Source organism: Setaria viridis, chromosome 9 (assembly GCF_005286985.2).
Source record: "Setaria viridis chromosome 9, Setaria_viridis_v4.0, whole genome shotgun sequence".
Lineage (NCBI taxonomy): Eukaryota > Viridiplantae > Streptophyta > Magnoliopsida > Poales > Poaceae > Setaria > Setaria viridis.
Genome location: NC_048271.2, coordinates 45,836,837 through 45,958,732, shown reverse-complemented (window position 1 = coordinate 45,958,732; position 121,896 = coordinate 45,836,837). Strand labels below are relative to the sequence as shown.

Here is a 121,896-nt window from a genome sequence, read left to right as displayed (position 1 = left end):
ACTGTGCCCACTAGCAACAATGTTCACATGATGGAATTGAAGGGGAAGTATGTCCCGCACAGACCCATCACCAAGGACCTACGTAGGTTAAGTTACAACCAATAGCTGTTTCAGTACTCAGACCCTACCTATACATCAAAAGATAAAACTTTTCCAGAGTAGAACCTAAACATCGTGATGCTCTGAGCTTCCCGCCTCCTAATTGTTTTTCTCTTCCAGTTCAGCCTCTTTAACTTGTCATAAGAAAAAAAGGAAAACCATAAGCAAAAAGAAAAACACCTTAGCAAGCTTTCTTACAAAGGAAAAGAGATACTAACCTTCGCAAGATGATCTCGAGCAACCAGTCTCGCATAATCGCGACCAGAAGCCACCCAAAACTGCTTCAAGAAATTCTTCTTCACAATTTTCACATTCTTGAACATCTCTTGTGCATCGAGCTCCGAGGCTAAGGGGAACTTATAGCTACGCGCTCCAAATTTTAGAAAGTCTGAGCAACCTTCCCCCTCGAGCATCTTTAGAGTACCCTCGCAACACAAAGAAGCGGCATAGTCGCTAGCATCCACAATAACATAAGGCAAGGACTCAAACTCTTTGTCCATCCAATCAAACATCTCCTTTGCACCAGTATCAGTAGGAAAGGGAAGCGGCTCCACCCCAAATTTAGCCAAGGCAAGTTTATATCCTTCATGGATCTGAGCAAAGCGGACCTTAAGCACTTGTTCCGCCCTATCAATAAAACCTTTATGATCCTCGAGGCTCTTCCCCAATTTGCGAATCATTGAATCCTTTTCAGTACAGGACTTTGCAAGCCCCTCGTTGTTTTTCCTTACAGAACTAATAGTAGCTGCATATCTCTTAATGGTATTGCGAAGCTTCTCAAGAACCTCGAGGTTGTCCTGTGAATTCTTTTCCAAGGTTTCTACCTTTTGAGCAAGATCACTGCATGTCATCACAAGAAGGTCTTTGTTCTTCTTAAGTTCAGCATTTTCTTCTTTAAGCAAGTTACAGAGACTATCCAAAGCAGATTTCTCTTTCCTCAACTTTGACATTTCAGTCTTGAGCTCAAGAATTATAGCACTCCGCTCAACCATAACTTTCTCGTTATCTTGAAGCCTGTCAATAGCAACCTTGCCAGCAATTACAGCCTAAGAAAAAGAAAAAAAGCAAAAAGTATATCAAGGAAAAATTTCAAACGGGTCAAAGAAAAATGCTAAGAACAACAATAAAAGTCACACCTTATAGCCAAGGGTAGCTGTGATCCTCACCAAATGATCAGGGTCATAACAGCGCAAAGATTTTTCATATTCTGCAAAAATAAAAGCGAAAATCCTAAGCAAAGGTCTAATAAAAATAGAGCTAGAGAGAAATCCAACAAAATACTAACTCTCAGGATCAAAATGACTGCCCTGGGTGTCACATTGAACAGAAGCCTTAACCCTCGCAGGAGCTTGAGGATTTTTCCCTTCATCTTTAGCAAGTCCACCCTCCTCAAGAACCTTGGAAGAAACATTCATCTTTGACGTCTCCAAAGCTGCTTCCGCCATCTCACCTACAACCCGAAGTGAGTCCCTCGATCCCTATAGTAGTGGAAGATTGAAAGGATCGTCATCCTCACCTGACCCGGGTACATGGACAGCTAGTAACTTTTCCTTAAGATCTGTTCCGAAAGGCTTGTTGTAGTCTAGCACAGACTGAGGTGGAGCAAAACCCTCGGCCAGAGGGTCCACCCTTAGAAGCAATGAGGGTTTGCTATATGGCTCTCCAGCTGTGCTTAGCTCTCCAGCTGTGCCAACAATATTTTGCAATTCCATCAAAAATTTAGTGGAAGCACCACTAGCATCCACGAAGCTTAATTTAGGTGGGAATTCAACGATATTTTTACCTGATTGAATAGGCACCGGGTTAGGATTAGCCTTCTTGGCAGAGACGACAGCTTCGGGGTGCAACTCCTTTTGAGTACGAGAATCAAGAGACTCATCATCAAGCAAACCCTACAGAGGAGAAACCAAAGATGAATCCTCATCCAAAAAGACATCATCATCATCTAAGCTACTGACAATTCTCACTTAAGTTTTCTTGCCAGCCTTTTTCAATTTCAGCCCAGCTAACTTCGAGCTTCGACTTTAAGGCATCTAACTTAACCTCGGGTTCCCGTACCATGGGGTCTGAACTCTTGACAACCTCGAGACTCTTGCTGGAAGAGCTTAACAACAGATCAGTAGAAGAACCCTGACCAAGTAGGATCTTTCTCTTGAGAGCCTCGAGACCAGGAGTCTTGAACTTTTTACCAATCTCGGCCACGGGCAAAGCAGCCGAATCTTCAATTATTTTCTTCCTCTTCTTGCCCTTCCCTCCGTTTCCACCAATGTCAACAGAGCCAGTAACACCGGCCTCGTGCATCCACTTGGAAGGCTTTTGAGGTTTGACCCGAGGTTCCGATTCCACACCCAACTTAAAAAATACATGATTGACGCGATGACCGTGTGTCACAATCTTTCGTGCAGACAAGTATTCATTCTCATGAGAAGGTCCAAGAATATCAACAGCATGCCTTTCAGTTTCGGCCATAAAAGAACCAGCACTCATCCCTTCATGTAACTTAACACCAAAATGAGGAAAGGGAACTGGCTTGTGATACCAATCAACAGTTTCCATCTTAATCTCAACAGGAGCCCACCCATCAAAAAGAGGCTAGATATCCACAGCAAGAAACTCCTCAACCAGATCTCTACCGGCAACAGCCTAACACGCGAGGACAAAAGCATCCTCGCAAGGCCTAAAATTTTTCGTCCTCCCAAAGGTAGAAACCGAAATAATGTTAAGAGGAGATATCGAACAATAGAATGGATAAAACGGCTGACCATAACCAGAAGCCTTGGACATATCAATCTTGACGTAAAACCAATAGGCAAGCCCCTCATCATCCCATCTATTCTTCTGAGCTGTAGAAAGCTCAACTCTAGAAATCTTCTTACTCTCATTTTTCCTCCGAGTGGTAAAGGTACAATAGCCAAATTGAGTCTCAAAGGCCTCCTCTTCATCATCAAATTGAACTTTCTTTTTCTGAATATGGAGGTCATAAGCCTCGCGAATCCATCAACAACGATCACACCACCAAAAGTGCGCTCGATCCAGAAAAACTTAGAAAGTTGCAAGAAGGCATTAGGGGTAAACTGATGAAGCTTGGCCCCATACCTGTCCAGGATCTGTGGCAACATCCTATCACAGGGAAACTGCAGTCCGGCAGTGAAGAAAACCTTCAAAAACAACAACCTCGCTAGGTTCTGGTTTGGGCACAACTTCCTCGCCTGGAGGCCTCGCTACATCCTTTGGAAAATAACCCTTGCTGACATAAAAATCTATCATATTCTGATAGACAAGTGATTGGCCGAAGCGAAGAGTTGGCACAAAAGTTTCTTTACCAGCCATGAGTTTAGAGGGATCAGCTTCAACGTTGGACAAATCCTCCCCACTTTCCGAATCGGAAGAAATATCTTGATGCTGAGAACTCTCACAATCTTCTTGGTGATCTGAGGCATCCCCACGCAACCTAGCTTGCTCTTCTACCTCCTCAAGAGTCATTAACCTTGCAGTTTGCATAATTCGAGCCAGCTGGATAACATATAAAAGTAAATCAAAATAGCTAGTAAAAAAGCAAAAGGTAAAAATGAACGAAAGAAAAGGATAAGAATAATACCTTCAAAGCTAGAAAGATCAATGCAAGGAGCTGAAAAATGCGAATCTCAAAGCGCTAAACGATAGCGAACAAATTCTCAGCAAGACCCGAGGATAACCTCGAGCGACCTATACCCCACCTTTTATAGGGGAGTTAATGGGTACGAAGGGACACCTCAAACCTCGATCTAAATTCGAAGCGGCACCCAATTACAAAATGACACGATAGGCATCAACAGTTACCATTGGCTCATTTCTCCTCTGACGCTCGAGGGTGACATTTTTGATAGAAACGATCCTTAGTCACGGGTTCAGCCTGTCAGAGTCAATCCTCGCCCTCGAGGGGCTACTGTTGGGGATCGCCAAAACCTAAACACCCTCGAGCGTCATCCATAGCATAAGAAACCCTTTGACCTCGCAAGTTCTACATCAAATATAAGGAGGCGCGGAGCCTTTCTAGCCTCGCGAGTTCCAAACTGAGAAGTAAACTCAGTTACCCTCCAACGTCGTTAGCGGGTCTCAAAACTAACCTCGCAAGTTGCGCGTCGGAAGCAAGGAAAGCGGAACCCCTTTAACCTCGCACGCTCTATGGAGGCATCTCTAATAGTAAATCTCATATCCTTGCATCACCTCTGCTCCTGGAAGGACTCGAGGGCAGTGACTGACAACAATAATGGCTAACTCCCATTGGGTTAACCCTCGAGTGTTTGATGTCGGTTCCGGACACCGAGCTTTTATCTTTTTACTATTTACTCAGGAATGTGCTCAGAGAAGAACTATGTGAGGTTAAGGTCTCTCGACAAGACTCACGAAGCAGGCGCCTCGAGGCTAAGCGTTCATCTCGGATCATAGATGAAACCTTGAGGCTAGACGATTGGCTTAAAATGAAGATGAAGTCTCGAGGTTAGAGGGCGAAAGGCATGAGAAATGTGACCACATGGAAGAGTTCAATTTGTACACGTTTCCTTCAATGATCGCATATACTAGGAATGTAGTGGTTGAGTAAGGAGATTTTTGGAATGTAAAGTAGGTCATGGATCACTATAAAAGGGGAGCCCAACCCCGTTGTAAATAGAGTTCAATTTTTCCAATTGCGAATATTGTTCCCATTGTAACTTTATATTTGTTGGGTCTCAAATTGAGACCAACAACTTGCACCTTTTAACATGCATTTGAGATCATCAATCTGAGCACTACTTTTAGCAAGTATTAGAAAAATTGAAGTAGCTATAGTATGTAGTTCGATGTGGTGAATCATTGGTTTTAAGTGGTGAATCATTGGTTTTAAGTGTTGAATTTTTTTAGATCAAGTGGTGGAAGGTTTTAAATATCAACTACAATTCTAAGAACACAAGTAAGCAAGAAATGAATGTGGTAGAGAATATCATGATAACTGAGCTATTATCACACAGAAAAATGTCGCTTTTACCAAGAATTTTATGAAAGTATTTTGATTTGCAAACAGATATAGACTTGTGCGTTTCATGTGACATTTTCCAGATAAGCCTATTGATTGATTATTGATAGTGGCGTCTGTGATACGAGTATTCAATAATAAATATCATCAAAAACAAAATGTTAATCTCCGTTTCTTTCCTTGTTCTAAGTACATGGCCACACGTTGATCAGCAGCGATTTAGCAATAATTAACAGAGATCACGTATATGAATTTTGCACAAAGGGCACATGAAATCGCAGAGCAAAATCAATGCTCCATTTCCACGCTAATATGCGAATGATAATAAACTGCATGCATATGTACTGAGCTACTGATCGTCGTACCCGTTCAGAACTTTTACTCGGCCATCTCCTCACGTACATGACGAACATTTTAACCTGCCGTGCAAAGCTGTGTTCACGTCACCTTCCGATCACTTTGCTTAATTTGGATGCTGGAGTTGGACAAGCGATATTTCCCGGTGGAACATGGCACGTCCCTCGCCGCACGCCTGTTCACCGCACACCGATCACGTCCCTGCCCCCCGATCCCTCCGGCAGCCGAAGTCGTTCCGTCATGTGCGCGGGTGGTTGCGCCGTCGCCGCCAACACCGCCGCCCCCCCCCCCCCCCCCCCCCCCCCCCCCCCCCCCCCCCCGACACACGCACACATCTTCCCGGCCGTCGACGTGCGGGGGACGGGCGCACGTCGCTCGACCAGTCGACCAGCAGCGCCGGTGCCGCACCGCGCCGCGCGGCGCGCGCCATACACCCGTCACGGTCAGTGGCGGCGGGCGAGAAGACTTCAGCGCACGCGGTGAACTGGGCCCGCCCGTCCCGTCCCCCTGCTCCCCGCCCGCGCGCTAGTGCCTGCCCGCTCACCACCTTGCTGTCCTGAAAGCTGAGACGCGAGGCCGTGCGCGCGCGCAACCACCCGCATTAACTGGGTAGGCGACTAGGCGCCACTCTGCCCCGCTATATAAGCGCACCGATCGCGCTCGGTCCTCTTCGTCCAGCTCAGAGAGCAGCAGCAGCGGCACCACTACTTGACTTTAGCTAGTGAGTGAGCTCTCTGCTTGGCCCGACATGGGGAGGGCGCCGAGGGGTGTAGTGTGGGACATGGCGCTTCTGGGGCTGGCCGTCGCGGTGGTTCTTGCGGTGGTAGCCGAGGCGCGGTCCTTGGAGAAGCAGAGCCTGTGCGGTGGTGGGTGTGGGCTTGGTGGTGGCCTTGGGCACGGTGGAGGGCTTGGAGTTGGGTTTGGAGGAGGGAAAGGTGGTGGGTTCGGCGGGGGTGCGGGCGGTGGAGGCGGCCTCGGTGGTGGCGGTGGATTAGGTGGTGGTGAAGGTGGAGGCGGAGGGCTTGGTGGTGGTTATGGCGGTGGTGCCGGTGGAGGGGCTGGTGGCGGTGGCGGTCTTGGCGGCGGCGGTGGTCTTGGTGGCGGCGGCGGTGCTGGTGGAGGTGGCGGGCTTGGTGGTGGCTCCGGTGGAGGCGGAGGTCTTGGTGGTGGTGCCGGGGGAGGTGGCGGACTTGGCGGTGGAGGAGGAGCTGGGGCTGGCGGTGGCTACGGCGGAGGAGCCGGTGGAGGCACTGGCGGTGGATACGGTGGAGGTGCCGGTGCTGGAGGTGGCGCCGGAGGCGGCTATGGCGGAGGTGCCGGTGCAGGGGGCGGCTATGGTGGAGGAGCTGGTGGAGGCAGTGGCGGTGGATACGGCGGAGGCGCAGGTGCAGGAGGTGGCGCTGGAGGCGGCTACGGTGGAGGAGCTGGCGGTGGTGCCGGTGGTGGCTACGGCGGAGGTGCTGGAGGTGGCGCAGGTGGAGGCTACGGTGGCGGTGCTGGCGCGGGTGGTGGCGTTGGCTCTGGCGGCGGTGGAGGCTATGGTGGCGGCGCCGGAGGGGGCATCGGCGGCGGTGTCTGATTCGGCCTTTGCTTGACATGCATGGCGAGCGCATGCAAGTGTTGCACGCACACCCTTGACGGTCGGGTGTGGAGTCGAGTCAAGCACGTCAGCATGCATGTGTCTGGTATACGCCTATACCGATCATACTCTCTGCGAAACGAGCGTGATAAACAGAACAATAGCGGTAATGTGCTTAGTCGATGGTAATTGTATACGGTGTATATACACTGTTAGCGGCAAAGTGAATGGATTACTTTGCATACGTACTATCGTGTATTTCGTCGAAATAAACAAATTATTATGAGCTACATGGAGTTCATGCTTGCTTGCTGTATGTTTGTACTGCAAAGTGACAAGGCCGTTGCAAATGTCATGATACAGCTTACAGCCAAATAAATGTGATGATGCGCTGGACACCACAGAAAAAGGTCCTTTCCCTTGTTATAAGCACTGCACAAATTGAGGCGAGAATCATTAGTTAAGATCTGCCGGAGTCCTATCACAAGTGATCGACCGTTTCAGTCTCTCTATCGAATTTAGCATTAGGGGGGATACACTCGACTGCAGCATATGGGAGAAGAGTACAACTAGTTCTTCCCAACATGGCAACACCTGTGCATGTACCTCCAATTCTCCATTCAGTTCGATCGGCAGTAGCGGGCCGGCACCCGGCCCACTCATTGCTGTTGTTGGCGAAGTCGACGGCGAGGTACTTGACCGCCTCTTCCCCTGGTGAGACCCGACGAGAGACCACGGCACGCGCTTGTACAAAACTCCGCTAGCATCGCATTCCTGAACTTGGCCGTCACTCGAGCCCGGAGGACAAGCACGATCCTGAGTTCATGATGACCGGTCGTTAACCATCGCAATGCGCCAACCGGTCCTGTGATCACCGATCACGATTCAGACGATACACGGCGTGCTTGCGGTTGCATGCGGATATGCGATTGAGAAGTTAAACCAATTTCCCCAACCACACAAATCTTTTTGTTTTACGGAAAAGCTATAGCTCACCCGAGTGAAACAGAGGTCTTCCTCACGCAAATTTTTCTTCCTCCGCATTTGCACACCATTTCCCCTTTCTTCTCCAACTCCGGCGAGATTAGGGGCGCCGAGGTTAGGGGTTCAGGGTTTCGGAGTGAGTGCTCACCGGCGGCCCTAGAGGGAAGGTCGGCCCAGTGGAGGTGGCGGGCGTGGGGGCGGTGAGGTGCGGCGGCAGTGAACGGCAGTTGGGCGGTGCCGGGGCGGGGGCGATGTAGCCGACGACGGCAGAGGGAGGAGCGGCAGCGGTAGAGACGGCGGTGGTGTCTCTAGCAGCGACAGCCGCCGGAGACAGAGAGGGTGGCAGGGGCAAACGAGGAGGGAGGGGTGGCGGTGGGAGGCGGGCCTCGTCGGCGCCGGGGAGGTAGCAGGGAGGAGGAGGGCAACAGGAGCGGACGAGAAGGGAGGGGTGGCGTCGGGGTTGGTGGGGGGAGTCGGGGGGAGGGAGGAGATAAGATAGAGAGAGGGAGTTGATCCGAGCCACCGATTTTAGATCTAATAGCTGAAAAATTCGAGTGGGGAAGCCCTTCATTTCACTTTGTGAGGAATAGATAGTTCCTGTTTTAAAGATGAAATTTATGTACAGATGCTAATTGATGGTTGACATGGTGAGAAAATTAGAACATATTGCTAAGGGGAAAATTAAAACATTCTTGTTTGGTGATAATAATTTTTAAAACTCATAGAGAATCGACAGACAGACGATGACCATGCATGACAGCAGCAGACTTGTTCCAAATCCAATCACGAAGAAGGCAGGTGCAGCATCTGGGCCGAGATGCCGCCGGTCGGGCGCGGTCCCGTCACGACGACCGACGAGATGGCTATGATGTCGGGCCGGGCGAGCAAAGGCGATTTGGAAGGGATCCTCTTCCTCTCTTGTTGGATGGGCTGTTGATGCTCATGGGCTTACTAAGTTACTAGTTGGGTACTAGTTTGGGCTCTCTTGTACGACTGTAGTTTTTTTTTTCCGAAGAAGAAACTTGTACGTTCAGAAAGATAGACACAGGTAGTAGAAGATTATTATCTTTATTTCCTGTCGCGCCGTATGAAGTTCTGAACCAAGATAGACTCAAATTGACGTTGGGCATCTTCTGTTCAAATTGCTCTTCTGAACCACTAGCCGGGGATGATGATCTGTTTGACCCGCTATCAACGTGTGCCGGGTGGTGCATTTTCTTTGGGAAAAGTCCATTTTACCCCTAACCTATTTACTTTATGCACTTAACCTCTTAAGTAAAATTTAATCTCACTTTACTCCATGAACTATTTTATTTGGTCCAATCTACCTTCTAATTAGATTTCTCTTTTTTATTTCTTCATGTAGAAGTTGAATTTTAATTTCAGATTTTGACAGTGAACTTATAACATGATGCTTTATGTTAGAAAAATACATTAGCAATTTTTTGTTATTACTTTTTGTATAGTTTTGTATCTCTAAGATCAATTTCGTATTACATATTCCTAACCTATGAAAATAACCATGAAAAATTTGTAGTATAATTTTTTAACAAAAGAAATCATGTTTTGCGTATGCTCACAAAAGTTGAATTCAAAATTCAACTCGTACACGGAGAACAAAAAAGAGAAATCTAATTCGGAGGTAGATTGGACCAAATGAAATAATTTAAGGGAGTAAAGCGAGTCTAAATTTTGTTCATGGAGGTTACGGGAGTAAAATGGACCTTTTCATTTTGTCTGCTCTTGCAGGGGCTGCGAAAGGTGCTCAGTTCAGAACCTTGAGCTTGTCACCTTGCGTTGTGTGAAGCAAACAATGGATCTTGGAACGGGACATGTTTTGCTTGAGATGGCTACTCAAAAGTCAAAACTTGTTACCTTTTTCTAACGGTGAAAACCTGTTTCTTAGTGAGGTTGTTAACTTTACTTTTTTAATCGTCAAAGGCGTCCTGCCGCTATATACATTCCTAAAACGTGTGACGTACAAGCGCTAGCAGATGGAAGCAGAGAAATTTATTTCCAAGACGTACACGATATGGGGGTGTTTGGATACGAGGTGTTAAACTTTAACAGTGTCACATCGGATGTTCGGATGCTAATTAGAAGAACTAAATATGAGCTAATTATAAAATTAATTGCAGAACCCTGTGCTAATTCGCGAGACGAATCTATTAAGCCTAATTAATCCATAATTAGCAAATGGTTACTGTAGCACCACATTGTCAAATCATGGACTAATTAGGCTTAATAGATTCGTCTCGCGAATTACACTCCATCTATGCAATTAGTTTTATAATTAGCCTATATTTAATACTCTTAATTAGCATCCAAACATCCGATGTGACGGGTGTTAAACTTTAACACTTGGTTGCCAAACAGGTCTATAAATTCAGGACAAAGGACGAGGATCAGTAAAACAAGTGACACCTTGAATCACCTGCAAGGCTGCAACCTGCAAGAGCGCGCCGCAAAGCCGGCCACCTCCGACGGCAGCTTCAACTGGCTGGTCGATGCTTGTTCCTTTCAGCATCCATCGTCCGTTCGTCTCCTACGCTATCACTCAGCAGTTTCCGCAGCTTTTCTTAGGAAAACGAAAACCCACTCGATGGCTAGTTTGCTCTGTTTCGAGATCGAGTGGCGCCCCTTGCATCGAGCATTATAACGCGAGGCACAGTAAATAGCTGATAGCAGCGTCCCTGCCGGATTCAGTGTATGGTTGGTTGGACTGTGGCTATAAACAAAGCTGTTGTGGGCTGTGAGCTGTGAGAAAAGCTGTTGTGAGCTGTGAGAGAGCTGAAAGCCGTTTGGTTAGAATATTTGTGAAGCTGTAGGTTTGGTAAGAAATGTTCTGTAATGCCCCTGAACTGCTAAGAGAATGTTGATATTTAAATTTATTGTAAAACACTGTTTTGTTCACTAATTCGCATGTAAATTACCATTTTAAAAAGAAAAAAATTAATTTTCTTAAAGATTTTCATTCACCATTAATATATGGTCCACATAAATAAAATTATAGAATATTACAAAAGACTATGGTTCACATAATGATGTCCTTCTTCAACATAACTATCTCCCTCTCGCACTAACCAAAGCATCGGCTATCCTATTGCGAATGGTATTCATGGTGTCCTCATTCTCTCCATCTTGATTGTCATCTTCTTGTGTTTCTGTCGTGGTACTGTGTTGTAGCAGGTATTCCTCATCACCATCACATCTATCGAACAACTTGTCTTCCAAATTGGTGTCACGAATAAAATTATGCAATGCCATACAAGCTAGAATTATATGCTTCTGAGTTTGAGTAGGAAAACTTGGAATGCCCTTCAAAATACGCCACTTCTGCTTCAAGACCCCAAAAGCTCGCTTAATGACATTTTGAAGAGATGAATGCAAGAAATTGAACACCTCGTACTTCCCTTGAGGAGCACGTCCATTACGAAGTTGAAACTCTAGTGTATGGTATGTGCTTCCTTTAAAAGGGGCAAGATATCCTATTCGATTTGGATAACCAGAGTCCACGAGGTAATACCTATAAAACCAAATCAGCAAAGCTAAATAACAATAGAAATATTGACAACCAGTAACAAAACATGCATACCTTTAGGAGGCACGGGAAATGAAGAAAAATTTGCTAACGCATGGTTCAGGATGCATGTGTCATGTGCAGAACCTGGCCAGCAAATGTAAAGATAAACCTCAAGTCAAACCTTCCTTCTTTTGTTTCCAGCATGCTAAAGATCTCCCTAAATTCAGGCTTGACAATCAGAAAGGTGGTTATATGCATTAGAACTATTTTCTCTTGCATCCCACAATCTTTAACCATCTTCATATCCTCTGCAATGGTAGGGACTTGGCTGGTTGGAGGTGCAGATGATGCTTCAATACTTGTGGAGATCTTCTCTGCTGCAGTTTCTATCTTCAAATATGTGTTCTTGTACAATCAAAAGAATGGGCTCTTCTCATCCTTTTCGTCAGTAGCAGTAGAGGACTCCTTTCATTTCTTTTTTCCTAGTTTCGATTTTTTCAGAGCAACCAACTTGACATCATCATTATCTAGAGGTTTATGTATCTCACCCACATCCTCATCACTTGAGTCATCGGAGGAAATATCTCCAGGATAGGATGCACTTGCCCCGCTAACATGTATCCTATCAAACAACATATGAGGATCATCAAGGTGCTTCGGTGCTTGTTTTCTGAACCTAATATGATTGTATTTGATAACTTTATCAGGATTGTTGCATCTCTGAAATTAAATGGATAAAGTTAATAAGTCGGCCCATATACTCAAAATGCAAAATTGTAAATGAAAAAAGACAGTACACAGTTCTTACAGCTAGGTGTTGATCCCACCATTCGTTGGAGCAGTCAACAGCTTGCTTTGCGTTATTCCATCTAAGACCGATGGCAGAATTCTTGAACTCCATAAACCATGTATATTCCTTTTTCATATTGTCCAACTTATTCTTCAATTGTTTCTTTATTTGCTTCAGCCTAATTTTTTCTTCATACTTAGTTACCAGATTTTTCCAACCTGCCCTAGTGAACATTCCCAAGGATCTATTCCTAGCTTCTATCTCTCCTTTGCATATGTCAATGAAATGCCTCACATTGACATTACACCAATCTGCCTTATCAGTCATTCTTGAACAAAGAAAAAAAATTGATTCAATTCACAATCATAACAATATCAATGCTCATGCATCCTCCAATTTGTCATGCATCCACCAATTTATCAACACACATAAAGCATAACTTTCTCCAGGTTGTGACAAACCTGGACCCCAAGCAAATTAGCCATGTCTTGAGGACAAGCCTATTATCAACACACATAAAGAGCTGTATATGGCTTAAAAGTATATTGGACAATACGAACCAGCTTTGTATCTTGCAAACATGTCAATAAAAAAATACACCCATCTTTTTAGCTGAGTTAAGAAAATAGTGATGCGTCACCATATAGTAGAACTTAAATACAAGCAGGTTATTCACGCTAGCCAAATTATTTCAACCGTAATGAACTCTAGCAATTCACCCTTGCTAGTCAGTTAACCCTTTACATATAGTATAGATCAGAAACAAAATACCATGCACCTCATTTTGGTTATGGACACAAAACTAGTACTGCATTACCATGAGCTATTTGGCCTAGCCGTGTTTCTCCTTGGAGCAGCATTTGGCATAGAAAAAATGAGCTATAAAATGCTTGCTATCATGTCTGGAAGGAGAGTCGAAGTTACCTTAGCACCAGATCTGGAAGGGGAGGTTGCTGGCGTGCAGATCGGGAGGTGGACGACGGGCTCAAGGGAAGGACGAGGAGGAGCGTCACCGCCGGCTTCAGAGCGCCACCACCGCCGGCTTCAGGGTGCAGCCGCCATCTTCAGGGGAGGTGAACTAGGGGCACCGCCGTGGGCTCGCTGGGAGGACGACAAGGGTCGTGGATGCTCAATTCGGTGGGTGGAGCGCTGCCGCCAGTTTGAGGGGAGGCAAATGAGGGGCGCCGCCGCCGGAGGGCACGGCCGGACCGCCGTCGGAGGGCGCGATGAAACCCTAGCGCAGTAGGTGTCGGGCAGGGACTGAGAGGAGGCGTCGGGTGGGGAGCGACAGAGGCGTCGGTGGGAAAGAAAAACGAAGGGGTACGCCCATAAACGGTAGCATTGCGGGTAATTTTCGTGAAACGTCCACCAAGTGTGGCTGTGGAGAATGAACTAAAAAATTGCTTTTTGTAGAAGTAGAGGTTTAGAAGCTCACCCCTTTAATTTAGCTTTTGACTTTTTTTTGAAAGCAAAAGCACTTTCACAGGACCCTCGGTCCTCCGTCATGTCCTGGGCTCGGCTGCCCGCTGCAGTCCATTTCAGGAGCCTGATCCTAGTACAATGAGATGCGCCAAATGCGGGAACCGATCCGACTCTCGCTCCAGTCCTAGAAGCAGAATTCTGTCACCGTCCCGGTGCCAAAGGCTCACGGGCACCTGATGAAGGCTTGAGAGATCGGCAACCAATCAATGCCGAATGGGAGAGTCCATGAACCATGATACGTTCATGTGAAAACAATGCCATGTGAGTTTTTATGTATGTTGCTCGCAACAACCTTCGCAGGTCACACAATCTTTCCTCCCCGTCAGTCTTGGTTTCTTGGCCGCTTTCTTTGCCTCCATTTGTTCCATCTTTAAACCTCGGTCTGTCATCTGCTCATAATATCTGGTATTTATTAGTGAGCTAATTAGTACTACTTGCAAGGCCCAATCAAGCCTATTTCTGTCTGTTTGTTTTCTTCTATTGTCTCAATTATCTGTGTTATTTTCTGCAGTCCCTTAGATTCTGTTTCTCGTGCTATATAAGTAGGCAACCTCTCTTCCCTCGCCATCAAACTTCTCCTCTACCGCAACCACTTCTCGCACTTTCAACAATAACCAGTAGGATCAAGTGAGCTAGCAACTTCCAAGGCTTCTAGCAACACTGAACAGTAGCTGTACTTCTAGGCAAAACGTTGCTTGTCTAGTTGTATCCCCTCATCTGAGATCTCTCGGTGTACGTGACGTTCTTGCCTCGTCAATGTGTCCTCCGCACGAGCGGCGGCCCAGAGTGGCATCTCATTTCGTCCTGCTGGCCTGCCTCGTCTTGCTCGCGCCAACTCGCGTCGCCGGCGCTGGCATGCCAGCGACCTTCATCTTCGGCGACTCGCTCGTCGACGCCGGCAACAACAACTACATCGTCTCCCTGTCCAAGGCGAATTACCCCCCGAACGGCATCGACTTCCTCGGCCACCAGCCCACCGGCCGGTACACCAACGGCCGGACCATCGTCGACATTCTAGGTGACTGCTCAGTCTCTTTGCCTGAGCTTTACTGTTACATTGCCTTGCATTATTGCATCGGCCCCTGAATTTTTCCTCACTTGTTTTCGTGTTTCAGGGCAAGAGATGGGGCTGGGAGGGTTCGTGCCGCCGTACATGTCCCCGGAGACCACCGGCGACGCCTTGCTGAGAGGCGTCAACTACGCGTCCGGCGGCGGAGGCATCCTGAACCAAACCGGCAGTATCTTCGTCAGTACACGGCCTCTCCACTATTCCTGCTGTGTGAAATCGTCGTACTAATCTAAGAGTACTTTACATGTGTGTGTGTGTGTTTTATCCCCAATGCTTAGCTTGTTCCCGAGTAAGTTTTGATCATCGCCTCCGCATGAGTCAGTTCTCCAAAACCTTCTCTTTTGCGTGAAGGCTAACGAATCGCTAGCTGCATGCCCTGCATTGCCGCACATAAATAATGTAAATAAATTATCATTTTTACTGTTTCACTGTCCCCTACCAAGATGACCTGTCATGAGTGCTAAGCTGAGCTTGTACAGGAAAGAAACATTCTGGATTTTGAATGGAGACAGTGTGATTGTTTTAACGCAAGCTGGTGCTGATATCTGTCTGGTTTTGTCTTTGGACAGGGCGGGCGCCTGAACTTGGACGCTCAGATCGACAACTACGCCAACAGCCGGCACGACCTGATCGCCCTGCACGGGGAGGTGGCGGCGGTGAGCCTGCTGCGGGGCGCGCTCTTCTCGGTCACCATGGGCTCCAACGACTTCATCAACAACTACCTCACGCCCATCCTCTCCGTGCCGGAGCGCGCCTCGACGCCGCCGGCCGCCTTCATCGGCGCCATGATTGCCAAGTACCGCCAGCAGCTCGCGGTACGTAGGCACCTGCTTGAAAGCTGCCGCGAGTTGTCGCGCAGCGTGCGTGCCTGACGCGGTGGCTTGTGTGCGTCGCAGAGGCTGTACCTCCTGGACGCCCGCAAGGTCGTGGTGGCGAACGTGGGCCCGATCGGCTGCATCCCGTACCAGAGGGAGACGAACCCGTCGGCGGCCGCGGCCTGCGCCGAGTTCCCGAACCAGCTGGCGCGGTCCTTCAACCGGCGGCTGAGGGCCCTGGTGGACGAGCTGGGCGCCGCCCTCCCCGGCTCCCGCTTCGTCTACGCCGACGTCTACCACATCGTCTCCGACATCATCGCCAACTACAGATCCCACGGTGTCGTGAAAGAATCGTTTGGAGGCTGGGAAAAATGCTGTGAGATCATTGTGATCTTATCGATTTCGCTGCTCTCGTTCGTGCAGGGTTCGAGGTGGCGGACTCGGCGTGCTGCTACGTGGGCGGGCGGTTCGGCGGGCTGGTGCCGTGCGGGCCGACGTCGCGGTACTGCGCGGACAGGTCCAAGTACGTGTTCTGGGACCCCTACCACCCCAGCGACGCCGCCAACGCGCTCATCGCCCGCCGGATCCTCGACGGCGGCCCATCGGACATCTCGCCGGTCAACGTGCGCCAGCTGATCATGGCCTGAAGCCCTGAACTGAATCGATCGATCGCCGCTTCTGCTATTGTTAGCTGCTTGTTCAGATTCGTTTTCTAGTCCAATAGATTAGTTCGGGGGCTAATTTGGCCTCGATCAGTGTAACGTCACTCGTGCAGTCGTGCTTAGCTAGGTAGGATAGATGATCTGTGAGTGACGCCGCAACGGTGTTCTTTTGTTTATTCTCATAGCTTCGTTCTCGTATTCCTTTGGACTTCTTGTTGCAACGTGAGCTAGTGACATGTTTGCTGGTCAGAACAAATTAAAGTTGGTGGATTATTGACGGTATGGGACGCATCGGATGAGATTGGGTGCGACAAAAAAGGTGTTGCGATCCATTCCGTCGAAGGCATCGGCCTCAGATGTGATCCCTACTCCCTAGCGGCGGTGTTTGCAGCAGCCTAGTTATGTACAGAACTGCATTCCAGAAGAACAAAGAAACTGGGGCCTTGTTTAGTAGCTTAACTTTGGGCAACCAAAATTACTGTAGCGTATTGTAGCGTTTTGTTTGTATTTATAAATTATTGTCCAAATATCGACTAATTAGGCTCAAAAGATTCGTCTCGTGAAGTACAACAAAATTGTGCAATTAGTTTTTAATTTCGTCTACATTCAGTACTCCATGCATGTACCGCAAGTTTGATGTGATGGGGAATTTTCTTTTTACATAGTGCTAAAGTTGGAATTTTAGGAGTAACTAAACACGACCTGGTAATTGTTTACCGAAGCACGATGTCTCTGTCCCAACTCTCAACTGTGCTTCTCAGTTTTACCAGCAAAACGTCGGTGGGCTGGGCTCCACCTCCCCTCCACATGCTAGTCACCCACGTGCCACGTCACCAACGTTATCAGCATTCGCTAGTCGAATACGCAAGCCGACTCCGGTAGCTCTCTCTAGGTGGTGGGCCCTGGATGTCGTCGGCTCTACGGCGCAGTGTGGATCCCATCTGCTCATCAGGCAAGTCAAAAGGGGGCCGCTTGCGGGAGCACACCAACCCGAGACGCTAACCCAAACCCAATCAGACCCGATGGGCGCCGCACCGCCGGACTCCGGCGACCTCATCGTGGTGGAGCCGGCGAGGCCGGGGTCCCCGGTCGCCGTGGTGACCATCAACCGTCCCGCGGCGCTGAACGCGCTGACGAAGCCCATGATGGTCTCCCTGGCGGCCGCGTTCCGGCGGCTGGGCGCCGACGACGCCGTGGCGGCGGTCGTGCTCGCGGGCCGCGGCCGAGCGTTCTGCTCCGGGGTGGACCTGACGGCGGCGGAGGACGTGTTCAAGGGCGACGTCAAGGACGTCGCCACCGACCCCGTCGCGCAGATGGAGCTCTGCCGCAAGCCCATCGTCGGCGCCATCGCGGGGTTCGCCGTCACCGCCGGATTCGAGATCGCCCTCGCCTGCGACATCCTCGTCGCCGGACGCTCCGCCAAGTTCCTCGACACCCACGCCAAGTGCGTCAATAGTCCTCTACTTCATCCAGATCACGATTGCTCGGAATCAGTAACCTGCTATAACTTTTGCTGCTCTTGCGACTATAGGGTTGCAATTAGACTATTAGAGGCACTCTTTGCTAGTAGTTTGTTGGAATACTTTTCAGTTGGGCGGTAACTAAAAAAAAAACTGTGTGTCTGGAAATGGGGATGATACGGAATTGGTAGGGAAATTAAAAAGTTTCAGTGTTCTCTGCCTGGATATAGTTCCATACAAAAGACGTAATATTCCACTTTTCAGAAAGTGAGACTTGATATTTGAGTTTATGCATTCCTTGGCCAGAGCATGCACTGAAACACTGCTCGTGTTCTCCACTATCATCAGTCGATACCTTTTCGCGCTCCAATTCATGGCATTGCAATCTAACTTGTTCATTTCACCTGTTGTGCTCTAATCTATCTGTTCATGTGATGTAGGTTTGGGATATTTCCCTCCTGGGGTCTTTCACAGAAGCTTTCTCGCATCATTGGGCCTAACAGAGCACGGGAAGTGTCACTAACCTGCATGCCAGTTACTGCTGAAATGGCAGAGAGGTGGGGGCTTGTTAACCACATAGTGGATGACAAGGAGGTGCTGAATAAGGCAATAGAGGTTGCTGAGGCTATTGCAAGGAACAACCCCAACTTAGTTTTGTTATACAAATCGGTTATAAATGATGGGTTTCAGCTGGACTTGAAACATGCTCAAGCACTTGAAAAGGTTCGAACTTGCACATTGCGTGGTACATTTTACTTACGTGGTGCTTAATGTTTCTATGGTCAAATTATTGACCTTAGCTGATCTTGTGTGGTATTTTAACCACGAAGCATATATGCCAGTGGAAATCTATGGGTGGCTCCATAAGAAATGTTCATCTAATATTCTCAAGGATCTTAGCAATGGACACTTTAATTATCCTTTGGTGACAAATGAGCAAATATTTTAGCTGAACGTTTGTGTTCAGTATCAATGTTCATTATAAAGAAATTAATTGAGATTCCTATATTAATTCAGAAATGCATGTGTCTCATATCTTTAGGATTCCAATTTTCAGGAAAGAGGTCACAAGTATTACAGTGGCATGACAAAAGAGCAATTCGCGAATATGCAGAAATTCATTCAGGGCCGGGGTTCTAAACCACAATCAAAGCTGTAGCTTTTCGACGCCGTGTTCTGTTTGTCACTGAACGGTCAGTGTACGGTATACAGCTGCTAATTCGTGTTCTGTTATTCTGTAGTTTGAAAAATAAAGGTGTGCCAATGTGACAATATGCATAGACTGTCTGCTCATGTATTACAGAAAGAGCTGCGTTCTTTTACATTCAAAGGTCCTGATCAATGATCGCCAGCGTGCAAACATGTGTTGTATTTACCTGACAACCTCTGCTGCTTTCTCTTCTCACTCTGTGATGCTAAATAGGTAGTCACTGTTGCTGGGATCTGTTGTATCTCCCCCTCCCATATTTTGCATGTGGTTTGATGGAAAATGGTGTAGCAAGTTGGCTGATAAATTGTAGAATGATCTTTTTGCATGTTTTGGAAACCTCTGTAATAATGGTGTGGGAAATCTTGGCAAGACGTGGGACAATAAGCGTCGTGCGCTAAAAATGTGCAACAAAGAACAAGTACGGTTGCTAACACACTTCTTAGCAAAGTTCCAACAAAGCAGACAACCCCAGAATGTATTGCAACTGAGATGTTGAATCTCCTTGTCACGATGTATATAGTGGGTCATTGTTCCAACTGAACGTTCCCAGGCCATGCTTCCTCCGTTCTAAAATGACCTGCATTGTTCCAAACAAATCATTGACAACACCTTAACCACATAATTCCACTAGTCTGTCTATTAAGCTGTTTGTAAGCTATTTAATTTATGCATAGACCCATAAATCATGATGATCAAGTATAAATCGAAATTTGTATGCCATTTTGTTGTTTATGTGGTTACATCTGTTCAGACTAAGATCACATTCACAAGAAAAATTGACCGAGAGAGTAATAGTGTGCAGACTAAGAATTTAAGCTTTGCCGTTCTCAATCAGCAAGCATTATTGCTTCTCCATTCAACAAAAAGTTTAAAAAGACTTTAAAAAGAATTTCAGATTCCATGTTGAAAAAATATTGATTGAGATACAATGCTCTCATAGATAATGCATTCTTCTGAAAATGAAAAAGGATGCCTCTCATACATGTACTGCTGGGCATTCTACAACTTGGAACTTATCTGCCTAAGTTTCTCATTTCAATTTGTGCCAAAATGTGTAGCTACAAAACAGTGAAAATTAAAAGTTATACATCAAGAATTCCATCTAGCTAGTACATAAATTGGCAATGCCTTTATGCTTATTTGATAAACTTTACTTCAGCAAACATTGGCCTCATCAGAAAATATTCCACGTTGGCTTTTGGCAGAATAGATGCCCTCGAGCAGAGTCAAGCATGAGATTGAGTACACGGAGCAATGTCACACACCACTAGCGTAACTAAGCAGGAAATTTTTTAATTGCACAGCAACAGAGCAGTCACGACTAGCAGCAGAGCGAGATGAAAGAAGTTACCTCGTCCGCGGCCGCGCACAGCGGCGGCGACGGCATCTACGCTGCGGCCGGCGCCGCCGCCGCTCCCCTGCTCTCCCGTCCCCTCCGCCTCCACCTCCTCCATGAAATCGCCCTCCCCGGACGGGGCGGCCACGGGCGGGGGCTCGCGGGGAGCACTAGCCAATAGCGATAAGAGCAGGCCGGCAGCGGGTCTTGTGCTGGGCCGAAGTTAATTAATTGGGCCCTCCACTTGAAGTCTTGGACCACCAACGACCGGCCCACAACGGCCCTTTTCTTGCCTTCCTCCTCCTCCGGCAGTTGCCGGCTGCTCGCCTCCGACCTTCATCATCTAGATTGTATGTAAATTTAGAAAAATTAAAATGATCTACAATTTAGAATGGAGGAAGTATTTCGAAATATTAGATTCATCAACACGTTCAACCAACTAACGTCAAGCAAACTGTCTCAACGGTGACTATCACTAGATCTGCAGCAGCAACTAGTTCCTGTAGATCGCTATAATGTCCCTATCACTAGATCTGCAACAATTAGTCCCAATTAACATGTTCCAATACCCAATTGTACGTATGGAAAAAGGTTACTCTATTTTTCCGAACACAACAAATCGATAGTATCCGAAAGAAAATGAAAAGATGAAAAATTAACGCGCTTGAGCTTGGCAAAGATCCACAGTCCACACGAGTCAAAAGTCACTAATCTCAAAGCAACACCCACGCCGAGGGACGGCGAGACAACGCACTCGCCGTGGACTGTGGTGCCGCCGCGCTGCCCGTCTCCCCTCCTCGCCGTCCACGCCCCCGCTCTCTCCAGTAGACTGCGACGGCGAAGCTTCCAGAAACCCCGGCCTAGGGTTTCTCCGGACCCGCCATCCGTGATGGGGCCTCCCGTCTTCCTCGGCCTCCTCCTCCTCCTGGCGGCCGCCGCGACCGTGTCGTCGGCCCCGCGGCGGGAGGCGTTCCGCCGTGACCCCGGGCACCCGCACTGGCACCACGGGGCCTTCCACGACGTCGAGGAGAGCATCCGCGCAGACGTCCGCCGCATGCTCCACACCCGCGCAGAGGTACTCCCCGTCTCTTCCCCCGCCTCCTCGCTCCCCCACTAAACCTCTCCAAGTGCGATCCGCGATGGCTGTTCAGTTTGATTAGAGCCGAGCTGATTCGGAGCACGGTCTTCCGTTTTTAGACTACCTGCGTGTAGGATCTGCCTTCGGATTTCGTTTTTCTTCCTCGTCGAGATCGGCAGCTACGTGATGAAGTGTGCAGTGCCAATTTGTTCGTGTTTTTTTCTTTTTTCACGCGTGCAAGTATAATTACACCCAAGAGCATCATATGACTTTAAGTGGGCTCACCTTATGAATTGTGGCTGGAATGGGGATGGCAGTTCAAATTGCGTTTCACCTTAAGCCTGATGGTGTAATCAAGCTGTTGTTACAGTTATGCTAATTGCTAGTTCCTTTACAACGACAAATGACACCAAATGTAGTGTAATCTAAACCACAATCATTCAGTGCTGTTCTTCTCCCTTTTTGGTCTGAACATGTAAGTTCTTGCTTTTTGTTTAGGTTTCCAATGCTTATTTAACTCATTGGGAATGTTCTTCAGGTTCCGTTTCAAGTGCCTCTCGAGGTTAATGTTGTTCTTATTGGTTTCAATGGCGATGGAGGGTATAGATACTCTTTGGATGGGCACAAGCTTGAAGAATTCCTAAAAATGGGTTTCCCACTTCACAGGCCCTCTTGCTTCGAGACAGGGGAGCCAATTGATATCGAGCATCATATTATGTACAATGTTATAGCGGTAATGCTTCATTTCAGATAATATTGATTTTCCCCCTACAATTGTGTTATCCTATTGTCATGAAGCGCTATTAAATCACTTCCCTAGGCTGGACAACCAGAGCTGATTTCTCTTGAGAAGTCACTAAAGGAGGCAATGCAACCTGCAGGAACTGCGAGAGATGTAAGCAGGAGTATATTATTTTCCTATGCAGCAATCATTAACTATTGTTCAGATCATAATCGGCATGACAGACTCTAACTATTTTGTCTCTCAGAGCGAATATGGCAGGGAATTGCCTCTGTATGAGGTAGAAGCGACTACAGTGGAGCCGATATTTCAGAGGCTATACTCATTCATTTTTGACATGGAGCCTGGTTATCCTGCAAATGAGATGGATAGGCCTGTTCCTGTTGCAATATTTGTTGTTAATTTTGATAAGGTAAAAGGTCTTGCATCTAACCCTGTTCCTTGCCCCTCTTATTTGTATTGACTGCTTCCTGTTTGTACTTTGTGCTCTGATGCCTGCACGCAAATTCTAAGTTCTAAATTATAGTAAGCATGGTCCTTCATGGCAATATAGGGGTCAGGATGTAATAACTGGTTTCATCTTCCTGTACATTTATACGGAACAGTACATGAGAAATTGAGAACCTTGTTGATACAAAAAAAAAATAGCTCTTCTTGGGTATTTATAAGCAAAAAAAAAACATCCAACCACTGGGAAAATGTGTCCTTAACAAGAGATGAAACTCTCACCTTTTACAGTTTCAAGTCTATGGTAATTTCCTCCACTAAAACTAGTTTGTTCTCCTCAAAGGACATTTAGATGGTCCTCACAGCTTCCTTACCTTCTGTAACATTTGGGGAGCATCCAGAGATGAACCTAAGACATTGATCAGAGATCCACTATCCTTAATTTACTAAGGATAAAACTAGTGCTCCCAATCTTCATCTTCCTGTCTTCTGCTTTTGAGAATCGTAGCTAATATTGTACATATTTTCCTTGGCAGGTTAGAATGGATCCTCGAAACAAAGAAAATAATCTTGATAGTTTAATGTATGGTACAATTGGTGGACTAACAGAACAAGAGCTAAAAAAACAAGAAGCAGAATACATCTACCGCTACCGTTACAATGGTGGTGGAGCAACTCAAGTTTGGCTGAGTTCTGGAAGGTGATAATTGTTCTAATCTGCTGCTATTTTGCTACAACTTACAACTTACAGGGAAGCTCCTTCGCCTTCTCTACCAAGAAGCCACATTTTTCATTCACGACTAGAAGTGAAGTAAATTAACCCTGTTGTGGCCACGTGGTCAGTTAAGTAATGATTTAAATATTAATCTCAGGAAAAGTAAGCATCCCCATTTTGCATTATTGGCTGCTTCAATTTATAACAATGATATGGTTCATTTGTTTGTCACTGCCCTTTTTCTGTTTCATGATGTGTATGTAGATGTGAACCACCACATAATCGTACAGCCACATGATACAACTGTGGATCTTTACATTTTTTTAAATTAAAAAAATGGTTCTCTTTTTTATATAGTATATTTGATGTTTTAGACTTGTGCAGCTTCAAGGATAAGGCACAAGATGATCATATGCCATCAAATTCGTACGCACTGTTACTTCATTAAATTTGTTTGTCTCCTAAACCCCCAACCATTGTGATCAATGAACTATGAGTCTTGTAAAACGTTGCACACATTAAGTGAGGTGGTGATGTTTTTTTTGGGGGGGGTTTGGGGGGGGGGGGATATTAGGAAGGTGTACGTACATCTCTTCTTCAAATCCTATAACATAAAAAAGAACACTTTTTCCTTCCCAAAACATCAAATGGAAAAGAAATGGGGGTATCTGTTATTAACTAACATCTCTAGTAGATGTATGGCTGGTACTCACCATTTTAGTCAGGTTCCAACAAATAAACAATGTGAATCCTTCTCTTCTCTCTATTAACATAGGTATTGTAGGAATATTTTTTTCTTTATATTATCATGGGAAGTTGAAGTGCGGGCTTGTCAAGTGGTGAAATCAACCTGCCCTTGTTCGATCAACCTCCTTGAAAAACGGGCAAGGGTGTGACTGGAAATTCCCTGCCCTGGATCCCATTCCCACCTTGTGTGGGAGCCTTCAGCACTTGGTACACCCCCTTTTTATTGTCATTGGTAGAATGGTAGTTATGGCCTTTAAAAGGAAGGTGATACGCTTAGTCATGCCACTTGGGCGATTGGGTTGCAGCTGTATCTGTGTTCCACCTTGCAGTTATTCTCATAACCCAACTACGTAGGGGAGATAATATTTAGACCATTGTTTTCTGTGATTACTTTATATGGTCATGTATTTTTGCATATTTAACTGCCTGTTTTAAGTGATCTTGTGAGGGCTGATATTTGTAAAATTATCTGAAATTCAGATTTATTTGATGTTATTTGGTCATTAGCGTGTGCTAACTGATTATGACAGATGATGTAACCCATAAACTTGGAAATGTGCAGAGAGGGAGATAGGAAGCAGTGACTCATTGAATTGCATGCCATAGATAATTTCCTGTGTGTGATCTAATAGCTCTGCCATACTGTACCGTTAACCGTTGCCCTTTGGAGTTGTTTTCTTTTGTGATGCATTACAATTGCTCAAGCGGTTGGAATTAAGTTATATGTGCACTAAACCCCCATTGTGCTTGCCTCTGCAGATTTGTTGTAATAGATATTTCAGCGGGCCCTTGTACATATGGGAAAATAGAAACCGAAGAAGGCAGTGTCAGTTATAGATCAATGCCACGACTATCACAAATAATCTTTCCAAGAGGTCTTGCTGCCCCAAGTGCTAGTTCAACACAAGATATTTTCATTGGGCAGCTTGGAGGTTTAATTTCAACTACCATTGAGCATGTGATAGCTCCTGATATAAGGTGTTTTTCGAAAGTAAAAATAGTATGCTTCAAAGTTTCTTCGTTATTTGGTATATGAGTAAAACAATCAAAATATCTTATCTTGATCTGATGAAGCAATCGCAACAAGCAACTGGTTATCTATAGTGTTCACTTTTCAGCGTTCTTATTGAAAATAGGTGATAGTTCCAAGTACCTAGGAATCTGGATATTATACTACCTTGGTACCTGGGTGTGGTCAGTTGTCTTCACTTCCTCATGCATGATTTTGCCTGTTAACGTGCAGGCTAACTAGGTCACTCTTGTCTTTTGTCTTGTGACTTCTAATTGTACTATATTTCACCAGGTTATCACCTATCCTATTGAAGTACATATTGGCATCTCACTTTTTGTTTTGTGCGGTCCAGCAACGTGGCTAACTTTGCAAATAAGGATAACAAATGAACAGTTATAGATGAATCACAACTTATGCCAATTCAAGGCATTTCATGATTACGTTGGCCTTGTGATGCATGATGTCTAGCTTAATCTATGTTTGAGAGTTTAGGCGTTCTATTTTTCTTAGTTATTCTAATGCTACCTGTTTTTTTCTTGAAATCCAGATTTGAAACTGTTGACATGGCAGTGAGGTTGCTTATACCTATTATAGTGCTACAGAACCACAATAGGTACAACATTCTTCAAGAAGGTCATAACTACAGTATTGACGTTCAAGCTATAGAAAGGGAGGTTAGTTTACTTTTCCAACATGATTTTTTATATTTCTAAAGCTACATAAGTGTTTAGTGCCCTTGCCGGTTTGTATGTTCATTCATTTACTAGTTAAGACTTCAGAATGTTTGTTTTCGAACACCGTACATTCATTTAAAAATGAAATTCTGCAAAACATACATTCCTCTTTAGTCTTTATGGATAATTTGGAATTTGGAGGAATTTCCACGCAAAAATAAGCAACAACACCATTCTTTCATACTAGAGGGAATTGTGTACTTCTGTAAAAGTGGGGCAAGGAAAAGACCCTAAGTATTTACTATGTACATGTACGAATTCGAATAACTCATCCTCAACAGTGAAAATAGATGCTAGCAAAACTTCCTAATCTGTGTTAATTCCAGCATAGTTTCCAAACAATCCTTATTGCTTCATGATCCATAATGCCAATAATTTATCTTTATGATCATGAAGGCTGCTTACAAGGAGTAAATTTTTTTTGCAAACGCAACAGATTGTTTTCTTTCTAACTGCCATATGCCCATGATCTTTTAGTAGAGTTTAGACTAGATATCAATTTGTATTACGGCTGTTATCTTGTTAAAAGTAACCAGATTATAGGCCAATCTGTTAAATTAATGTAGCAAAGAATCTGGCCAAAGAATATATATTAAACTATTTTCTCAGAACTTGACCTAGATTATTACATTCCATTATGCATCCTCCAAAGTTTCTTAAAAGTTCACATTTTTCAGGTTAAAAAGATGGTCCACCCTGGGCAGGAAGTAATAATAATTTCTGGTTCGCATGCGCTGCACCAGCACGAAAAATTAGCTGTTGCAGTTTCGAAAGCAACGCGTAGCCATTCTCTTCATGAAACAAAGAGTGATGGTCGGTTTCATGTCCGTACCAAAACATACTTGGATGGAGCAATACTTAAAGAGGTTTGTTGGATTTTGGCTTCATCGAAATGCTCGTGTTTGAATTGCAGTGTACATTTTGCAATCATTGGTAGCTTAACACACCTGCAGGTTCTGTATTTTTTATGTATGTTTAAACGAAATGGACACTTGTGGCAATCTTCATGTATCTCCATTACCGAAACACTTCCTCTAATTTTGATACTTCAAATTTATTAATATCTAAATGAGCATTTAGCATGCAGAGAAGTACTATGCTTGAATTCACCTGACCTATTGGCCATCTGTCATATAGCTATTTAATCATACCTTAAGGATAACAAGCATAATTGTATGATTGATTTTCAACTGTAATGAAAATTGATTGAATCAACAATCAAGTGCAAAATAACAGACATGTTCGGACCAAATGTAAAGGCAATCATCACATGTATGTGTTACTGAGCTTTCTTAAAGTAAAACATGAAACAGTTTCAAGAAGACGGTACAAAGCAGGAGAATCATAAAGATAGGTCTAAATTTCTTGTTTCATCTTAAATTTCAAATTCAGCATTCTAATGATGTGCTCTCAATTGTGCAGGAAATGGAGCGCTCTGCGGATGTGCTGTCTGCTGGTTTATTAGAAGTTGCAAACCCTTCTCTCTCAAGTAGATTCTTCCTGAAGCAGGTGCATAATATGTTGTGTGTGAAATATCCTGCAAGCTAGCATCTGTTTCATGATTCCAATACTTTATATTCTATCCTTCTATTGATATGGGTGGTGTTATGGATTTTCAATTGTATTTTTTTGGTATCGACTACAGCATTGGACTGATGGAGAAGATGATGTAAAAGATTCTATTAAGCACAGGCCCCTGTGGGAATCTTACATGCCCAGAAATAAGAAAGAAAGGAGAGGCCTTGGAAAGAAGAAACATGGAAATATGTACAGAACTTATGGGACCAGAGTGATCCCAGTGTAAGCTTCACTTGCACAGGCTCCCTCCCTCCCTCCCTCCCTTCCTCCCCCCTCCTTAGCAGCGCATGGTCACAAGTGCAGAAAATCAATCTATTATGGCTCACAATTTTAAGTCTGGCAATAATCTAAAATTTGACTTCTTTTTCAATACCATCAGTTTTGTATTGTCATTGGCCGATGTTGATGCTGAACTTCTCATGGAAGAGGAAAGTCTTGTTTGGACAAGTAAGGATGTTGTTATTGTGCTTGAGCATAAGAATGAAAAGATTCCTCTAAGGTATGTTAAAGTTTCTGCCAGACGGATATTCTAAGGATTCTTGAACTTACTGCATGTTTCAGGTTGCTCCTATCTTTACTTCATTCCCTTTGATGTCGCAGCTATGTGTCAGAAACGACTACGCAGTTTGCTCTTCCATCTCTCGCACAGCGCCACATCTTGGCTGGTTTGGCTTCCGCAGTTGGAGGTCTTAGTGCACCATATGAAAGGGCATCACGTATTCATGAAAGACCTATAGTGAACTGGCTGTGGGCTGCAGGCTGCCATCCTTTTGGACCATTTTCAAACTCCTCCCAAATCAGTCAAATTCTTCAGGATGTAGCACTGGTAAAGTTATCAGCAATAATTTTCCATTTCCATGAAACGTGCAATGAGATGAGTATGTTGACGTGGGCCCTCAGTACAACAGCTGTAAGCTGTTCATGCTTCCTTTGGTTTGCACAATGCATAGGAAAGCAAACTGACAAAAAAATTTGAGGCCAAACTAGGTCCCTATTGCTTGTATCCCAGTTTTGCCAGTTTCTAATGTTTTTCCCTGGTTACTGATTAGGAGCAACATAACTTGGATATGTAATGCGTCCATATCATGCTTGCTGCATAATTGTCATTGCATAATTTTCGATCTGTTCATATTTCACTGACATAAATTTGGTTTCTTCTGTGCTTTCACATCCATTCTGTAACCCATGTTTTAATGTGTGTAGAGAACTACAATTTATGCTCAAGTTGATGCTGCTCTTCGCAAAATAAGGGACACATCAGAGGTTCTACATGCAATTTAGCTTACTTTATTGGCCTATTTTCCCCAGATGCACATAAAGTATAACTGCTGTGTGTGGTTTGGTGCAGGTTGTTCAATCTTTTGCATCAGAGCATCTTAAGACACCATTAGGAGAACCTGTGAAAGGTAATAAAAACAAGTCCACCACTGAGTTATGGGTAGAGAAATTCTATAAGAAGGTAACCACTGTGCCGGAGCCTTTCCCCCATGATCTTGTTGAACGGTTAGAAGAGTACCTGGATGTAAGTATTTGTTTCATATATTGCATTAGTGTACTTCATGATGGAAGATGTATACTGTGATTTTACTCTCCCAATCTATGATACCCCTTTGTAGAAACTTGAAGAGCAACTTGTGGACTTGTCTTCCTTACTGTATGACCACCGTCTCGCGGATGCGTATAAAAACAGTACTGACATCCTGCAGAGCACTATATTTACACAACAGTATGTTTATACAAAGATGCTAGATTTCCACCTTGCTAATCTTTTGTGCTGTCTTTCAGAAACTCACTGTTTTTTCTGTTTCATTTGAATGTTTTTTTTCAACAGGTACATTGAACGTGTTCTGATGAATGAGAGAGACAGGATGAAATGCTGTAGCATTGAATATAGTCATCCAAAACAGACATCCCAGGCTTTTGTATATGGAGGGATCCTTCTGGCTGGATTTCTTGTGTATTCACTGGTTATATTCTTCTCTTCGCCAGTTCGCTAATTGGTGTCAAGTTAAAGAAGTTGTGGGTTCTCTTTGGTGACTAGAGATAGTCGATGATCATTAGTTAAACCTACGCCTGATGGTAGGCTAGGTTTGTCTTGGGCTGTCAAGACTGTCAATCTGCATGAGGGAATGGTCTGAATTGCATTGGATACAGAAGAGCCCTGGCACAGTTTTGACTTTTGAGTACTATATTTTTACACAACCAGTTAGCCAGCCCAATGTATGTAACTGACTGACATTTATTCGTGATAATCAATAGTGGATTTCACCTAAGAGCTGGTGCAGGCTATGTAATGGTTTAGCCCTCATTTGCATCTTGTTAGTGCACAAGATAGTGCTGACAGAAAACCAATTTGTTAATAAAACCCCCAGCTACATGAAGACCAGCCAGCAAACGTGCTGTGGCTGCAGATCAGTGGGTGACTGGGTGGTTCGATTTAATGGCAAAATAAGTCCAAAACGCTGGTAAGAACATTCTAACTATGTTCTCACATTTCCGAAATTTAATTTCTGTTGAAAAACATCTGGTATTGTTTCTTTTGAAAATTGTGTCAAACTTATCTAGAAAATCATTTCAATGTAATAAAGCTTCTAAAGCTTTTGGGGAACTTGTGTCCTACTTTTCAATTTTGAAATGTGAAAATCTTCTAAATTTGAACTTTGAGCTTGCAAGCTCGATTTGAACATTAAATTTTGTTTGAAGCGCAGAGATCCAATTTGTGTTGTTTGAACTATGTACCTTTCAAAAGTATGGTCCTTGGTGACCTTTTTTCTTATGTACCTCGGAACATGGGGATGAGATTGCCAGGTATTTGAATAATTGCATGAAGAAAAATTACAGAAATTAGGGGGGGGGGGGGGGGGGGGGGGGGGCGGCGGAAGGAAACAGCCTGTATAGAAAACCAAATGAAGCGTGAAAGCTATCCTCTGTTCCAATGGCAGTGCCCCCTGACGTCCCGGAGCAGGCAGCTGAGTAGGTGCGTTATCAGAAGTTCAGAACATGTGAGTGAGACAGGCAGCGTCGCGAGCGATCATCTGTTCCAATGGCAGTGCTCCCTGACGTCCCGGAACAGGCAGGCGAGGAGGTGCCGGTCGTAGTCCATGGTCGTGTACTGCACGACGTGGTTGAAGTATGCCACGGCGTCGTCGTCGGCCAGCATGCAGTGCATGATCCCGCAGCGGCGGAGCACCTCCAGGTCCCTCCGCGAGTTCACCAGCGACCCGACCAGCGCCACGAGCCCCGTCACCAGGTTGCCCCCGTCCAGCTGCCGCGCCGCGCGGCCGCCCCCCTGCTCGAACGCCACCAGGTTCGCGAGCAGCACCTTGGCGCCCTCGTCGACCACGAACGCCGGCATGTGCAGCACGCCGTACCGGAAGCTCGCGTCGAACACGTCCCGCGGGGCCGCCTTCCGCTTGAACGTCACGCCGGCCTCCTCCATCTTCGCCGCCGGCGGGATCATCGACGTCAGGCGGCCTTTCCTCCCGGCGCCCTCGCCGGAGCGCGGCGACTGGATCGCCGCCGCCGGCTGCTTCCAGATGGCCAGCGACGCGGCGCTGGCGTCCCCGATGGTGTTGCGGCCGCCCTTGTCGCTGTCCGCGGCTGGGTTGCGGACGTTGCACTCGTAGTGCAGGTGCAGCAGGTGATGGATGGTCTTGTCGCTGGGCGGCCGGATGGCGCGGCTCGACGGCAGGTCACCGGCGAAGGCCTTGCAGAAGATGTCCAGGAGCGCGTCGCGCCCGGCGCCGTCGTCCTCGCCGGCGAAGGCGAATCCGTGGAGCTTCTCGATCACGAAGAAGGGTATCTGGTTCTCCAGAAGGAGGGCGTCGTGGTACATGTGGTGCCACGCCCACTTGGCTCCCCCCGGCGCGGCGAGCTGCCCCTCGCCCTTCCTGAGGAAGAACTCGAGCAGGAAGCAGCCGTCCAGCACCAGCAGCTCCGCGAACTCGTCGGCGCCCAGGCCGAACCCCTCCGCGTAGCACCGGCGCGCCTCGGCCTCGACCTCCCGCGCGGCGCGCAGGCAGGCGCCGAGGAGGCCGCCGGCGGCCTTCTTATTATTGCCCCGGGACAGGAAGTCGCGGAGCAGGCGCCACTTGTGCTGCTGCGCGGCGCCGAGGCCGGCACGGCCGTGGTAGTAGGGGCCAACCGACACGACCTTGGGCTCGTACAGGTCGCGGTGCCGCTCGCGCACGGCCACCGGGAGGCGGAGGATGGTGTAGGGGTCGTCGCCCAGGGGCGCCGTCGCGTCCACGCGCCGCTGCATGGCCTCCACCTGCGCGTCGTCGTGGTAGAAGAAGCCGTTCTCCTCGCCCGCGTCGTGGCCCCTCTCGCACTCCATGGCGAGCGAAACAAAGACCCGCGGGAACGCGCACGCCCGGAGACGCGGATTTTGAAGGAAGGATCGTCACTTGATCGGCCACCTGAGTCGATCGGTTGCTTCAACGACGAGGCGTCGCGGACTCGCGCGCCGCGACGGCCTGGAGAGGAGAGTTGACCTGACCCGGCGGCACCGTCTCTCTGGTATGGTGTGTGTACGCCAATATTCCTCTGGGGTGCGTTGCCGAGTACGTACGCAGATTGGCTGACGCTAATGTACGCGAGAAAGTTGCAGCTGTCTGCGTTTGGTCTACGGAGTTAGTTGCCGTGTTTTTTCATTGATGTGGTACCAGTAAAGCACCCCAGAGGTCTACGGAATTGGAAGAAAAATCTTATCTGACCTGGTATAAACTCGAAATTTCTACCTGCTGCTGATCATAAAAGTTAATGTATATGATTCGAAATATATATAAGTGTTTTTTTTTCTATTCGCATCAGTAGATTGTTACTTGGAGTGGCTTACAGCGCAGTTCCAGTTCGTATTTGACAGAGATATTCTCATATTCATCAATCCCCATCACAATACTTGCGAGCTCAGCGAGACACGTCATGGAAAATAGAAAATACTAGTAATACCAGTTGGAGCTGCAAGCATGGACGCGGTCTAGACGAGCACACGGCAGATGGCAACTGCTTAGCCAAGCAAGAAAGAAAACGTAGAAAAGCTCGGTCCGCCCCGGCACGTCGTAAGCATTACGGCATTTTCCAAGCCCTGCGGCGGAGTTTCCACTGCTTGCGACGGCTGGCACGTACGCGTGGTCGGACTGGGTCGCACGTCGAGCGTGAAGACTGCACGCGAGGCGTGTCATTTTGTAGACGATCATGCTCTGCACTTCTTTGGAGCTGGAGATGTACAAGCACAGCTACTCTCGTGTTTGCAGTTTGCACACAGCTTTTCATCGTATTGATTTTTTTTTCTGGATGGAATGCGTGCTTTCATTCATGGACACACCTTGTCAATGGAAAATGCCAACTGTTTTGGACCTAGGAGGAAAAGGAGCCAGTTTTGGGTCGAAATCCTGTCGCCCAACGAAGGAAGATTCAGTCCGCGTCGGAGGCCAGTTATCTTCCCCAATCTCTCCGGCCTCCGGTGGCCTATGCAATCTAGCGAGTAGGAACAATAAACTGTCCATGGGTCGAATGGCCTCGGTAACACATGGAAAAGGCGGCAGTTCGCTACATCAGCCGATGCAGCATAGGGGTACAAAATTTGACAAAAAGATGATTTTAGTATACGAACGAGATGTTAAATTTTGTTTAGGGACGCAGTACATACAATTGACGTCATGAAGATGGCAGCGCATGCTCCGTCACCCATTTGCTCTGTTTTTTCTAGGTGGTCTTGGTTAGTATTTTCTTTTTGAGAGAGAAAGCTCTTGGTCGTCATTGGGCTTACAGAAACATATTTAACTTTCAGCCCATTTAACTCCAATCTTTGGATGGTGATTTATCTTGAATTTTAAACCACCAGTTCACTTTTAGGAAACAAACGTAAATAAAAAAAATCTCCATTTACCATCGAGACAGTGCAGAAATGGTTCAAACGGAAAATTACGCAATTCTTGTTTAGAAGTGGATTTAATTCCAATAAATCCAATAAAAGTCAGGTCTTAATTTTTCCCAATTCTTTTTTGGGAGTGGATTTAGTTCCAGTGAAATTCAATCTAAGATTAAGGTCAGGTTTGGGTTCCAACATATTTTTTTTTCAAAGTTCTACTTGGGTCCTACTTGGGCCCATGCCATGGGCCATATTTAGTTCACTCCAAAATCCCAACTTCTATGCAAAGCAGATTCCTCGTCACATCAAGCTTGCGGAGAAATCCCAACTTCTATGTAAACAAAATTAAAAACTAATTACACAAAACAGTTTTATTGTACTTTACGAGACGAATCTTTTGAGCCTAATTAGTCATTTTTATTGTACTTTACGAGACGAATCTTTTGAACCTCGTAAATCTTTTGAGCCTAATTAGTCATTATTTGTACGCTACAGTATTAGCAACACTAATTTTGGCACCCCAAGTTGGGCAACCTTGAATCCTGAGATTTAACAAACGTTGGGTGATGTCCTACTTGTTCAGGTCAGGTTTATCCCACAACAAATTAGCTTCCATCGCTTCGTGCACTGACGAGTATTTTGCTGACTGAGCTGAAATGTAGGCATCAATGACGCAGCCTGCGACGATGGCATCAGGCTGCCCGGATGATGAACCACCCGCCACTTCTTCCTCACTTCATTTAAAACGATCAAAGGAGAAAGGATCACAAGAAATCAAAAACGGAGAAAGACATGGCAGGAAATTGCTGTTCGAGATGGTCTACAAGAATGGCTACAATACGCCCATCATCCTCCACTACCCACCTCGTTTTGAGAGAACTGATAATAATTTGATGAAATATGGGAAGGTCGGTAAGCGGATAACCCATAGAAGAAGGGCAAGCCGACCAGTTTTTCTTCCTCGTTAATTTGGCTACAGCCGAATCGGCAAAATCAAGACGAGGGTAAAGAAGTTGAGCCCTAATCTTGGTACAATGCAGCCTTTTTTGCGGATTTATATAGAAAAAATAATTTATATTATTAGAACTGATAGGCATGTCAGACGATGCTTTCTAGGCAAGTGCATCTCCGTCAAAACGCAGCGAATTTCACTGCTCGGAGCCCAGTGCATTTCATCATCCATACAATCAGAACATGGAGAACAACTACACCCCAGAACTGTAAAGCAATCAAAGGAGTTAGAAAGAGAGATCGAATCTGTGGCCCTCAGGGATCATGCTTGCGATTTTCATCCAGGAAGAAAGATCTCAGGTCTCAAAGATTGTGCCATCACGGGACTCACAGAAGAACTGGATCGAGCACAAGAATCAAAACAGCAGAAGAATCGAAAAGAAAACCCGGAGAAGAAACCTTTTTTGCGGGCGTATCTTGGAGAATGTTATTCGCTGCGCCTCACGATGGGAAGTAGGCGAAGCGACTCAAGATCTCCGGCAGTCTAGCCCCTCTGGAAAACTCGAGCCCCGAAGAAAAAGATCTGAGGGATCGAGTCATCAAGGGGCTCGAGTCTCTCAAGAATTTTCATGGAATCAAGCAACAAGTTTGCGTACGAAAGAAACAAGGAAAAAAATGTTCCAATTTCTTCTTACCAATGGCGGCGCCGCGGTGGGGAGTTCGTCGTCTCGCATCGCTGCATTTATAGGGCTTGAGGTTACAGTGGCTAGGGTTTTCGCCGTTTTCGGGGTCTTATCTTTACGGGCCGTGTGGCACGATCTCGCATCAATTAGGCCCATATTATCACTGGGCTCCTTTTCTTCAGGGACCAATTTTGATTTTTCACCCTTTTCTTCAGGCCCAGCCAGATTAGCACCGGGATTCCTCGACGAACGGTCAAACTCTCCACGGCCCCCAGGCCCCAACCAACCCCCACCCCCCCGGGGCGTCGAAAATCTAACAAAATCATACTTTAAAATTAGAGTAGCGTATAAACTTCGTCACATCTGTAGTTCACATGGATATAAAACTTTTTATACTTATTAGAGGTATATTTTTTATAATTTTCTTACCATTTCTAATCGTTTCCCATTTCACTATATGCACCCAGGAGCGAGGTTAGGGCATGAGCAATGTATAAAGCCAACTAATCTTTATACGTGGGCCATGTGTAAGTGGTCTTTTACTCCTATTTCTTTGCCACAATGGTGAGCCATGTATGCATTTAAGTATGGGTCCCACTTGCAAATAAAAATCAACTATCCCACCCAACCAGCTATGAAGAGAGAGAGTGAGAAAATATTATCCTATTCTATATAGGTGATCTTTAGCCATATGAGTACCATAAGACTCTAACTCCTTAAGAAGTACCTACACTATGATGAGCCATGTCATATAGCTCTATATGGATCACTTTTATTTCCCATTGTGGCTGCCCTTAGTGCAGTCAAGATCGGCCTTGCCCTCCCCTACATTTGAAGGTTTCTCTAAGGGGCCGTTTGGTTACTTTTGCTTATTTTTAAGTACTCGTCACATCCAATATTTAGATACTAATTAGAAGTATTAAACGTGACTATTTACAAAACCCATTATATAAAGGGAGGCTAAACGGCGAGACGAATCTATTAAGCCTAATTAGTCCATGATTTGACAATGTGTTGCTACAGTAAACATTTGCTAATGATGGATTAATTAGGCTTAATATATTCGTATCGCTGTTTAGCCTCCATCTATGTAATAGGTTTTGTAAATAGTCTACGTTTAATACTCCTAATTAGTATCTAAGCATTCGATGTGACATGTGCTAAAAATAAGCAAAGGGAACCAAACGTCCGTAAATATACCCTACTAATTCTACTGATTAGACAATACTGCACATTTCAGAATGAAGTTATCAGGTTTCTTAAACGATGACCATATAAATTTGGTGAAATGAAGTTATCAGGTTGCTAAATTCATCTCGAAAATATAGGTCGTACCGTTTGGTATTAGGGGTGTTTGGGAGAGGGGTTGCTAAATTTTAGCACCCCCATTTTAGTCACTTTTAGCCACTAGTGCTCCCAAACACCTAGGCTAAAATGGAGGGGCTAAATTTTAGCCCCCCATAATCCATTAGCCCCTCAAGGGGTGCTAAAATGGACTAGAAGTGCTAAAAGTGGTCCCCTCGTCCATTTTTCCACCCAGTACCCCTTCTCTCTCCTCCCACTCCCGTACCCTTCTTTCTCCTCCTACTCCCGCATGCGCACCGCACCCCTCCCCTCTCTCTCCTCCCCGCACGCGCCGCCCGGCCCCGCCTCGCCTCGCCGGCCCCGCCACCGCCGCCTTCCCTCCGCCGCCGCCGGCCTCCTCTCCGCTGGATTCGGCCAGCCGCCTCCGCCCGCCTTCTCCGGCCCACCCTGTCGCCCTCCGTCCGGTCACGCCGCTGCTGTTTGGCCTGGCGCCAACTTTCCTCGTGGGCAAGCTCGGCCCGGCCAGCCGCCTCCGCCCGCCTCCTCCGCCACGCCCGCCGGTCCCGTCGCCTCCGACCAACCCCGCTGCCACCGCCTCGCCCGGCGTGCCCCCGACCCGCCTCGCCTCGCCTCCGCCCGACCCCGCCACCGCCGCCGCGGCCGGATCCGAGCCCGACCGGCCCCGCCACTACCGCCGCCGCCGGATCCTAGCCCGACCGGCCACAGTTCCTTCGCTGTCGAGCTCTCGCGGCGGTGCGGCGTAGGCGAGCAGCGGATGAGGGCGAGCAATCGCGCGGCAGTGGCAGGCAGGCATCTCCCTCCACATCTGCTTGATTTCAGCAGCGGTGCAGCACCGTTCCCCAATGTCCCGACACCACCTCGCTGCCGCCTTCGCTGCAGCGCTCTTCCTCCTCTGCGCCGTCGACCCCGACGACGAGCGGTGCCTGTCCCACCTCCACCAGTCCCTCTCCGACCTCGTCGACGGCCTCCGCAACTGGACTAAGGCGTCCTTCTCGGCGCCGTGCGACAGCTTCTTCTCGCACCTCCAGGGCGTCACCTACAACAACGGCTGCGTCTACAAGCAAGCACTCCCGGGGCTCTCCCTCGGCGGGATGGCGTCACCTACAACAACGGCCGCGTCTACAAGCAAGCACTCCCGGGGCTCTCCCTCGGCGGCACCATCCCGCCGGAGCTCTCCAACTGCACCCTCCTACCCCAGTTCCTTTGCTGGGATCTGAGAGAAAAACGGTGGGAGGGGCAGCACAGCAGGGGCAAAAGGGACATTTTACAGAAGAGGTGCTAAACTTTATCCCTCTTTCCAAACATCCAAGGTGCTAAATTTTAACCCTTTCATTTGAGGGGGCTAAATTTTAGCCAAAGCTCCTCCCAAACAAGGCCTCGGTAGTGCCCTCTCAAGTCACTGGTCACTGTAACTCGTCGCCGTCCGTTTGTTGCTCTCGCGAACGTCCGGTCACGCTCTCTGCCAAACCATGTGAACATGTCCTCCACCGCCGTCCTACGGTGAGCCAGGCCGTGACAGTACAGACCGTGCCAAAGTAGATTTGGACCGGTCTACTCTGACGGTCGTCGCGTAGCGAACGCCGGACGGCATGTGAGCGTGGCGACCGTCTCCTAGCAAATGGCGGGCGTGGATCACTCGTCGTCTGCCAAGTGACCACGCTGCCACGTCGCGTCCTTCTCGTCCAGGCATAGCAAAGCATATGCGCGCCGGGCACCCGCCCTTCGTGGGGGACATGTGCTTATTCTCTCACAGTAACTCTGACGTTGATGGAATCCCCGGCGTGAAATGGAAGCTTTTTTTTTTCTCTACCGTCAGGGGCAAAAAGAAAAAGAAAAGGAGAAGTTTTGGAGCACCATACTCCGCCTCCACAGAAATCAGCAGTTAAGTTGCGTCGAGGCTGTCATCAGATTCAAAACGATAAACAAGTCATTTTTTGCTAAGTCAAATGATGCGATATCCTTTTCAAACGTAAGGCGGCGACGTGGCCACGCAAGTTTTGTTGTTAATGAGAACACACGTGCTGGCGCTCGCTGGTAGTTACGCCCCTGCTTTCCCTCGAAAGCAACAGCAGCGCGCTCGCGGCAGCGCCCGGGAACGGTCTCAGAGAATTGCTGGGGGCGGTGGTATCCCCTGTGATTGACGCCACCGAAGATCTCAGGCTCTCAGCGGCGGAAGACGGCTGACCTCAAGACGTCACCCTACACGTCATCCCGTTCGGCCTGGTCCAACCCCGCGGGACCCCGGCCCCCTGTCAAGCAAGCTCCTTGCGCCGCAAGCTCTCTCCAGACCTCGAGCGGTCAAGCCAACCAATCAACGAATTAATGCAAGTATCTCCCTGCCGCGTTGACATGTCAGCGCCTCCCAAACACCCCGTCCACCACTCCGCCCTGCACCGGACTCTCGGACCCAGAGCAAAAGCAACCGGCCCACGGCGTCAGTGAGATGGAGTCCGCTTGCAGTTCGCTCGTTCCTGGACCGGGTTCACGAGCAACGTCCTCGATGACGGGACAGTCCACCTCCCTCATGTCTATAAATGGCGGCCTCCCCTCCGCTGGGAATAGCACAAGACGCAATTAGCCGCGACCTCCGCGAGAGCAGCGCGTGCCTTTGGATCCAGGGCTCTAGACTGTTCCCGAGTTCTCGACTTCTCCCCCCACCTCGCGCCTCCAGCCTCTCCTCGCGCGGCGGGCAGGCGAGACCATGTGCCCCACGGGGAGGTACCTGGGCCTCGATCTCTCCGCCGTCGTCGCGGGCGCCGCCGGCGACCTGAGGCCGGCGTTCGACGTGCTGGACGCGGACCGGGACGGCCGCATCAGCCGGGAGGACCTCAAGTCCTTCTACGCCGCCGCGGGGACCACCGCCGGCGAGCAGTTCGACGACGACGACCTCGCGGCCATGATCGCGGCCGCCGACGCCGACCGCGACGGCTTCGTGCAGTACGACGAGTTCGAGCGCCTGCTGGCCAGCCGCGCCACGACCGCCGCCGCCGCGGGGAGAGGGTCCGCGATGGAGGACGCGTTCCGGCTCATGGACCGGGACGGGGACGGCAAGGTCGGGTTCGAGGACCTCAAGGCGTACCTCGGGTGGGCCGGGATGCCCGCGGCCGACGAGGAGGTACGCGCCATGATCCGCGTTGCCGGCGGAGGGGACGGCGACGAGGGCGTCGGGCTCGAGGCGCTCGCCAGAGTGCTCGCTGTCGACTTGGAAGGCATCGCCCTCTGAAATCTCCGAACTGATTGCAGATCACTGTGCGTTGTTTTTCCGTGATTCTTTTTGGCGTTGGGTTTGGTTGGTGACACCGAGGGATGGCATGTGATTGGTCTGTGGTTGGTTCACGAGGGGCCTTGAGGCGTGTTTGTACTGTACCTGCCCCCTCCATGAAAAAAATTGAAAAGTTCGCATCGCTGCTGCCCATTGATGTGTTTTCAGTTTTCACTTTTTTGTTTCTTTGTCGAAATGATTCCCACTTCAGTTCTCACACCACACGAGGTGGTTGAAAGCCAGGAAAAAAAATTAGGTGCAGAGTCCTGCGGACCCCCGTGGTGATGTGCGACACGTCGATCGAAAAAGAATCCGCCGCCGTTGCCGCTCGCTCGCTTCCTGCATGACACCCCAGTTCGGCTCGCAGAGGCTCGGTAGGGTTACCTTTGCTTATTTTTAGTAAGTGTCTTTAGATACTAATTAGGAGTATTAAAAGTAGGCTATTTACAAAATCCATTACATAAGTGGAGGCTAAACGGCGAGACGAACCTATTAAGCCTAATTAATCCATCATTAGCAAATGTTTACTGTAGCAACACATTGTCAAATCATGGACTAATTAGGCTTAATAGATTCGTCTCGCCGTTTAGCCTCCGCTTATATAATGGATTTTGTAAATAGTCTACGTTTAATACTCCTAATTAGTATCTAAACATTCGATGTGACGGGTGATTAAAAATAAGCAACGAACCAAACCAGGCCTTAGTTAGGGCGACCTGGCACGAACGAGCCCCTCGCGCGCGTGCCCCTGGAGCCAGCGGAAGACGAGCCCGCACCAACGACTCGATTTGCTAGTAAGCAAATAGTGATGTGGAATATTCCATAATCTGAAAAAGGTTAAATCTAAAGAGCGGTACGTGCAAAAGAATGACGGGTCCATAAAGTGTGAAGTAATTGTTATTAAACAATATAAATGAGTTACATGAGTGTGATGTGATTGTTATCAAACAATATAAATGAGTTACATGATACCAACTGACATAATACAAATCCAAATAAAATTATGCGTAACACAACAAAGGTTACATGTTTTCTTAATTTGGCATTCCACCAAAATTTAATTTCTTAACAGGCTGTAACGTGGCATCTCGATCAACTCCAATTAAGAGATTTGTATATCCTCCTTGGATACAAGGAGCGCCCACGGTAGAAGAATCACTGTACATATTAAATTGTGGCATTTATGACATTAGCATATCCACCTTGGATCAATGGAGCAGCCATGGATGAAGATTGTCCATACACATCATTTGCAGAGTTTGGCATCATACTGTTAACATTCTTTTCACCATCATTAAGATCCTGTACCATAGAAAATGAAATTGCCAATAAATAGTTGCATATAAGGAAATCAAATATGAAAAGTGGATATAGTCCAACACATATGACTTACGATAAATTGGTCTAGATCAGCACCTTCGTATACTTCGTATCTATTTTCTTCTGCAGTTGTTGAATCTTGTCCTGTATTCAAACATATCAAGTTAACTATACTGGCATATAATAGATAAAAACATGAAGAATTAATATGATTAGTACCTTTCCCTTTACCACTTTTCTTTTTTTCCCTTTATTCTTTTCTAGGGAGATGGTCCCTCGTTTACTCTTTGGGCCTTTCATCACCCGAGAAATTCTAAATGATATTTTACCTCTTAATGTGTCTGTAACACAGTTAGTTAAAATTAGAGGGATCTCACTGGCTTTTTGTTGCATCCTGCTTAGAGAATTATCTGCTTCCAAGTCCAACTTATCTATGGCATTCTCCAAATCAACAAGAAGTTCTTTGGACAGGAACACTTCAATGCAATGGATGGCGCCTTTTGTGCAATACGTGCAGCATGCGTTTTCAAGCTTTCCTTCTCAGATCCTTATTTCTCAATATAGAATCCTCTCTTTGCATATTTTGTCCATCTGTTCAATATGTATTGAGATGGCAACAAGAAAACATCATTTGCATTGAAGACTTTGAGGGCATGCTTGCACAGTAGACCTATACGTGGATATCATATTTCATTAATTTGTATAATAAACTATACTATTGCAATAAAAAAATTGTACGTACTTATGGATTCGTATTTTTTGCAAGCACATGTAATGGTAATATCTGCTTTGTTGAACACAACCGTTGCTCCATGATCAGAGTACATATGTGTAATCGTATATGTCAAAATCGACCCCTCAGTGTGTAACAATTTACAAGAGAATGAAAATTGTTCATTAAATTCTTCCTGAAACTCTTTATACATCCGGTTTGTATATGACTCGACCGTGGTCTTCAAAAGAGGTATATGTGCAACTGGGCTCTTTCGACGTGATTGGAGAAATCTTGTCACATCTTCAAGTAGTTTCGAAATACCCAATTTTCTATGAAATCTTTTCTTGAATACGTTATTCGTACCTTCGCTTCTTTGAGTGGAGTTCATATCAGCTGTAAATTAATCACGGTATATAGTAGCCCACTTTGTCCTCAAATCATATAGGTTTAACATCCATTCGTTGTCCTTAAGGTTGTACTCACACAACAATTCATCCCACTTCTTGTTGAAGTAAAACTCAGATCACACATCCCTTAAAATCAGGAAGAAAATTCTCTGGATGCTGCTGGATTACATGACCAAGATGTTTAGCAGCATTTAGATAAATATGCCACAAATAAAGATGATGGCTTGTGTTTGGGAATACATAAGCAATTGCACCTGCTATGGCCGCATCTTGATCAGTGAAAATTGTGGTGGGATGCTTACCTGACATTGTTATTAAAAAGTTTCAAATAGCCAAACAAATGATTCAATAGTGTCATTAAACAATAATGCAGCCCCAAAAATTATAGTCTGCTCGTGATGGTTGGTTCCCAGGAGCGGAGCAAAAGGCATTTCAAACTTATTAGTCTGAAACGTGGTGTCAAAAGACACGGCATCACCAAAACATGTGTAATCCATAATAGATTGACCGTCTGCCCAAAAGAAGTTAGCCATCCTGCCATCTTCTTCATCTATTTGAATAGCATAAAAAAATGTTGGATTCTCTATCTGCTTATTTTTTAAGTATTCCAACAATGTTTGTGCGTCATTGGATTCTAAGTACTTTCTGCGTTGCCGACCAATCTCATTGTTACAATCAATCCGTGAGAATGGCACTTTGTCAGCTCCTCCATAAAATTGCACCATAAACTCAAACACCTGGGCTGGCTTCATCCCGTCCTCCCTCATCTGACCAATTAGCTTCTTGTCCGCTTCTTGAACACAACGTTGGGACCTAAGCTTCTGTCTTTTATCTGGACTTGCAAAGTAATGGTTGTGATCAAGGATAACCTTCTGCACCGACCAAATCCCCTCCTTGTTGACACTAAACTGAATACGAGCATCGCAACCTATCCTTGTAATGTCCTTTGATGACTCAAATTTGTCGATGACCTTGACTACTGCAAACTATATATTTGAGATAGATACTGCCATCTCTCCGATGCTTTGTGTCGCTCTTTCTAATACTGAACCCAACCTTACCTGCATAGGTGTTGTACATATCATAAGCCTCCTGCTCGTATTGAAAAGACATTCCAACTTCAGGAACGATGAAATAATTTTTCGCAACTTCATCAACCATCTGTTGTACAATGAGTCGAGAATTAATGGTGCCTTACAACAATACATACTACTATTATAGTATCACTTCAATTTATTATTCATGTTCCTTCAATTACCTCATCTTGCCCATGATCACCGCTACTGTCAATCGCTCCGTCGCCGCCGCCCGGTAGGGCATGCTCCAACGACTCTGCCTCTAGACCCGACGGCGCCATATGGATCGCTCCGTCGCCACCACTTGATTCTGCACGCCCCTGTCGTCGTCGTCTCCGTCCGGCGCCGCCGACGGCCTTTACACGTCGCCCAGCCTCTACGCAGCACGGCGCCAACGATAGCCTCTATGTAGCACGGCGCCGACAACGGCCTCTACGCGTCGCTCGGGTCATCGTCTCTATCTTGGGATTATGGAAGGCCCCAAATTCTGCATCTAATTAGTTAGGGCCCTAACTAATGCAGGTACCGAGCCTCCTGCAAGCCTTGCAAAGCCTGCGAGCCGAGCTGAGCCAAGCGGGGCTGTCACGCAGGAAGCAAGCGAGCGGCAACAGCGGTGGATATTTTTTCGATCGACGTGTCGCACATCTAGAGCCATCCTGCACCAAGGGGGTCTGCAGGACTCCTGCACCTAATTTTTTCCCGTTTATTTTTCTTTCAAGGAAAAGTAACTTGGTCTCAAACGGGCCTAAATTCAAATGTACTATCTACTGTGATAGTCTCGAGTTCCCAGCTCTGTGACAAGGTAGCACGTTGTAGAAACTGTTGAAAGATTATGAGGTGTAGTCTTTCGTGCTTATTTTATGGTTATAAACGTATGATCATTGTAAGAGTATTTGGTTAGTAATTCAATAATATAAAATTTACATTATAAAAATAAAAAATTGATAGTTAATTGGTCAAAGATGGTAAAATTTGAATTTTGAAACGCTTCTTAAAAGAGGGAGTATCTTGATTCGAAGCATATTTGTTTTTTTTGCATACTCCTTATTCTTATCTAGTACATCATGGTATATAAACCATTACAAAACATAATATCACAACCTCTCACACTAGCCGTTACGTTCAAAACTCGTGAAAACAGGGGATTGGCGGACTATCCACCTTTACGAAAGCAGACCATCTGCCGTTCATCCCAACAGCTAGAAAAACAATAAATGCATGTCAAAAGTGACCATTACGTCAAGGGCGGACCGTCCACGGTTCAAATTCACAAGCACGCAGGGAGCTGCTAGACATTTCTAGGACGAAGATTAGAGAGGCAGATCATCCGCCTAAACCTGGCGGACCGTCCGCTGGTCATCTCCGTCCAGCCTCCAGAACAAAAAAAAAGGTTCTATCCAACTTTTAAAGTTAACTAGTGGACCGTCTGCCCCAGAGAGCCAGACCGTCCGCCGTTGATGATGAAGCCCCGCTAAGGACTAAGGATGGTTCTGTTCAAAACTTAGAACATGTGGCGGACCGTCGATCGCTCAGGGCCGGACCATCCGCCCTATAACTTTTTCACCCCACCAGGACGCAACTTGTTTGTTCTAGCTTTATTGAGTTAGCTGGCGGACCGTCCACCATACAACATGAAACCCCGACCAGAACCAAAACAAAATTAGAGCATGTGGCGGATCGTCGGCCCCTCAGGACTGGACCATCTTCCCTTCCAACTTTCAGCGTAGTAGAACCAACTTGAAAACGGCTAAGTCAAATGAACGGTCTGCCCCAACAAGGAGACCGTCCGTCATACACATCGCGTCTTTTCCAAAATATATTTTTACTATTATCCTATCCACTTTTCAAATGAGATAATCCTATATGAGCAAAATGGCACTCTAGAACTGTCAAGCAAATGAAATTGACCCTTCTTGATAGTACGGCTATCTAGCCTATTAATCTGGTCAATTATCATCCTCTAAGCACTTTTTGACCGGTAAAATAGAAAAGCCCTATCATATACCTTTGCGTTGAGCTTTCCAAAGCGAATTCATCCAAACTATCACCATAGCATCCTTTAAAACTCATTTCATCCTCAGGACTAACCTATACTCATATCTCCAATGAAATTGTTAGTCCTCAAAGGTTGTCATTAATTACCAAAACACAAATTAGGGGCCTAGATGCTTTCAGAGGTTCCAGGGCTAGTTCGGCCGAACCCCTGGCACCACCTCTCGCGCCACCCTTCGTCTGGGATGTTGCCTGATGGCCCCTCAAGTCAGTTCAGGGTGCCGTGCGCCAAGTTATGTGGTTTACCCCCTGATGTGGACTTATGGATCCGTGTGCTACCCCTATGGCGATCTCTCATTGGTTGGAGTTGTGTTTCTTCATCATGTGAGTGTGTTTTTTCTCTTTCCTTTTGTGTTATTTCACCTGCACTCAAATTATCTCCAAGGACATGTGGAACTACATTATTCAAAACCAAATATGCGTGTAAGAAATGCTAGTTCTTCCTTATTCTTGAGAATATTGACGATCATATTTGATACTTAACGACCGTCAACAGTGGCGTGTGTTTTATTCTTTGTCTTATGGAGCTGAGGTGGCCGCTCTCTCTTCGTGTGCACTATCATCTTCAAACTTTGGTGGTGACTCATTACTCAGCAAGATTGGACTTCGCGCTTGGTGCTTGGTGGTCTTCCGCTTCGTCAGGCTTCTCCTTGTAATTGTGTGGTGGGTTATTCCCAAGCTTTATGGTGTAGTGCTGTGTGTTTCTTCAAATTTGTTGCTGTCGTGGAGTGCTATTGTGCTTGTTCAAACTTCTCTTCTTCTTAATGAAAAACATGTTGTGCACATCTTAAGAAAGATAAAACGACGAAAAGTTAGAGCTATATTAGCTTGAGTAATCATCTAAAGGCTAATTTGTTTGCTAAGCTTATACAGGGGCACATGTCTTACTTAATTCTCAATAGCTAATATGATTCGCGGATCCTTACGGTGATTAGTTCTCATAAAAACAATTTTTTTTACACAAGTACACTCCTAAAAGACTAAAAAATGGAAACACAATTAAAAACAAAAAGGAACAACGGAGCCACACATGACACATGCGTGTAAAATGATCACATGAAGGAGCTTTTCAAATGCACATGGTACATGAAATGATTTGACCTACCCACACCAACACTGACGCACACGCAAGACACAACCCACAATCCAAACTAACATGTTTGTAATCCGCTCGCATAGCACAGAGTTATTCTAACATTGGTCACGGTCTCACAAACCGCAAGGATAAAATCAAATTAAAAAAAGATTATTGTAAATATGAGTGATTTAGTAAAGAACCCTTTCTCTCACGTAGTGTCGGATTTTTAAGCCCGGCAGTCCACCAAGGGTTACCCAAGTGGTTGATTTGTAGGTGGGGACAATCGCGAAATCAAGAACTCTAAGGTGATCACGAGAACATGAAGGACACGAGGGTTTTAGACAGGTTCGAGCCTCCAGAGAGTTATACCCTACGTCTTGTATTTTGGTGGATTGCATTGCTCAATATTTTGATACCCTCGGGGGGCTCCCTTGGCCGCCTTATATAGGCTGATGACCTAGGGTTATAAGTCGGTTTGAATCTAATCTACTCGGTAGTTACATGGATGATAATCCGAGTCGGACTACAATACGCGTCCGACCAGTATCCTAGTCGGTAGGGACCCATGGGGTACCCATATCCCTCACATAGCATCCCTCTTAGCATGTGATGATCCGGGGATGATAAAATTCTAACAAAGGGAACTCAACAAAAAATCTTTCAGGTCTCTCAAGACTTTTTAGATAAAGCCTTTGCGAAATGTTACTTGCATGTAGTTAGTCATATTTCTGTATACTAGGTATTTTTTTATAGAGCAAAGTGCATGGCCGGTCCTTAAACTTTTTCAGGTGTATCATCCTACTATAGCATAGACAGTATTAACGGGTACAAACCCGTGCCTGGTAGTCGACGTGGCACTTTGACGTGGAAGGTAGGAGTTTTGCCACTATTTTGTTGGTGCATATTTGCACAGAACCCCTAAAAACTCTCACCCATAAAAAATCTGTCTGATCCCATTATAAATCCCTAGCTGCTCCAAAATTCCCCATTTCTCCTCTCTTCCACCCAACACTTGCCACCGCCGTCATAGCCTTTGGACCCAAATTCGCTATTGCGAGTTCCATGGAAGGTCAATCGTCTTCCTCGGTGGCTAGTAGGCAGAAGAGGCTAGAGCTCCCGCTCATATCATGTACTTTTTGCAAGCGGTGCACAATCCTTGAGTTGGAGGTTCAGACCGACGAAAAAGGCAACCGTGGGCACATCTTTTACAAATGCCGTAATCACAAGGTGAGGAAGTTGTTGTTTGAGTTCTTATTTGGCCTACTGTTGTTGTTCTATCCGGATTTGAGCTGATTCGATTCGGGTGTCTCTGATCTCATTTTGTACTATGGTTGGCATCGAGATGATGCTGGGAGGAGGATTATGTGACCTTCTTGGGTACCCGGAAAGGGAAGATGGCCATCGAGGAGCTTCTGAGAGGTAGGCTGGAGCTCGAATCTGTGGCTATGAAGGAGACGAAAGGAAAGAAAGAGAACACTGGAAAGCAAGAACTGGAGACTGAGGATTTGGTCAGGCATATCAGATGCTTAGTAGGAATAGGACAACAAATAGTTGTGTTACAGAAGTGTATTCTTGTTGTTTGTGTGTGGATTCTTATGGAATGACTTTGTTGTAATAAGGAGATGAAATTACTTGAAGTTATTAAATAAAATGAGGTTGTTCTAATTAGTGTTGAGTGCAATAAAACGTCAACCATTCATATTCACAGCATCTTGAACTAGATGTGCCATTAGTTTAGCATTTAGGTACATAACATTGCATCCATAGAGTTTTGATGCTTAACTTTACAAGTAATGCTGCACTTAATGAAACTATAGCCTATATTTCACTAGTCTACACAAAAGAGCAAGAGACAAACACATCTTGCACAAAAGTTTTGATGTTTGTTATAAGCACATCTTGCCACCAAAAGACCTACACTAGGCCTTGCTGCTAGCTATGGAGGTCTTCCTCTTCTTTGCTTCAGATGCCTTGCTGTCTTTTTTTGCTTGTGAATTTCTTCCTCTTGTTGGTTGCAGCTGCCCTGCCTGCCTTGGTGATGGTTGTCAGTGGTCCTGGCCTTGGAACTGGCTGGTTAGACAAGATAAAGGTTGAGTCTGGTAAGGGGCCTTAAGGCTGAGACAGCATAGAGCTCTGGGACTCCTACATCCAGTTTTTTTGACAAACAAGATGTTAGGAAAACTGAAACCCTGTAACTATTGCATGATTACATGATCAATTTAGATGGCTTACCTCAAAGAGTTGAGACAAGGTTGCTGTACTAGCTTGTGTCACTTGTTGAGAACCTACATCATCTTGTACTCTTACCTCCTGCAAAAGATCAATGATTCAGTCAACTATTAAATCTTGTTGAACAGAACCTCAAGAGCACATACCTGGTTGATAGGCAAATCTTGTGGTTGCTCCTGTGGTGTCCCAACTTGTGCTGCCTCAGTTTGCAGTTGAGCTTTTTTATTTGCCACCAACTTTTTGGCATCTTCTGAATTGAAGTCCATTTTCTTTAGGGTGCAAGTAGCTGTATTGTGTCTAGCTTCGGAACAATGCCTGCAATGCATGTTGACTCCATGCTTAGATAGCTTTAGTCCATTTGGTCCCCGTACTTCTTGAGGCTACTTGTTTCTAGCCTTAGGGGGTCTGCAAACCTTCTTTTCATACACAGGTGGTAACACCTCTGGACCATGTACATTCTGCCACTCTGTTCTATCCTTGCAAGGCCAAATGCTACAAGAATAAGCATTGCTGAAAGCCTCAATTGAATAGCAGCTAGGAAGAACAGATTCTGGGGAAATCCTCTCATGCCTTAAGCAAGATATGGCATGGCTGCAAGGAATGCCTACCAATTGATGTCTTCTACAATCACAGCTCTTGGCATTTATGTCCACAATGTGCTGGTAATCCTTGATGAGGACCTGGAACACACTATTTCCTAATGGCAATGCATAGCACAGTTTGGCAAATTCATTTTTTTCTTGATCTTGGGGCAAAAGGATCCTGTAATCTTAGTTGCCATCTCTTGTTGTTTGTTGTAGTGTCTGGTCATCAGCTAGCACTTAATCCTCTCAAACATGCTCATAATAGGTAACTCTCTAGCATCTAGGATGTAGCTGTTAATACCTCACAATTGTTGTTCTGCAATATGTCACATTTTGGAAATTTAGAGAAGAATGTTCTTACCCAAGTGTTTGGGGGCATTTTCAGCAACCATTCACGTGCATCTGGATTTAGGTGTTTCATCTTCTCCATTTGAATATTCCAAGTTGTCTCTGGGGAAGATCATGCACATGACCACAACTAATTTTTAGGATTTCACCTTTGAATTTTTCTTGAAAATTAGAGTACAAGTGCCTAACACAGAACCTGTGCTCTGGGATGAGACCCTTTTGCTTGTCTGTCATTATGGTCCATGGGAAGGTGTTGTCAATCTTCAAGTCTTCTTTGAGGGTTTTCAAGAACCATTTCCATGATACAAGTGATTCTACCTCGACAACAGCCATGGCTATAGGAAAAATACAATTATTAGGATCCATACCAATAGTTGTTAGTAGTGTTCCTCGTTTTAATGTGGAAGCCATCCAAGCATATAATTGGCTTATACCTAGCCAAAAAGCCCCTCTTACATGCATCAAGAGACATGTAGCATGTACTAAAGAGATTACCAGCTGCAAGGTTAAGGTAAAAGGAGCTCACTGGATTGCTTCTTCTCAACTCCTGACCATAATCCCATAACACCTTGAACTACTCAACTTCATCTCCATGGATGTGTTTCAATATCAGCCTCTTACCTCTCGCCAATTTGGACCTTGATGGTGTCAAATTTTACTCTTTTTCCTAAACCTTAAACCTTCCAAAATTTCACCAAATTCCAGATATACCAACTAGTATTTCCGCCTTCTCCTTATCCTACAACTAATCTGTTACTACCTAATGGCGATGCAGATTAGGAGGCTAGGATGCAAAGGACTCACCATAGATTGGGGCGGCTTCCCCTTTTTACCTTAATCTCGCCAACATCATCCCCCGTCCTCCGTGGGACTCTGGTCCAGCGGACTTTGATCCAGCTTCTCTTGCACGGGCTGCTCTCTTCTTCTTCTCGACGAGTCTTCTTGCTGCCGACCACCGCTCCTCGCTACCTCCATCGCCGGTAGCAGCAACGGACTCGAAGAGACAGGAATGGCCACGAATGAAATAAGGGGAGAGAAAGAAGGAGGATTTGATAAAAATATCCATCACCTCGCCTCCACCTATCCACGTAAGCTCCACCGTGGCACGACTACGTCGGATCGGGACGCGCGTCAATACCCTTTTGGCCCACATTGCGACCCGAAAATTGTTTAGGGGGTAGAAATGCATTTCGAGAGTTGATGCACTAGGATGGCACACCTGAAAAAGTTTAAGGACCGGCCATGCAATTTGCTCTTTTTTATACAAATGGTAGGAGCTCTGCATTCCAATTTCATTTAAGGTAAAAATAGAGTTCCGTACTACGACATCACAAGCCAAGGATGCTTGCATGGATTCTCTGCTCACAAGACCACCCGACAAGGATTAATTCGTACTATCTCCATCCCAAATTATAGATCATTTTGGCTTATTTAGATTCATAGATTTTGTTATGTACTTAGATATACCCTATGTCTGGATACATAATAATATCTATGGAAGTAGAAAAGTCAAAATGACGTATAATTTGGAACGGAGGAAGTATATTACAAACAACATGATCAACTCGGAATGTGTACCGAGCATTGTATACCAATGAATTACAACGCACGTCGTCAAAATAACGGAGATCATTTTTCTTTCCCTCCAAGGAACCTTAAAGCTTGAATCAATTTTAGTAAGTTTGACTTAGCGCACGTTGAATCTCGCATCCGTTGACATTGCTATGCTATCAACATCTGATGCTCCATGACCGCTTTTTTTTTGCCACTTAAAAAAACACATGCTGTAACTATCGATACATGCATCGCCGATACGCTGGCGCTCACGCAAACACGCAACCTAAGGCAGGCATGAAACAACTCGCACACAACACAGTAGTGCAGAATTCGGATACACGAGCATCCCTTGCTGCGCGACGGTGTCGCTCTACACTATTCCCCCCTCCCCGCCCCTAAAACATCTCGGCATGTTTTTTTCTGCCAGTCTGCTGCTCGCATTTCTTATTTTGCGGTTTCACCTGAAACATCAAACATCTTTCTTTTGTGTGATCGGCGTTGATAACGGCAAAGATAAGGCCACACGGGGCCAACGTGTCCGCCACATGACAAGCGCGAGCAGCAGCCGCGCACCGCGTCCACGGGCGGACAGGCCCACTCATCCGCTCCACTCGTGCGCCGCAGCGGCGCAAGTGCGCAACCACGAGTCCAGGAGCCGTCCCTCCATCCACTCCACAAAAACCATCGCCCACCGCTCCGCCACGGCACGCTCCCGACACGGCGAGCCCCACCCAAGCCTGGCCTGAGCAGCCATGGCGCGGCACCTCGCGCCTTCGTCTGGAAGCCTCCACCGCCTCCTCGCGTCCCGCCACTACCCGCCCACCTCCCAGGCGCCGCCACCCCGCCCGCTCCTCCTCCCCAAGCCCCTATCGGCGGCTGTGCAGCTCCCGCGGCGCGGGCGGCGCGGTGTCGTCGTCGTCGCCGCCGCCGCCGCCGCCTCCGCGCCGTCCCCCTCTTCTCCGGGGACGGAGGTGGCGGAGGGGCCGGCATGGGGGAAGGTCTCCGCCGTGCTCTTCGACATGGACGGCGTGCTCTGCAACAGCGAGGAGCCCTCGCGCCAGGCCGGCGTCGACGTCTTCGCCGAGATGGGCGTCGAGGTCACCGTGGATGACTTCGTCCCCTTCATGGGCACCGGTTAGTGGTCACTACCTGGAGGTTCTAGTATCAATGGCTATCTGCCAATGGCGCCCCCGCATTGTTTTCTCCCTTACTCGATTATCCACGACTTGCGACGGTAGCATCCTTATGCTCGCATCCCCTACATTTCCGTGCTTCTTAAAGCTGTGTATGACTGTATGCTGCTTGACTGGAATGCTCCTGGCCAGCACTGCCGTGATTCTACCGTAACTGGAATAGTTGCTACTAGCTGCCTAGCTCGATTGGCCCGTCCAAACTATTTATGCAACTCTAAACAAATTGGTGTGTCAGAATGCTTGTTACAGCCCACCACGTTTATGGTCACATGCTTGCATCATAATAGTTATGTCGCTACGTTTGAATCCTAGAAAGTTCTGCAGCTCCCAAGTTAATTAATATTCTAAGTTCCATAATTTGGGGATGCTGATACCAGCATTTCCTCTGATCCTAGGTAGCAGCAGTGGTTGCTAGTTTGTGCCTTTGTGGCATGTTGATAATAATCATCATGAGCTGTCATGCCTTAACTGCCTACCTTTCCATAGTCGGATGACCCTACGAGAAGAAAAAAATCATGTTGTCCACCCATCATATTATTGCAAATTCTTAAGTACAAAAATACATCCAAACCTCTCCTGCATGTTTGGGGTAAAAAGGTGTATCTGAACCTTCGGATTTTTTTTTCTGGTACTGTGCTCTCAATGTGGATATATTGGCTTAGGTGAGGCGAATTTCCTTGGAGGTGTTGCAAGAGTAAAAGGAGTAAAAGATTTCAATCCTGAAAGTGCCAAAAAGAGGTTTTTTGAGATATATCTTGACAAGGTTAGATTATCAATGCAACCTCTTTTATCAAATTGTTTATCAGAATTGGATCACAGCATAGTCAACAGCTTTATTTTTGTCTGCAGTATGCAAAGCTAAATTCTGGCATTGGATTTCCTGGGGCGTTGGAGCTCATCATGGAGGTATTTGCAGCAAAATTAATTAAAATAATTTTTAGTCTAGTAAGTAGCAACGCTAAAAGACCTGCTTTGTCCACACAGTGCAAAAATGCTGGTCTTAAGGTTGCTGTTGCATCCAGCGCTGATAGGATTAAGGTGGATGCAAATCTGGCTGCTGCTGGTTTGCCTGTGTCTCTGTAAGTGTTTTGTTCTGAATTGAATCACAAGAGTTAATGACATAATTGTGTTCACTTTCCAAAGATAACCTTTCTTTACCCCTTTTACAATTTATTCCTGATATTACTATGATATATGGCCATATTAGTGTTTAGCCAACATAGTCCATGGTAGGTCACCTGCTCTGACATATTTTATTAGTATCCTCTCATGATGCCATTATTTGGGATACATTATTTTATTATATGCCTCTCATGATGCTAGTGCAAAATGTAAGTTGTTTTAGACTTTGGCGCAGAAATGTGGTGTGTGCGAGATGACTATGTTTACCCTTCAATCAGTGACTCTTAAGAAATTAATTAGAGTAGATGATATAGATTGGGTTTAAATGGTAAACAACCGTCAGGGAGGATCTGGATAGTGATGCCTTGGTGGTAGAAAGCCCTATTGAAAGAGGGAGATAGAGGAAGAAGGAAACTCAGGAAGGGGAGGTGCAAGGCTGATGAAACACATGAGGGAGTTGCGGGAACGTTACTTTCATTACTCATTGCCTAACAAAATAGATGCACGGCTGCCTCTTAATCGGCAGCATCCCTGATAGCACAACTAACAAACACTATCTCTAAGCAACCTGCAAACTAAACAATCTTCATGTGGCTAACAAGCTATCCGCATGCACCTATGCCTACTAACAACTCACTAACAGATGCATCTAATAGCTAGCTAGCTAATTGCAGAATGCAATGCATGTGCAGCTGCTGCATGCACAGGCCCTAGGCCATAACAGTAGATGAGAGCATAGGAAATGAAAAGGCAAGGCAATTAATGAAGGTAGAATAGGAAAGAGGGATGGGAAAGTGCTGCCAAAGTGTAGAGTGTCTTACACTAGGTATAAGTGGGGATGGTGAAAATGACTTACATTTTGGATTGGGGTTAGTTGATATTATAGATCTCTCATATGCTTGTCTAATTCTCTTGGAGCCTAATTAGATCTTCCTATATTATGGGTTTAAACTGAATGCAAGAAGTAGCCATGGATTTATTTTTGTCATTGGACAGACCCAAAGCCCAAATAATTATGAACGCAGCAACTGAACTTTGTTGCTATTATGATATTGTATACCTCTAGTAGACTTGAGCTGAACCACAACTGTCAGAATTCAATATACCACCTATGAATTCAGAGAATTCTGAAGATTTATGGTTGTGCTCATTTTAATCTTTCCACCACTTTTTATGTGGTGCTGATGGATCCATTTTGAATTTCAGATTTGATGCCATTGTTTCTGCTGATGCATTTGAAAAGTTGAAGCCTGCTCCCGACATATTCCTGGCAGCATCAAAGAACTTAGGTGTTGACACAAGTGAGGTAAATTATCTTGTAAATCAGAATGGATAGTGGGTGACTCGTTTATGAAAAAATAAAAAAATCCAGACATATAGAAATCTAGTGGTGTGAAGGACTGTAGTTATCTTGTTGCAATTAGCTAATGGCTTTGGTTAATACGTTTGAATGCTTGCGGCTGTTCTACAACATTAGCAGTAATACCTAGATTATGTTGCAGCTCTGTTCCTAGCTGTCTTAGTGCTAGTATAGTCTCAAACTTGTAAAAGCAGTGCCCGGCGGACACTTAGAGTGTGTCATGCTGTACCAAACTCTCATATTATTTCTTCCTAATACAATGGTACGAGTAAGATTCAAAGTTCAATGCTATTCTACCACCTGGCTCTCCCACTTAAGAGCAAAATTTTATAATCAATATGTGTTCTATTTTGTTGTTAGACATGAGGAAAACCAAAGTCTATCATTCTAAGCGCTGATATGGAAATATTTAATATCCATTCCTTCTATCATATTTTATTTGTTTGGATGATCTTTTTTTTTCCAGTGCATTGTGATAGAAGATGCTCTTGCTGGTGTTCAAGCTGCAAAAGCTGCAGAAATGAGGTGTGTATTGGATGTTTTCCCTTCTGTCAGAAACATGCCTGCTTATTTTGATCATAAAGCTCAAGTTCTAGCAGTTTGACTCTTAACTAAATCTTTATAAATGTTACTGCAATGCAAGTGCTTAAAGTTCTGCCTTGTTTCACGTCCTAAGTAGCTACTTTGATGTGCCAGTTACTTCCATGAAATTGCGTCCACATCCTTATTAGTCAGGATGCAGTTAATTACTCATGAAAAATATTCATTTAAATAGTTCTTCCGGTCACCCATCTTGCAGGTGTATCGCTGTGACGACTACTCTAGAGGAAGATGTGTTACAAGAAGGCAGTCCCTCGCTCATAAGAAAGAACATTGGAGATGTTTCAATTAACGACATTTTGTATGGTGGTTCTAATGCTCGCCACAGTATGTAGTTCAAGCAAAATATATTTTTGTCCAATAACATATCTCTTGTATGAAAAATTGGAAATAAAAACGTTTGGATCTTCTTGCGCAAAACCCATCACATTGGTTCTGACTCATCAGCTTGAATATGGCTCATATGCTGCTTTTCTGAATTTCGGTTGAAACTTGTGGGTGTCCGTGTAGCCAAACTGATCTGGCCTGAATATATGTTGTAAATTGGTTATTTCATTGATAACGGAGTTAGATACATCTCCTGTTGGTTGTACCAGAGTACTTGGTGCTGATTGGAAGACAATTAATGCAGATGAAGGGGCAGAAAGTTCTGGGAATATTAGTTCCATAGGAAATGCTTCACCTGAGAATCTGAATGGGGCAACTGATGCTGGAGTATCTGGCACACAAAGTTCTCCAACCTCAAAAACTGAAGGGTAAGGTCAGTTTCTTCCAAAAGGAAAGGCTTAAATAGCTCTTGAGACTTGATTTCACTGTTTCCAATGCGCACTTACATCCTGTCTTATTTGAAATATCTTTCTGGGAGTATGCTCTTCCCACTGAAAATTCCTGACTGAATAATTACCACCTGAGCTGTTATCTTTCCTTTGCATAGAGTTGTTTCCCATGTTCCAAGAAATGTAATAGTGTTGTTCTAATAACTAAGTTACTATGTAGTCATGACTATTTGTAAAGCATAATTTATGTAGTAAAGAATCCTGCAGGCTGTTGGGTTCTCGACGGGAAATATTGAGGTACGGAAGTCTGGGAATAGCCGTTTCCTGTGTTTTTGTTGCAGTAAGAAATTGGAAGGTACAGTTGTTACACATCCAACTTGTTTCATGGTTCTTTTCTTACATGTATATTTACAGTGTTTATTTATAGCTTTGGAATTTTACACAATTGTACGTGTAAAGAAGTATTAGATTGCATGCAAGTTCCATGTGGGAAAACACAGGGATAAGCAAAAATTGGGGCAGACCTCTTGGGGATGCCAAAATACAGTATGGTTACTATCCTCCATTATTGTCTGGTTGTACCACTAGGGTTAGACTTTTTATCGCGACCAATGTACAGTTCGTAGTGGGCTAAAATGGTAAATACTTAAGCTGCATAAAACTTTTCATTGCACACTAGCATGGCACTCGAAAAGACTCTGCATTTGTTAGAAGTGTGCTCCTTTTGCCTTTGTTTTGGTTTCAGTCTAGTCCTCACTTAAAGTTCTAGTGGATTCTGGGTTTGACCTTTGTGGCACAGTTACTTTTATCACTCCATTTAAAGTAGTTGTCGTTTGAGGAAACTGATGCTGTAACTATCACATTCTTTCCTGCTATCAATGTGAACATGTTAAGTGACTGAAATTGCATCATTTAACAGGCACATCAATTTTGTCATCCTGGGTTTGTGTGCATAGGGTAATTGGGCTACTATTCTGAAATTGAGTAATTATCTACAAAAGGATCTTGATCTGCCTTGATTTTGTATTGAATGAAACCAAATGATAGCATCTTCAGGAACAAATTGAGGGTCTATGCTAACATTTTGTATCTTTGTGCTAGGCGTTTCCACATTAGATAAACCATATTTATCTTCTAGCATGTGATTATGTGATAGCCCGTAGCCTCTGGCAAAGATCACCGAGACATGAGAAGTCAAATGGTGGTTACTTGAGGAGGAATGATTCTTCCTTAGTCCTTATCCTCTTTGTTTACTGAATTGGCTTGATATTGTTCATAGTCTCCAATTACATTAGAGATGGTTTACAATCAGAACTCTACCCTGACCGGGGGGTCCCACACATGCCTCATGTGTTCTCGCCATGGAAGACACCTTCTGTGATTCTGCTTTCTTGTTCTTCTTCACCTCACTTCATTGGGGCTCTAATATTCATTTTTTGTCACCTGTATGGCTGTCCCCACTTTATATCACTGACTATGGGGCCAGCCTGGCTATTTTTTTTGACTGAAAGGCCAGCCTGGCTATCAATAGGACTTCGGAGTTTTCTGTGGAATATCTTATTTAATAAGAGTGTGCCTGTTTCATAGGCTGTGAATCTTAAATACTACTAGAACTGATGAACATGGCCATCATCTCATAGAAGAATATTACATTTTAAGCGAATGGATTTTAATGACTAATACTACTGATAACAGCGCGATTTGATGCGAGGGTCCACTTTTAAATTTTGTGCTAAAATTAACACTGGTTTTTGGTTATTCTCATGAATTTTTACACGTTAGTTTCTACAATTCATATTGAAAGCTGAGTTTCCATGTCAGTGTCTCGCATCTTTTGCTCTTGTCATCACTCTTGCTGGTACCTCTAACTAGATTGAGATTAATTGTCAAAAAATCCTTTTAATTTATGCAGGCAATGCAGTTTGCATCTCCCAAAGGGCTGCTGAATTTTTTCACAGGTGGAAGTAGTTCAATTTTTGTTAATAATGAAGGTAAGAAATCCAGATCAAGGAGGATTTTACAGGTTCGTGATTGCAAACAATTTGAAGTGTCAGTTAATTCGAAAGGATCATCCCAGTTGGAATTTTGGTGCGAGCTAAAAGTAAATAACGAGCCTAACACAATGCTACTGTTTAAAAATTGGCCGGCCAGTTCACCTGGGCGCTAACAGTCTAGCACCCTCCTGCCTACCACCTAATTTTTGCCTAGACAGCCTAGCTGGTTGCCTAGCCCACCTGATCGCTGCCTAGGTGCCAGGTGAAACCCAACTGCCCACCTAGGGTGCAGCACCTTTTTAAATACTGCACGACGTTATTATGCAATTCCAAATTCCATCTTGCTTAACTGGTGCCATTGTGGGCTGTAAGGCTGGGCCTGCAAGGTAATTCTTGGGACTGATTCCTTTGGCATATCTAGAGAGATGATTGAAACCTAGCTCGGAAATATTTGGTTCCAAAGCATCTGCTCATCTCTTGTGCCTTTGCGTGGCAATTTTTGTTATCCTTTGAGGGGTTAGACTGCAAGCAGGGGCGGAGCTAGGTTATGAGTGCCAGGTGCGACCGCACCCAGAAAAAATTAATAGTCTCTTATCACCTTTAAAATTTCACCATGTTAAATTGAATGTCTACGTATGTTGTGAAGGTGCCGCACCCCCCTTTATTCTTCTCTAGCTCCGCCCCCTGACTGCAAGCCCTCTCTGCGCAGCCAGATAATTTCTCCTTTGATTAGTGGTGTTAGGGTGGAAACTTTGGTTGATGGTTAGGCTTGAAAAGGTCTCAACTCCATCATCTTAGGACCTTGGACGATGTGGAAGCATCTTAATCGGTGTGTGTTTGATGGTGCCTGTCCCAACATAGCTGAAGCCTTGTCACTCGCTAGGGAGGAACTTTATTTCTGGAGTTTGGCTGGGGTTAAGGGTATTTAATTTCTCTTTGCCCTTGTGCCAGACAGTGGTCGGTAGGAGTTCTTGCTCCTCTGATTTTGGTAGTGGTCGTTTCTTTGTTTTTACAATGGCGCACATGTATTCTTAACTCTACGTGGGGCGAGTTGGTGTGAGTTCGTAAGGGTTGTTACCTCTTTCTCTTCTTATTATTATAATGATATGCAGCTCTCCTGCGTGTTCGAGAAAAAGAAAGTAGTCCTCAGTGACTTAAATCAGTTATGTCGACTCATCTTACCATCTGCTTGCAGGAGAATCACTGTCATCAAGAGCTCAACAAATAAAGAAGTATTTAGCTGATTTTGAATCAGGGTTGGTAACCGACTAATGCATATTCATCTATTTTCAAGGCCTGTAAGACTTGGATTTTCTTATTGTACCAATGCTGTTCTTTTGCAGCTAGACACTAATGTTCTTTCAAATTTTATCACAGGGGTTCTGCCACATATGTTCCTGAGTTTCCAAGAAAGCTTGACTGGTTGAATACGGCTCCACTTCAGTTTGGAAGAGTAATTAAGAACTCATTTTAGGTTATCATTGTAGCTGCAATTTTGTTACCCTACCAGCTGCATGTCCCTGGTTTTGGATTCGAACTATGAGGATCTTGCATGTATCACAATTGGACTGCCTAGATTGTAACTAACATAGCCCAAAAGTTCCAGTTGACAGCCTTCTAACATTTGTGAAGAAATTTCAGTCAAAGACAGTTATACTGATGATACTCTTTGTGGTCAGGATGCTCCATTGCTGATGTTTTACTCATGCATATACAGTTTTAATGAACATTTATTAGATTCAACTGCATACAAGTATACTGATCATACCTACAATACCTGAAACAACATCAAGCACGATCTCTAGGTGCATGATTACACCCAAAAAAAAAGTTCAGCACCTGTTCACTTATTCAACTTGAAATGTAATCGACTAAGCATCTCAGCTATTTAGGGTAGCTCCCTGACTCATGCAATATAGAAAGCTGTTCTAGGTGGTAGACTTTTATGCTTTGTAGTAGTAATTGGTAAATATGATTTTTATCTCGCCGAAGAGAATATATTTTTTCATTAAGGACTAAAACATGATGCATGACTGCAATTTTAACCTTGAATTTCTTTATCTGCTGCAAATTTTAAGTCTGGGAAACTATGATTCAACACTTAGTTATTATTGTGTAAATTTGTGCTGCAGGATTTAAAAGGAAAGGTGGTACTGCTGGATTTTTGGACCTATTGCTGCATCAACTGCATGCATGTCTTGCCAGACCTGGAATTTGTAGAGAAGAAGTATAAAGATAAACCTGTGAGCATTTGTTTTCTCTTCACATATTGGGTCCTGATTATATGTCTGGTTAAGTATTCTTGGGCAACAAAAGTCCCTTTGGTTGAAATCAACAAATGATCTCTAAGCTATTAGTTTAGTAGTTCAGAAGTACAACAACCAGAGTATTTTGTTGTAGACCTTGGCATATAATTTCCATGTACTCTGTTATTTGCCATGGTTATTTTTTCCATTTTCTACTTTCAGTACTTTGATCATATGGTTGTTCATTGTCCTGAAACTTTAATGTTCACTTCAATGCCATACCACAGAACTTCTGATCTCGATTGTAAATTTGTATTGAATTTGAATTCAGCGCTATGGAAAAATTCAACTTATGAAGTGGGTAGTAGATCGCATGCCAGATGCAGCTAGCCTTATTTTAACTTCTTAGTTCTACAATTAGTAGCATGTTCTGTTTGGAATGAGACAAGCCATTATTGTTCCTATGATGGCTGCATTATATAATCGAATGCAAGACACTCTTTTTTGTCTAACGTGTCTGAAGTTGGCAATATATTGGAACTTCACATATATGTCGCTTGATTTTGTGCAGTTCACTGTTGTTGGTGTGCACTCTGCCAAATTTGATAATGAAAAAGATCTTGATGCTATTCGTAATGCTGTTCTTCGCTACAACATTACTCACCCGGTATGAGAACAATATACCTTCTGAAATTTTAAATGAAGTACAATCATTTCGTGTCCCTACTCAATTTGCATAATCTGTATTTGCTCAGGTACCTGCTTTATTTGTTTTTGTTTCACGTTAACATGTACTCCATATCAGAAGACACCTATCAACTACCTTTTGCATCGGCATTTTCATATGGTTGGAGAACCTTTTTTGTGTTGCTTACTTTTCTATTCTTAACTTACCTGAGATGTTATCATTTTGAAGGTTGTAAATGATGGTGACATGTACTTGTGGAGAGAACTCGGTGTGAACTCTTGGCCTACATTTGTTCTTATTGGGCCCAACGGAAAGGTTCTAGCACAGATATCAGGTGAAGGTCATAGAAAGGTACCGAGGCATTTCTCTTGTAAGAGAATCATGGTGTGCTAACATAATTTCTTAAAAATGTTTGTCTTTGCATCCTTAAGATCATTTTTCCACAACGGTTGAACCCGGATTTCATTACTCATCATAACGAAATTACAGTGTCTTTTTCGCCGGGTCTTTACTGCTCCAAGTACTACCAAACACTTTTTAGCTGACTTACAACATCTAGGCTTTAACCGACTAGAAACGAAAGAAAACCAACCAAAAACACAGCTTATAACTAGAATATGCAGAACTACTCCAATAAACGACCCCCCAACCGGCACAAGGTATTCCTAGCGGTTCAGTGATCAGTAATCCAGCATTGTAAGTTTGATATTGAAGGTGTCCAGCTTGTTGTCATTGTTTTCCTATTTTCAAAGCTTCAAACCCCTGATGTTTGCAAACTGTTGTTGGCTTAGTAAAACTTAGAGACTCTGTCAATATGGTGTATAATAGATAATAGATTAGTCATGTACAGTCTTATTTTTGAATTACTTGGTGCTACGGAACTGGATCGACCTACTTATCCCGAACAATTTCTTATGGCTCTAGATAGTATAAGAGATACCGGTGCGTGCTTGTTGTCCAATAAACCTCTACTGTGACGTACTGCAAGGAATATTTTAATTGTTTATCATCCTTACTGAGTCGTTTCCTTCAAAATTTGGCTATTGAACGCATAAAATTATTTCCATGACTTTTGCATAAACAATTTCATATTACTTAAATTGAATGCTTGCCCCCATTACCAAAAAAAGAGAAGAAAATGAAATAAAACATGAGTTACCCATCTAGCTTCACTATTTCAGCCTTGTTATTGTCCATACATATATCCATGCTGAATGTTCATAATTACATCCAGTAAAATCTATTTATTCATGCTCTTTTCAGGATCTCGATGATGTAGTTGGTGCAGCACTTGAGTTTTATGAAGAGAGGAAATTATTACAGAATGATCCGCTTCCCTTGGCATTGGAGAAGGACAAGGATAGTCATTTACTAACTTCACCTCTAAAATTTCCTGGGAAACTTGCACTTGATGTAGAAAACAATCGATTATTTATATCAGACAGTAATCATAATCGAATTGTGAGTACTTCTGTTCTTGTTCTTTCAGGTTTCTATCAATATGACATAACATCAGTTAGACTAATTTGCGAACATAAAGTTGATTTGTTTTTAACTAATATAGCCTCCCCCCCCCCCCCCCCCCCCCCCCCCCCCCCTCTCTTATGCTATTTAGGTGGTGACCAACTTGGAAGGGCAGTTCATATGCCAAGTTGGGAGTTCCGAGGAAGGACTGCTTGATGGCTCATTTGATGCTGCCCTATTTAACCGCCCTCAGGTGAGGAAACACAACTACTGTTGCCTGTACAAATCAATAAATGTCAGTAGGAAGTTAGGAACTTAGCCTAGCTCAGTTGGTGTCTTGTTGGTCTACACTCCCACCACTGGTTCAGTTTCTCTTCGACTCAAACTTGGGTGCCTATTTCTTCATTAAAAACCACCCTAATTCCCTCCAAGTTCCGATTGCATTTTTTTTTTTGGTTCAGAAACACGATATGAGTGCTCATTTTTTGAGATAAACTTGGCTTTAGTAGACGTATAGACACTATCCCTCAATGGAGGGCATTGCCATGTTGAGTGAGCATGATCCCAGCTGATGCACTTTTTCTTAAGTGTAAATTATTTTTGAAATAAAATTTTAGATCTTTTTTATCTGAACTTCCTTTTGTTATCCATGTTATGTCATACAACTTATATCCCTTGCCACCTATTTCAGGGTCTTGCTTACAATTCCAAAAAGAATGTCTTATATGTTGCTGACACTGAGAACCATGCACTGCGGTAAGTACCTTGACTGAATTCTGTTAGGTCATTCAGTTTCTGTTAACTTGCAAAATGACATAGCAGTAGCTTTTGCAGTCTCAGCAGTTAAATCTTATGATTGTAGGTATATAGAGAGCTGTATGCCATTGTGCAGTTTCATTTGTTTCTCTACTCTTGTGTAACTTGGTAGTTGTGTTGAAACTTGTTTACATCGTTCAACTAGTGCCATCCACAGTTTTAAGAGTGTGTTAGAACTAACATAGGACTAAAAACCGCACCCAGGGAAGGTAGTAACTGGCGTTAGGACTAAGGAGATATGTTAAGGAGGTTAAGAGGCTGTGTTGAGTACTTGGGTGTATCAGGTGTCCTGTTTTCATTTGTAAAATAACATTCAGTTTCCATTGGTTAGCTGATTTTTCAAACCTAAGCACTGATCATACTGTTCTATTAGAAACTATTTTTACAAACATGAGAAATTCGTTTGACAATAGTCTACATTGTTGTCTGATATACATCCCTTCTATATGAACAATGAACTCGCAGACTATTTTCTCACCTAGGCTTTCCCTCCCCCTCCATAATACCCTTAGGTAGTCTTCTCGTGGGTTTTGGCCAGGTCTCAATTTTCACATTAGAAATCTGCAGTTTCTTTCATCTCTTTTGAAGTCCAAACCCCAAACCATGATAAGGAATAAAGATACACGAGATCAAGAAGTATTAAGTTTTTTATGTAGTTGATTATTTGCCAGTGTAGTGTTTTCTTCTTATCTTTTCTGATTTTATTAGTGATTGCTCGACCTCTTCTCTTTTCACTTCATGTCGCCTGATGATGTCAGAAGGGCCCTACTTTTCATTTTACAGGGATCTGCATGTATTGTTTCATAAATAAACAAAAGAAATGCAAATGCTTCAAATGGAACAGACTGTGTTTTTGTCTCTGTTAAGCCATGGTCTTCCGTTGATATTCTTTTTAGCAATTGTTCCTTTGATATTTTGGTTAGCATAGTTACGTATATGTTCAGATCAATATTGTGTTCAATATATCATTGTTTGTCTCATCTTAATGCCTTTTTATCCTTACAGAGAGATTAATTTTGTGGACGAGACTGTGAGAACACTAGCTGGAAATGGGACTAAAGGTTCCGATTACAAAGGAGGAGGTCAAGGAACTGATCAGGCATGGCTTGACTTTTCTTTTCCTGCTACAATTCTGGAACCATAATATAAAAAATGAGCACCTTATTTTCATGCAACTCCCACGAGGCACATAGTCAGTTGCTTAACACTGTTTGGTTTAGCCTCAAGTGTAACCTTTTAGAGAGACAAGAACTTTAGTTAAAAACTATGCTAAGATCATTGACATTACATTGTTCAGTCTAAAAGTTGATTCTCGTACAAGTGAACCAAGAGAGTGAGAGCCAAAGATCTGTCATAGCCCACCACAATATTGGCGACCCATAAAGATATGAAATTTAGCCCTGTGGGCTTACAATTAAATTCTGTTCTCCAGATTCATAAAACACTTGCAGATATTCTGCGACAAATATTCGCATATGCCTTACATGGTTCAGATGCATGATTCATCGACCAATTCATTTACAAGATATATAACACGTTTTACAAGTAAAGTAACCTCAAATTTGAGTTGCCTGTGCCTAGGAACATGGGCTGTAGAATTTATGTTCCTCGACACTTTGTTCTCACTAAGTTTAGATGTATTTGATCTACTGCATCCATTGTTTTATTTCCAGCCGCTACTCCAGTGCACCCTTGCTGCATTTTCGAATCACATGGCCCATCTTTCATACACTAATTATCTAGCCAAAAAATTTTATGGATAGATGCATATTGCAAAAGATAATGTTTCCAGACAGGACCACAGCTTTTGTATCACAGTGTGGCTTTGACCCAAATAGGACATGGTAGATGGCAGCTTGCTCAACTGACTGAGTTTTTGAGAATCTTTGAGAATCATCATCATTCTTACTTACCTCCTCATATTATATATTTGAATAAGAGTCAAGTGACCATGCAGGTAAGTAATGAACCATCCAGAAACGTACTCTGCAATTTCTTTTTTTGGCAAATCCATAGCTAACCCATGGATGTGCCAAATTTTCAAAAAAAAAATATCAAAACTTCAAAGTATGTTTTTTATGAATTTCCACTGGATTCAATATTTGTGGCATTTTCACCAGAGTTGCACCCATCATTAGTTCAACACTGCCAAATTTATGATATCATACTTCCCATTAATAGAACAAAGTAAGCTTGACTTAAAAGTGTTTATGTAGGTCCTAAATTCGCCATGGGATGTCTGCTATGATCCCTCACAGGAGACTGTTTATATTGCGATGGCTGGGCAACACCAGATCTGGAAGCATAACATACGTGATGGTGTAACCAAAGTTCTTAGTGGTGATGGCTATGAGAAAAATTTAAATGGCTCAAGGTAGCAAATTTTCTGGCATTATCTGTCTGAAAAGATTCAAATCTGCTGTGATCATACAACGCAGGCTGCCCATGGAGCATGTGACTAATAATTGCTCAAGCCATGTTTGTAGACAAGTACCAACAGTTTTAAGCCACGTTTAATTGTTTTTTATGCTAATTACTATGAAAGTTGAAGTAGAATAACTGTCCTGGGTCTTAGCGTACAGATTTGCTTCTTATATGTTAGCAGCCATTGGCCCTGCACATCCTTGTGCTTCATTTGGTCTTAGATGTTCTGGTTGCATTTTCTTCTGAAAATTTAAATTTATGTTGCAGTGCCACCAGCACATCGTTCGCACAGCCTTCTGGGATTTCATTAGCTCCTGGTATTCATTGTCGAGTCCTTTTTTTTCTGTCCTGTCTGTGATCACGGCACCAAGCATGAGACTCACAAGAATTATTCTCACAGAATTGCAGGAGTTATTTGTTGCTGATAGTGAAAGCAGTTCCATTCGAGCTGTTAATCTGAAGACAGGAGGCTCAAGATTGCTAGCTGGGGGAGATCCAGTATTTGCAGAAAATCTATTTAGGGTATTCGTCTCTTGATACTAAAGATATATGGCTAGTTACTGCAACACTAAGCTGACCGAGCATTTTTTTTAATCAAACTCTTCTGTTCTGTTCAGTTTGGAGATTACGATGGAACTGGCTCAGATGTACTACTCCAACATCCCTTGGGTGTTGTTTATGCCAGTGACAATCAAGTATATGTAGCTGATTCTTACAATCACAAGGTAATCTCTTGTTCAGACACATAATCATCTAGTTCCTATTTTAAGTGTAAGATACGTGATGCTAAGTTGTGTCAAATGTTTAGGGTTTCCCATGTGCTCTATACTTATATATACGACCTAGTGGAATAAAGTTTGTGGCTGTAGTCTGTAGATATTCTCCCTATCCTGTTCTTCTGACATTGTTCAAAGCATAGTTTGTTCTCTCTTCTTTCCTTGGCCTCTAGTTCCTCCGAACTCTTCTCCCCCTCCCCCAGCTCCATCCTATCCTGTTTCCTTCCACTGTTCCTCCAATTGTGAGTCCTGCTTCACCTTCTGAGACATCACCTTCAGCTCAATCTCCTACTACATTACCACATGCTGTGTTTCACCTGCAGCTCCTGATACTTTTCCAACTAGTCTTCTCCACACTTTTCCCTTTGCATCAGCAGTGCTGATACTCCTTATGATGATCTACTGCTCATGTTGACATTCAGGTTTGATATTGGTGAGCATATGGTAGGGTCCATAATGATGCGATATTCAGCACTACCCTCTTTGTATGTAGGCTTAGAGCTCATGGACTAACTTTGGCAGTTTTCTCCTATTCTTCTAGCAGTTCTATCCTGTGTCAGACCAGCTGACAAAGATAATGTGATAATTACAGCCAGAGGGTGCCAGGGGGTAGGTAGCCCTATTCACGGTTTAAGCCAAACCCATTGAAACCGTCAAACCAATCCAGACCAAACCGTGCTAGCAGGTTTCAACTGCTGGTTTTGTTTAGCCAACAAATAGTCAAACCCATTATAAGTAACACTGGGGATTCAGCCCCATCCTGACAGGAGTGGCGGCGTTCTTCCCGAGTGAAGGATCAGAGCTCCTTCCTGAGCCACTGGTGACATCCTTGCGCTGCTGGTGGTGCCTGCCTGAAGCATCGGAGCTCCTGGTGACGCTATAAGTAGTGTGTCGTTTCTCTCTGATGTGCGCTGCTTGTTCTTGGGGAAAGTGAGGGGAGCAGAGATCCGTGAGGATCGGAGAAGGCTATAGGCGAGATCAAGGTAGGCGTTGCGTGGCGTGGCATTGTGATATGCTGTATTCGAATCATTGCCAGTATAAACCCACTTAAACCACTGAGACCAAACCGTGAAACCAGACTCTTCCGGGTTGGATTGGTTTTTGGTACCAAACTGGCTAAAACCCTGAATGAAGGGCTACTGCTAGGGTCAGGAACTATCTTGGTCTACCATCACCCATATAATAAATAAATAAATAAGCTTTTAAATACCAACAGTACGTGTGGTTTGTTTTAGTTCCAGTTGTGCATTTGATGATGGAACAGTTCTGTGCCTGCAAAACCTGTTGTTATAATAATAAATTGTATCATGTGCCTTTTGTTTTTTGCTGAGTCGTCATCATTTTTTTTCTTGTCTTAATCTGAAATGGCAGATAAAACGGCTAGATCCTGTCACGAGAAAAGTTACAACTGTTGCTGGTACTGGACGTGCAGGATACAAGGATGGTCCAGGCTTGTCCGCTCAAGTGAGCTTAATACTTAGAGGACAAATTTGTTCTCTTTTATATTGATTTGTGTTAGAGCCATTGTGCAGATCATTTTAAATTGTGATGCTACATTATACTAGTGATGTGCCGTAGATTGATAAAGGGTGTTGCTTTCTTTACTATTTCTGACAAACAAGTAGTTTTTACTAGGAACTGCTTGATGACAATTGTTTTGAAATTTCTGAATGCAGCTTTCTGAGCCAGCAGGACTCGTTGAAGTTGGAGAAGGTAATTTTGTTTAATTCATTCATTTTCAAGTGGTTTCTCTTGAAATAAACTGAGTCATGAGCTGTGAGTTACTAGAACTGCTATACAAGTCAACCTGATCTCATGTATTTATAGCATAATCTTTTTCCTATAATTGATTTATTGAATTTGGCAACTAAAGAGCTCATCAGAATTTTTTTTGCCTGTCATGACCCTGACTTGCCTTCTACGATCAATCATTTGCATTCTCTCTCTATGAACTACCCTAAACAAAGTCCAGTTAGTAAAGCAGATAGAAACTTTACATCATCTCTAAGAGACCAAATATACAAGGTGACACAAATCCCAAGTGATTCCTAGCAAATCCCAACAGCTTTTGCTAAATTTGTAAATTCACAAGCAAAAAGAAAGATGGTCCAGGTCTTCAATACTAAAATTACTGCTTAAATACATTTCTCCATATTCTATATTGAAAATTTTCGTCCTCATCATTACCCTTGTGTTCCATTACTGACCACACTGTTGATATGTTACAGGAAGGCTTCTTGTAGCAGATACAAATAACAGCGCGATCAGGTATATAACCCTTAGTGAGAAAGGTGCAGAGGTGAAAACACTAGATTTGATTGGAGTGCAACCGCCATCACCAAAACCGAAGACATTGAAACGCCTAAGACGGCGGCTATCAGTAGACACGGATGTTATTAATGTTGATGGTGGTTCTTCAATGGAAGGATTCTTGTCTCTTGCAATTACAGTACCTGATGGTTACCATTTCTCCAAGGTCAATAATATCCAGAGGATTTTGTTCTTATTATCTTGCTTTGCAAGCTTGCATTATTGTTGATAGGCACTAGTGAATGTGGCACGACATTCAAACAGTAATATTCTTTGTTTGATTGTTTATGTTAAGATTAACATTTATTTTTGCTGAGGCGTAGGAAGCTCGCAGTAAATTTGATGTGGAAACAGAGCCATCTAATGCAATCGAGATTGAGCCAGCAAATGGTTTTCTAAACTCCGAAGGGCTGGCGTCACTGAAGTTCAAAAGGATATCATCAGTGTCATCAATGGGAAGGATAAACTGCAAGGTAGCAACATGAAATCAACACTGAAATTATTTAATTTGTTTGATAATACACAACACCTTAGTCATTCAAGCTCTTGGCACTTGAATCAAGATGTGACCAATGATCAAGTTAAGCCTATAAAGGTATAAGAATGTAATACGAATGGAGCATTGGATGGGAGCAGAGGTAAAATTGCCTCAAGGTAGCAGGTTTAAACAAAAATGAAATGCTATGGTGATCCTTTCAGGTTATTGTAGGATGGTACCTTTAGTTTCCCTGCTAGGAAAATAGTCAAATGCAGATTGTCCTCTTCATATGGTCATTCTGAATTAGTGTGTGTATCGCTGAGTTAGCATGTAGAGGCTAAACCATGTGTCATTGGTATCCCAGGTCTATAGGAGCTCTTTGGCATATCATGAATCCATTTTGTTCTTTTATTAGTTAACAATATATTGTGTTGTTGATATTACCAATTGTGTCTCTGATCGTGTTCTGTTATGTCTTGTAGGTCTACTACTGTAAAGAAGATGAAGTTTGTCTTTATCAATCCATTGCTTTTGATGTCAAATTCCATGAGGGGCCAGAGCCCAGTCCAACACAAATTACTCTATCCTATTCTGTGACGCCAAGAGATAATTCAGGTGGTGCGCAATTAATAGCGGGTAGAAAGAATGCCAAGGTATAGTCAGGTTCATGTTGGTAATTACTTGTATCGTACTGATTATCAATTCTCGTGATTCAAATGTATATATTTTTCAATTTGGCTCCGGGCCCACAATGCTAACTGGGGTTTTTTGAGGGGGCAAAGTTCCAGCTAACTCCCTTGTACGTTGTATAGCTGACATGCTGCTTGTAACCCAGCTTCATTGTTTTTGCAAATCTTATGTCTCCCTTTGCTGGGCAACAAAATTAATAGATTAGTATATCGTAGTTCATTGATTGCTTGGAACACCGAATGGAGTCCATTTGGTGGAATCATGTTAACTCTAATCATTGAAGAACGTTTGGTTGTACTATTGAACAATTTGATTCCAAGCAAAGGGTGGTGGTGCCCTGCATGTGACCCAAAATACTGCCTGCGTGCCTACACTTCCGTAGCACAAAATCACTGACAGATTGCAATTTTGCAAACCATCCTACTGATCTGTTGCACAGCTTAACCAAATAGCAAACAAAAACACTCAGGAAATCATTGGATCAGTTCCCAAATGATGAGAGCAGACGTGTCATAAGAACTCAGTGTGTGGTCGTGGTAGCATGCATTGCATAATCTCAATAAATTGATAATGCAGTTTCTCAGCTTATAGCCTGTCAGTTTTGTTTGTTAGGAGACACAAAAACAAGACTAGCTGTCAGTGCCTAACTGCCTATCCTTTTACAACCAACACCAAGAGTGCTAGCTCCCTGAATTTGGGATGGTTTCTGTTGCTGATTCGTGATTGATTGTCCGTCATTATCGATTCATCGTGGTCCGTGGCCACAACATCGCATAAGGGACAGTTGGAAAGCATGGGATCCCATGAATTTTTCAGTGACTCGCATTGGATGGTGCTGCCGCGCTGCGCTGGCGAAAAGCTATCCCCAGTTCTTTTGCAATTCTCAACTCGCAGTTTCAAAAGGCAGCTGACAACGTTTTGTTGACCTTTTGTGTCAATATTCTACCATTGACACCTGCGTTTTTATATCCTCCGATCATCTTCCAAATGATTAGGGTAACAGACCAACAGGCTCGGGCCGGATTGGAATCCGCTGATTTGGTTGTCAATTTTAGTGGGTGGGACTCATGACTAGACCAATGGTCAAATTGTTTATGCATTGTCACCCTCAGAACCCATGAATTAGGCCATAGCTTCCATGTGTTTCAGCAGTGTCATGGGCCTCACTTCTGCCATTTTGCAAAGCAGTCTCTGTTTTAGGCCATCATGTTTCTGGCTTTCTGCATGAGCAGCATTTTCGCTGTCTCAGAAACATAAAAAAACACGGAACAATATTTCTCTATTGGGAGTGAATAATCACCGGATAACGCCGGTGCCCTGTGGCTTTGTTATCCTCTCTGTGCGTAGGCTGTTGTCGGCAAGCCGCAAGACCATGCCTTCCCTTAGCTGGGTGTTGCATTGGTAAGCCTACCGACCTCATTGTTCTACGATGAACCACAGCCTGAGCCTGATAACCAGCTGACACGAGCTCTTGCGCGACCTGCAAAAGAACTTCAGCGCCCAGCTAACATCCATCGACTCGTTGAGCACGCTCGACAGATACGTTCACGCACCAGGCGCCATGGGTATCTAGCCGGTGACTAGGGCCTGTTGAGCCCAGCCAAATTTGTCAGGAACAGTCCTGTTCAGTGAGATCTGTTCATCCACATGGCTCGATGGCATCTGGCCGGCGGCCCTTCCGGAGCCGAGAGAGCTTTTTTTTTTTTTGATAATAGGGGCCGAGAGAGCTTGAAAGCCGGTAGTGTTGTGCCCTACAGGCTGCCGCAGGCAGCTGAGCCTGTGTCTGTTCGCCTTTATCTCGTGTGCAGGCCAGGCAGGCTGCTACAGCCCAGAGGACGCCGCAACCCAGAGCCTTTAAGTTGGAAGGGCCATGGCTGTGCAAAGCAGGGTTGTTCGGTTCACTGCTCTGTTTTGCACGTTAACACGAGGTGTTGTTTCGTTGGTCGCATGGCTGATATAGCTGGGGGGGAAAATCACCATGTTCAGAGAGGATGCGAGACGCCGGCTTTGCCGGTTGGGCGCTCACCGTCGCCGTGTTGCGTACATCCGCTTGGGTCCGAGCCGCGTGTTTGCAACTTGCACTGCGAGCCGGTCTCTGTGAGCGGCACCACCACCTGCCCCGCAAAATCCAAGCACCGTTCGTCTGGATCGATGAGATCCATGGACCATAAGGGAAGGGGGGGGGGGGGGGGGGGGGTAGGGGGTCGAAGTTGCTTGACGCAGCCTGCCAAGCACGTGAGGACGTATGAAAGCGAGAACGAACGTGGCGGCATCTGTCATCCATCATGGATCTATCTGCTATACCCAAGAGGCTGCTGCAATCATTTTTGGACCAGACAAGGATGATCCTGGCTCCGACAGAAGATTGGCGAGCCTTGCCGAAAATGCTCTCAAAATGCACAGTACTCGGTTGCGAGTGTTGCCGCTGTTTTGCTAAGCGTGGATCTATACACAGTGGCAATGACCATGGTTTTTTTTTTCGTTTTACTTGACGCAAAGTGGGCATTGGTTCTGGGATATACTCCACGGCACCAAAAAAAAATTCCCACTGGTCGTCTCGTCTGCTTCCCTCCCTCCCGTTGCTTCTCAAACGAGCGGCGGACGGGGTACGTACGTGCAGGAGCACGACGGGGGCAGACACCCAAACCCACGCAAAACAGGCGCCGGCACTGACTGCCACACGACCCGAGAGAGAGAGTGCCGCCACCGCCCACCGCCACCCCACCACACACACACGTCGCAGCGCAGGGGCGCCAGAAATATCCTGTACTGATGACAAGAGAGCCCCGGATCGGGCAGCGGAATCTGCAGCAAACATGGGCTGTCGTCGACGCCGAGCAGGGGGCGCGTGCGTGCTTGCTCCTTCACTTCTTCAGCCACAGCCGCTGCTGCCGCCAGCCGGCACGCCTTTTTAGTAGCTTCCACGCGGAAAAGGAAGGCCTGCCTGCCAATCATGCCGGCCGGGCTGCGCGCGCGGCCCGGGGGAGGCAGCCAGGCAGGGACTCTCGCCTCGCCCTCCAGCGCCCCTGCCCCTCCACGGGAGACACCTGCCTTTTCCCCGGACGCGACACCCGCCACCGGACACGCACCCGCACCACGGCACGGCAGGGCGCCGTGGCACAGTGGCGCCGCGAGGACGCCGTGGCAGGAACGCAGCGGCACCTTTTGCCGCTCACCACGGCACGGCTCGGGCTCTTTCCAGCCGGCTGAGGGATCGATCAACGATCATGGCGTGATGGCGTCGAATCCCACCGGATTTCGCACTGGTTGTCGTCAGGGATCACGCGGACCGATCGCGCTGCGCCCACGCCTACGTGAGGGCACGTTTGAGCGTTCAGGGGTGATGAGGTGGGGAGATTCAATTCAATTCGAACGCGGCAGGACCATCCGGCGACGCGCATTTTGTGGTTCGTGCCCATCGGCCGATCTCCGTTTCGGATCGCAGAGGAGATACGCCGGAGCATGATATGCAAAGCCGGTACACGCCGGATCTGTACCCTCGATCTTATGAGGTAGACCGCCGGTGGTCCTCCGGTTACGTGTGGTCGCGTACGCTCAAACAGGTGCTTCTGATGAAAAGAGAAAACAGAGAAACGCTCATCGCTGGTCTCTTGATACGCTCGATCCAGATGCGAACGTAATAAGACAAATGATCAATTCACATGTGCTCAATTCGTATATATATTATTATTATAAGATGTGAATATGCCATGGTCTCTCAAGCTTGCATCGAGAACGATGTGAGATACCAAGGCTTGCGCACTCGATCGGGATGATTAGTGTAGTAAATGTAGCGTCCATAAGCTAAGTTTCTCACGAGGGTACATTTTTTTTTTGACGGCAGGCGACACAATGAGATGCCTACAAACTATACATCGTGAATCTTAACCGTTGAAGGTGTACTAGTGTACTACGACTATCAGCAGCAGTATCACTATCAGCGAGGGTCCCTTCACCGGTGAAGCCCACAGCGCGGCCTCCCAGTCAGCAGGGGCCTCCACACTCGCACATCCCGCTGGATCGCGCGCATGTGACCTGACAATGATTGCAGCTCTACATGGCGCGACGTACGTATTGCAGTGCACAACCACATCACGATCGCCCCGCTCTCAAGCGAGTGCGCGACCTGGTAGATGCCACCACACCAGCAGGCAAATCAGGCGAGCAGAAGTACATCGACCGAGCTGGCCCTGGCCGGCCGGCCGGCTGAGCCAGGGCGCGCCTGGTGTCTGGTGGACGTGCTCGTCGCCTAGCTCGAGTACAGCCACCGGAGAGCGGCTCCAACAACCGGCCCCGGCGCCCGAAATTTGGCGCGGCGCCCGGTACCGGCTGTACGACCTCCTCGCGTGCAAACGCACGCCCGCCGGCGTCGCCGCACGCCACATGATCTCGTTACGGCGAGATCCATCCAATCCAATCGCCCCCACACACCCCGAGCCACGCCGCACCGGCAGGAGGCGTCGCCCCGGCCGACCGGCCCCGGCGCCAAGGCTGCCACGCTACCGCTCCCCGCAGATAAAAAAGGAAGTGCCGGCTCTTTCTTCTCTCTATTTCTGAATGGCATGGCGCGCATCTGAAATCGATCTCGAGCTGGGTCGAACAGTGCGCGGTGGAGCCTGCCCGTGCGCGCGCGCCATGTGCGTGCCTCGCGTTGCGTCTACGCTCGATTCATGTGGTTTCTGCATCCTACATTGGCGACGGATCATGGCCGCTTGCGCTTGCTGTGTGCCAGGCAGGCTCACATGTTATCATGGCAATGTTGAGGCCTTGCTCCCCGAGGGGGGCCTCTCATCGTCGTCCATACCTGATCCAACCAATCGAGTGCCTTGGTATATTACTGTATCTTTTGATTCCCAATCGTTTTATTCTTTCTTACATGTGCAAGGCGTGCATGCCTGCATAGGTCGTCTCATCGAGTAATCCGTTGGTTGCTGAAGGCTTAACTGCAAACCCGATCAGTGTTCTATGCCTTCTGCAGACTGCAGTCGAGCTCGAGCAGCTACCGCAGGCACATGCAGGGGTAGATCTTATGTTTTTCTTTCTACTACTATTTTGGTGGTTTCATCTGGACTATCGATTGTATGATTAGACGGCCCAGATGGTTTCATCGCGAGTCCATCCCGGCAAACCAAACCAGGAGTCGAAGAGCGGCAGATTCGGACACTACAGCATCTCCGCGTTTCAGCGTGACGTAGAGAGACGTCCTGGCATCTAGCGGGAGTGATGAGGCAGTGACGCCCATGTGGCTCCCCATTAAGAAGCAAATGGTATTTAATTAGCCGATTGGTCCAGAACCACGGAAGGCAACTCATCAACGTGATGTTTGATGATTTCCTGCTCAACCAATGCTAAAATGATACCAGTGCATTATTAGCACCAGTGTCCTTGTCTTAATTCTTGCAGAGACTAACTTAGATTCGTATAGTACGATGTCAAAACTGAATTTGGTGTCAGTGCGTAAGTGCTTTTCACCTCTACCACGTCAGTTGCTTTGCTGCTGATCCGTTGGTACTTGCTTGCGTTGATTCCCGATCTGAGTTCCCGATCCATTGGTACTCAACGTCACAAGAGCCACGCACGCATGCGTACGGCGGCGGATGATGCGAAACAATTAGAGTAGCAGCTGTTAGGAAGCGAGGGAGCAGGCATGCGTGCAGCCTACCAACGGGGTAGCCCTAGGCTTTGGGATTAAAAACACGCGCGGCCCTGCAGAGCAGAGGTTGTGCAGACGCGCTTGCTTATTAAAAAGGCGCTCGGATCACGACGGGGCTACGGGCGTACGAGCGGCTTGCTTTCACCTAGTTTACGCCTGCCGAGGCAGGGGGCATTTGACTTGGCGCGGCCATTAAAAGGTTCGGCAGCCGCCTCATAAAACGGGGACGGGCATCCACGCGCCCTACCCGTCTTTTACACGGCCAAGCAACGTCGATCCTGATACCACACAACATGGAACGCACATGGCCTGATACTCCCTCCCCTTTCTCTCAGGCTACATGGGTCAAATACAACTTTCGTCCAGTACATGAAAAGAAAATTGCAGCTCGACTCCAGTAATAACTGGTTGCTAGTAGCCCAGTCGTAGTAAGAGCGATTGCCAACGGCACGTGGCACGCAGTAAAATTCAACACGCATGTGGCCATGTGACCAGCTCTGGGTTTTCAGCTAAACGACAGGCATCAGCAGATCAGCTGCAAACGAACAGATTACCGAGGATAAGCACGGGTTTTGTGAGAAATTAAAAACGCCGAGGGGACAATCTGTGGAACAGGACACGAATGATTCAGCCCAGTTGCGCGGGCGCGGGGGTTGCTTGCGCCGAGCGACGTCCTGGCATGTGACCCGCCGCCCCGGGGCTCCATCCATGTCATGTTACCCCCAGCGCGACGGATCGAACGATCGGCGCCGCGGCCCGGCGCGCCCATGAGGAACATGGCGCCACATGCTACGCTACGCTAGCGCCGGCTACCCCAAGTCCCCAGCAAAGCAAAGCAGAGCACCCCCTCGCGCCGGCGTGTGCTGCCCCCCCTAATCATGGCCAAAGGCGCCGTAGCACTAGCATCGGATCACTCGCCGGGCTCCGCCTAAACTACAGCGCACAAACTAGCGTGAGAGCCACCGTGCGTGCCAGCCAGCCGCGCCCCCGCATTTGTATACCGCGCCTACGCTTACGCCCCAGAAAAATGCGATGCCTAGCTAGGTCGCGCACCCTGGAGCTAGCCCCCGCCGCTTTGATCTGATCTCTGAATCTCAGGACGGATCGGTAGCTGATCCACGCTACCGGCACCGGGTTTTGTCAGGCACGGCGTCTGTTTGTTGGCGCGGTAGCTTATCTTAGGCTCACGATCGAGGGTGTGACAGGAACAGACGCATAGGCGGTAAACCTTGTCACTTCCGTAGCGGCCCCGAGTAGAGTGTGGGCGACTTCTCGATGGGGGCATGAAAATGAAGTCTCTTTTGGTGGTGGATTGATCGTCGGAGGCAATAGCAAGAGCCCCGCTGCTGTGTTTAGAGCGCTCGATCGGCACACGCTGTTCTTAGCACGGGACCAACCATGATGGGAGTTGGAACCGGCCGGGTCTGAAGAAGAAAGGGGAGCGTATTTTTTAGAAAAATAGAGAGCCCCTGACAGTGCTTGCACGGCAATTGCCATGTGCGAAAAGATTCAGGCTCTTGGAAGTCAAACACCGATAACCAATTACCAATCTCTGACACTGTGCACGTACAGCAAGCGTATACGGTATACATACTGCCATTGAATAATGATGTGCCCAATCAGACGGGATACCACGCGATACGGTAGCCGCCGTACACGGTATTGCCACTGCCGTTCAGAGCTTCACGCTAGGCAGGAGCCTAGGACCTAGGAAAGAAGAGGTCACTTGCGTGCACTTGCTCTCGAGCACAGGGCCACCATGTCCATGCGATCCCTACACCTCCGGCCGTGACCACACTGGGGGACACCGGGCCACAAAGTCCAAGCCCAGTGGACCTCATAATTAGCAGCTCACTCCCAGTGTCACACATGCAAAATGGATTAGACCACAAGGAAAGAAAAAAAAATGGGGATTTTTTTAAAAAAAATTGCATATGCCTACGCACTGGAATATTGTTAAACACATCAGCGCAAAAGAGAGGCGGCAGAAAATCCAAGCGGATCACAGGAGGGAGGCGCGAGGCCGAGCAGTGGAGCACCATCGGCGTCGCCATTTGCCAGTGCCGCACCCCCTTTATATTCCCCCCGCCTCCCACCCTCTTCCTCCTCCCCATTTCCCACCGCACCCCATCCCACCACCCCTCGTCTCCTTCCTCCTTCCCTCCCCCCTGTCCTGCCTGAGCCGGGCGCAAACCTAGCTTCTTGGATCGCACACAGCTCGTTCTCCGTGGCGCCCGATCCATCGGGTTTCGTCTGCGACCAAGAATTGTTGGCGAGCGCACTGGCAATGGCGTCCACGTCGAGCTCGACGCCCGCGGCGGAGGAGGAGGAGAGGGGGCGGAAGCGGAAGCGCGCGCCCGGGGCGGAGCCTGCGGCAGCGACGCAGCCGTCCAAGTGGCGGAAGCGGCGCGAGCACGAGCTCTACTCGTCCAAGCTCATCGAGGCGATCCGCCTCGTGCGCGCGGGGCCGTCGGGGGCCGGCGCGGCGGGCCCGCCGCGCGGCAGGGCCGTGCGCGAGGCGGCTGACCGCGCGCTCGCCGTCGCGGCGCGCGGGCGCACGCACTGGAGCCGCGCCATCCTCGCCTCACGCCGCCGCCGCCTCCAGGCCGCGCGCCGCGCGCGCCTTCGCGCCCCGGCATCCCCGTCCTCGCGCCACGGCGCCGCCACCTCGGCCTCCACCTCCGCGCCTGGGCAGGGCTCGAGCACGCCGCCCCTGGCGAGGAAAGCGAAGGTGCTGGGCCGGCTGGTGCCCGGCTGCCGGAAGCTGCCGTTCTCGACGCTCCTCGAGGAGACAACCGACTACATCGCGGCCCTGCAGATGCAGATCCGCGTCATGACAGCGGTCGCCGAGGCGCTGTCCGCCATCTCTGCCACCTCCTCCTCCTCCAACTCCGGCGCCGGCTCCTCCTCCTCGCCGGCGTGACCGAAGCTCCAAGATTCGTGCATTCGCTGTAAATTTTCTCTCTCTTTTTTTCCTCCCACGAATTTTTCCTCGGGATTAGTTAACCTCTAGCTCTCCCTCTCTCTCCCCACCTAGTTTTCCTTGTCGTCTTGTTTCCCTCATTTGGGCGAGCGGTTAGTGTGATGGTGAAGAAGATGATGATGGCGTCCCAGTGATTAACCCGTGCTGTAATGGGGGTAGAAGAAGCCGTAGGTCACAGTGGTTTTGTTTGTCTCCCCTCCTCCCCTTCTTCCACCTCAGGATTCTTTTGTAGGTTGGTTTGTTGGTCTCTTCTCCGATGAATGCATCCTGAAATGTTCATTCAGATCACATTGTGTGCGGTGTAATGGTGCATTCTTGCATGTGCCTTCGGCAACATCCTGTAGCGTAATCCTCTGCTGTGCTAGTAAATTCCGCAGTTCTTCAGTGCTTGTATCATCTCATAATTACTCATCTGTACTTCGGAGAAACCTGAAATGATGCTCGGTTTGGGCTTTGGTGGTCGAGAACGGCGAGCCTTTCATGACGCGCCCGCGATCCCAAGTTACCCTGGACTATTTTTTGAAATAAAATAAAAAGGACTAATCCATACAGGTTTCCACGACCCAAATCTCTCTAAATTTCCAAACTTCCGGTCACATTCGCCAATTTTTGGATAGAAAAATCAGAGATTTGTATAGAAAATTCCGCAGAGCTGTACAAACAGAACGCCGTAATTTCCGTAGACGATAGACCCGAGACGAGAGGATTGGCGACCGCGAAAAAGAAACAAAAAATATCTGAGCGGGGGTGGTACGCGAATACGCGATTGTTTATTTCGAACTGGCCGGTAGTACCAGCATGGAACGTGAAATGTTGCGACGCGAGGGGATTAAATGGCACGTGGCCGATCTGAGCGGGCACGGCCGGTTGAACCCCGTGGGGGCCCGCGTGCAGTCACTCACTGCGGGCCCGCGCGCTGCCCGACCCTCGCATCTCCTCATCGCATGCAGTTAAAAACATCTCGCGGACAGCGCCGGCGAGGGGGGCGGCCCCCACCGTCCACAGCGCTTGTCCGATCCTACGGTCTCTTTCCTTTCTTCACGCGCGTCGCGGTCGCCGCCGGCCCACCGCGACGGGGGCTCGGCTCTCTCTCGGGCTCCGGCGTGCGAGGGGAAAATACGGCGCTGCCCCCGCGCTACGCGACAGGGAAGGAACTCAGGAAGGGTCCGAGCGGCGCGGGGCGCCGGTGCACCACCGTACGGCGGCCGCCGGACGTGGCCGAGCTGAGCTGGCCCATAATGCTGGGCGGGACCCGGGCGTCAGCGAGCCCGCGGCGCCGGGGGCCGAGGCCTCCACGTGGTCCGTACGGGTGGCGGGGCACCGGGGCGGTGGCGACGTGGCCGCTGCATGATTGGCGCGTCGCCATCCTCCGGCTCAGGTAGGGCGTGCCCGCTGCCGCTGCCATGCTAGGCTGTGCGCGCCACGCGGCTACGTGACAGGGCCTGTATGCGCCCTATCGGCTATCGATATCATGATTCCGCCGCGCCGTGCGGTGTCTGCACACCACCACCGATCAATGCCCGCCGTGTACTGTGTACTGGGGCGCCATGATCCTAGCTACTGCCTCTCTACGCCCCGTGCGCGCTGTGACGGTGTGTAGGACGATATACTAGGATGGATGGATCATGTCCTCGCGTGCTCGTGTTGTGTCCGTCATCCATGCCGTTCGGCCCCCTGATGAGCGGAAGGCCGTCGTCCTCTTTTAGCTGGCCACTACTGCAGTGCAAGCTCGCACGCTTGCTGTCACGTCCAATCCATAGCCCCAAACTGACGGCACACGAGTTCTAACTTCTAGCTAGAGTGATCTTCTCAACTGAAAACCGGCCGGAAGGTCGCCGATTATGGTGAGGTGGTTGTTTTTTTTCCGAAGGATCTAGTAAGGTGGTTGTTAGTTCCTCCCTTCCGGGCGCTCGTTGTCGTGTTGGACGTAAGAAAGGACAGTGTGTATCGGTGGTGGCCGGCGCCGGAGGCGGCGCAGCCTTTGCTAAGGGCTTGTTGTCTAGTAGCCTAGATTTGTTGTTCATTGGTGGTATGCTGGTACGCCAGCACTCTGAAAGCCTGCCCGTCTTGGTTTCATGTGCGATGCTCGTGTTCTCTTCTCTCCACCCCCTCTCTATCTGGCAGAGCCTGCCATGACCAACGTGGGACTGCGCAACCTCCTGGAGAGTCGGATGGGTGAGCTTTGTTCGGACGCCTAACTCCGTATATATGCAGCCTTCCTGAGACTGCAGAAAAAAGCCTTACCTTCACTGCCAATACTTACGGACTTGCTCCAAACTTTTTCCAACGGAAACTCTTGAAAGTCGAAACCAGTAAACCACTGCTGAAAAACTCTCAAGCCGAGGCCAGGGCGTACGTGCACGTTAGGCGATCCGGACCGAGTGACGCCTGACTGAACTTGGCCGACCACGCACGACTGATGCTCGCGTTAGACTGCCGTCGCTTCAGGACAGCCAACGGAGTCACCGGCGCGGCCGCTTTATTTGTTTGCCCGCCGCGCCGGGACCCGCTGCCGAGCCCTGCGACGCCACGAGCCATGTGGGATGCCTGGCCACCAGCGCGTGGTCCCGAGCACGCCCCCGGCCCCCGGCCCTGTTGCGCTGCGTTCCATCCCCTTTTCCATCGGGGTCGGCGTGGTGGCTTCGCTTCCGTTTCCCTCTCGCTGCACGTGGGCCCGGCCGTCCCGATCCGCCCCGCCGCTCTCTCTGTTGAATCGAACCCCCTTCCTTCGCCGTTCGCTTTTTGCCAGAGGGCGGAACCGAAACGGAAGCCGTCGTGGAGGAGCCCTAGCCTAGCCCACCACGTGGGCGGATAATGCCCGAGCCCACCCGCTACCCAACTTAAAATCTTTGCGGGGTGGCCTTGGCGCCTTTTTCGCGGCTGACGTGGCGCGCCCTTCCTCATGCGCTGCGACGCAAAGGTCTCCCTGTGGCGTCTTCGTCGGAGACACTGGGATATCTTTCTTCCACCTCCCCCACAGCGTGCGTTCTGAAACGCGCATGGCGGCCGGGGCCATGCGAGCGAGAAACCGAATCTTATGGGGGGCATCCCGGCGTCGAATGCGTTTGGCGCTGACGGCTTGATTACGGGACACGTAGCTATTAATTCAGGGTGGTATTGATGGGGCGAATTATTGTGCCTGCGTTCTGATCAGGGTTTTAATCGCGGCGATATCTGTCTCGTATTGTCGTCCATGCCCTCCCATCAATTGCAGGCGTCGCCTCGCAGTCGTAGCTGCCGCAGCGGATCCTCGTCCATACAACGCGTGCATAAGACACGGGGACAGATATGCCTGTCACGCTGTCCATCGCCTGCCGCTCTGTATAAACACATGCTTTGCTTGCGCATACGTACCCGGTACCCCCCATCTGAAAACCGATCGAGCTGCTGTTACTCACGACAAGCCAGGGCGCACGTTACATGTTGGCCAGGTCCGGCCCGGGCACGTGAAACCGACCGACCGATCGAGTACGAGCGCAACCAACCAACATGCCCCTCGATCCGCCGATCCGGCGAGAACGACCGCGCACGCACGCACTCACGGAGACGGGCGAGGCAGCGGGGGCGTCGTCGTACGCGCGTGCCCACGGCTCGTTCCTTCCTCTGGGCTGCTTGCCCGGTGAATCCGCGACCGCGGGAGGGGGACGGGGGGTAAGCGACGCGACGCGGGGGCGGGGGCGTAATCATGGTGTTTCTCCGCGGGGCGATTTGGGGGCGATGGCGTTGGCGACGTGCGCGCGCTTTTACCTGGAGTCCGGAGACCGGGAGTGTGGAGAAGGGAGCGCCGCCTCAGCCCGCCGGTCTCGATCTCCACATGCGTGCGTGCGAGGTGCAATGCACGGCAGGCAAAGGCAGCCCGATGAAACCGACGTCCACTGATTGGGTTTTCCGAGAGCTGGGCCGCACCTCCAACCTTTCGATAGGCACGGCTAGCTGGCGGCCAAGCGCTGTTTGTCAGGTATCAGCGTTAAGGAGCGGGAGCCGTTAATAAACTGAACGAGACACTTTCCTTCTCGAGGGAACACTGAGCTCAAGCGAACTTTCATAGTACTTTTGGCTGGGTCAGTGAGTAATAAAGCGTCGGGCATCACTCTGAAAATCACAGAAAGGTAATTGATGGAGCATGCGATCTCTGTATTGCTCGAGCGAGATATCTGCGACAGGATTTTGATCCAATCCAATCAGTGCAGGTAATTGATTAAGTCCATGTGGACTGCAGTCCATTTTCAGTCGCCACCCTGCTTTAAGACAACAGGGGGACTCGGTTTCCCACCTAGGCTGCCCGCCGGCGTGTGCCCCTCTGATGAGGGGATAGGTGCACCACCACTGATCGGACATCAGAGAGCTCGCGCGCGCATCAAGTGGCGCGCGTCAACTTTCCGGAAAAGGGCTCCAGCGGCCGCGCCGGGGGTGAGGACCGAGCGGCGACGCGTCACGCATGTGGGATGGCTGGCCTTCCGTGGCCGCTGCCACGGTTGGGTCGGTTACAAAGGGCGATTGATTGGCCTGGCCCCTCCCTCCGCGCGCACATGCGAGGCCCGTCGCCCGGCCGGCCGGACGCGGCCACTTGGTGGGTAGGGCACGGACAGGACACGGCCGGGAAGGGGAGTTTTTATCGCCGACGGGAGGATACGGATCAGGTAAAACTCCCCCGTTGCTTTCCTCCGGATGGAGCAAACTGCAGCCTCGCCATGCCTTAGATACTGCCCGTGCCCACCTCCTCTGTTTGCACGCTGCCCCTTGTAGCTTTCGGCCGCGCACTCTGCGCGCCCGTATTTACCACCCGGGCTATTCCGAGCGTGCCGTCCACATCTTTGCCTTGTGCCCCTGCTCGGCTTGTCGATTCCACTTGTCGGCGCACGGGGACAGGCGGACAAGCGAATGTTTGAAGCAATGCGCCCGATGTGGGAAGGAGACCGTAAGGCGATGCCGAGGGGAAGGGGTGGAGCCTTGGCCCGGATTGGACTCGGCCATCACCTATGGACGGACGCCATGAAAGTCAGACCGCTTTCTCCTCCATCAGACTGCCTTCAAATCGCAAAAAAAAACTTTGCTTCTTTGAGGGCCCTGCGCCACAAAAGACACGAAGGACGTACTGTGTGTATAAGAGGCATGCGTTTTTGAGGTAAAAATATCCTGAACCTTACCCTGCTATGTCTTTCAAACGTACAAAGCATAAAATTAAGGTAAAAATGCAAGCGAAACTGAGAGATTTATTTTTAAAAAACGTAAAGTACGACAGGAACTCTACGTACCCTTCAACTAAAGAAGGATGAAAATTGAGAGAACTAACCTTTTGTTTGTTTGATGGCTTGATGCTACAATAAAGGGCCCTGTTGATGCTAATGTCCTTTTCTTTCCCTTTTACTGGATGCTTGCCTGTTTGTAGCTGGATACCTTGATGGCCACTGTTCCTATTTTGTTTTAAGTAAACAAACAGCATGAGTGCCATGAACAAGAAATGGGGATAGCTACAAGTACGCAATCATCACAGTAGGTAGACGGCATGCATGCACATGACATCCACGGAGGAGTCATACTGGCATGAGCTTTTCGTAGTGATTGATCCTGATCATTGGAGCGCGTTGCCAGAAATGTCAACACAGATAGGGCAGGGTTTCTTACGTGCCACGACGGCATACGTATCATACTTACCAAGTCAAACCAACATGAGGTGGCTAAAAGAAAACAAATATTTGGACGCAAAAGATGAGGAGAATTATTTGTTGGCGCTGAAAGCAACCAATTGAGTTTTGTTATTGTACTGACATTATTTTATGTTTCTTGCATATAGCGGACATTGTTCACAGTACTAATCAAATTTCTATTGGCAGTAAGAATAGATAAGCAACATGCCACTTTGGAAAATTAGTTAAAGCGCGCACTCGAGATCGAATGCAGCCTATAGAGTTACATTCATGGCCACCAGATAAAATTTGATAGAAATTTTGTTGTTCTGAATTTAGAAGCTGTGCCACGTGTTTGGCAAATTGCATTGACCCCATAAGCGAGGAGGAAGCCTAGCTCCACTGCTGCCTCCACGTCGTACTGTACGTACGTACTAGCAGACGCAAGGGATGGGGTAAAGGTATTCAAAAGGACTATAAACAATGGCACTTAAAGAAGTGAGAGCATGAGATCAAGTGATGAGAGGGGTGCCACGACGTCTTCAAGGAAAAAGAGAGCTCCTCCAACCAGCCTGCATGCATGTGCAGCTGAGCTGCCGTGTTGGTGACTGAGAGTGGACAGGCACGAGCTGGGGATCAGATATTCAGACTCTGCTCGAAAAGACACGCGAAATGGGCAGAGGAGCCATGCAACCTTGCCGCCCGGGGGGTTCGGAGGGGCGGGGGCTGGCCTGTGGCCTGACACTGCCCGGCGGCCCGCGCTAGCAAGGAGCCGGATCAGGGTCAAAGCCACTGCACGTCCTGCATGCAGATGTAGAGAGATGAGCTCCCTGCCGATCTCTGCTTCCGGCGGGGCGCACGGACAGCTCACGAGAATTGCATCAACGTCATCGTCACCGAATGCATGCATGCAGCGGCGTGGTTTCCTAGATCACTCGAGAAATGACACGCATGTAAGGAGCTCTGAGGCCCTGCCGGCCGCCGGTGCTCATCAATCATCCTCCTCTCTGGCTCTGGCTCTGGCTGGCTCTGGTTCTGGTTCCATCTCCATCTCCATTCTCCATGTCCATGTGGGTACAATATGTATTCGACTGTTCGTCTTGCCAGCTTCACTCCAATCACCTGGCAAGCCACACTTTCCGATGGGTTGCCATTCTGTACGTGATGGTGGACCTAGCATACCAAACAAACCCAACCTTCTACAAAGAGTATGGTGTAGACTACAGATCGAGCATGGCGTAGGCGTCAAACTGTCACGTCCTTCGCTCTCGCCGCGTACGGGCTGACGAGGCTAGAGGAGAGGGGCGGCTCGATGGCACATGTGCGTGGGCAGGGCGCGACAGGCGGAGGGCGAGTCCGGCGGGCGACGCGCACGCGCCCATACCATACCAAAATGGCAAAGCGAATGGACTCGCGACCGAGCTTGTATTAGGAACCGATCGAGGCGGCGGCCATGCACTCCCCATTTCTTTGCTTTGCCTTTGCGCTCGATCGCTTCGTACTCGTACATCACATGCTCGCAACATGCACGGTGAGCCACCCGCCCACCCCCCTGCAAGTTTAATTGAAGCTGTTCCGCCATGCGACTTCCATGATTGGCCTGGTGGACCGGCCCGCGCCCACGAGAGTACGAGACGTACACCACGAGTGCGCATGGATGATGGATCCCTCCCTCCCCTGCGCACGCACGCGACGAGTACGGGCGCGCGCGCACGCCTGCTCCCGTGCCCCTGCCCGTGCCTGGCCGGCCTGCCGCGTGCATGCATGTGGCGTACCTGCCCGGCCGTGGCTGTGCATGCTGCCGCAGAGAGCCGCGCCCGCGCCCCGGCCGAGCGAGCGAACGAGCGCTGAAGCAGCCGGCCAGCCCCCCCGCAGTGGCAGCGGCAGCGAGCAGCAAGCGCATGTGGCCAGTCGACCGGCCGGCGGGTAGGCGCTGGCGATCGGGCCGGCCGGCGAGCTCGGTGGCGCTGGATCGGCTTTGGTCTCGCGCGCTGTGGAGTCTCGTGCGCGCGGGGCTCTTTCTGCCTGGACCACCAATAATGGACGGAGGCGGGCGCGCGGACGGAGGAGAAGGCAGTGGTGGTGTCCATCCATCAGCTGCGCGCCTGCGCGGGCGACTTTGCACGGCGTCGGCACATGCGTGTACGTGTTGCGGCTGGCGCTCCACGACCCGCTTGGTATTGGGAGCGCGCTTTTGCTGGGGCCCCGGCCCGGCGTCGAGCTGAAAGAGTACGGCGGTAGCTGCTCGTTGTCGTGGTCGTAGTAGGCTCGTAGCTGGTGGATTTTGCTGTGGCCTGTGGGGAAGGGGAGAGATAGGAATCGACCGGAGGAAGAGGAACTGCGTTTTTTTTTTTAGACCTAGGAAGAGGAACTGCGTGCATGTCAGCGTTGCATGCTGGGTCGGGCTCCCGGCCCTAGCTGTAAGCATAAACGGCCAAGAAGCCCAAGACTGTTTTAGACCAAAATGTACACCGGTCAGGTCAGGTCGTCAGAGATCTGCCTGACTGCATCCTCCTCAAGAAAAAGATAATGTTAGATTAGAATTTCTGCAAGAACATTTTATTCACGTCGGCCATTCTGTCGAAGCTGATCGATCACGTGCAACTACTTCCACCCTGGTTCTCTGTTATGTGTTTTTTCTTCTTCTTCTGACTCTTTTGATATATTGTCGTCAGATAAATCCGCACAGCAAAAGAGGCTCAAGAGGGACAAGGAGGAAAAAACAGAAAGCATCAAGGTCACCCTCCGCTAGTCTGTCATCTGACGCTCAGGCTCAGGTCGACCGACAAAGGTTCGAGCGTGCCAGCAGCACACGGACCGGTGTGTCTCCCTCCCAAATCTGTTGACCGTCGATCGGACGCAACGCAAGACGGGCTCGTGTCCACTAACGCCCGGCCGTCGATCTCGAAACGAGCGGCGAGAGACCCCGCCCGGCCGGCCGCCCTGCCCTCCCCAGGCCAGATTCCCCTTTCCGGAACAGTGGCTTTACACATGAGAAGACGCTGTCACTTTGCAAACGGTGTGCCTGAGCGTGCCGATGGCGACTGATAGCTCAGCTCAGCTCAGCCTCATCACTCATCAGATCAGGTAAAAGCTAGCGGCCGGCCACGTACGTCCGCGCAAAAGGTGCTGCGGCCTGAGGGCACCACCAGAGCACACGCACGCACGCACTAGCTGCCCCTGAGTTGATCGATCGGGACGCGCACGTTAGGCCCATGCATGCTCCTGCATCCTGTCGAGTGTCGACGTGTTCAGCCCCGTGCACATCCAGGAGGAGTGTACTGATTGTCTCCGGTTCGTTTGGGTTAAACATAAAGTGGAGATGCAGTTTTTTTTTCCTTCTTCTTTCTGATCGAAAACGAGGGAAACGATAATGTACAATCGGGGATGTCGACATCGGAGAGGACAGGGTTACTCTGTTTCAGGCGGAGCAGTGCAGAGATTGATGGCGTTACGGTCTGGGCCATTGGCGCCAGACACGATGAACTAGTTGGGTGTCAGGGTCACTCACTCGGAAACTCGCCAGAATAATCCCTACTGGGTAGCTTCGTCACTGCTCATCCGGACTTGGGAACGGGACCAACAGCGTCTTTGTGTGCTGTTGCGCTAGTCTAGAAATGTGTTGGGTTCGAAGGTTGGAATGGGTCGATGCATGTTTAGTATGAGATTCATGTGAGTTGGGATGAACCCAGAAGGGAATATACCTTCTAGATGCGGTTGGAACGATTACTCCGAATCGAGCGGATCGATCGAACCCACTTCGCTCCCGTTCGCTCATTGTTTTCTCCGTCAGGCGCGGGCGAGTGTACACGCAAAAGGGCTGTGCTGCTGACCATGGCGAGCTGCGTCTGGGGCCTCCACTACTGGCCGGGGCGAGCTCGAGCTTGGCCCAGGGGAGCTCGCCCCCCAAGGGTTCAACTCTGGGCAAGGAGGACATGGATGGCGACCGGCGCAGTAGGGAGGACGGCGACCGCGGCGCAGCGGGAAGGACGATGCAGGGAGGAGGGCACGGGGATCGGAGGACGACGGTGGGGACTGGAGAGAATGGCGCGGGTGGGAGAAAGAAGATAAAAAATAAAAGAGAATGACACGTGGGTCCTACCATTGACAGATGGGTTCCATAAATAACTGTTGCTAACGGTGTCACAATGGCATCCAATCCATCTCTCTCAACCTCTGCAACTAAATAAAAAATTGGGACGGACCTATCCCTCTCAACCAAATACGAAATGGGTCGAACCTAACCTGTAAAACAGGGATGGACCAACCCATTTTACTTAGTCCTCAAACAAAAACATGCTAGGACTCTGAGCTCTTCGTTCCATTTCTCGCTGTACATGGTAAGAACGTAAGTGTAAGATTATTACAGTGCAAGGAGACGTGTCTGCGTCGGCGTCGTGCTCATGCATGTTGAAAGAATGGTGCTAAGCTGAAGATAGTGCAGGCATTAGATGTTTAGTAGTAGTATCTTGCGTAGGGTTTGGCCGTTTGGGGATGTCACTTGCCTTCGTTGGTCTGCATACTTATGAAGAAATGTTTTTCTACTAACCAACGAGATGTGGCTCAAGGCTTATCCGATCCCTTCAGACAGTAGTTCAACTGATCGATACACAACTACAGTCCTTTACTAACACGCAAGCTTCTGTAAGCTCAGTAGCTCACCTCACGAGCCGCGCCATGTATGCTATGATAAGTGATAACCACAGCCCACAAGTCAACAAACTAATGTCCAACAGGGGTACTAGGTTTGACCATGTATGTGCAGACTTTTACTGTGAAAGTTGCTCAATCCTGGCCCACCATCAAAACAACAATAAAAAAAAGCAACTTTCAGCAGGGGGGCTTAAGAAGTTAAGAGAAGAAAAAAGAGCACTAAGTTAGCTATGCTCTTGATTAGAGATTCTACTTTGATGGCCCTCAATAATTTGATTGAAGGCTAATGATGGTTAGGCCGGCCTAATGCTCCTCTGTCTCCCCTCTTAACAAACACTATGGGCTGGAGGACACGATACGTGCGGGCCACTCCAACGCTCCCTTTGCGGTTCGCAGCTAAGCCATGGATGCATTGCATGCAGGCACGTGGGGACATGATTCAAAAGCTACAATTGTTTGTTTGATTCCCCCTAATGAACTACAACTAAACTACGAGGGAGATGAACCCACATCCTTATCCTAGCAGCGATCTGTGAGAATCTAGGTGCTCATTATTTATATATATGCATCTCTTTTGTGCTTGTTTACACCGGCATTGACAAGCTTTGCACGCGCGTGTACAGGCTTCATTGGAGCATAATGATAGCCACTTGATCGCGGTTTCTTGCAGGGAAGCATAGGCTCCCTCTCTCCCTTCCATGTGCCAATTGCCATCACATTGGCAATAACATGCATTGAGCATTAGTGTATTTTGGGAGTCTGCATATGCGCTATCTCGTTAGAAATGCGACATCGTTTCGTTAAAAAAAAAGAAATGTGACGTTAAGAAAATGTTTCAAGTGTACGCAGTGTGCAGTTTCAATTAACCCTTTCCGTGCTGAATATTCATTCTTTTCATAATCCTACTTTTATGGCAACGTGTAAAAGTTCCGCTTAGCAATAATATATCTTCGACACAATAAACTTTGTTTAGTTAAAGACAAGCTCTTTGATAGACCTATATAATTTTGCTAGATCACATCTTCAATTCTCCTAATTAAGAAGGAAAAGAGCTTCATTGAACCTTCAGGGATGGATATGTGCTGGATGGAAAATAAACAACACCAAGTGTTGTAGAATTGACATCTGTGTGTGAACACCGCGCAAACCCCCGCTAGTATATAATTAAAGTGATTGCCAAACGTTAATCATTCAGTGTCCTTAATCTAGAACTTGCCAGATGGTTAGCATGAACGTGTCACCCGATGTATATCTAATCATGCAACGGCCAAAGTTCGCCGGCCGGCTAACCAATCAGCCCCGTCTCTCGGTGCAAAGGGACCAAGCTGAAAATGCACTACACTACACATGCACATTGAGCTAGCTGGAATGATGGTGCAAGGTCTGATTAATCAGAGATTAGGAGTCCTCCCAAGCCTTCCTAACTTGCTAGAATATGCAGATTGCTGATGGGTACGGGCAACAGAAAGTTGCATACGGGGGAATAATCCAGGGTGTTGCAATGACAAAAGGGCATGGAAGCTATAGGGCAGGCAAGTGACATCTCATAGCACGCACACGACGCCTTCGTTCTCATGCAACACACACAAGGGAAGCCAAGGGATCCGCCGATATAATAGCGACGGGTGCATCTGCTGCAGCTGGCGTTCCGGTTTGTTGGACGGCAATGGCATATCGTGCATGTGGCTGCATGTGCTCGTTGCAACGCGCCAACGCCAAACAGGCCACACCCATGCACGCACACACGCACGCCCTACCTAGCTATTCCGTCGCTGCTGATTGATCTCTCAATAATCCTAGCCACCAAAAGCGTCTGAGAGCGTCGTATGCGTACGTGGATCGATCGAGATCCACGTACGAGAGCGTCGTAGTATGGGTACGTGGATCTCGATCAACCGATGGATGCGTCGCGCCAACACGTATGTACACGTCTGCGTGCTCGATCGATCGGCCGGCCGGCGGCATGGCGACGCAAACTTTCCGCGAAGCCGCCCCCGCCGCCGGCAATATAGAATCTCACCGCGCTGCGCGGCTGCGCTTGCATCGGCGGCCGTGTCCCGCCAACCGCAGCAACGGCGGCATTAGAATAAGCCGCGCGCGCGCCCTTTTGCGGGTGGTTCGCGGTGACGGTTCGGACATGCGCATCTGGAGCCGCACCGGCACCGCATGATAGGGCGCTAGCCCATGTTCGCGCGATCATATCCCTATCCATCCATGGTGTAAACAACAAAGATTGCGGCTATATATGCGTGCGCACTCATTGCCTTTGCCCGGGTGACGTGCCTTCTTCTCCCGTGGAAGAGCACTCCTCCGACGATACTCCTCATCAGCTAGTAGCTCATCCATCGATCCCCTGCTCCTTCCATTCGGCGGCGGTCGGCGGCCAAGGCGAAGGAGCTCGCGGTCGAGGATGAGAGGAGATAGTAGGAGCAAGAAGGCGACGACACGACCGCCGGCGGCGCCGGCGATCAGCGAGAGGGACATCCTAGAAGACGCTAGGATGGTGAAGCAGGTGAGGGAGCTGCGGAGGCTGGTGCCGGCCTGCCGCGAGCCGTGCGGGCTCGGCGAGCTGTTCCAGGACGCCGCGACCTACATCGAGGACCTGCAGGTGCAGGTCAAGGTCATGCGGATGCTGCTCGACAAGCTCTCCGACGAGTGACGAATGCTCTCCCTTGCGCTTGCGCTTACACAAGGGGTTGTCGGTTGTGTCATTGTGTCCATGGTTCGATCGGGCCATCGACAGGATCATATTACTACACTATAATCCAATTCATTCATACGAATTGTTTGATTCTTGCATGTTAGAATTGCTGGATATGTCATTTGATTCATTACTCATATATACTTATTTTCCTCTACAATTATCATTCATTTATACAATTATCAGTTTATACTACCTGCTTGCAGTGGAAGTGTTAAATGTAAGAACAGTCGCGTTTTACTTCTGTCCAGTATTTATCAGAATACAGCTGAAAATAAATGAAAAAAAATTCCCGTCTAAAACACGTGGTTTAAAACTTCTTTCATATTCACATGGAAGTTGAATTTTGCTCTACACTTGAACATCACACGGTTAGTTATCTAATGCATGGGAAAAGGCAAATGTACGCGATTATTTCTTCCATATCTCCGACTCATGTTACTCAACTACAAACCCTAGTCGTTGCCATCTTAGCGAGCCTGACCCTCTCGTGATGGTGCCCTGTATTATGAGTTGAAGTCCCACTCTAAAATCTAGGGTATGATTTACTTAAAAAAAAATCTAGGGTATGTTAGGGTTTACAAGTTCGGCGGGGAGAGGTTTTGAGGGACGGCCGGAGCCGTTGCATAATTAGTGAAATGCAAAGGTTCGGTAGGGATCGGCGTGGTGAAAGGAGGAGCAAATGGGTGGGGCCAATGGCTAGGGCAATTCGATCTTTAACAGACCATAAAAAAATTGGGTTAGTGTGGAGGGTCTGAAAATAAAATGCAGATCTGGTTAGGATGAAGGAAGAAGATCGCGGAGTTGAATAATTGATGATAAGGAACCTAAATTTTTTTGGACCATATAAAATTCAAACCTCGTGGAATCTAGAATTATCTATCTGAGTGGTGATGCAACGGCACAGTGCTGCAGTAGCATGAAAAGTTTGTTGCATCCTTGCACGTTGTGTAATTCTAACCCCCTTCTACGATCACTATGTTGCAAGTTTAAAGAAGTGTTTTAAATTGCGGGAGTGTCCCTCAACAAAAGCTATAGACAACTGTAGCGGAAGCTAAATCATTTAGCGGATTTATATAAAAAAGAAAGAAATCTTAGTAAGAATTTTGAAAACCATTGAAATAATCCCTCGAGAGCCCTCTAACCCTCATGCCGTGCCTTGTCAATTCCGGCATTGAGGAAAAGAAAAGAAAACATACCCTACCCATGTCTCATCTTCTTCCGCTCGTGGAAATCTTCTCATCTTCCTTTGCAGTCTTTGCGCCGCACAGCCGCCCCCACTGCCTCGTTGGCTAGCCCTTTCTTCCCCTTTTTCTCACACCTCCATGTTTGGATCCAAGCTCCCTCACCGCCCCTCCTTGCTCCGACGATGTCGCTACCACCAGAACCACCACCCACAACTTGCCGCCACTGTAACCACTATCTTAATGCCTCTGCTATCGACCTTGTCCAATCGGCTTCCTCCATCACCATGGTGAGCGCCACCGCTGCCGCCACTGCCTTGCTATCTTGCCCACATATTATCACTGCTGGTTGTTGACGGCAGTTAGCTCATCAATTTGTGAACCGCAAGCGTACGGATCAGTTGTAGCTCTTCCCTTAGAGTAATCCCCCAAGGTTAATCAATCCGTGGAACAAGTGGATTTGCACGCTTAACTAAGTACTAATGTATGTAATCGAAGATTCTTTGTATATGATAAGATTGAACTAACAAAAAAACTAGTGACTTAGATTAAAGCGGATAGAGAGTATGGATGTAAACAAGATAGATAAAACGCTTGCCCTAGGGATCTAGGATCACTTGTAGATGTAATCGCCATGCATTAAAGAACTAAATCTAAGTGTTATCGTGAGTGGATGTGAACCATACCCAACACTTTTCCTCTTGCATGTTGTTACTACACGAGGGTACTCAAATATTGAATGATAAGAACACAACATGATGATCGTTCTAGGGAAGCAAATAAGCAACCCAAAGTACGCTGGCCAGCCATTACATGAAAGAGCATCATCAAGATATGATAGATAACAAAAAAAATCTTAAACAAGAGGTTCAACAATTACAAATCAAGATTTCCATACAACCTTGAGGACAAACAGAGACTTTACCTCATGATCTTACACATGTCGACAGAATTCTGGGTAAAGATCGCCCTGTAGATCAACTGGACTGAAGATGACGATGAACGGGGGTAGAAAAGCTCGAGGCTGATCGGTCTGGGTACCTCCAAGCCGATCGGCTTGGGAGGTTTCTCCCTCCTCTGGTGCTCCACTTCGTGTGGCTTATCGTAGATCGAATCTTCTCTCCGTTTTTCCTCCTTGTGGTGGCGGTGGATGGTGTTTGCGTGGTGTTTTCTCCTCTCTATCTTCAACTCTTCTTCCTTGAAGGCCATGAGGGGGTATTTATAGTCTCCCATAGGCTGAAGAAACGGGAGGTCGATTGGGCCTTGGAATGGGCTAGGCCGATCAGCCCAGAGGGTCCCAGGCCAATCGGTCTGGGCCCTTTTTGGCCCTCCTGGTCTTCTTCTTCCTCGTGCTGGCTTCCCTCGACGACCCATGTCCAAATATCCATTAAGATCTTTGTACAAACCTGTAACAACCTCGGTTAAAATCCTTCACGTTAATCTTAAACCGAGTCCCTAATCCCCTGTCTCAGCTTTACCAAGTCTAAGTGCTCAACCTCCAGTTCGGTCCCGACCCCTGTGATCCGACCCGTCGCCGTTTTCCCCAGTTCCGACCCCGCCGACCCCAACTCACCCACCGGATCTTTCTAAGTCCTCCCACAACGCCCCCTTCAATCTGAGCAGTGGACCACCAAGACTGACCGGTGGACCCACGAGATCTTTCTCCCCGATCTCCCGCGACAAGCGCACTCGAGTTGCATACCCGCTTCAGAGTTCCCCTGCCGCGTGGCTCGACTTCTCCGACGCCCGCCGCTCCGCCTCGTCGCCGGCCACGACCGGATGGATTCTCGCGCCCCCTTCCCCAATCGCAGCGGAAGCTCCTCTGCTACCCTTTCTGCAGCACCTCGCCGCCCGCGCCCATCATCACCCCGCCAGATCCCGGCTGCAGAGCTCGATGCCGCCCGTCTTTTCCGTAGCCCCCCACAGTCGCGCCGCCCCGGTCCTCGCTACGCGACGATTCCTCCTCCGCCAACCCAGACGACGGCTGCGACAGCTCGTTTTCGCCCTGTCAGAGCTCCGCCCCCGACAATCTGTTGCTCCGCGCTCGCCCGCGCGACCGCAGCCGCCTGTCTTCTCACCTCTGCGTCCTCGTTTCTAGCGCCGTTTCCCCGGTCACTTCCATCAGATCCACCGCACGACGACGCCCGCCTCCGCCAAATCTCAACCACCGGCAAACCCGCGCCTGCGCCGCCGTGTCATCGGTGCCCAATGACCGCCGGTGTCATCCCCGAAGTCCTGCTCCACCGCCCTCGTCGCTCAATCGCTGCCCCGGCAGCGCACTCCATCGTTTCTTCCCCGATCCTTGCGCCGCTTTCCCCTTCTCTCTTCCGCGCAGCTATAAAAGGGAATGCCAGAGCTCCGCCGGAGTTCCCCTTCGCCATCGCTGCCTCCCGCTTTGCTCCATGTTCGTGCTCACAGCGCCACCGCCTAAGTTCTAATGAACTCTCCTCTCCGCTCCACACCGCTCTCTCAATCCGCCCAACCTCTTGCTCCTCCGCGCTGCGCAAACGCTTGCATGTGGTTCACAAGAAGCCCCGCCACCATCGGAACCCACCGGACCTCGCCGCTGTCCCAAGCCTTAGTCTTTCCGCTCGAGTCTGCTCTTTCCCGACCCCAAGCCTCATCTGTAGGATGAAGGTAAGCTACCGACCCTTTGTTCGTCTCGCCCGACCCCTCCTATCTGCCCGACCCCGGTTCCGTCTCGCCCGACCCTGTCTGTTCCGCCGACCTTTCTCCGCCTCGCCCGAGGGCTCGGCTGTATCTTTTTCCTTGAACCGAGGGTGTATGTGTAAAACTTGGGGACTTTTCAGCGTGAAGTCTGAGGACCCCTAGCACATCTATTCCTCTAGATTAAGGGTCTGATCATAAGTTCCTTCCCATCCGACCCTTATATCTTGATCTCCACCAACTCAAGCGAACCTCCCCACCCTTCTGTAACTTGCCGCAAGTTTCTGGGCTCAAACTTGCAAGTGTTGCTGTTGAAATAACCGTCTAAATGCTAACCCATGCTTTGCATTCGTGTAGAGCTGCGTCTCACCGACGGCTTCTACGAGCTGCACCCGGCGCCAGAAGACGAAGGTGTGGTCGAGCTCCCGTCTCCAGAAGCCGACTCCGTCCAAGCAAAAGAGCCGCTCCCCTCCTCCTTGTTCGAAGGCAAGCCCCGGATGCATGAATCCCCCTGTGTTTTACCAAACTTGCGCATGCCTTCCTTATCATGCTTGTGCATTTACATATAGGAGTTGTTTGGAACCATAGATGCATGACTTAGAACCCTTGATCTGATCACTAGCTGTTGGACCAAGTAGATGCTTTGCTTAAATAGGAAACGGTAAAATTCGAGTGATTTCCTGTCACTCGCGAGTTGTAGGAGTTGGCTGTCTTCCTTCTGCTACAACTATAAGGACGATGGACGGGGCAAAGTGTTGGGTAACTCTTTGGTGGTCCGCTGATCGCCCCGTCTATCTATGAAACTTGTTAAGGCCCGACAGTGGTGGTGTTCGTGATCAAGTGTTTGAAAGTACTAATCTCATACCTAGTATGGGATGGGGAAGCCTAGTACCTGATTAAACTAGGGCGTGGCTTATACCCCTGCTGTTCCTGGAACGAGGTTCCCATGGTGCATCATGTGGGGGCAAGTGCGGTCACAGTACGGTAGAGACCGGGACTGTGGAGCATTGCATGCCAAGGAAAGTTTGGACCTGACACGTGCCTGGGAATTGATGGGGACGGCTGACACAGGAAGCGACCTTTGTGGTGCGCGGATGTCGTGAGATTAGGTTTGCCATGCATGGTTAAGAAACTAGAATCGATTCGTCTGCCTCTCACAGTTTGAGACTGCTTGATCGCTATGTCACCCTGAGTAACAAAGGAATCTGATGATGACATGATCTTGATGATGATATATATATACCTTTTTGGTTGGTTCTATGTTTGCTTAGAATAGGTTGCAAACCTAGACCGGATCAAGAATTTAGAACCTGAGCTAAAACTTGAAAGTAGGGATACACATAGCACTTTTGGCAAACAAACCCCTCAGCCAAAAAGCCTTGTATGTCTAGAAGTGGTGGAGTAGCGTACTCCTTGTCGGTTAAGTCTTGTTGAGCTTAGTAGCTCAGCCTTGTTGTGGCTCTTCTTTTTCAGGTGAAGTTGCTGCCCTTGAGCCCTCCTCTGTTGGCACTTGGCCGCCCCAACTCCCTCCGGGTTGGACGGTTGAGTGGGATCCCTCCTCAGACGACGAGGAGAGGGATCACTGACGTCTCGGTTGGCCTCACCAGGGATGTTCGACCCCGACGAAGTAGCTTCCGCTCGTTGTTTTACCTTCTGTTGTTTTCTTCTGAACCTTGTAAACTCTGATGTTGTTTTATGGCCAAACTAAATGGTTGAATTGTTAACTCAGTGGACTTGTTGTATTCTCTGGAACCGCTCACCTTAGTGTGAGTTTGCTAATCGGTCCTGTTCAAGTGGTTAAATCGGATGAAATCCGACGGCACTTCGTGTTTACTTGGTTAAGGCATGAGTGCCGCATATCAGGCGGCTTAATCATGTTTAATCAAGCAAATCCAAAGTGGATCCGCCACAAAACCCCCTTGATTATGTCATATTTCATATCATAACGCAACATACTCCAAAATACAACACATATGCAATAATGATGTTATTTCAGGTGCCAAGTGGTGGGTTAGTATAAGAATAAGCATGAAAACACTAGTTAAATAGCACTAAAAGTGTGTCAATAATGAGCATCAACAATCCCCCCACGCTTAGCTCTTGCTCATCCTCGAGCAAGTCAGGCGACTATAAACTTCTTTAGTAGGGTTGAACAAAGACCTTGAACTAAACCTGAGCAAGCGAGTCAAGTCCCTAGCCTTCAAACAAAAGATCAGAGGAGCAGCGAACATAATCAAAATATGAGTGTTTAAAAATTTATCTAAGCAAAGATTCCTGACAGCTATTATTCAAGACCAAGTAACTTCAAGAATTAACTACACTTACTTTCTAGCTTTTTTCGGAGGGTTTTTCTTTCGTCATAAAATAATCTCTCTGCAAAAAAATTGAAACAAGAATTCTTTTCCGGGTGCCTACATGTTGCTCAAATGAATAATGGCTATCCTACTTTTTTGCAAGCTCTCATCTCTCAAAAGTAACTCAATTATATGGTGGAGGTTGGGTAAGGCTAGTTAGAATCAACACTTATATTATCGAATTAAGAAAACTCTCTAACGGTTGCCTACCTTCTGAGCCATTGATCATAAGAATATCCACATAATGTGAGGTTTTCAAGGATGAGAAGATATAGAATGGTTCACATGTGCAAAGGCAAATAAAATAATGATTATGAGGCACAAGCGATGTCCTCGTTGTCGGATTGCACATGGTTGGAATAGAAATCAGTTCTGAAAACAAGTTCATCTTTTCTTTGCACCTCTCTTGATATTCATGACAGTAAAAACTCCTCCTTTATTTCTTCTCTTTTCTATTATTTCCTTTTCTTTTTCTCAATACTTTTGTTTCTTTCTTTCCTTCTTTATCTTTAATCTCATCTCTGAACCTCCTCTGAACACCACACCATAAAAATAAGTTTTAGATCCTTCCAGAGGCCTTCCAAGAATTTACTGCGCAAAAACCGAGCCAAAGGAGCCCAGGACGGAGGGGACCTGGCCGATCGGCCTGGCCTCCCTTTCCTCCCTTCTGGCTCATCTTTCTGGTGGAACTTCCTTTTCTTCTATCTTTTCTTATTTTTCATAAAGCTCGACCAGAAACGGAACAGATCTTCGAATAATGGGTTGTGTTCAAGGAATAGGTAATAAAATCAAGAAATATTTGGTTCGGGTTTAGGAATTCAGTAGAAAATATGATTGTTCCAGTGAAGAACTCTCGTTACTGAATATATGTGAGGCTAGCAATAAGAGATAGTAAAAGGATATGATCAATGCTCGGAATTAAAACAAACCAAGATAGAGCGATCCTAATTCAATTCAAAGCATCAATTCTTGCTTATGGTGGTATGAATAAATATTTTTAGCCATTGGGTAGGAAAGGCAGAACTCTCAACCTAGTAGAAAACTTGACCAATCTTGTTTTTGCAGAGGTTTTAGATAAGCAATAAAATTTTAAATCACCTCCAATTCAAGCCTTACTCATAAAGCATAATTAAAACCAAAGCACTTGATCATCATAAAGCACGGGTAGTGCATAAACAAATAAATTACTAAACTCCACAACTAAGATTTAGCATTCAAGACAATGCTAATGATCCAAAGTTGTAAAGAGAAAATAAAAGACAAGCAATCAAAGGTAGACACTAAAAATACTCGCACGATCCTCGAATTTTATTCATGCTTCTTCTCACAAAGACACTAAAGTAGCGATCTAGGCCTAAGTCTTCCCAGAAGTTTAAGAAGACTACTACTTTATCTACCTTTGATAAAAATAAAAACACTAGATTAGACTCTCACACGACACGACTTGACCAAACTCATACAAGCGGCGATCCCCCCTCCCCCCATGCTTAAAATCTATAATGTCCTCGTCGTAACCATATGAAGTATAAAGGGAGAGACGCTCGTAAACACACTAGTAACATGGCCCGCTCTGCTTGCACACATGTTGATTCCTGCTTCCATCGCCATGAGCCTTGTTCTTCCTCATGTTGCCACACATCCCGAAGAGCTTCCTCATATTTCTTTGCAAGAACTTGAAGTCGTCCTCCTAACGGCGATCATTGTCTTCAACCTTCTGATCCAGAGCTTGCAAGTCGACGACATCGAAGAGGTAGTGGATGTTCTTCATGCAAGCGGTACAACATGTACGATCATGCTCCTTCAGTTTTGGCCCATCGTCTTCTAGATCCTTCTCTTTGCTCTTATCTTGACGACGTTCCTCTTCCTCCTTGTTTTTCTTCATCTCATCAGCCCAATCCCAGTACGTGTTGGCATCTTCTTGATCGTCACGGCCAGCAACACCCCATAATCCAGGGGAACCGATTCGGATGCGAAAACCTCCGAGGACGATCGGCTTGGGGGTCACCGGGATGATCGACCCATGGGTTTTTAGCCCCTCTACCTGCAGCTTTTTCATTGCAGCGCGCACGACTAAAAATATATCTATTTTTTTGAGTTCCACACAAAATTTCGAAAGAAAATAACAGAATATAAGATAGAGTATGTACGAGGTACCTGTTTTAGTGTCGTCAGGATTGACGTGTCCGTTCTTTCTCTATGGTATAAATGCCAATATAATTGATAGGCACGACGTCAGGTTCCAAAAATACCTTTAGTCGTTGTCCATTCACAACATATTGGTCTCCTTTGACGTCCATAATCATTACTGTTCCGGTAGGTGATACAGAATGAACCACGTATGGTCCGTCCCAGTTGCTCATCAATCTTTCTTTACGGAAGAGTTTGAACCTAGAGTTGAACAGTAGCACTTTGTCTCCTTCTTTGAATTGTTTCTTGTGAAGCCTTTTATCGAACCACCTCTTTATTCTTTCCTTATAAGTGCTTGCACTGTGGTAAGCTTTAAGCCTCATCTCTTCTAATTCACTTACCTGAATTCTTCTTTTTACTCTTGCAACATCAACATCAAGATTTATTTCCTTTATAGCCCAATAAGCTTTATGTTCGAGTTCAACGGGAAGGTGGCATGTTTTTCCATAGACGAATTGATATGTTGTCATACCTATAGGTGTTTTGTGAGCCATCCTGTATGCCCATAATGCTCCATCTAGCTTCTTTGACTAATCCTTTCCTCTTTTGATCTCTGTCTTCTTAGGATATCCTTCAGCTGTTTATTAGAAGTTTCTGCTTGTCCATTTGTTTGAGGATGATAGGCTGTGGATATTCTATGTTCAATCCCTAATTTTGATAGACATTTGCCAAAAAATCTTTTCCCGTAAAATGTGATCCTCCATCGTTGATCAAGATTCTTGGCACTCCATACTTGGGAAATATTATAGTCTTGATCATGTGAATTGATTCTTCTGTTGACGCCTTTCGACATGGAATAGCTTCTACCCATTTATACATGTAATCAACCATTACCAAGATGTGCTCAAATCCATGTGAGTTTAAGAATGGTCACATGAAATCTATACCCCAAACATCAAATAAATCCACCTGCAAGTTGTAGTTTAGCGGCATAGAATTTCTAGCTAAAATATTTCCTGTTCTTTGGCATTCCGGGCAAGTAGCAACGAATCTCTTTGCATTTTCATGCATCTCTGGCCAATAAAATCCGCTTGCCTAGACTTTTGCTTGAGTTCTAAAATGTCCATAATGTCCTCCGTATTCTAATGAAAGATATTTTCGAACTACTGCTTCCTTTTCTTCTCTTGGGATGCATCTTCTTAATACTCCATCTGCTCCATATCCATATAGGTAAGGTGCAGACCAATAGTATTTCCTGCTTTCAGCAACCACTTTTCTCCTTTCATTCCTATGTAATTTAAGGGAGCTCTTTTTATTGCTCTAATAATGTCATTCATCCAAGTATCCTTGTTGAGGATTCTATATAGATGATCATCCTTTATTCGATCTTTAATAAGCTCTTTTCCATCATCTTGTTGATACATTCTTGACAAACAGTCAGCCATCACATTTTCTGATCCCTTTTTATCTCTGATCTCCTCATCAATTCTTGTAGTAGCAATATCGAGCGAATCAGACGTGGTTTAGCATCTTTCTTGGACAAAAGATATTTAATCGTAGAGTGGTCGGTGTACACAATCACCTTGGAGTTCATAATATAAGATCTGAATTTTTCAAAAGCGAACACTACTGCAAGAAATTCTTTCTCATAGGTGCATAATTTATTGAGCCTCATTTAAAGTCTTGCTAGCATAGTAAATTGCATGTACCTTCCCTTCTTTTCTTTGTCCAAGGAATGCCCCAACAGCATAATCACTTGCACCGCACATTATTTCGAAAGGTAGATTCCAATTTGGAGGTTGAATGATGGGCGCACTGATGAGCGATTGTTTTAAAGTTTTGAAAGTTTGGAAGCAGTCTTCATCAAACTCGAAATTCACATCTTTTTGCAGGAGCTGTGTCAATGGTTTGGTGATCTTCGAAAAATCCTTAATGAATCTCCTGTAAAATCCAGAGTGTCCAAGAAAGCTTCTCAATGACTTGATATCTGTAGGCGGAGATAACTTTTTTCCACAGTTTCAATTTTTGCTTTATCAACTTCTATCCCTGTTTTTGAGATGACATGCCCAAGTACTATTCCTTATTTCACCATAAAGTGGCACTTCTCCTAGTTTAGGATTAGATCAACGTTTTCACACCGCTTAAGAACTTTATCAAGATTTTCTAGATAGTTGTCAAAACTTGTACCATGAACTGAAAAATCATCCATAAGTAACTACATGATATCTTCAATGAAATCCAAAAATATAGCCATCATGCAACGTTGAGAAGATGCAGGTGCATTGCACAATCCGAAAGGCATCCTTCTATAAGCGAAAGTTCCATATGGACAAGTGAACGTGGTCTTATGCTAATCATCTGGGTGTATAGGAATCTGAAAGAAAACCCGAAATATCCATCAAGATAGCAAAAGTGAGAATGCTTTGCTAACCTTTTGAGCATTTCATCAATGAAAGGCAAAGGGAAGTGATCCTTCCTAGTTGCCTTGTTCAGCTTCTAGTAGTTTATACACATCCTCAACCCTGTCACTGTCCTCTGAGGGATCAACTCATTCTTCTCATTTGTCACGACAATAAGTCCTCCTTTCTTTGGTATGCAATGCAGTAGGCTTACCCATTCACTGTGTGGTACTGGATAAATAATCCCAGCATTAACCAATTTGATCACCTCCTTCTTTATTACGTCGCGCATAGCATGGCTTAGTCTTCTCTGACCCTCCACAACTAGCTTTGATCTTCTAACTGTATCCGATGAGTGCAGAAGGCTGGACTAATTCCTTTTAAGTATTTGATCATGTACCCAATCACTTTTTGATGTCTTCTCAATAAATTCAACAACTTCTCAGTTTCTTCTTTGCTTAACTCGTCGCTAACAATGACTGGATACGTCTTGTTATTCCTCAAATATTCATACTTTAATCTCTTGGGTAACGGCTTCTACTCAACAACTGGTGCTTCTGGTTCTTGTTGCGCCAATTCTCCAATATCTTCGAATTTTCCTTCCTCCAAAGTTCCATATTGAGGTGAAAATGCTTCAGTTGCTTCTCCCAATTCACTATCTTAGCCATCCTCATTATTCTCCATTGCTCTTAGTAGAGGATCCCTGAAATTTTTAGCAAAGCATACACTTTCTACCTCCTCGTTATCAGGAGTTTGATGCAAATTTTTCTGAGATGCAGGCAGAAAATCATAAGTATATTTAGCACCATAAAGATTAATTGTTACTTTGCCTTCTCCTGCATCAAGCACAACATTTACCAACTTATGAAAAGGTGTACCAAGGATTACATCATCATGTTTATCATGGGAAGCATCAATAACAAAGAAATCAGTTGGTATAGATTTATTTGAGATGTTAAATTTTAGATTTCTAAGCACACCCAAAGGCTCGGTTGTTCTACCATCTCCCATGATCAATTTAATTGGTGTTGGAGCAGATTGCAAAGTCTTACTAAAAAGTTTATCATAAAGTTTTGAAAACATGACACTTACATGTGCTCCAATATTGCAGAGTGCTTTGTCGATAATCTTTCCATTGATCATGCAGTCGATATGTGGTGTAGGCAAATGTACTCCTTCATCTTGATTGGTTCCAATTACGTATTTGTACGTTAGACGGGCGAAAGGTGATATCTCAAGTTTTACTCGCATGACTCTCTTTACTTCGGCAACGTATTCTGGTTCTATTTCTTCTTTGCTGAAAAGTTTTTGAATGATTTCTCCAGCTGTTTCCTTGTCAAGCACATACCCAGTGTGTCTCTCTGGTGGAAAATTCGTCTCTATGGCGCTGGTTGACTCCTTTTAATTTGGATATGGCCTATGTTTATCAAATATCTCATTGAAATCGATAGGAATCTAATCCGTTTGTTCAAACTCTCACAGGGGTTTTGCATTCGCCAAGCTTCGAGCTTTTGATGTTTCTGGTTTGTCATCTTTGATGCACCGGGCAGGTTCCTCCTTTATGTGTGGTGGTTCTTCTTCTTTTTGCACCACAGGTTCTTCCTTCTCATCCTTCTAGAGTTCTTTTCTGAAAATTTCAGCAAGTATATGTCCTTGATTTCCTTGCTCTCGTGCCCAAGATTTATAGTTATCCCATTCTCTGCTTACGGCTGCTCCTCTGCTGATTTTCTGTAGAAGTTGTGCAGCCTCCCTGAGTGTCTTTTTCATAAGGTCTCCTCCTGCACACATTTGAACAAACTCCCAACATTTTTGGGTTAGTGAAAAATAAAATGTGTGCAACAACACATCACCTGAGAATCCAAGCTTGGGTCCTTATTCGAGTAGTCTGTTGAATCTGTCCGAGGCTTGATCTTTTCCTTCATCTTCTCGTTGCACAGACATGATCACTTCCTTCCGAAGAACCTGAAGTCTGCTCAAAGAGAAAAATTGTAACAACCAGGTTGTTAAAAGCTTAAGAATGGTCATTAAAGTTTTAATGGTGAAATTTAGATGAAAAGGAGATATTATGGGCCAAAGTCAAATTTGACAAAAAATGCAAATTCGAGATCCAAATTTGGAAAAGTTTGACAATAATGTGGAATCAAGTCTTGAAGGTATTTAGAATTCAAAGACATCAAGTTTGAAGTCAAATTCAAGTCACGGGTATCTCAAAATCATAGTCAAAGATGGATTGACTTGAATTCACTATTCAGTATCTGAAAAAACATGTCTGAAAATAGTAACACCCAGCCAACCTTAAATTTAATTTCTGAAAGATTTTTCATTGAAACTGGGAGATGTTTTGGAACACAAGTGGACTCTTATATACAGTGAATCTATTGGATCTGCTATTGGCCAAAGAAAACAAAGAATTCATATTTTAAATGGGGTTCAAAGTTTGAAAGTTGTGCAGTTTTCAACTTAGTTGCTAAACTGAATGAAGTCTAAAAACAGTGCGAATCATGCCACTTTGAAATTCAATTCTGGAGAACTTTTCATATACACTCTGAAAGACTTTGGATCCCAAGTGAACTATGATGTCCAATGAACATCTTGAGCATGTTGTTGGACAAGGAGAAAAGAATTTGAAATTTTCCTGGAACCCAAAGTTTGAACATTTCATTGTTGTGACTTGACTGATGAAACTGAATGGCTATAGCTGATTCAGTTATATAGACAGTGAGAAATGGCCAAGTTTGGCTCAAAATTTTGGAAGATTTTTTATGTAAGAGTTGGACTTTAACATGCAAAAAGGAATCTCTATGATATGGTTAACAAGTTCCAGTAGCTGTTGGACAAAACAAACTCAGTTTGAGTAGTTGAATCGAAGCTCAAACATTGAGCCATGGACTGTTGGAAAGATTATGACAAAACTAAATGGAGGTGGCATGTAAGCTCTGACAGATCAGAACCCTAGCTCGAATTTGGGGCTAAAATTAACGGTGTTAGAGTGATCTTTGGCACTCGATGCAAATCAATCAAATGTAGATCAAAGGATCCTCTACAACTTATCCTAAAGGAATCTTGGGAGCTTGAATTATAAATCAGGTGCAAATTGGAGTTGAAATTCGGGTGAAATTGGGGAAAAGAAAGGGGAGAGCAGAGCTGGCCGGCTGCCAGAGAAGGGGGAAGGAGATACGCCAGGTGCCGAAGATGGGCGGCACGTCAGCGTCGTCGGGCGCGGGCGCGGATGAGCGTCCCAAGGAGGACGGCAAGCAGAGGTAGCTGGTGGTGGTCACGGGGGTGCAGGGGAAACCACCGGCGGCGGGGAAGAATCGCGGGCTCACTGCAGGGGATAAGGATCCGAACCGGTTGAAGCGCCTGTTGCAGAACCGCGTCTCGGCGCAGCAGGTGCGCGAGCGGAAGAAGGTGTACCTGATGGAGCTGCGGCCGGCGGCTATTGAATAGGGTTGGCCAAAGTCCGGCAAATTTGGCCAGCCGCCGAAGCTTGTTTCGGTGGAAATGGAGGGGAGCGGTGTGGGGAAGAAGAGGAGGGACAGTGCGTGAGGAGGCAGGGAACGTGGTTAATCAGAGGAGGTCGGCCCAACTAAGGGTCCATCATGCTAACGTGGTTTGATTTAAAATATTAGGGAGGTTAGTATTGGTGGATTGCTGTGGGATAACATAATTTTGGGATTTTTTTAAAGAGAATCTCTGAATTTTGGGGAAATTTTTTGGAGAGACTCTTTGGAGTTAAACTATCGCCGCTGCGTGGACCGGATCAGCAGCCCACACATGCACGTAGAGGGCGCTTGTGGGTTTGTGGGGGGAGCGGGAGGGGTGGGCCTGGGCCGGGAGAAGGGGAAGGGTGGATTCCTCACCGCACCCACCGTTCCTTCCCAGTCAACAAACAAGGGCAAGCCTCAACCAACGAGATCTCGCTCTGTCGCCCCCATTCTCTCACCTTCTTTCCGCCGCCTCTCTCCTCCCTCCGTTCCTCTACGCGCAAACCCCTAGCCCCAGTGAAGCCTAGGGTTTAGCGGCTAAACCACCGCGGCGCCGATGGACGTCGACTCGGACCCCGCCGCCACGAGCAAGCCCACCCAGATGGACCTCGAGGAGCAGGTACGCCGCCGCCGTCGCCTCCTCCCCACTCCGCCCTTGATGATTTTTTTCCCTTTCTTAATTTGGATTTACGGCCATGGTAGTGATTGTTCTCTGCTGTTGCTCTCGAGCATGTGCAGACGGACGCGAAGGGGAAGGGGAAGGCAGAGGAGGGGAGCATGAAGAGCGAGGAGCTCGCGGACTCCATTGGGGGCCTCTCTATTGGCCCGGGGCGCACCAATTTCAAGAAGAAGCCCGTGATTATCATCGTCATCGGCATGGCTGGTGCGTCGAATTCGCTCGCCCGTTTTTTTATTTTAGTTTTAGTAGCATGGATTGTGGAATGGACCTGTGATAAATCGCTCTAGCGACCTGAGAACTAACAGTTTTGGTTCTCGTGCAGGGACGGGGAAGACGACCTTGATGCACCGGTTGGTGTGTGATATGCAAGCCTCAGACAAGAGGGGCTATGTTGTCAACCTTGACCCTGCGGTGATGACACTGCCATTCGGGGCTAACATTGATATCCGCGACACGGTGCTGTATAAGGACGTGATGAAGGAGTACGGCCTTGGTCCCAATGGTGGCATTCTCACCTCGCTCAACTTATTTGCCACCAAGTTTGATGAGGTCGGGTGTTATAATCTATTTCTCTATTGCACAAACACATCCTATTCTATCTGTGGGTTTTTGTTATTTCGATAGATTTTCATTGTACTGCGGGTCTCTCCATCAGTCTGTTTCGTATTTCTCTATGTTATCTTTCTAGTACTATAAGTTGAAGAGTTTTGAGGTGGAAACTTGTACCTGATCATCACCAGTCCTGTCTGTCGTTTAGTTTGCCTGTCTTTGTATGGTCAAACTATATTTTCTGTCACATGTACCGGAGAGAGGGATACATGATTTGAAAATTTTGAACAACTTGTTAGGTGAAAAAGAGAAAGTAATTTAAACATATAATCCATGGTGAACAGGATAAATTTGCCTAACATGCTGTGTATAGGGACCAAATGCTTACTAGGAAAGCAAATAATTTTTTACATGTATCTGAAGAGCTAAATAATAATTTGTCAGCTGTGCAGCTTTGCAAATCGATGTTTAGATAGTTCAGAGTTGCGCTTGAACTCTCGGTTAATATTTCAATTTGCTGGCCAGACATAGATCTCCTAGAATCAGGAAAGTGATTGCTTAGCGGTAGTAACAAGAATGTTGTGCCCTGTTAAGATTCTACAGAAGAAAACATGATTTGGGATCAAAGACATAGAGCTGATTGCTTTGTGGAATGTTGTCCTTATTCTGTCATAAATGTGCTAAATAATGCATGTAGATGACATGTCTACCTTTACCATCCCATGCTAACTTCCATAGAAATTGTGCTGAACTCAGCCTACATAGGAGTGCCGGGGAATTTATCCGATGCCATGCTGAATAATTGAACTTATATATATTGTTCCTTTTGTGGTGTATGGGAAATGCATTTCCCTGCTACCTTTGTTTTTGTCCAGCTAAAATGACATTTGATATTCATGCGTAGGTTGTGTCTGTCATTGAAAGACGTGCAGATCAACTGGATTATGTTCTGGTGGACACTCCTGGGCAGATTGAGATCTTCACTTGGTCGGCTTCGGGAGCTATCATCACTGAAGCTTTTGCATCAACATTTCCAACAGTCGTTGCATATGTTGTTGACACACCCAGATCAACAAGCCCTGTTACTTTTATGAGCAATATGCTTTATGCCTGCAGTATTCTCTACAAAACCCGCCTCCCTCTAGTCCTGACATTCAACAAGGTTGATGTCGCCAAGCACGAGTTTGCAATCGAAGTATGTATACCATTTATGACAATATAGTTTCCTTCGTTGTTGATTCTACCCCATTTATTACATCTGCCATACATTCACATCATGCTAAAATTACACTTTACGTGCTATGCAATGGCTCTCTTTTTACTTAGCTGAATTTTCTTGCTGTGAAGTATGCACATGCATTCCACCAGTTTGCTTTTTCACAATCTGGTATTGATATCTTGTTTTATTACTGGACCAGTGGATGCAAGACTTTGAGGCGTTTCAGACAGCTTTGGAATCAGACAAATCTTATTCCGCTACATATACCCGAAGCCTCTCTCTGGTTCTTGACGAATTCTACAAGAATCTACGTTCTGTTGGAGTATCCGCAGTGTCTGGTAGTGGAGTCAATACATTTTTTGAAGCTATAGAAGCAAGCGCCAAGGAATATATGGAAACCTACAGGTCTTGTTTCCTAAGATGAGATAAAAAACCGATCTGCCTGCCCATACTTGGAACCTTGTTACTAATTGGTTTTTGAAAATTTTCAGGGCTGATCTTGACAAGAGGATTGCTGAAAAGGAAAGATTGGAAGCAGAACGCAGGAAAGAGAACATGGAAAAATTGCAGAGAGATATGATGAAATCCAAAGGACAAACTGTGGTTCTCAGCACTGGTTTGAAGGACAAAAATCCCGCTTCAGACATGATGGATGATGCTGAGGACGAAGAAGATGAGGAATTTGAGGATGAATTCGAAAAGTTTGTGGATGATGAAGATGAAGAAGATGAAGAAGTGGCTCATTTTGGCTTTTGAGGTATTATAGTATTGCTCCATTAAATTTGAGTTTTACCTAATGTATTCAGTTGTTTTGGAACCTGTGGAAGTTGTTAATAGTTAATGCCTACAAATGACTCTTCATTGGATGGGAATGTGCATTTCAGGCACTAATCTAGCCAGCATATATTTGTGTTTGTTACTTGACCAGGAGGCATATTATGTAATATGTAGTACATTATTAACACTCACCATATATTGTATATTGGAATTTTTCAAGTATCTCACAATGCATTGCCAGTCTAAGGCCAAATATGATATGGTATCACTCCTCGTACCAGCTGCTTTCACATTCTTCAATTCCAATCTGATGTTGTTAAGCTTTGTCTTGGCAGGGTGACCAATTAGTAACTTGGTGGTGCACTGGTGGATAACCCATTGATTTCCAGCGCTTGTTTACCGAACTTGCGAAAAACTGTCGATATCCGTAGGTGGTTGACTCTGCTATTACTATGTAAATCAAATGTAGAACTTGTTTAAACTTTAAACTCATGTCTTGGTGCTGGCAGTGCATGCCAATTTTTTTTTCTTGGGTTGAATTTGATCCCTTCGCTGGGTCGATGCAAGCTAAATAGGCCCTGCTGTGCCGTGTAATCTCCTGCGCGACACGTAACTCGTAACGTAATGCTTAACTGGACCAAATGACCAATGGTCGAAGTAACCTCGTGTCTAACTTAATTTTATCATTATCCTTGGCTTGCTTAATTGTAGTCGGGTTTCTTCGTTTGGCGAGAACAGGTGACTGTAACGAAAGTTTATCCCGCGATGGTTTTACCCCGCGATGTGCCTGAAATCCATCTTCTTTTTTTTTGAAATCCTTCTTGACGTACAAACCTGAAACTTTGACAAAATCTTAGAGATCGCTTCTTAGCGACCAAAGCCCATTCTGCCAAAAACATGGAGAAAGGGAAAGCCCATTCAGCAGCGAGTCCGGCCCATACGACTACACCAACTTGCCCCAACCCAGCTAGCACGCCTCTCTCGAGTGAGTCTCGCCCCCGCAGCTCATCAGAGAGAAACGCCCCCCTTACCACCACCACTGCAAGGCGACGACGGCGAGATGTTCCTGCGGCGGATCTTGACCGGCGGGGGCAGCCTGGCGGCGCTGCGTGCGGCGCGCGCCGTCAAGGAGACGACGGGGATCGTGGGCCTCGATGTGGTGCCCAACGCGCGGGAGGTGCTCATCGGGCTCTACACACGCACCCTCAAGGAGATCGAGGCCGTCCCCAAGGACGAGGGCTACCGCAAGGCCGTCGAGTCCTTCACCAATCACCGCCTCCAGATCTGCCAGGAGGAGGACGACTGGAAGCGCATCGAGGACCGAATCGGATGCGGGCAGGTCGAGGAGCTCATCGAGGAGGCCGAGGACGAGCTCAAGCTCATCGCCAAAATGATTGGTATGTGATTCTTAGATACCTTACCATTATCTCCACACTTGATTCCCCTTTTGTGGTTTACTGATCCATAGCCAGCAGTTAGGATAATTGATGTATTTGATTCAATAAGTTTTACCTGTGTGATAGGTGGATTCACTGATTTGGGGACATCAATAATACAATATAGTAGCAATTAATGCATGGTTAGCTCATCTAGGACCAATGCTATCGTTTTGATAACAGTTGGTGGTAGGATTGGAATTTTTTGGGTAGTCATCGGAATTATAGATAGATGAAAGATTGGTTTGAGGTTGTCTTATGCCCCCAAGAACTTTCCATGATATTGTTCATTTAGTGTCTATGGCTCTAACAAAATGAGAGTGAGCTTTTTATGCACTGATCAACACTTGAAATACTACTGATATCTGGAGTGTTTATATATGTCCTGTGTGTTTCTGGTGTCATGGTGCATGCTGCATCTGGAAACCAGGAAATGGACACTTATACTGCATGTTTCCTCCCATTAGGAGCAATGCATAAGACTAATGCATTTGTATTTCTATCACACTGTATCCTTTGTAGTATATCACTAAGTTGATTGTGCAGCATCTAACATCTTATTTTGTGTTAGTTCTGTTGAAAATGTCAGTGTGCCATGTTATTTTTGTGAAAAATGTGGGTAGTTCTGATGAAATTCAGTGTGCTATGTTATCTTTTGCAAAAAATGTGAGAAGAAAATTCAATGTGTTTAGTTAGTCTGTCCGTGTTTCTGAGTTAGTAGAGTATAACTGAAATAAACCCCAAATACTGTATGTGCCTTTTAATCTTATTTGTTATTCTGGTTTTACCATTTTAGCTTACTAGCAAGAATGCAAATCTAACAGTGCGTTCATATATGCTTTGTCCACAGAGCTGCAGAACTTTAAATTTATATCAGTGTGATAAATGAAAAACAAACTTTTTAGTTGCAAAAGTTCTGTTGAGTGTATGGATTGGAGGATCTTACGAGGATCTTATGTTGGCTGTACAAAACTTTGAGCTTCAATTTGTTTTAATGTGATTTTGCATTGCAATGAATGGCAGAATGGGATCCCTGGGGTGTTCCTGAGGACTATGAATGCGAGGTGATTGAAGATGACACCCCGATTCCTAAGCATGTTCCTCAGCACCGGCCTGTTGCTCTTCCTGAGGAGTTCTTCAAGACCCTAGATGCCGTCAAATCCGATCCTGCTCTGCAGGGTGACGCTCCTCCTCAAGTGAAGGCATAAAGATGTCGACTCTTCACGATGGTGGCATTTCACATTTTGCTGCGTTGAGTAGAGACTAGTTTCTTGTGTCATTTGCCAGCAATGTGCTTGTTGTTCCAAGCGGAATAAATTTCTGGTGAATACTATCTTGAGTTTGAACTCAGTGGCTTGACACAGTAAACTTTTTGTCCTTGTTGAATACTTAATACCCCAAACAGCGTCTGCTTTGATATTAATCTATGATGACGAAATATCGAAGGCTAGTTGGGCTCAGACTCGGTGTCGTGTGTGAGACCCGCTGCACTTCTTCTCACATGGTGATTGTTTTTTAGTGTTGCATTCAAACTTCACATTCTGCTGAAGGAGTGGAGGCTGGAAAGAACTTTGCATTCGTGCCGAAGGAGTGGAGGCTGGAAAGGCAACACAACGGTGCTTCAGTATCAGGAATACAAAGAACCCACTTCTCCAAGATTCATAGCTATGCGCTGAAACTTTGTTCGAAAAGAACCCTTTTTGATTAAATAGCAAGCACTTCTTCTGAGGTAAACACACCTAATGTTGCCACCGGTAACAGCCGGCATCTAGCTAAGCGGCCGCTTGTTTCCTAAGGGTCAAACTTTTACCCCTGTCACATTAGATTAGATATTTGAATACTAATTAGAAGTATTAAATATAGACTAATTACAAAACTAATTCCATAGATGGAAGCTAATTCACGAGACAAATCTATTAAGCCTAATTCGCGAATTGCTAATGATGGATTAATTAGGCTTAATAGATTCATCTCGCGAATTAGTCTAGAACTTCTCCAATTACTTTTATAATTAACTCATGTTTAGCCCTTAGGATCCAAACATTCAATGTGACAAGAGCTAAATTTTAGCTCAAGGATCCAAACCCACTCTAACTTAACTGGAGTCTGGAATTCTGGATGTCTCTGTACACCAAAACAGGACAGAATCACAGAAACAAACGGCACAGCACGATGTTATACCCTATTTTTAGGCTATCAGATCCACAATATACCCTCCAAGTCACGCATCCAAACCCATCAGTTCCTCGCAGCTCCCACGCAAAAACACAGGCATTTCAGACACCACACCGGCACGCTGTCAGTTCGCGGCAGATTTAGCCAGCTGCAGGAGGCCGTTCACGATCTCCAGCTTGCTGTCGAGCTGCACCTTCTGCTCCACGCTGCCATAGGGCCAGTAGAAGCTGGGCTCCCCATACCCAAACCCAAAACCAGAGCCATAGTTGTAGATCGGCAGAGGCTGGGCCAGTGGGAGCTGGGGCGGCTGCGGATGCGGCTGCTGGAGGTTGGGGAGGAAATACGGCGGCAGGCTGTTGCTCGACTGCTGGGACTGGGAGAACGAAGGAGCGCTGAGAACGGCCTGGCATTCTGCCTCTGGAGCTGGCTTCTCATTCAGCCGCCTTCCAGGACTAAGGATGGGGATCTCACGTTGAGCGATTTCTCGCAGGTTGTACCGGCTGGGCTCGAAGTTGGTGACGGCGTTCTCGCCCCTGAACTTCAGGGCCGCGATGTCGTACGCCTCTGCAGCCTCTTCTTCTGTTGCTGGAAGGAGCAGGATTCATATTAGTCCAGATGTGTCATGGCTGATGGCTAGCTAGAACAATCACTCTAAAAAATAACCGTTGCATAATGAAACTTGTAAATTATCTTCAAAGAAAGCTAAGAATATGACCACAGCTCCCTATACATAAACACACTTCCATGCTAGGCTCTGACATGAAAGCCTAAATTCATTCAGTAATCTTGTTGGTATGAGGAGACGTCAGAATTACTGACTCTTACCGAAAGTCCCAAGATACAGGTCCTTGTTGCCTGCAACACGGCCGATTCTTGCCTGCCAGCGTCCATGTTGGTGGTGTCTGACAGAACAAATCAAGGAAGTGAAGCAGATTATCACTGGCAACGAATACATCAATCGATTGCTCCTGTAACTGACAAATACCTTGTTACTCCTCTGTAGATTGATGCACCTCTAGAGAAGCCACTACTATTCCTGAAGATTGACACCATAAATTTGTAAGCATACATATACAAACAGCCACGAACATCTTGCGGTTGCAGTAGTATAAGTTACAAAAATACCTCCTCAGTGAGGCTACAACATCTTGCCTGGCCATGTTCTGCATCTCCTCAATCTCTCTGATGTAGTTTTCCCTCTAGAAAGAGAAAAGCTCCATTTTCAGTCATATATCATGAGAAAAGATAAGAGTACATCTACAAAACTCTTCGTGCGGTATGGAGAATAGAACATAACTGAGTTCACCAAAGAGGTAATATGTAACCACACATTTCTCAGTTTGCAGCCAGAATAATTGAGTTCAAAACAGAACAAGAAATTCTCATAGGAATGTAATACATTAGGGGTAAATATAATCATAATGTAGATAAAGAATCGAGTTATTTTCAGAGCGCAAGCAAGAAATTTATGACCTTCAGCCTGAAAAAAGGAAATTATTTTTAAAAAAAAATTAAACGTGAAAAATGATGGATCAAATATGCTCAGGACAAAGCGCATATATTTGTAACAATAGCTACTGGGATGTCTTATTATGTACATGCCCGAACTGAACCCTGATGTTTGATTCTTTGTAATTTATTGAAAACAACTCTCCTGCGTGTCATGGAAAAAAAATATAAAGTGTTCAGAAATAGAGAGAAATACAGTACTTACAGGGAAATTGGTAGTAGCATTAAAACCCCAATACTTCAGAGCAGCAATATCATATGCCCTAGCAGCTTTATCTTCTTTGTCATAGCCACCTGCACCACATGCATTTTCAGCCTATAACAATACTCTGAAAAGGTACACTTAAAGAAAAAGGGAGGTAACTTTTCATACCCAAGTAAACTGCAGAAAATCCACATATAGTCGGCAGGATAATCGTCATAATCAGAGTAGACATGAGAAGCCCAGTTAGTTAGAACCAAAAGAGGAGAAAATACTCAGTTGCAAAGAAAAAAAAGGTATGAACTACTCCTTCACTTGTTGTAAGAACTTTATTTATAAGCCTTAGCATCTAATTGAGCAAATATTCACTAGACATAGTGGTGCCATCCATGCATGCAATGCAAACTAGCAACTTTGATTAAAAAAAAAGATACTGTATCAGGTAGGCATTAACTAAGAGCAAGAGAAAATTGTCAAAAAAAAAAAGAGCAAGACAATGGTGAGATGTATATCAGATAAAATGTCAGAAATACAAATGACATCTGGCACAAGATCTAGGGAAATGGCTTCCCTAAACAACTAAGCATGGGCTCAACATCAGATAAAATTGTATCATTCACATCTTATCAACGAGTCACACAACATGAGTAGAAGTGGTGGTAAGCCCACATCAAATCTAGTGACAAAATTTGAATAGTTTTCTCTTTCTACTCCAAACTCATATTGCCAATGACAAATTAAAGCTGCCAAGTTTAGCACGTCATTGTGAAATTAAGGCGCTACTTTTGCTGCAGTCAGATTCAGAGCATGTAACAGTTCCCTGACTTCCCCACAAAGTCATGCCTGCCCAACAGCCCAAATGAATTTTTGCGTCACATGTGATCTGATTACTAGTAGAATAGAACTTATATATGGTTGACCATATTCTTGAGTTGAATGCCAACATTCCTGCTTGCACATCATAGTCCATGGTGTTGATGTGTGATTTGCAAGACTGAAACACAGATGAACTGTCAAACTGACCTGTAGCATCCTGCTTGCAGCTTGAGGCCAATACTACCAAAACGGACGTGCAGTGGTGCGCTGGGTTTGCTAGTTCAAGCATATACCAATGGAATTCATTCCCATCATCTAGGTTCAAGGCAATTCAACAATCATGTTCAAGTTCTCTATATATCCATATAAAAAACTAAACTTTTCACCAATATGAACTAGATTACTAGCATTACGCGCAGCCCTTAACCTCCCTATAACAGTTGCAGTACATGATGTTCTAGCTAGGTACTTCCGCATGCCTATCATCCAACAAGGACAAACTCTCCTCATGAAGATCAACAACCACATAAGGAAAACAACTCTTAACTGAGGAGAGGGGGGGGGGGGGGGGGGGGGGGGGGGGGGGGGGGTTGTTTGACGTCCCTGCAGTCTTGCTGAGCTGTTGGCACTTAGCTAGAAGTAGCGTTACAAAATGTCTCCAGACACTTCCAAATTCAAAGATAAAAAAACTCTCACCCGTACTTCACGTGAAAAGAACAGGCAAAACCTGCTCATCCAAGCAGTGTGCGCATGCTATCCAACAAGAACAAATTAAAGCCACCCCGAACATCCTTTGTCAAAAAAAAAGCCACCCCGAACACCAACTGAAAAAACACGTCACTGCGGGTGTCCCTGGTCTGTTGGCGCTCTAGCTAGCGCTGCAAGTGTCCAAGCATTTTACAAATTTAAAACCCGGCCCAAGCCGAAACAAAACGGGAAACTTGGCGTCGAAGGAAGAAACTAACCGATCCAGTCACAAGGACGCCCGGTGCATGAGCCAAAAACAAAAAGTGAAAAAGCAAAAGCTGGACACACTGCACCTCTCTGGCTCTGACCCGGGCGAACTGAACTGGCACATGTACTCGATCGCCCAAGGCAGGTTATTTACCAAGCCAGGAGATTAACCAGCATTCCAGGTTAAACTCAAGCACAGGTAAGGTAATCCGTATCAAACTGGTTTAAGCGGCGACGTTAGCCAAAGGAATCACCAACCTTTAGGGGCTACTACTGATCTGCTGACGCCCTACACGGTCAAAGTCTCAAAAGGTGAGGCCCCGGCTCCGCAGAGAATCCGGGAACTGCAGCGAACAGGGTGAGTGGTCCGGTCTCCCTGGTCATCATGGTTTTTGCCTCGTAGAGATGCTCGTCACCTCACCCCTTTCCTGGAACGGCGGCGTTCCATCGAAATCCTCTTCGCCCCGTACACAAAAGATCCGCACCCTGAACAAGGGAAATCCCGTCCCGTCCCGTCCCGTCCCACATCACCCTGTGACTGCACCACGGGCCCACTTACCCCGGCTACCGTCGGTAGTCGCCGCGTAAGCTTAAACATTTTACAGTTTACAGAGAGCCTAGGCAGGAATGATGGTTTGGTTGGTTGACGATGACGACGGGGACACGGGGTTAATTACCTTGGCGCCCCCTGCGCTTCTGCCCCTCCTTCCTGCACGTGTTGTCCCAGAGATGCGCCTCGTATCGCCCCGTCCACCTGTGCCTGCGCCCACACACGTGCGCCGGCGGTTAGTCACGTGACACCCGTTAATCACACTCCCTAACCACGCTTACTCGCGCTAAGCACGTCGGCCTCGCGACCGGCGCACGTACCTGGTCACCCCGCGGTAGATGGAGGTCCGGTTGGAGGTGTTGTGCACCAGTGGCAGCCCCGGGGACGGCGGCGCGGGCGCGGGCGCGGGCGCGGGTGCGGGTGCGGGTGCGGGCGCCGGGGAGCCGCCGCCGCCGTCCGCGGCGACGGCGGTCGTGACCTCCCACGAAGCCGGCGCGGGCGCAGGTGCAGACTGGCGCGCGAGCGAGAAGGAGCCTGCGCCGACCGCGGGAACGGCCGTCGTGATCTCAGACGAGGCCGGCGCCGCTTGGGCTCCGAGACCCTCGGCGGAGGGACTCCCACCGCAGCCGCTCGCCCCAGGGCACAAGGGCAGCAGGAGTAGGGTCTGGTCAGCAGCAGCCCCGCCGAGGAGAGCGGCGTCGGCGGCGAGGAGGTCCTCGTCCGTGAAGCCGTCGTCGAAGGGGAGGAGCAGCTGGTCCGGCAGGGCCCCCGCCCCCATGGCCAGCGCGTAGCCGAGCCGCCCGAGCGAGATGGCGCCGTTCGTCGTCGGCGACATCGTCAGGATCAGCCTCCTCACCCCCGCCCTGGTGGGTTTTCCTGCGGGGTTTTCTCTCTCGCCCGCCTTCTCGGCGGGGAAGAGAAGAGGGGAGAAACAAACGCGGGGCCGGGGGAAGAGGGCGGCGGGGGCGCACGCGGAAGAAGGGGCGGAGAGGCGGAGGAAAGGAGGGAGAGGGGACGGGCGGGTATTTATAAGCGCGCGGTTGAAAATGATGGGGGCACGGGCACGGGCAGGAGGTCGGGCGCTTCTCCGCTGGTTTTGACGGTGCGTGGAGGTGGAGCCAGACAGAAGAAGAAGCTGGGGAACGGAAGGAAGCGCGGGTGGTGGGGTAGGTAGGTGATCGGGGCTGGGCACAGCCAGCGGCCCAGCGCTGGGGCCAGGTCTTCCGCACTGCTGTGCTGGGATGTTTTGGCGGCGAGTGGCGCAGTCCGGTGACCATCCATCCTTCTGTTTGCGAGTTCGAATTCTGCGGCGGTTTCAGTTTGAATATCTGAATCCTTGTTTACTTCCCTCCAAACTCCCAACTTTGACACTATGTAAAAATAAGATTCTCCATCACATCAAACTTACGGTACATGCATGAAGTACTAAATGTAGACGAAATCAAAAACTAATTGCACAGTTTTGTTGTACTTTGCGAGACGAATCTTTTGAGCCTAATTAGTCAATATTTTGACAATAATTCACAAATACAAACGAAACGCTACAGTGTCGCATTTATGGCAAAATGCCAATTTTGCAACTCCCAACTTGGGAAGTAAACAAGGCCTCAATGGAATTGTCAGGGAAAAGCAACGAGAAAAGGATCAGGAATCTGCGTGTGTCATAATTCAAAAATGAAGCTGTTGCAACAGAAAGTCCAGAAAATCTAAAATATGCATATATGGGGAGAGAGGCAAAATGCTTTTGCCTTACAAGTGAGGAAAAAAGTTTGGTGTTGTTCTTGGTCAAACCTTGAGGCGGAGAGTACGAGAGAATATCTAAGTTCTAAATTAGATATCGACAACATACAACTAAGGTCCTATAGTCGTTCGTGATTTTTGTCACGTGTTAACTTGCCGTACTTCCTAAGTTTATTAGCATTGCTATAACGTATTTATGACACAACGTCACTTTTGGCTGAACGTATATAAGAATATTTGACCATAAACAGCTGGCTAATTAGCTGTGGAGCGCATAAATGATATTGCGGTTACACATCACGAAAGTAACTTTTCGATCGCTACATGTGTTTTACTAACCATATATGTTACAATACTTCGCCATCTTATCTCAAGTGAAATGCAGGGGCGGATCTAAGGGGAGCTAGCCCTCCCATTAAAATCGAAGGAGGGAGATTAGGAGAGGAGAGAAAAAATGATAGAAAAAGAGAAGAAAAGAGGCAGAGACGAAGGAGGAAGAATAAACATGTCTCTCTGGATGTGAAATCTGCCTCCACCACTGGTGAAATGTGTTATTGCTCTAAATTTTTAGTAGTTGTGAGATCTCATGTATTTTATCTCAATGCCTGCGCTAAATGTTCCATCGAGAAGGGTTTAGGAACATTATACAGCATATAGGAGCTGGATTTCATCCAACCAATGTAAAGCCTTCTCTTATTTCAAAGGATTGACATCAGCTCTGTTGACGGCTCATGAGTTAATCCCCACTTCCAGGCTTCCAACAGAGCTAGGAAACAGTCTGACGATATCACCGTTACAAAACTGGTGAGGTTTTTCGTCATGGCACCGTCTTTGTCCGCTTGGATCGTTTGATGCACCTGAGTTTTTACCTACTGGCTATGGCTTCTTTTGTTGGGCTTCCCTTGGCGAGCCGCGCACGTAGGATCTACCTTCTTTTGTACGCGGGTAGTGCGCTCGCACGCACGAGAAGAGCAGGAGCAGGAAGCACGCGCTGTGGCGCGGGGTCCGGGGAAGAGGTCAGGGTACGTGACGTCGCCCCGCCCCCGCGCGCAGGCGTCGCTCGGGGTCTAAGCGGTAGGCGTGATGATGCCGCCTCGCCTCGTCGCGTCCGCGTCCCTTCACTTCTGTGCGGAGGGCCGGAGGCGGCCGCGGCCGCGGGACAGCAGCGCGTGACGTGCCGCTCGCTCGGACGGCGCAGGCTGCGCTGCCGCACGGACGTGACCGGTTGAGGTGCCAGATCGTACCACGACGTGCTGGTAGCGGCTGGGACGCTGGGCTCGGAGATGGGGATTCGATTCGGTGGCATTCCCTGCTTGCTCCGAGGGACGCAGCGCCGCACCGGTCTTCGAGGCGGGGTCCGCGGGTGGTCAATGGACCACTCGAGTGGACTCTGGTTAGGAGGGGCCAAATTACTGTGCTGGCACTGTAGCACACTGTAGACACTGTAGCGTTTCGTTTCGTTTGTATTTGTGAATTATTGTCCAAATATTGACTAATTAGGCTCAAAAGATTCGTCTCGCAAAGTACAACAAAACTGTGCAATTAGTTTTTAATTTCATCTACATTTAGTACTCCATACATGTACCGCAAGTTTGATGTGATGGGAAATCTTCTTTTTACATAGTGCTAAAGTTGGGAATTAGGGGTGAAGTAAACGAGGGCTCAACTGAACTGGCCCCAGCGCGGTGCCCCGCTCCGTTGCCCCTGGTCTGCTGTCTGGTTCTGGCACGGGCTGTTTGGATAACATGTTCTAATCGGACGATGTTCCTACGGTAATCAGGAGGATTAAATATGAGTTTGTTATAAAACTAATTGTACAAATTCCTGGTTAATTCGTGAGACAAATCTATTAAGGCTAATTAATCAATCATTAGTAAATGGTTATTTGTACCACCACATTATTAAATCATGGACTAATTAGTCTTGATAGATTCGTCTCACGAATTAGACTCCATCTATGTAATTAATTTTATAATTAAATTATGTTTAATACTCGTAATTAGTATTCGATGGGATAGATGCTAAAGTTTAGCACGTGGAAGCTAAATAGGCCCCTAATGCCTAGCCGGGATACTCATGTGGCCTCTTCTTGTCAGGGACGTCGAACAGAAGGGCAGAGTGTGTTGAGTAATATTCTATGTTTGAAATGCCACACCATGAAGTATGCTTCGGGAGTGTTTGGATCTTTAGTCCGGACTAAAATTCATATCACATCAAATATTTGGAGGCTGATTAGGAGGATTGAATATGAGCTAATTATAAAACTAATTACAAGAGGCTAATTCGCGAGACGAACCTAAACTGACGCTGCAAAGACAAAGTGGATCATCTCTTAATAGCCACCTTCACTTCATCCCCACTTTGGTACAAAGCCCCCACACATACCTCATTCTCCCCGTACTCCCAAGGAACATTTTCCCCATTATTCACCATTAGGGCGGAATGGTTATAATTTGACCAATTTCGCGGTACAGGATAACCATCTTCCTCATCAGAGGAGTCACCATCCACGGCACCATTCGCCTCCTCTCCTTCCATCTCTAGCTACTCTACTAACTCAGGAAATTCTTCCCTCTCATCAGCCTTCCCATTTGGTGCGCGGGATGCAACATCATTCTCTGCATCTTCCCCTTCTCGTTCATCGCCCTCAAGTTCTTCGTTTCCACCCTCAGTACTCTGCACATCTTCTTTCGCTTCAACTTCATCACCTCCTACTTCTTCAATATGACTGCTAGATCCACCCTTCATGAACAGTTAAACATACCATATGATCGGTAAACTTTTTCTTGTGCAACCATTTATGTAAGCCCGGTAGCTCGAAGTTCCTTCAAGCGGAAGCAACTCCCAAAAATTTATGTCGGGCTGTCTTTTGACTACAACTCTCACAGACACATCCACTTGATCTCTATCAACACCAAGGTCCCTACAAAGCCACCTGCAAATACCTCCCCAAAGTTCTCTCTCTTGCTCTTGGAACACACTTGATGAAACAGGGAAATCCACTCAAATCTACCCCTTCTAGACCATATCTAACCTCCCCCAGCCCATAGAACACTTGAAAATATAAACTATTCGACATGCCTGCCAACATACATGAAACGGGCAATCCAAATTAATCTCAGCAATATATATCAGTTAACTACAATAACGACTTCAATTCAATAAACAAACAACTATGTAACACTAAACCAAGCTTACTAACTACATTTATCATAGGCTTGTACCAAAACTAATATAGACAACAAATAAATCTCAGATCCACCAGATATTTCTAAATCTCAGATCCACTAAGATTTCTTAAATTTACTGTGATCTCAAATAAAGTTATTGTACTACCTAAGGTAAATATACTATACCACCTACGCTAATTCTACTATACCACCGAAGCTGAATCTAGTTTACGGTCTAAGCTAAATCTATTATGCTAACTAAGCTACATTTTGCTACATCTGAATTCAGCTAAATGTTTCGAAATCTCAGATTAACTAGCTACTTCTAAATCTCAGATCCACTAATATTTCTAAATCTAGATCTAGTCACTACACTACACTATCTAAACTACGAGATTAATAAAATTTACCTGGGAACGACGGAAGAATTTCCTTCCCCCTTCTTCCCTCCTCCTCCTCCTCCTCTCCTCTCCTTCTT

General features: G+C 46.5%; 10 protein-coding genes, 1 long non-coding RNA gene, 3 other non-coding genes and 2 pseudogenes across 16 annotated transcripts; 8 read left to right on the top strand and 8 right to left on the bottom strand.

The window, feature by feature from the left end:
- Nucleotides 1-11,652: 11,652 nt before the first annotated feature.
- LOC140221225 (uncharacterized) lies at nucleotides 11,653-12,652 on the bottom strand (annotated as a pseudogene).
- Nucleotides 12,653-13,587: 935 nt separating this feature from the next.
- Nucleotides 13,588-16,783, top strand: LOC117840015 (GDSL esterase/lipase At4g16230). The gene is made up of 5 exons (XM_034720473.2): nucleotides 13,588-14,825; nucleotides 14,923-15,053; nucleotides 15,446-15,691; nucleotides 15,773-16,028; nucleotides 16,115-16,783. The coding sequence occupies exons 1-5, from the start codon at nucleotides 14,564-14,566 to the stop codon at nucleotides 16,336-16,338; spliced, it is 1,119 nt and encodes a 372-aa protein (XP_034576364.1). The 5' UTR covers nucleotides 13,588-14,563; the 3' UTR covers nucleotides 16,339-16,783.
- Nucleotides 16,784-17,323: 540 nt separating this feature from the next.
- Nucleotides 17,324-19,135, top strand: LOC117836535 (probable enoyl-CoA hydratase 1, peroxisomal). Its single transcript, XM_034715986.2, has 3 exons — nucleotides 17,324-17,797; nucleotides 18,254-18,536; nucleotides 18,871-19,135. The coding sequence occupies exons 1-3, from the start codon at nucleotides 17,376-17,378 to the stop codon at nucleotides 18,970-18,972; spliced, it is 807 nt and encodes a 268-aa protein (XP_034571877.1). The 5' UTR covers nucleotides 17,324-17,375; the 3' UTR covers nucleotides 18,973-19,135.
- On the bottom strand, nucleotides 19,088-20,693 carry LOC117836536 (uncharacterized). Its single transcript, XR_004636123.2, has 2 exons — nucleotides 20,375-20,693; nucleotides 19,088-19,600 (listed from the first exon to the last, which is right to left on the bottom strand). It is a non-coding gene; the product is annotated as an uncharacterized lncRNA (long non-coding RNA).
- Nucleotides 20,694-21,086: 393 nt separating this feature from the next.
- LOC117836534 (uncharacterized) lies at nucleotides 21,087-29,685 on the top strand. The gene is made up of 16 exons (XM_034715985.2): nucleotides 21,087-21,434; nucleotides 21,976-22,170; nucleotides 22,258-22,332; nucleotides 22,427-22,591; nucleotides 23,163-23,326; nucleotides 24,848-25,066; nucleotides 25,648-25,774; nucleotides 26,512-26,700; nucleotides 27,257-27,343; nucleotides 27,480-27,634; nucleotides 27,792-27,911; nucleotides 28,013-28,238; nucleotides 28,616-28,675; nucleotides 28,761-28,934; nucleotides 29,029-29,138; nucleotides 29,244-29,685. Exons 1-16 carry the CDS (start codon nucleotides 21,249-21,251, stop codon nucleotides 29,407-29,409), a joined length of 2,418 nt encoding a protein of 805 aa, XP_034571876.1. The 5' UTR covers nucleotides 21,087-21,248; the 3' UTR covers nucleotides 29,410-29,685.
- Nucleotides 29,686-30,305: 620 nt separating this feature from the next.
- LOC117836100 (UPF0481 protein At3g47200) lies at nucleotides 30,306-32,194 on the bottom strand. Its single transcript, XM_034715472.2, has one exon. The coding sequence runs from the start codon at nucleotides 31,746-31,748 to the stop codon at nucleotides 30,444-30,446; it is 1,305 nt and encodes a 434-aa protein (XP_034571363.1). The 5' UTR covers nucleotides 31,749-32,194; the 3' UTR covers nucleotides 30,306-30,443.
- A 1,986-nt stretch (nucleotides 32,195-34,180) lies between these two features.
- On the bottom strand, nucleotides 34,181-34,266 carry LOC117841178 (small nucleolar RNA snoR109). The gene has a single exon (XR_004637205.1). It is a non-coding gene; the product is annotated as a small nucleolar RNA snoR109 (small nucleolar RNA).
- Nucleotides 34,267-34,379: 113 nt separating this feature from the next.
- On the bottom strand, nucleotides 34,380-34,467 carry LOC117841193 (small nucleolar RNA snoR118). Its single transcript, XR_004637218.1, has one exon. It is a non-coding gene; the product is annotated as a small nucleolar RNA snoR118 (small nucleolar RNA).
- Nucleotides 34,468-34,546: 79 nt separating this feature from the next.
- LOC117841241 (small nucleolar RNA R66) lies at nucleotides 34,547-34,621 on the bottom strand. The gene has a single exon (XR_004637262.1). It is a non-coding gene; the product is annotated as a small nucleolar RNA R66 (small nucleolar RNA).
- A 4,166-nt stretch (nucleotides 34,622-38,787) lies between these two features.
- On the top strand, nucleotides 38,788-39,659 carry LOC117836454 (calcium-binding protein CP1). Its single transcript, XM_034715878.2, has one exon. It carries the CDS (start codon nucleotides 38,946-38,948, stop codon nucleotides 39,465-39,467), a length of 522 nt encoding a protein of 173 aa, XP_034571769.1. The 5' UTR covers nucleotides 38,788-38,945; the 3' UTR covers nucleotides 39,468-39,659.
- An 8,604-nt stretch (nucleotides 39,660-48,263) lies between these two features.
- On the bottom strand, nucleotides 48,264-49,549 carry LOC140221224 (uncharacterized; annotated as a pseudogene).
- A 2,010-nt stretch (nucleotides 49,550-51,559) lies between these two features.
- LOC117837476 (protein SUPPRESSOR OF QUENCHING 1, chloroplastic) lies at nucleotides 51,560-70,028 on the top strand. Of its 2 annotated transcripts, none has more exons than XR_004636365.2 (28): nucleotides 51,560-52,006; nucleotides 52,728-52,828; nucleotides 52,915-52,971; nucleotides 53,050-53,144; nucleotides 54,394-54,493; nucleotides 55,014-55,072; nucleotides 55,347-55,474; nucleotides 55,779-55,902; nucleotides 56,191-56,278; nucleotides 57,836-57,914; nucleotides 59,113-59,173; nucleotides 59,295-59,370; nucleotides 60,050-60,160; nucleotides 60,735-60,830; nucleotides 61,080-61,202; nucleotides 62,115-62,312; nucleotides 62,467-62,568; nucleotides 63,007-63,071; nucleotides 64,137-64,230; nucleotides 65,348-65,505; nucleotides 65,823-65,872; nucleotides 65,956-66,077; nucleotides 66,173-66,280; nucleotides 67,703-67,795; nucleotides 68,008-68,044; nucleotides 68,560-68,599; nucleotides 68,965-69,114; nucleotides 69,602-69,742. XR_004636365.2 is itself a non-coding variant. In XM_034717114.2 (28 exons), exons 1-28 carry the CDS (start codon nucleotides 51,625-51,627, stop codon nucleotides 69,776-69,778), a joined length of 3,282 nt encoding a protein of 1,093 aa, XP_034573005.1. In that variant the 5' UTR covers nucleotides 51,563-51,624; the 3' UTR covers nucleotides 69,779-70,028. The 2 variants fall into 2 exon arrangements, 1 of the variants encoding a protein (XP_034573005.1); XM_034717114.2 differs by having other exon boundaries at nucleotides 51,563-52,006; nucleotides 68,560-68,807; nucleotides 69,602-70,028.
- A 7,528-nt stretch (nucleotides 70,029-77,556) lies between these two features.
- Nucleotides 77,557-78,829, top strand: LOC117836059 (transcription factor bHLH147). The gene has a single exon (XM_034715419.2). It carries the CDS (start codon nucleotides 77,750-77,752, stop codon nucleotides 78,383-78,385), a length of 636 nt encoding a protein of 211 aa, XP_034571310.1. The 5' UTR covers nucleotides 77,557-77,749; the 3' UTR covers nucleotides 78,386-78,829.
- Nucleotides 78,830-106,050: 27,221 nt separating this feature from the next.
- On the top strand, nucleotides 106,051-109,405 carry LOC117838334 (GPN-loop GTPase QQT2). 2 transcript variants are annotated; one of them, XM_034718324.2, is made up of 7 exons: nucleotides 106,051-106,261; nucleotides 106,381-106,525; nucleotides 106,644-106,870; nucleotides 107,775-108,065; nucleotides 108,289-108,494; nucleotides 108,581-108,846; nucleotides 109,202-109,405. In XM_034718324.2, the coding sequence occupies exons 1-6, from the start codon at nucleotides 106,199-106,201 to the stop codon at nucleotides 108,843-108,845; spliced, it is 1,197 nt and encodes a 398-aa protein (XP_034574215.1). In that variant the 5' UTR covers nucleotides 106,051-106,198; the 3' UTR covers nucleotide 108,846; nucleotides 109,202-109,405. The 2 variants fall into 2 exon arrangements, with proteins under 2 accessions (XP_034574215.1, XP_034574216.1); XM_034718325.2 differs by having other exon boundaries at nucleotides 106,116-106,261; nucleotides 106,345-106,525.
- Nucleotides 109,406-109,843: 438 nt separating this feature from the next.
- Nucleotides 109,844-111,762, top strand: LOC117838335 (probable NADH dehydrogenase [ubiquinone] 1 alpha subcomplex subunit 5, mitochondrial). The gene is made up of 2 exons (XM_034718326.2): nucleotides 109,844-110,263; nucleotides 111,326-111,762. The coding sequence occupies exons 1-2, from the start codon at nucleotides 109,927-109,929 to the stop codon at nucleotides 111,508-111,510; spliced, it is 522 nt and encodes a 173-aa protein (XP_034574217.1). The 5' UTR covers nucleotides 109,844-109,926; the 3' UTR covers nucleotides 111,511-111,762.
- Nucleotides 111,763-112,191: 429 nt separating this feature from the next.
- Nucleotides 112,192-117,525, bottom strand: LOC117836732 (uncharacterized). The gene is made up of 8 exons (XM_034716213.2): nucleotides 116,829-117,525; nucleotides 116,636-116,718; nucleotides 114,360-114,368; nucleotides 114,192-114,280; nucleotides 113,603-113,676; nucleotides 113,463-113,513; nucleotides 113,303-113,379; nucleotides 112,192-113,062 (listed from the first exon to the last, which is right to left on the bottom strand). The coding sequence occupies exons 1-8, from the start codon at nucleotides 117,341-117,343 to the stop codon at nucleotides 112,602-112,604; spliced, it is 1,359 nt and encodes a 452-aa protein (XP_034572104.1). The 5' UTR covers nucleotides 117,344-117,525; the 3' UTR covers nucleotides 112,192-112,601.
- Nucleotides 117,526-121,896: the final 4,371 nt, after the last annotated feature.

Coding starts and splice junctions, on each gene's coding strand:
- LOC117836535 (XM_034715986.2), top strand. CDS start 17,376: ATGGGCGCCGCACCGCCGGACTCCGGCGACCTCATCGTGGTGGAGCCG. Junction 17,798..18,253: donor TTCCTCGACACCCACGCCAA/GTGCGTCAATAG, acceptor CATGTGATGTAG/GTTTGGGATATTTCCCTCCT. Junction 18,537..18,870: donor ATGCTCAAGCACTTGAAAAG/GTTCGAACTTGC, acceptor TCCAATTTTCAG/GAAAGAGGTCACAAGTATTA.
- LOC117837476 (XM_034717114.2), top strand. CDS start 51,625: ATGGCGCGGCACCTCGCGCCTTCGTCTGGAAGCCTCCACCGCCTCCTC. Junction 59,371..60,049: donor CTCCACTTCAGTTTGGAAGA/GTAATTAAGAAC, acceptor TTTGTGCTGCAG/GATTTAAAAGGAAAGGTGGT. Junction 65,873..65,955: donor TGGGATTTCATTAGCTCCTG/GTATTCATTGTC, acceptor TTATTCTCACAG/AATTGCAGGAGTTATTTGTT.
- LOC117836059 (XM_034715419.2), top strand. CDS start 77,750: ATGGCGTCCACGTCGAGCTCGACGCCCGCGGCGGAGGAGGAGGAGAGG.
- LOC117838335 (XM_034718326.2), top strand. CDS start 109,927: ATGTTCCTGCGGCGGATCTTGACCGGCGGGGGCAGCCTGGCGGCGCTG. Junction 110,264..111,325: donor GCTCATCGCCAAAATGATTG/GTATGTGATTCT, acceptor AATGAATGGCAG/AATGGGATCCCTGGGGTGTT.
- LOC117838334 (XM_034718324.2), top strand. CDS start 106,199: ATGGACGTCGACTCGGACCCCGCCGCCACGAGCAAGCCCACCCAGATG. Junction 106,871..107,774: donor TTGCCACCAAGTTTGATGAG/GTCGGGTGTTAT, acceptor ATTCATGCGTAG/GTTGTGTCTGTCATTGAAAG. Junction 108,066..108,288: donor AGCACGAGTTTGCAATCGAA/GTATGTATACCA, acceptor TTACTGGACCAG/TGGATGCAAGACTTTGAGGC.
- LOC117836732 (XM_034716213.2), bottom strand. CDS start 117,343: ATGTCGCCGACGACGAACGGCGCCATCTCGCTCGGGCGGCTCGGCTAC. Junction 113,380..113,462: donor ATCTACAGAGGAGTAACAAG/GTATTTGTCAGT, acceptor TTGTTCTGTCAG/ACACCACCAACATGGACGCT. Junction 113,063..113,302: donor CCTGTATCTTGGGACTTTCG/GTAAGAGTCAGT, acceptor TGCTCCTTCCAG/CAACAGAAGAAGAGGCTGCA.
- LOC117836534 (XM_034715985.2), top strand. CDS start 21,249: ATGGGGCCTCCCGTCTTCCTCGGCCTCCTCCTCCTCCTGGCGGCCGCC. Junction 21,435..21,975: donor TGCTCCACACCCGCGCAGAG/GTACTCCCCGTC, acceptor AATGTTCTTCAG/GTTCCGTTTCAAGTGCCTCT. Junction 25,775..26,511: donor TTCAAGCTATAGAAAGGGAG/GTTAGTTTACTT, acceptor CACATTTTTCAG/GTTAAAAAGATGGTCCACCC.
- LOC117836100 (XM_034715472.2), bottom strand. CDS start 31,748: ATGGAGTGCGAGAGGGGCCACGACGCGGGCGAGGAGAACGGCTTCTTC.
- LOC117840015 (XM_034720473.2), top strand. CDS start 14,564: ATGTGTCCTCCGCACGAGCGGCGGCCCAGAGTGGCATCTCATTTCGTC. Junction 15,054..15,445: donor ACCAAACCGGCAGTATCTTC/GTCAGTACACGG, acceptor GTCTTTGGACAG/GGCGGGCGCCTGAACTTGGA. Junction 16,029..16,114: donor CGCCAACTACAGATCCCACG/GTGTCGTGAAAG, acceptor TCGTTCGTGCAG/GGTTCGAGGTGGCGGACTCG.
- LOC117836454 (XM_034715878.2), top strand. CDS start 38,946: ATGTGCCCCACGGGGAGGTACCTGGGCCTCGATCTCTCCGCCGTCGTC.